Below are 137,979 nucleotides of genomic sequence, written 5' to 3'. Positions count from 1 at the left end.
GTAGTCCCAGCTATAGGGAGGGAGGCGGAGGTGGGAGGATCATCTGAGCCTGAGGAGGTCAAGGCTGCAGTGAGCCGAGATCTTGCCACTGCACTCTATCCTGGGCTACACAGTGAGACCCTGTCTCAAGGGGAAAAAAAAAAATGAAGGCCAGTTGCAGTGGCTCACACCTATAATCCCAGCACTTTGGGAGGCCCAGGCGGGCAGATCCCTGGAGGCCAGGTGTTTTGAGATCAGCCTGAGCAACATAATGAAACCCCGTCTCTAGTAAAAATACAAAAAATTAGCCAGTTACAGTGGTGCACACCAGTAATCCCAGCTACTCGGGAGGCTGGGGCTGGAAAATTGCCTGAACCCAGGAGGCGGAGGCTTCAGTGAGCTGAGATCGCACCACTGCTCTCCAGCCTGGGAGACAGAGCGAGACTCAAAAAAGAAAAAAGAATTTAAGAGTGCACAGTTTACTAACATGATGGCAGTGGTGGTGCAGGTTGGGCCGCAGGAGTCATGTTGACCCATTTTAAGTTTGAGATCTCCATTTGTTTATTCAAGTGGTTATATCTTATGTCTGGGGTTTGGGCTGCAGATAAAGATGTGGAAGTCATCAGTGATGCTATTTAGAGAATCTGTGATGTCTGGAGAGAACAGGAAGCCCAGGGTGTACTTGGGCAGGCTGCTATCTTGGGAGAGCATGTGGGATTAGATACTTAGGTTTGGTTTAGGGGAGCCACTGTGGGGGTAGTGTGACAATATCTGGGTTGGAAACTTTTGAGCATTCACCAGGAGCCAGAGGAAATATTTGGCTCTTCATGAAGTTGGTATCTTGAAAAAAACTGATGGTCTACTAACTCCAACCAGTCTCCCCATAGGTCATCCCAGCAAAGAGATCCAGGGTGGCCCTGCCCCCAAACACACACACACACACACACACACCCTACCTACCTACCTGGTAAAGGTGGTGATTCCCAGGATGGAAATTTCTGCTTCCAGACTCAGAGTAGGTTGAATGTCTTATTAGACCAGGGGTTGGCAAACTTCTCCTGTAAAGGGCTAGATGGTAACTATTTTAAGTTCTGTAGTCCATAAAATCTCTGTTGCAACTATGCAGATCTGCTGTTCTAGGCAAAAGCAGCCATCAACAATACATAAGTGAATGAGTATAAAACTGTTCAAATAAAATTTTATTTGCAAAACCAGGCAGCAGGCTAGAGTTGGCCATAGTTTGCAGACCCCTGTCTTAGGCTGTAAATTCTGTTGCATGTGACAGAGACCCAAAATAATAGTGGCTTAAATAAGATAGAAGTTTCTTTCTTTCTTAGCAATATGGAAGTGGGCTGGTATGGTGGCTGTGCTCCCTGAAATTGACGAGAGACCCAGGCTCCTGCTATCTTGTTGCTCTGCCATCCCACGTGTTGCTCTTGTCCTTATGTTCTGAGATGGCTGGATACCATTTCCGTATTACAGTTAGGAAGGTGGAAAAAAGGTATGTCCCTTTCCTTTTTTTTTAAATGGAGTCTCACTCTGTCACCCGGGCTGAAGTGCAATGGCACGATCTTGGCTCACTGCAACCTGTCTCCCAGGTTCAAGCAATTCTCCTCCCTCAGCCTCCCAAGTAGCTGGGATTACAGGCATATGCCACCACACCCGGCTAATTTTTGTATTTTTAGTAGAGACAGGGTTTCACCATGTTGGCCAGGCTGGTCTCAAACTCCTGACCTCAGGTGATCCACTGGCCTCAGCCTCACAAAGTGCTGGGATTACAGGCGTGAGCCACTGTGCCCAGCCGTCCCTTTCTTAAGCTTGCCTATTCTACCCAGGAATTTAGCCAGAAATCAGTCACAAGGCCACATCTAGCTGCAAAGGAATCTGGGAAATGCAGTCTTTTCAGCTACCGTATGCCTAGCTAAAAACAGAGACAGTGATCAGTCTACCACATCCACCTCACCTGTGGGCTTTAAAAACATCCCTCAACATAAACAGAGTCTATAAGTGTTATATGCAAGGCATCGACCATTGTCTGCAGGGGCAGGGCAGGTAACTAAGGGGGTAAAACTGGCCTGGTGAGACTCATCTCCAGTTGAGGGTGACACCCACTGCTCCCTCCAGCCTGTTGTAGCTTCTGTCCTGCCCCTGCTGACAATGTCAGCCTAGGCTGGGCCTTTCAAGAGAGCCGAAAATAGGATCTTAATGGGAAATCTCCCAGTGTTGGCCAAATAAAACCCGAAACAGAAGGTATCTCTGTTTGATTCCAAACCAGTTTCCCCACAAAGCGAGGCCAACTCTGGCCTGGGTTCCCCCACCTGCCCACACCCTTATGTTCTCTGGAAATTCCCACTCAAAAGCCAGGGCTCCCTGTTTAGACATTTTAATATGGATGTTTTCTGTTTTTAGATACTATTCCTGTTAGCTTATTCATACCATTTCACCTACACATATGAAAAAAAATTTCATGACTAGAATGATATACAAAATTATTTAAATGAGACATAAATTAACGGGGGACTAGTGCCGTCTAGTGCCATGGCCCCTGAGTGAGGATGGCAGGGGGTGGGAAAGAGACACAAGGACTCCAATTGCCACCCCCACTCAATTGGGGTCCAGCTCCCAACTTTGCTGCCCCATCCCCAAAAGCCCAAGTTGCTCCACATCTGGAACTCATCTGGTGGCATTACAGGCCAGCAACACCTCACCTTCCCTGCCCCCATTCAGGCAAAGGTCCAGGGCAATTTGCTCCCATAGCCTATGGCATCCATCTGGGAAGAATGAAGGGTGATGGCACAATCTGCAGCTAGGTATTTAACTGGGAATAAGGGAGACACAAACCATTTCTCTCCCGCACTCCCTTCCCATTTTTTTTTTAAACAAAAGATTTCATTATTGTCTGATTTCACTGTCTCACGAAGGCCCTGTGTCCTCCAAAGACTGAAGCTCTAAATGAGAATCTTCTGGGTCCTCTTTATTAAGAGCCCTCTGCCTTCCCAGGGGAGGGAAGCAAATCCTTCAGGGCCCCCAGAGTTCCTGCACCCCATATCATTGGTGAGTCCTACCGGCCACAGAGCCACCTGTCACCGTGGAGAGGCTTAAGCTGCACTCAGAGCTCCCCCCGGGCATGCCGAATGTAGTGTTGATGCAGCCCTGCTTCCTGAGCAAAGTCCTGACCGCACTCTGTGCAGGCGAAGGTGCCAGGAGGGGCACGGACCTCATGCATCTGGCGGTGCCGCCTCAGAGAAGCAGCCTGCCCAAAGGTCTTGCCACAGTCAGGACAAGGGAAGGTGGGCTGGGCAGTAGTGGTTGCAACTGGTGGGGTGGGCTTGGCGGCTGGACCGTGGCTGCGCTGATGCGTGATTAGGGCTTTGGAGGAGGGGAAGGAGCGGGCGCAGGTGAAGCAGATGAAGAGGACCCCCTGCAGCTTCTGGGCCACGAAGTCCGCTGGGTGCTCCCGCTTCATGTGACGCTCCTGGAACTTGGAATCTGCGAAGGTGATGAGGCAGCGGGTGCACTTTGGGGCCCCCAGGTGGCCTGAGGGATGTGGGGGAGAGGTCAGGGGAGGCCAGCAGGAGTCTCCAAGACCTCTCCTGAACCCCAGAATCATACCAACAATTAACATTGAATGTGCTATGTGCTAGGTTCCATGCTAATGCTGGACAACCAAACAGGAGAACTGTTCTTGGACCTATTTTATGGATGAGCAAACTGAGATTCAAAGAGGTTAGGCAAGTTGCCCATAGTCATGAGGCTAGGAAAGGAAATGGCGGAGCCAGGGTTGGAACCCAGAGAGTCAGCCTGCCCAACAGAGGGGTATGGTGATTACAGCACAGCCTTTGGAGGCAGACTGCTTGGGATCGAATCTCACCTCCACCACTTCCTAGGCAATTAAACCAGTTTCCTTATCTGGAAAATGGGCTAATAACAGTATCTACTCCATAGGACCGTTGGAAGAAATAAATGAATTGCTGTACAGTCATTTGCAATTATGACTAATGATACAGAGAAATCCACCCCGACATCCAGGATCTGGCCTGGTACTCACAGCTAGACCTTGGTGTTCTGTTGAACATAAATTTTCACAGAATATCAAGGACAGACAAGGCCACGCTGTGACTAGAATGAATCAAGACAAGACTACCTCATCGTAATGTCTGAGCACAGACAAAATATGAATGCTGTCCAAGCAGAAAAATGACCAAACATCCTCCTATCCTGGCTAATGTGAATGTCTGCTGCTGCTTTATCAGTCAGAGCTTGAGCCTCGCTCCTTCCTTCCTCCTTCTGGGTAAGATTTATTACGATAGCCAATCATAGAATTGCCCCTGCTTCCTGGCAGCATCCAATCCAGAGCAAAACAATTTTGCTCGAACCTTCCCCAGAATCACCACCCACAAGCCCAAATCCTATGTCGTTTTTACCATCCTTAGTGAGACACCCCACAGATCCCCCCATGGTGTGTGTTCTTCGTTGCAGTGAGAAACCCAACGTGTTCAACTGCAGGTGTGTTCCTGGTAGTCTCTGGCTCAAGGGCTTTGAGACTACAGCTCTTGTTACAAATACCTCTCTTTGCCTCAGTTCCCAGTTTAAAGGGCCTATTATTAGAAGGACTCAATGAGACAATGAATGTTAAAATCGTTCATAATATGAGAATAAATACACCTAGCTCATAATAAAACACTGAGCAGGAGGTGTTGCTATTATGTGTCAAACTGGCTACCATCATTAACCCCTAGCTTCCCCCTTTGCTGCAGTTAATCCCATAACCACCCTGTGAGGTGGGTAGTGCCACCCTCTTTTGACAGTCAAGGAAACCAAGGCCCAAGTTACACTGAAAGTCTAGGGCAGAGATGGGACCAGAATCTTGGGGCTTCTCTCCCAATAGAACCATTCCCAGCCACATCTCCAACCCAAGCCTCTCCTGGAAGCCACCCTATCCCTCTGAATACATAAGCATTGCAATCCTGCTTATGTGGCCAGAGGAGGGTGAGTGCTCTGGCCACATAAGCTGGTGTGAGGAGATGCACTTCCTGCTAGGGCAGCTCAGGGACCATTACGGCCCCTTCTCAACAGGCAAAACTCTGTGGCGCCTTGGATACCGAAGTGCCACAGAGATCTTCTTAGCATCAGCTCCTGCACCCCACCCTCCTCTAGCCCTCCAGCCATGTGTACTCACAGATGTTGCCTCCTGGGCTCTGGGGACTTCTCTCCTTGGGTGAATCCTGCTGCTTCATGTTCTCTTCAGGGTTCGGGTCCCCCATGGTGCTGGGACCCTTCTAGTCAGGAGAGGAGCATGCATGAGTGAAGCTGTTCATCTGTTACCAGTCTTAGAGGGCACCCTAAGTCTATGACCTTTGACATCGCCAGAGGCTCTCCTTGCCTGCCTTTGACCCCTACGACATACTATCTCCTTGAACTCTAATTGATGGAGTTCTTGCTAAAAGAAGCTTCAAACCTCCCAAAGGACTGGACTTCCTGGGTTTGGGACTCCCCTAGAGTCTTCTCACTGGTGTGACCTGTGACCTGCTGCATCAAACTAACTCCCTGAACTCGGCGTGGAAGCCTTGATCTTTGACACCAGCGTCATCCCAATCTCAAGTGTCTTGGGGCAGGTAGTGATACCCACCCTTTATCCCAGTTCTTCCCGGGAAACATCCTCTGACATCCTGTGATTTTTGTTCCGCCCAGAGCCCCCGCCTCCCACGCGCGCTTGCAGCTGCTATCCCGCTACCCTCAAGCGCTGCCTACAGGTTCCTGCTCCAAGGCCTCAGTTTTCCTCCTTAGAGCAGAGGGCTGCCTTTCGCTGCGCCTGTCAGTCGCTGGCTACAGCGCCGCCACCCAGAGACAAGTGGGATAGGGACCACTCAGTCTCAGGGCCCGCGTGGTTTCCGCCCCCTTTTGCCAGATGAGCCTCTCGTAGCCGAGATCTCGGATTTGCCATTCGGCAGTAGTATAGTCGCACCAGCCCGGTCCTCAAAATAACGGGAGGGGTCCTTCTCTGCCCTATGGCACGTTATGATGACGTTCAGCCTCCCGCGGCGCAGCTAACTAAGCTTTTTGCGCATGCGTGGGTAGGCTCTCGTGGCGCGCAGGCGCGTTGACTCATTCATTGTTCTAGGCCCTGAGGCCGCCGAAGAGGGGCGTGCTCACTTCGGCCGTTCTGCGCAGGCGCTGCGAAGGGCTTGGTCTCTGCGGTCTGTCTTCCAAGACACACCCCCTTGGAAGAGGGAGTGACGTCAGGTTAAAGCTACCGGGACGGGTCCCGGCATCTCTAAATCACCGCGCCCTGGCCTCTTCGGCCTCCGTCCGCCGCGGCCCAGGGGCCGGGCTTCTCAGCTGCTGACCCACTGCCACCGACTGCGCTCTCTCCCGTGGGTCGGCTTTTTGCTCGGTTGGTGATTTGGAAGGGGGAAGGGGAAAGATAAAAATAACAATGTGTCCGAGGGAGGAGGGACTGGAAGCCAGATTTCTGAGGTTTTATTTGTATTTATTTATTTTTCAGAGAGGGTCTCGCTCTGTCGTCTGGGCTGGAGTGCGGTGGTGTGATCATGGCCCACTGCAGCCTCCAACTCCTGGGCTCATGCGATCCTCCCGCCGCAGCCTTCCGAGTAGCTGGGGCTACAGGCGCACGCCACCATGCCCGGCTAAATTTTATTTTTTGTAGAGACAGATACTACCAGAGAGGGCCCCACATGTTGGCCAGGCTGGTCTCGAATTCCTGGCCTCAAGCGATCCTCCGGCCTCGGCCTCCCAAAGCGCTGGGATTACAGGCATGAGCCACCGCGCCTGATTTCAGAGTTTTTGAAGCAGAAAGGGAAACGTTTCCATCTAGAAAGAGGGCGGACAGACAGGACCCCTGGGATTCTGGGGGAATAGGGTCTGGGCTCTGGATTTTTTAGGTCCTGGAGAGTGACACTCAAGAACCGAAGGGGACAGGGTGGAGGACTGAGGCCTGGGTTCCGAGTGGGGCGGCTAGGAAAGGAAAAGGCTAGGTGCTCCCTGACCCAGGTCTTCTCCACCCGTTGCTTTCCAGCCATGCCTCCGCCGCAGGGTGATGTGACCGCCTTGTTCCTGGGGCCTCCGGGCTTGGGGAAGTCCGCGCTGATCGCAGCGCTGTGCGACAAGGATGTGGAGACGCTCGAGGCCCCCGAGGGACGGCCGGACTCCGGGGTCCCCAGCCTAAGAGCTGCGGGCCCAGGCCTTTTTCTGGGCGAGCTGAGCTGCCCACCCGCAGCACCGGGGCCCTGGGCGGCGGAAGCCAACGTGCTGGTACTGGTGCTGCCCGGACCCGAGGGGAACGGGGAACCGTTGGCTCCAGCCCTGGGAGAGGCAGCGCGGGCCGCCGTGGCCCGAGGGACCCCGCTACTGGCTGTGCGGAACCTGCGTCCTGGGGATTCACAGACTGCCGCCCAGGCCCGTGATCAGACAGCAGCTCTGCTGAACAGCGCGGGGTTAGGAGCCGCGGATCTGTTTGTGCTACCGGCAAACTGCGGCAGCAGCGACGGCTGCGAGGAGCTAGAGCGCCTCCGGGCGGCGCTGCAGAGCCAGGCAGAAGCGCTGCGGAGGTGAGTGCCGGCTTTCTGGCTGGGTCCGTTAGTCGAGACCCTAGGCACCTAGGTGCGTCCGTGGAGGTCCATGAGATCCCTCTCCCAGTGAGTGTGGGGCAAGGCTTAGCTCTATTATTATTATTTTTTTTTTTCCTGAGAGACAGGGTCTCGCTATGTTGGTTAGGTTGAATTTGAACTCCTGGCCTTAAGCAATACTCCCGCCTCAGCCTCCCAAAGTGCTAGGATTACAGGTGTGAACCACCACACCTGGCCTTTTTTTTGAGACAGGGTCTCACTCTGTCTCCCAGGCTGGAGTGTAGTGCCAGGATCTTAGCTCACTGAGGGCCTCCACCTCCTGGGCTCAAATGATCCTCCTGCCTCAGCCCCCAGAGTAGCTAATACTACAGGCTGCGAAACAGGATCTCACTGTTTCCCCAGGCTGGTCTTGAACTCTTGGCCTCAAGCCATGCCCCCACCCAGGCTTCCCAAAGCCCTAGAATTAAAAGGGAAAGGCTTAACACTTTATCTGCTGGGGTCCTGAGGCTCCTTTTTCCAGGCCCTGCCCTGACCAAGGTGATCCAGCCTCCTTGGCCTCCCAAAGTGCTGGGATTACAGGCGTGAGACACTCTGCCCAGCTCCCTGGAAGATTTTACCTGAAAACTCTAATCCTTGAGCCCTCCCCACCATCAGCTTTGTTTTCAAGCGACCTAAAGCCACACCCGCAATGAGCTTTATTATTTTGGGGCATCCTCATCCACCTCCTTTCTCCAGCTCCCTCTCGTTTCTGTGCCCACTTGCTGGCTACCTCCTGAATTTGCTCTACCACCTGCCAGCCTCCCCATTTTACAGACTTTAAAACGAGGCTCTGAGAGGGACAGTCCCTTGTCCCAGTACACTATCATCTTTTTTCCTTAGCCTCACCTGCCCAGGAGTCACCTTAGCCACTCCCCCTTGGTAAGAACTAGTAGATGAGATTTCTCCCCTCACTGACCCTCCTTAGGCCCAGCCCCTGAAAAGAGTGCCCTTGGGGACCTTGTCTGTCTCAAATAGTGCTGGACTTGTGTTTAGGCCACAATACAGTTGCGAGTCTTTGTTCTAGGCCCCACCGTCTGTGAGCTTTGTCCCACCCAACACAGCCGACCCTTGGAAAAACCCCGCCCCCAAATACTGTATTCCATGGAAGTTTTAGCCCAATCCCCATTTTAGGCTAGGGTGAGAAACCTGACCTTATGTCCACCCGTTCAATAATCAAGACTCCCATTATTGCTTGAAGCCCCACCCATATAATCATGGCCCCTCCCCATCTGGTTTCTATTTGCTGTGCCATCAGTCTGGCCCTTCCCTTTCCTACCCCTGCCCCATTCTGAGATCATTAGGAAAGCTCTGCCCTTGTCATCGTAGCCCAGTCCATGTCACCCAGCCCCTCTTCTACCTTTGACCCTGTCCCTTCTTGTCCCCACAGGCTCCTGCCACCGGCCCAGGATGGCTTCGAGGTGCTGGGTGCAGCAGAGCTGGAGGCTGTGCGTGAGGCCTTTGAGACCGGCGGCCTGGAGGCTGCGCTGTCGTGGGTGCGCTCAGGCCTGGAGCGCCTGGGCAGCGCACGGCTAGACCTGGCCGTGGCCGGCAAGGCTGATGTGGGCCTTGTGGTGGACATGCTGCTTGGATTGGATCCTGGCGACCCAGGTGCTGCGCCTGCTTCGGTCCCCACGGGACCCACTCCCTTCCCAGCCCCAGAGCGCCCGAATGTGGTGCTCTGGACCGTGCCTCTGGGCCCCACGGGCACTGCCACCACCGCGGCCGCCGCCTCTCACCCAACGCACTACGACGCCCTCATCCTCGTCACCCCTGGGGCCCCCACTGAGAAGGACTGGGCCCAGGTCCAGGCCATGGTGCTACCAGATGCGCCTCTTGTCTGCGTGCGCACTGACGGCGAGGGCGAGGATCCGGAGTGTCTGGGAGAAGGCAAGATGGAGAAACCCAACAGCGAGAGCTTAAAGAACGCAGGCGGAGGGGGATTGGAGAATGCACTCAGTAAGGGAAGGGGGAAATGTAGCCCTGGATCGCAGAAAGCAGGCAGCGGGGAAGGTCCTGGGAAAGCTGGCAGCGAGGGTTTGCAGCAGGTTGTCGGCATGAAGAAATCAGGTGGTGGCGACTCAGAGCAGGCAGCCGTGTTAAGCCCGGAGGACGAGACGTGGGAGGTGCTGGAGGAGGCGCCGCCGCCAGTGTTCCCCCTACGGCCTGGCGGACTCCCAGGGCTGTGCGAATGGCTGCGGCGAGCGCTCCCCCCAGCCCAGGCAGGGGCGCTGCTGCTGGCGTTGCCACCAGCATCTCCCAGCGCTGCCCGAACCAAGGCTGAGGCGTTGCGGGCCGGGGCGTGGAGGCCAGCTCTGCTGGCTAGTCTGGCGGCGGCGGCGGCACCACTCCCAGGGCTGGGCTGGGCATGCGACGTGGCACTTCTGCGGGGTCAGCTGGCGGAGTGGCGACGGGGCCTGGGGCTGGAACCCGCGGCACTGGCTCGACGTGAGCGCGCCCTGGGCCTGGCTTCTGGAGAGCTGGCAGCGCGCGCTCATTTCCCAGGCCCGGTGACGCGCGCCGAGGTGGAAGCAAGGCTGGGCGCCTGGGCGGGCGAGGGCACTGCTGGGGGCGCAGCACTGGGCGCTCTCTCCTTCCTCTGGCCTGCGGGTGGTGCAGCGGCGACAGGTGGCCTGGGCTACCGAGCGGCTCACGGCGTCCTGCTGCAGGCTCTCGATGAGATGCGGGCTGATGCTGAGGCTGTGCTGGCACCCCCTGAGCCTGCCCAGTGAGGAATGGGAGGGGGCTTGGGAGTCCAGACTCTGACAGGGGATGCCTGGGCTTAATCCTGGGTGCTTACGGGGATGTGGGCTCTTGACCTCTAGCTGGGATGTGTGACTTCTCATCACCTGGATTCAGAGAGTCTGGGGGACAGGAATCCTGATTTCTTTTTTTTTCTTTTTTTTTTTTTTGAGATGAAGTCTCTTGTTGCCCAGGCTGGAGTGCAATGGCGGGACCTCGGCTCACTGCAACCTCCGCCTCCCGGGTTCAAGCTATTCTCCTGCCTCAGCGTCCGGAGTAGCTGGGATTACAGGTGCCTGCCACCATGCCTGGCTAATTTTTTTTTTTTGAGACGGAGTCTCGCTCTCTCACCCAGGCTGGAGTGCAGTGGCGGGATCTCGGCTCACTGCAGGCTCCGCCCCCCGGGGTTCACGCCATTCTCCTGCCTCAGCCTCCCGCGGAGCTGGGACTACTGGCGCCCGCCACCTCGCCCGGCTAATTTTTTGTATTTTTAGTAAAGACGGGGTTTCACCGTGTTAGCCAGGATGGTCTCGATCTCCTGACCTCGTGATCCGCCCGCCTCGGCCTCCCAAAGTGCTGGGATTACAGGCGTGAGCCACGGCGCCCGGCCACCTGGCTAATTTTTGTATTTTTAGTAGAGACGGGGTTTCACCCTGTTGGCCAGGCTGGCCTCGAAATCCTGACCTCAGGCGATCCACCCGCTCCGGCCTCCCAAAGTGCTAGGATTACAGGCGTGAGCCACCGCGCCCGGCCAGGAATCCTGATTTCTTTGGGAACCATGGTGCGTGACATCCAGACCCGTCTGTCCTGAAGGGAGTTGGTTGCCCAGACTCTAGCAGGGATTATGTCTTTGTCTCCTAGGGAGTAGAAACGAGTTGCTGGATGTTTCGTCCTCCAGGGGAGGGGGGTAGAAGTCCTGTTTCGTAATTGGTGGGGAGGTGTCCATGACTGGGACCTGAACTCTATCTAGTATAGGGGAGGGAGACCTGATCACCCCAGGGAGCTGGAACTCTTGGGCTTCAGAGCCTCAGAGGGAAACAGGGTCTACATTTCTCTGGGAGGAAAAAGCCTGCGCACAGGTCCCCAAGGAGCAGTGGGCTTTGAATCTTGATGGGGTGGCCGAGGCCCCTGGGGTCTCAGACCCCGGGGTTCTAAGATGGCTGTGGACCTTGGTTCCTAAATCTTGGGTAAGAGGAGGTCTGCATCTGGAGGAGGGATCGGGGGCTTGTGGGAGAAAGCTGGAGACTTCTTGATCTCTCCTGGGGAGTGAATGGGTTTTTATAATTGCCCTCCAAAAGTATGTAGGGAGGGTGGTCCCACAAAAATGAGGTGAGGTGGGTAAGAGGTCTGGGCATGGTGGGCCCTGGGAGTAGCCAGGGACCAGGAATGAGGCCTTCTGGGTGTGGAAGGGCAGGAAAGCATACCTCAGAGACAGCTCCTCCAAACCTTGTATTGGGATCCCGGCAACTGCCTCTCTGAGTGTGACTGGGAAGGGATATAACTGCCTTCATCTTCTAGGTGCTGAGCAATTCAGGTGATCTCTGGGGAGTCTGTTTCTCTGTCTCTTTTCTTTAGGAGTTTCTATCTTTTTTTTGGCCTTGGTTTCTCCTGTTATTTAACCATAACCCTTTCTGGCCTTGGTGTTTTGTGCACCTTCCTTTTTGGAAGAGCAGCTGTACTGCTGCACTGGTCCAAACACTTCTGTATAGACACCTCAGGTATCCCCAAGAGGCTCTGCTTTCTGGTGTACGTAGAGGGTGCTGCATTGAGCCAGGGGCCCACCAAATGGGTGGTCAGGCATTCGAGACCATGGGAATATGCCAGGAGTGAATGAAGCAAAGGCAGAAACAACAGTGCCTGGAATGTTCTAGGCTGCTAGCCACATGTGGGGGAAAAGTTGCAGGTTACAGAATTCTTCAGTGTCAAAAACAGAAAAGGAGGATCTGAGAATCTAAGCAATAGAATCCCTTTTGTTGTAGACAGAAAGAGCAAAATCCAGAGAGGGCAGGCTTGAGGCCCAACAGCACACAGTAAGGCCCTGTGGGTCTGGCCCTTGCCCGTTCTCATTCCCTGCCCCTTCCCACTCCTGTCCAGCCTGATAGACTTTCCTTCTTTTTTTTTTTTTTTTTTTTTTTGAGATGGAGTCTCACCTTGTCACCCAGTCTGGAGTACAGGGATGTGATCACTGCTCACTTCAACCTCCCGCTCCCAGCTTCAAGCGATTCTCCTGCCTCAGCCTCCCGAGTAGCTGAGATGACAGGCATGTGCCACCACACCTGGCTAATTTTTGTAGTTTAGTAGAGAAGGGATTTCACCCTGTTGGTCAGGCTGATCTCGAACTCCTGACCTCAGGTGATCTATCCGACTCAGACTCCCAAAGTGCTGGGATTACAGGTGTGAGCCATCATGCCCGCCTGACTTTCCTTCTGATGCCTGAGTGGCCACCTTGAGTCCTGCCTGGGGACCCTTGCACCTGCTGTTCTCTTTCCTTCAAGGCTGTACTCACAACTTCCTGTTCTACTCTCAAACCTTCCTGTGACGGGCTCAGTCAGATCTCAGCTCACGTATCCCCTCAGAGACGCCTTCCCCTCCCTACCACCCTATCTGAAGTAGCTCACATCCCCCCATTATTCATTTCGGCCAGTCGAGTTTCCTTGTAGCAATTATTACTGTCAAAAATGATCTTATTTATTTACCTGTTTATTGGCTTTTGACCTGTTGCCTGTCCTGTTCTCTGTTGTTCCCCCAGCATCTAGAACAATAGGTGCCTGACACAATAGGTGCTTCGTAAATATTTATTATTATTATTATTATTATTTTAGAGACAGGGTCTTGCTCTGTTGCCCAGGCTGGAATACAGTGGGATGATCGTGGCTCACTGCCATCTCCAACTCCTGGGTTCAAATGATCCTCCCACCTCTGCCTACAGAGTAGCTGGGTCTATAGGTACATAGCACCAAATTTTCTGTAGAGACGGGGGTCTTGCTTTGTAGCCCACACTAGTGTTGAACTCCTGGCCTCAAGTGATCCTCATTCCTTGATGGGATTACAAGTGTGAGCCACCACACCCAGCCTAAATGTTTATTTCATTGATCAGTGTCAGAACTAGGGTTGGAAGTTAGATTGTTGATCTCTTGCCACAAGATAGGAAAATGGAGCAAGATGAAGAGAAACGAGCATTTAATGGGAGAGAACACCCTTGTCTGAGGTCAGGGACCTGGGAAGCAAGCACGACTTTGCCACTGTCACTGTGTTACTTGGACAGTGCCTTATTTTCCCATCTGTGAAATAAAAGAGCTGGATAAGAATCTTAAATAGTTTTGAGATCCTGGCTCCCTTAAAAGCTGAAGACAAGGGTAACTGATCCAAGGGCAGATACTCGAGGGATGGTACCATCATCTCCAGCTTGGACTCCCACTGCTGACACAATTTGTCCCATCAAAGTTGAGATATCTACCATGGGGAAGAGCACTTGGTTCTATAGAGAATGGCTCCAGGCATTTTCATGAAAGCTCTTTCAGCTTTAGGGGAAGAATATTCATCCGTATCTGTAATATCTACACCTCTTTACCCCATCATATTAGTGTCTAAGCCCTGCAATCAGGCATGTCAGCCACGTGATGGAATGGGAGGGCTGCAGGGCAGCACTGTCCAGTAGAAACAAAATGCAAGCCACATATGTCATTTTAAGTTTTCTTTTTTTGAGATGGAGTTTCACTCTGTCACCCAGGCTGGAGTGTAGTGGCACGATCTCAGCTCACTGCAACCTCTGCCTCCCGGGTTCATGTGATTCTCCTGCCTCAGCCTCCTGAGTAGCTGGGATTACAGGCTTATGCCACCATGCCTGGCTAATTTTTGTATTTTTAGTAGAGATGGGGTTTCACCATGTTGGTCAGGCTGGTCTCGAACTACTGACCTCAGGCCACCCGCCTTGGCCTCCCAAAGTGCTGGGATTACAGGCATGAGCCACCGTGCCCAGCTAATTTTTGTATTTTTACTTTATTTATTTATTTTTTTGGAGACGGAGTCTCGCTCTGTCACCCAGGCTGGAGTGCAGTTGTGCGATCTTGGCTCACTGCAACCTCAGCCTCCTGAGTATCTGGGATTACAGGCACGCACCATCATGCCCAGCTAATTTTTGTATTTTTAGTAGAAATGGGGTTTCACTGTGTTGGCCAGGCTGGTCTTGAACTCCTGACCTCAGGTGATCCACTGGCCTCAGCCTCCCAAAGTGCTGGGATTATAGGCGTGAGCCACTGCACCCGTCCTAATTTTTGTATTTTTAGTAGAGATGGGGTTTCAGCATGTTGGCTAAGCTGGTCTGGAAGTCATGGCCTCAAGTTATCTGCCCACCTCAGCCTCCCAAAGTGCTGAGATTACAGCCAAGTTTTCTAATAGCCACATTACAGAAGTAAAAGGAAACAGGTTAAATTCATTTTAACATGTTTTACTTAACCCAATATATCCAAAATAGCATTTCAACATGTCATCGGTTTTTTAGTTTTTTTTTTTTTTTTGAGATAGTGCTTTGCTTTGTTGCCCAGGCTGGAGTGCAGTGGCACAATCTCGGCTCACTGCAACCTCCACCTTCCAGGTTCAAGTGATTCTCCTGCCTCAGCCTCCCGAGTAGCTGGGATTACAGGCACCCACCATCATGCCCACTAATTTTTGTATTTTTGGTTAGAGGTGGGGTTTTGCCATGTTGGCCAGGCTAGTCTCAAACTCCTGACCTCAGGTGATCCGCCCACCTTGGCCTCCCAAAGTGCTAGGATTACAGGCATGAGCCACCGCGCCTGGCGTCATCGGTATTATTTAAATGAATTATGTTACATTCTTTTATGCTGTCTTCAAAATCTGTTGTATATTTTACACTTACACCAAATCTCAATTACCATGATACATTTTTATCTGAAATGCTTGATCTGTATTTTGATTTCATAAAATTCATTGTTGGAGAAGTAGATTCACATATCCAAGTTGTTCCAATTATATAGTAGTTTTCCAAAAACTGAGATGGGTGTCCATTTTTTTTTAAGTAGAGATGCAGGTCTGATTATGTTGACCAAGTTGGTGGGTTGTTTTGTTTTGAGACAGAGTCTCACTTTGTCACCCAGGCTGGAGAGCAGTGGCATGACCTCAGCTCACTGCAACCTCTGCCTCCCAGGTTCAACTGATTCTCTTGCATCAGCCTCCTGAGTAGCTGGGACTACAGGTGTGTGCCACCATGCCTGGCTAATTTTGGTATTTTTCTCAGAGACGGGGTTTCACCATGTCGGGCATGCTGGTCTTAAACTGCTGACCTCAGGTGATCTGCCCACCTCAGCCTCCCAAAGTGCTAGGATTACATAGTGAGCCACCAAGCTGGTTTTGAACCCCTGGCCAAAAGTGATCTTTCCACCTCAGCCTTCCAAAGTGCTGGTATTACAGGCATGGGCTACCACACCTGGCCTCAGCTGTTCAATTAAAAGTAAATAAAACTTAAAATTCTATGTTTCATTGGCAGTAGTGCAACATTAATACTGAGCAGCCACATGTGATTAGTGGCTACGTATTGGACAGGGCAGGTACAGAATACTTCCATCAACATAGAAAATTCTATCAGTCTAGTTCTAGGGGCAGATAGTCCTTCAACTGACTTGGGCAAGTCACTCTACAAATGGCATCTACCTCACATGGTTATGGTGAGAATTCAGCATATATATGTACATGCACGCACACAACATGCACACACACATATAACATAGTGCACCCTTTCCTGAAAAGCCTGACACAGAGCTCAAACGTGAGTGCCACCCACCCCTGGGCAGCACCAAGATGGCTGTAGTCTGGGCGCCTTTGTCTCACCCCATGCCTTTGCTTGGAGTGTGCTCCTCATTTTTCTGCCACTTTGACCCTGTCTCTGATTTGGTCCTGTCTGACATCACTGCCATATGCTTCGCTGCTCTCAATTTCCTCTGCCCTCATGCCAGCAGGAGTCATGCCAGAGATCATATCTGAGAAAGCAAGACAATTTTGTGTGTGTGTCTGTGCCCATAGAGGAGTGCTGGTTGTGTTGATATAGTTGTAGATTGGTTGTGTTTACACAGTTGTATATATTGACGCCCTTGAGTGTTATGACTTCTTTTGGGGGTGGTCGCCTTTTAAATGATGACTTTTGATGAGATTCAATTTTAGTCTTTGTGAAGACATAAGGTTGTTGGTAGGCATCTGTCCCTGGGAGCATCCAAGCAGAAAAGACTAAGACTCCCTTGTAGACAGATCACTGGCCACCACTGAAGTGTGTCTGCATGGCACCACAGGGCTGGAAGACCCTTGAAGGCAGGAATTCAAGGAAATGTGTGATGAATTTTGGCATTGCCATCAGAAGCAGAACAGGCATGGAAAACTTGGGTGAGTGGGCGAGACAACCTCATCACCACAGCAGAGTTCCATACATGCCTGGATAATGATGGAGGGATTTGTGTCCACTGCAGTGGGGAACCATGAAGGACATATCAAGGGTGTGGTTGGCCTGTGGTGCTCTTTGGAGGAATGAATAAAAATGAATAGAAATCCTATTGCGTGTCTGTTCTTTTGGAGTTTGAGGGAAAAGAAAGATCCTTGAGATTTTGACTGGGCTGGAAACCTAGACTCCAGCGTCTGGGGATAGGAGGGATGGTGGGGAATCCGCTGGGAAAGACTGGGCTGTGATCAAGAGAATTTATCAGTATCTGAGTTTTGCCACCCTGGAAAGAGTGCAGGCAGACTTACTGTTTAAACATTGGGAGCTTATGATGGTAAAGCTCCTTAGCTCTGGAGCCAGCTATACCCATTAATGACCCCAATTGGGCCAGCCTTTCTGTAGCCATGCCCTTGGATTCTTGCTCTCCTAGGCTTGACTATGGTTTGCTTCAGCCACTAGAACAATAGCAAACATGATACAAGCAGAGGCTTGAAAAGTGCTTATGCAGCCGGGTGTGGTGGCTCATACCTATAATCCCAGCACTTTGGGAGGCCAAGGCGGGCAGATCACAAGGTCAGGAGATCGAGACCATCCTGGCTAACACAGTGAAACCCCGTCTCTCTACTAAGAATACAAAAAATTAGCCGGGCGTGGTGGTGCACACCTGTAGTCCCAGCTACTTGGGAGGCTGAGGCAGGAGAATAGCTTGAACCCGGGAGGCGGAGGTTGTAGTGAGCTGAGACTGCACCACTGCACTCCAGCCTGGGCGACAGAGCGAGACTTTGTCTCAAAAAAAAAAAAAAGTGCTTATGCACTGGGACTTTCTCTCTTGCTCCCCTTGGGACCCCTACCACCACTGCCACATCCAAACCCTGGACTGGCTGAGCATGGTGGCATATGGGTATAAACCCATAATCCCAGCACTTAGGGAGGCAAAGGTGGAAGAATTTCATGAGCCCAGGAGATCGAGACCAGCCTGGGCAACATGGCAAGACCCCCATCTCTACAAAAAAGCAACAACAACAAAATTAGCCAGATGTGGTGGTGTGCACCTGTGGTCCCAACTACATGGGGGAGGCTGAGGCAAGCGGATTGTTTGAGCCCAGGAAGTCAAGGAAGTGAGCTATGATGGCTCCACTACACTCCAGCCTGGGTGACAGAGCAAGACAATGTCTAAAAAAATAAAAAGAAGGAAAGAAAGAGAAAAGATCTGGGCTAACCTGCTGGGTAATAAAGGGAAAAGAGACACATGGCTCCGTCATCCTTAATCCCCACCACCCATAGCCAACCAATCTCTGAAACAGAGCTCCCTAGCTGATAGGCAGCTGAACCCAGCTGAGACCAGCAAAAGAACTGCCCAGCTGATCCCAGACCAAGTTGCAACCCAGAGAATCATTAACTAAAATCATTAACCCAGAGAATCATTAACTAAATTAAACTAATCATTAACTAAATCAACCACTAAATTTTGGAGTGGTTTGTTGTGTAGCAAAAGCAACTAATACAGACTTGTTCTCTCTGTGTGTGATGTGGTCTCTTTCTCCCCAACAACATAACCCAGTGATTAAAATCTTAAACTCTGCCACTTTTTAGCTGTGTGACCGCCAATGTGACAGCCTTCTGAGCCTCTGATGTCTCTTGAAAACAGGGATGTGAATAATAGTGCCTATCACATAGAGTTGTGAAAATAAAATGAAAAACAGCTTCTAAGGGGTCATGGTGGTCATTTGTGCTATTAATGAAAAGTGCAGTTCTCTGCCTTCTGACCTTGGGGCAGGATCTCACTTCCTGGTGCCCATGTGGCTGGGTGGGCCATGTGACTAGCTCCATCCAGTGACTTGTATTAAGTCACTTCTGGGTCACAGCATGTGATTGCCCGTGGTAGACTTCCTGTGACACAGAAATTGGTCACATTCAAGTTGGTGGATGCTTTATTTATTTATTTAAGACAGGGTCTCACTCTGTCACCCAGGCTGGAATGCAGTGGCAAGATCTCAGCTCACTGCAGCCTCTGCCTCCCAGACTCAAGCAATCCTCCCGCCTCAGCCTCCCAGGTAGCTGGGACTATAGGCGTGCACCACCACGCCTGGCTAATTTTTTTTTTTTTTTTTTTTTGTATTTTCGTAGAGATGGGGTTTCGCCATGTTGCCCAGACTGGTCTCAAATTCCTGGGCTCAAGCAGTCCTCCTGCCTTGGCCTCCCAAAGTGCTGGGATGACAGGCGTGAGCCATTGTGCCCTGCCAGTGGCTGATTTATGACTATGATGAGCAAAACACCCTCTGGATAGTGCTAGGATGAAGGAAAAGTTAACCTTTTGTGAATGGGCAGTCATTCAGCAAATATCCACTCCTCTCCCTTCCACTGGAGGGGGAATATATTTCCCTGCTCCACTGATGGGTTTGACCATATGATTTACTTAATAGAATTTTAGCAGACCTAACCTTAGCAAGGGCCTTAAATGCACTTGGCTTTTGTGTTCCTGTGATGTGCCATGAGAACATTTGCCAGGGAGCTGTTGATCCCAGAAAATTGTGGAATCTCATGGAAGAGACCTGAATCCACCCAAACTGCAGCCAAAGCAGCCATCCCACAAAGTCTTATAAGAATGCTTATTGAGGCTGGGTGCGGTGGCTCACGCATGTAATCCCAGCACTTTGGGAGGCTGAGGTGGGCCGATCACGAGGTCAGGAGATCGAGACCATCTTGGCTAACATGGTGAAACCCCGTCTCTACTAAAAATACAAGAAATTAGCCGGGTGTGGTGGTGCACGCCTGTAGTCCCAGCTACTTGGGAGGCTGAGGCAGGAGAATGGCGAGAACCCAGGAGGCGGAGCTTGCAGTGAGCCAAGATTGCGCCACCGCACTCCAGCCTGGGCGACAGAGCAAGACTCTGTCTCAAAAAAAAAAAAAAAAAAGAATGCTTGTTGGTATAAGTCTCAGTTTTCATGTTGGGAGGCCAATGTGGGTGGGTCACTTGAACCCAGGAGTTTGAGACCAGCCTGGGTAACATGGGGAAACACTGTCTCTACAAAAAAAAAAAAATACAGGAAATAGCTGGGTGTGGTGGCGCATGCCTGTAGTCCCAGCTACTAGGGAGGCTGAGTGGGGAGGATCGATTCAGCCCATGAGGTTGAGGCTGCAGTGAACTGTGATGGTTTCACTGCACTCCAGCCTGGGAGACAGAGTAAGACTCTGTCTCAAAAAAAAAAAAAAAAAAAAAAAAGTCTCAGTTTTAGGATGATTTGTTACACAGCATTATTACAGTGTTAGTTAATACAGCTTTGTTGTTTTAAACCACTGAGATCAGGGACTTGTTTTGTTACTGTAACATCATCTAGTTTCCCAATTGATGTCAATGTTTAGCACCTGTCAGCTAATGGCCACTCAGTAAGTGGCAGCTATTATGATGATTACTGTTTACTCAGGCATACATTGTCTTTAGAATCCACGTGGTCTTAAAGGTGCTAGGCATTGCACTAAGCGCTTTTTAAGTTGTCTTTCATTTGACTCTTACAACAACCTTATGAGGTTATAACTATTAATATCTACATTTTGCAGACACGAACACTGAGGCAAAAAGAGGAAGCAGTTAAGTGAGAGAGATGATCATGGACTCTGAAGTATACCAGACTTGGGTTCAAATCAAGGTTCTGACCCTCCCTAGTTGTTTGACCCAAGGCAAATGACACCCACAATCTATGCCTCAGTTTGTTCATCTGTAGAGTGGGGATAATAATATCAACCTCACAGAGTTGTTATGATCATGAAATGAGGTATAGCATGGAAAACACAGCACAGGGACCTGGCAAAGTGTAATCCCTTCATAAAAGGCAGGGCCACCAGGCATGGTGGCTCACACCTGTCATCCCAGCACTTTGGGAGGCCAAGGATCGCTTGAGCCCAGGAGTTTAAGACCAGCCTGGGCAATGTAGTGAAACCCCGTTGCTACAAAAAAACAAAAAAATTAGCCAGTCATGGTGGTGCATGCTTGTAGTCCCAGCTACTAGGGAGGCCGAGGTGGGAGAATCACTGAGCATGGTGGTGCATGCCTGTAGTCCCAGCTACTGGGGAGGCTGAGGTGGGAGAATCACCTGAGCCCGGGAGGTTGAGGCTGCAGTGAGCCTTGAATGCACCACTGCACTCCAGCCTGGGTGACAGAGTGAGACCCTGTCTGAAAAAAAGAAAGAAAGAAAGAAAGGAAGAAGGCAGGGCCTTCCCTCTCTTCCTCAAAAGGAGGGGATTTGAAATGAGGATTGAGACCCCCTATTTCCTGCATTCTATCTCCTCAAGATACATCACACCACAAGGACTCAGGCTTGCTCTATTAACTTCTTTATAGGCACACAGGCAGTTACAGGCTGAGGACAAATCGGGACTTCACACTACATATATCTTCCTCTGTTCAGATCGCTTTCCAGGGGGAGGGAGTGCACTCTATATGATGGAGGAAGAGGACATGGGTGCCTGTGGGCACTTCAGCACCAGGCTTGGTGAAGCACATACTCTCTGTAGCACAGCCCCGCATAGCAAATCTGGGTTTGAAGATACCTGAAAGGGAGATTTCAGACTGGAATCAGGGACCTCAGCCCCTTCTTCCTCATAATTCCAGAACACATCCTCACCCACTTCTCTGGAACCCTCTCCTCCCATGGAATCTAGAAGTTTGGGCCTCTAGTTCTGTTTCCTTTTCCAGAGATCCAGGCACCACTCACCAGCCTGCACGTGTCCAGATAAGTAGACGCAGTGGTTTTCCTTGCCAGTACAGTGGGTCATGGGACCCACGCATTTGTCCCTGAAGTTCTCAGTGCAGGCAGGGCACATCAGGCCATTCTCAGTATGATTGGTCAAGGGAACTGAGGATGAGGATGAAGTGTAAGGTGAATAGGGATGCTTAAGCCGTTCCCCCCAGCCTCCCAACAACCCTGGGAAACACCAGGGTTCCTAATAGACTGCATTTTACAGGTAAGGAAACAGGCTCAGAGCCAGCAAGTGGCTACAGCAAGGGTCAGTGGAGAGCCAGAGCACACACCACACACCACGGGCTTCTTACCAGACAAAAAGGCACTGTTGCAGCCGTCGCTCTGGCAGCAGAAGGAGCTGGTTACCATGTGGTCCTTGGGGCCCATGGTGGTGGATATAACGCCAGAGTAGCAGTCCTGGGACCTGATGCAGCCCTTGTAGGTGTGCACCAACTCCTTGCCCTCTGTGGGATGGGGACAGGCAGGGACGGTGCTGGCTGACCACTCCCTGGCCTCAACCCCTGCCTCAAGGTCTTGCCTAACCCTAGGCCTCCCCAACCCCACAGCTTCCTGGTCTCTTTCTTTTTTTTCTTTCTTTCTTTTCTTATTTTTTTTTTTAGACGGAGTTGCCCAGGCCGGAGTGCAATGGCGCGATCTCGGCTCACTGCAACCTCCACCTCCCGAATAGCTGCGATCACAGGCGACCGCCACCATGCCCGGCTATTTTTTTGTATTTTTAGTAGAGACGGGGTTTCACCATGTTGGCTAGGCTGGTCTCCAACTCCTGACCTCAGGTGATCCGCCCGCCTCGGCCTTCCAAAGTGCTGGGATTACAGGCGGGAGCCACTGCGCCCGGCCCGCCCGGCCAGGGCAGTCTCTTTCAAGCCCCCTAGAGCCATGCCGCCTAATCTGTCTGGTGCATGGCCTGGAGTGCTTTCTTAGGTAGCCCTCCCTCCCGCTGCCATAGCCCCTAGTCGGCCTTTGGTGGTCTCTTCCAGCTCCCCATTGTCAACCTCAGCCTGCTGGATGTGGTCCCTTCCACCCCACCCCACCCACGGCTACCCCTCTCTCCCTGTCCTGCCAGGACTACTCTATTTCAGCCCCCCTATGGCCACCCCCATGCCTTCGTGAAATAGTCTCTTCCAGCCTTCACAACTCCCCGCCAACCCCTGCCCACCCCGTAGTCTCTTCCAATGAACCCCGGTCCCAGCAACAGGCATCTTCCTCTCAGATCCTGCCATGGTCACTCCTCAGACCTCCCAACGAGGGTCTCTTGCTGCCCCTCTTGGCTATTTTCAGGTCTTGTTTAAGGTGGGTTCTTCCAGTCTCCCCGGCCTTCCCCCTCCCCACCATGTGGTGGTCTCTTCCTACCCAATTCACAGGTTCCCCCTTCACCCCATCGAGGGGTCCCCCAGCTCCCTCTCCTCCCTTCCCCAGGGTGCGTTTCCTCTTCTGTGTCGGGATGGGGGTTCTCTTCAAGCCTTTCAGGTCCTTCCCTAACCCACCAACGCTGGCTGGGTGATCTTCTATCTCACTTTCCTTTCACAGCTCCTCCCCACCAGTGGTTTCTCCCTGCACCCAAAGTCGCCTTCATTCCCTCACCAGGCCTCATCATCTCTCCTCCTGTGACTGAAAGTCTCTTTCAGCTTTGTATAAACATCCCTGTCCCCCATTGGTCTCTTCCATTGCTCCCTTTCTCCTCCGTCCTTTTTCAGGTCTGGGGTGGTCTCTTTCATTTAACTCATGCCCATCTTCTCTCTTCCATTTTATTTTCTGAGACAGGTTTCCTTCTGTCGCCCAGGCTGGAGTGCAGTGGTGTGCACTTAGCTCACTGCAGCCTCGATCTCCCAAGCTCAAGTGATCCTCCTGCCTCAGCCTCCCAAGTGGCTGGGACTACAGGCATGTGCCACCATGCGCAACTAATTTTTTTTTTTTTTCCTGTACAGATGGGATCTCTTTTTGTTGTCCAGGCTGGTCTCAAACTCCTGGGCTCAAACGATCCTCCCACCTCAACCTCCCAAAGTGCTGGGATTACAGGCGTGAAGCACTGTGCCCGGCCTCCCTTTCATTTTACTCATCCACATCTCCCCCTCCCTGTCTCTGCTTCTCCTCTTTAAGATGATTTGCTCAGCTAGGCACGGTGGCTCATGCCTGTAATCCCAGCACTTTGGGAGGCCAAGGCGGGAGGATCACTTGAGGTCAGGAGTTCAAGACCAGCCTGGCCAACACGGCGAAACCCCGTCTTTACTAAAAAATACAAAAATTAGCCAGGTGTGGTGGCACGCACCTGTAATTCCAGCTACTCGGGAGGCTGAGGCAGGAGAATCGCTTGAAACTGGGAAGCGGAGGTTGCAGTGAGTAGAGATCAAGCCATTGCACTCCATCCTGGGTGACAGAGCAAGACTCCGTCTCAAAAAAGAAAAAAAATGATTTGCTCCATACTTCAAGGTTATCGTCCCTCTCCTGTTTGGGGTGGTCCCTTTTCTGTCTCTCCCACTACTTCAACACTCCAACGTCATCTCTCCTCCCTCTGTCAGGAATGACCTCTTCCCTGATTACACTTACACTTTCCCACCCCAGCCCAGCCTCTTCCTTCTCTATCCACTCCCCACCATTTCCACCTCCTGCCGGTTAGATTCTTCCCTTCTCACTATTTCTCTGCCCCCCCCCCCCACCACAGCGTCTTTCCTTACCCCTCTTCTGCATAAGAAAGTCTATTAACTCTCACCCCTCCCACATTTTCCTTCTCTTTAGGACAGTCTCATTTTCAGAATTCTGTGACAATAATGATTTCTATCACACCATTTATTTCTCTTCCCTCCATCTCATGATGGTCTTTCCCTCTTTCCTGCTCTCCACTGATTTCTTCCCACGCTCCCCCATCTTGAGAACCGTGATGATCCCCCCTCAGCATGGTAGTCTCTTCCACCCTGAAGGTACACCCCACCTCCCCACCAGGTCCCAGGCCACATCCTCTTACTTGAAGTAGCCTTCCCCACCAGGAGCACACATGTGTCCTTGTCACTGCTGCAGGTCTTCATTTGGCCATGGCACCTGCTCCCCGCCGCCGTACATATTTCGCAGTGTAGTGGGCACCCTGCAGTGTAGACAGAGGGCGAGGCTGTAGTCATGGGTGGTGTGGTCTTCGAACCACGACTTTGACTTAGGACTTTTGTGTCCTGAGAGAGGAGAGACCAGCAGCTCCCTGGTTTTTCATGGGCAGGATGTTGACCGCTGCCCAAGGAACTATCCAGAGTCGGATGAAGAAGCAGTGGTGAGCCAGCCAAGCTGCTTCCAGGGGCGGGAAGCGACTCCACCATGAAGCCTGTTTGCCTAATTACATGGCTGGAGATTTTGGATGCCAGGGTCCTCTGAGAAAGCTCAGGGGCAGGGAGGGGTCATGGTGGAGGTTTCCATGGACTTCTGTGAAACTTCAGGTCCAGCTGGTTCTTGAATGTGGGATTCTCCTCCTTGAAGGTACCACGTAGGTACCGGGAGCTCGGGCAGGGGGCCCTGAGGCTGGGGTCTGCATCCCAGGTCAAGGAGGGAGATTGAGGACCAGGAGGGCAAGGACTTGAACTTCTTGGTCCTGAGAAAGGGGACAACTAGGGGCCCAGATACCTGGGCCCTGGGGAAAGTGAGTCTTGCCTGGACTCCTGTGTGCAGGGGAGGAGGGGGCTGGGGCCTGAACTTTGTAGTCTAAGGAGAAAGGAAATCTCTCTCGCTCTTTTAAAAAAATATATAATATTATATTAATGTATTTTTTTTTTTTGAGATGGAGTTTTGCCCTGTCACCCAGGCTGGGGTATGCAGAGGCGCAATCTTGGCTCACTGCAACCTTTGCCTCCCGGGTTCAAGCAATCCTCTCACCTCAGCCTCCCAAGTAGCTAGGATTACAGGCGCCCACCACCAAGCTCAGCTAACTTTTTTTGTATTTTTAGTAAAGACGGGGTTTCACCATGTTGGCCAGGCTGGTCTTGAACTCCTGACCTCAAGTGATCCACCCGTCTCGGCCTCTTAAAGTGCTGGGGTTACAGCCATGAGCCGCCGCACCTGGCCTTCTCCCTCTTTTTTTAAAAAAATTATATTTCTAAAGACTTCCCTTTCCAGCCATGCTCTCATCTGATTTCCTAGAATTGAGATGTATTTGGGATCCTTCCTGGAGGATGGAGGATTCAGAGCCCACCAAGCCCCTCTCTCAGGGATCCAATCACAGGAGCTTTTCTTCTCTGGGACCCCCAGGCTTTCTCTTCCTTTACCCTTGGCCTCTTCCATGAATCTGACTTTCCAGAATGCCTCCCCGTTCACCTTGAGGACTTGCTGAAGGCTCTCTCTCTATCTATCTCTATCTCTCTCTCTCTCTGGGACCTCTCTCTTCCTGAGGTCCCAGAGACAGTCCAGGTCCCTTGTCACTTACCAAGACCCAGGAGGGTGCAGAGCAGCACAAAGGCCAGCAGAAAGGTCCCTGGTCTCCTGGAGGACCTCATGGTGTGTGTATCAGCAGTACCTCGTCCCCAGCTTTTATAGGAAGCTGAGGAGGGGCGGGTCTGGACCCACATTCACCCTACGGGGAGAAATAGCTGAGGTCAGAACCCAGGGCAGTCCTCTGTGGCCTCTGGGTTGGGAAGGCCGAACCAGAATCCAAAAGTGTCCTGGGTGTCTTGTGCCCAGCCCCCCACCTCCATGGAGACCCCAGGAGTCTGGGCTTCCATCCCCCTCTTCCATTAGAACCCAGAAAGTCACTACCCTGTTTTCTCACCTTCCCACGGCCCATTGTTGTTTGTTTGTTTGCTTGAAGACCAAGACGGAGTTGGGCCTCTTGATTCCCAGTGGCTGCAAGAACTGGGATTCCCTCTCCTTCTCTCTCTTCCCCTCTCCTCCCAAGGAAGCACCCAGTGTGGGTAGGGCCCCACCTTGGAGCACCCAGCATGTCCAGGCTGGTCCTGCGGGTGCGGGGGTGCCTCGTCTCCCTTCCCTTCTCTTCATGTGCTTGGCTCACACTCCTTGCGTGTTTGGGCTGTCTCTAGCTGCGACCCCACCCAGGGCTGCAGCCTTGGGTCTCCAAGGGACCGAATGAACAGAGGGATGTCTGTCAGCAGTCATAGGCGGGCATAGGAAAAGACAGATGCCCACAGTCCACATGTTGGGAAACTGAGGCTTTTGTAGAAGAACTCCAGGATAGGGGTGTGTGTGTGGGGGGGTGGAGGTTGGGCACATGCTTTGTGTTATATTTAGGACGCTGAACCCTTCTCTTTTGGCCTTAGGCATAAGGCTGAGAGAGATCTGATAATTTTTTTCGCGCGCGCGCTCGTGTGTGTGTATGTGTGTGTGTGTGTGTGTGTGTGTGGCAGGGGGACAGAGAGAAGAGTGCAGCCGCCTGAGCCATTTGAGGAGATCCTGTTGCGTAGAATCCAGGTTCCCTACGAAACTACGAAAATTCACGGAGATCTGCTGTCCTAGCCCAGCGCGGTCGCTCACGCCTGTAGTTCCAGCACTTTGAGAGGCCAAGGCAGGTGGACGCTTGAGCTCAGGAGTTCGAGACCAGTCTGGGCAACATTGCAAGACCCGCCGCCCCCTCACCCCGTGTCTCCACAAAAAATACAAAAATTAGCCGAATGTGGTGGCGCGTGCGTGTAATCCCAGCTACTTAGGAGGCTGAAGTGGGAGGATCCCTTGGCCCCAGGAGACAGAGGTTGCAGAAAGCCGAGATCCTGCCGCTGCACTCCATCCTGGGTGAGAGAACAAGACCCTGTCTCAACAAAAAATTAAAAAAAAAAAAAATAATACAGCAAAAAGATTTGCTTTGTCGCTTCAGTGTGGGCGGTGACTCCATCGTCCAATGAGAATGGCGAATTTCTTCTAGACACCAATCCCGGAGGTCGCTTCTGTTGCTAGGCTCCCAGAAAGCAGGGTTCTGACGTCATTGGGAGGCGAGGCTAGAGCGGGGTTGTGTGTGGCGGAGGGAGGCGGGGCTGGAGGAAATGCTCGTTGCTAAGGAACGCAGCGCTCTTCCCGCTCTGGAGAGGCGCGACTGGGCTTGCGCAGTGTCGACGCCGGCGCCGGCGCGCCGGGGTTTGAAAGGCCCGAGCCTCGCGCGCTTGCGCACTTCAGCCCGCGCAGGGCGCACCCCACCCCCTCCCACCTTCCCTGCCCCTCGGACCCCATACCCTACCTCATCCTTCTGGCCAGGCGAAGCCCACAACGTTGACATGCCGGAGATCCGCCTCCGCCATGTCGTGTCCTGCAGCAGCCAGGACTCGGTGAGGGACCTGCATGGGGGAGGTTGGAAGACGTGAGGGAATTAATGAGGATAGCTCTTAAAAGAACTTTTGGGGTTCTCTTGGAAGTCTAAGGAGAGTCATGGGGGGATTTCCAGGAAGCTAAAAGTGAATTGTGGAGAGATGTTGAATTAGGGACGTTCCGGCGTCTAGGGAACTTCCGGAGAAAAAAGGAGGAATAGGGAAGCTTTCTTGGAGAGCCCATAAGTGAACTTCCACGGGAAAGTGTTGTAGGGGAAACTCCAGGCGGAGTGTGGGGGGATTAACTGGAGAGTTTAAATCTGGGGGATCGTAGAGGCCTTGGGAGGACTCAAAGGAATATCTGAGAGCTAGAGGCCTAGCTGTCATCTCTGTGCCCTAATTCTCCTCTCCCACTGTTGTTTCCAGACCCACTGTGCAGAAAATCTTCTCAAGGCAGACACTTACCGAAAATGGCGGGCAGCCAAGGCAGGCGAGAAGACCATCTCTGTGGTCCTACAGGTGATCCTGCCACCCCACCTCCTCCTCACTAGGAGTCTGGAGTCCGGGGTTCCAGATTCTGCTCCTGAGCCAACTGGCAATGGGTTGAGTCACTTTCTTTGCTGGGCCTCAGCTTCCGTACTTGGAAAATGGGCAGCATAATCCCTGTGCCCCTCAGCAGAGAGGAAAGGAGACCCAAGGATTAGGTCCAGGATGACCACAGGAATCAGTGTGTGGTCCTGGGCAGGTGGCATCTACTTTCTGGGTTCCAGTTTCCTCAGCTGGAACAAAATGAATCATTGCCATGTACCCTGCCTCCTGCAGCCAGTGGGCTCAGGGCTGGAAGGTGTCCAGGAAGATCATCTAAGCCAATCAACTCCACTTTAAAGAAGGGGAAACTGGCCGGATGCCGTGGCTCATGCCTGTAAACCCAGCACTTTCAGAGGCTGAGATAGGAGGATTGCTTGAGCTCAGGAGTTCCAGACCAGCCTGGGCAACATATCAAGACCCTGTCTCTATTTTTATTAAAATAAATAAAAATTTTTTTTTAAAGAATAATAGGCCAGGTATGATGGTTCATACCTGTAATCCCATCACTTTGGGAGGCCAAAGCTGGAGGATCGCATGAGCCCAGGAGTTTGAGGCCAGCCTGGGCAATATAGTGACTTGTCATCTCTACCAAAATTTTATAAATTAGCTGAGCATGGTGGTGTACACCTGCAATCCCAGCTACTGGGAAGTCTGAGGTGAGAGAATTGCTTGAGCCCAGGAGATGGAGGCTGCAGTGAGCTGAGATTGTGCCACTGCACTCCAGCCTGGGCACCAGAGTGAGACCCCCAAAATATAAAAAATAATAATAATGAGAGCTAACATTATTCACCATTACCTGCCAGTCACTGCTCTACACACCTCACTCACATGGATTAGCTCATTGAGTCCTCATAAAAAACCCCAAGAGGCAGGCTCTGTTATCCCCACTTTTACAGATGAGGAAACTGAGGCCCAAAGAAGTTATACAATTTGCCTGACAGTCAATCTTTTATTTATTGAGACAGAGTCTCACTCTGTTCCCAGGCTGTAGTGCAGTGGCATGATCTTGGCTTGGCTCACTGCAGCCTCTACCTCTTGGGCTCAAGCGATCCTCCCACCTCAGCCTCCTGAGTAGCTGGGACTGCAGGTGTTCTCCACCATGCCTGGCTAGTTTTTTTTGTATTTTTTTAGAGATGGGGTTTCCACCATGTTGCCAGGCTGGTCTCAAACTCCTGGACTCAAGCGGTCCTCCTGCTTCAGCCTCCCAAAGTGCTGGGATGACAGGCGTGAACCATTGTTCCTGGCCTGGGGGCTGCTTTATGACTATAAGGAGCAGAACACTCTGTGGATAGTGCTAGGGTGAAGGAAAAATTAACCTTTTGTGAATGGGCAGTCATTCAGCAAATATCCACTCCTCTCCCTCCCACTGGAGGGGGAGTATATTTCCCTGCTCCATTGATGGGTTTGACCATATGATTTACTTAATGGAATTTCAGCACATCTAACTTCAGCAAGGGCCTTAAATGCACTTGGCTTTTGTGTTCCCATGAGAACATTTGCCAGGTTGCTGCTAATCCCAGAAAACTGTGGAATCTCATGGAAGAGACCTGAATCCTCCCAAACTGCAGCCAAAGCAGCCATCCCACAAACTCTTATAAGAATGCTTGTTGGTATAAATCTCAGTTTTCATGTTGGGAGGTCGAGGTGGGTAGATCGCTTGAACCCAGGAGTTTGAGACCAGCCTGGGTAACATGGGGAAACCCTATCTCTATGAAAAAATACAAAAAAATAGCTGGGCATGGTGGCGCATGACTGTAGTCCCAGCTACTAGGGAGGCTGAGCGGGGAGGATCGATTGAGCCCATAAGGTTGAAGCTGCAGTGAACTGTGATGGTTTCATTGCACTCCAGCCTGGGAGACAGAGTGAGACTGTGTCTCAAAAAAAAAAAAAAGTCTCAGTTTTAGGATTATTTGTTACACAGCATTATTACAGTGTAAGTTAATACAACTTAGTTGTTTTAAACCACTGAGATTAGGGACTCCTTTGTTACTGTAACATCATCTAGTCCATCCCAATTGATGTCAGTGTTTAGTGCCGTCAACTAATGGCCTCCACTTCCCAGGTTCAAGTGATTCTCATGCCTCAGCCTTCTGAGTAGTTGGAATTTACATGCCTGGCTAATTTTTGTATTTATAGTAGAGACCGAGTTTCACCATGTTGGCTAGGCTAGTCTTTTTTTTTTTTTTTTTTTTTTTTTTTTTTTTTTGAGACGGAGTCTCGCTCTGTTGCCCAGGCTGGAGTGCAGTGGCGCAATCTTGGCTCACTGCAAGCTCCGCCTCCCGGGTTCACGCCATTCTCCTGCCTCAGCCTCTCCGAGTAGCTGGGACTACAGGCACCCGCCACCACACCCAGCTAATTTTTTTTTGTATTTTTAGTAGAGACGGGGTTTCACCGTGGTCTCGATCTCCTGACCTTGTGATCCGCCCACCTTGGCCTCCCAAAGTGCTGGGATTACAAGCGTGAGCCACCGCGCCCGGCCAGCTAGGCTAGTCTTGAACTCCTGACCTCAGGAGTTCAAGGCAAATGATCACCAAATGCAAATTTAAGTGATCCACCCACCTTGGCCTCCCAAAATGTTGGGATTACAGGCATGAGCCACCGCACCTGACCTCAGTCTTTTAAACTGTGATAGATACAGGTTGCTGACGGTTTTAGTCTTCAGACCTAGATTCAAGCCCCCAGCTCTTCCTCTTACTCGGTGACCTCAAGCAAATTGTTTCATTTCTCTAACCTGTTTTCTCATGTGTCCATTGGGAATAATAACATCCAAGCCCGGAGTTGTGAAAATTCGGTGACATAATGTCTGCACAAGTGCTCTGTCAACATATAGGTGTTTGTGTAGAGGGAGGGATTCATGTTTTTATTACTTAGTGGGTGATGATTCCACTGGGCTCTGTTATGATCAAGTGACTCCAGGGAAGTCACATTTCATTCTGTTACCCCAGTTGCTGTGGAAACAGAGTGACTGGAGGCAGAAGAGACAGAACCTGTCTGGCCTGGGAGAGACTGAGGGAGTATTGCAGCTGTCACCAACATGGTAGACCCCAGAGGGAGCAGCTTGGGGAGGTGATGTGTTTCAATTGGGATGTCCAGGTTTGTTGTGACTTCGGGACATTCAAGGGGTGGCATCCAGGAGGCAGTTGGGGATCACATGTGGAGCTGGAGACAGAATGTGTGGAAGTTGTCAGTGCAGGGAAAGAACCTGTAGACTCAGGAGTAGATGATGGATTTATTTGTTCATTCACTCATTTATTTAGTCAAGTATTTATTAAGTGCCTTCTGTAGGCCAAGCACTGTTTTAATACAGCAGTACACAGCAGAAGACAAAAAATATTCACTCTCAGTGGGGTGCAGTAGCTCACGCCTATAATCCCAGCACTTTGGGAGGCCAAGGTGAAGGGTCATTGAGCCCGGCAGTTCGAGACCAGCTTGGGCAACACAGGGAAACCTCATCTCTACTAAAAATACAAAAATCTGCCAAGCATGGTGGCCCATGCCTGTGGTCCCAGCTACTCCAGAGGCTGAGACGGGAGGATCACTTGAGCCTGGAAGATCAAGGCTGTAGTGAGCTGTGATCGCACCATTGAGCTCCAGCCTGGGCAACAGAATGAGATGCTGTCTCTTAAAAACAAAAGAAATTCAGTCTTGTGGAGCTTTCACGTTAGTAGGGAAAGACTGACAATGAGTCAGTAAAACATATGTTGGATGACAAGTGCTGTGGAGGAACTTAATGAAGGGGAATGAGAGTGCCCCAGCTGGAGCTGGAGCAGTGGCAAGGATTTTTATTTAAATAGGGTCCGGGAAGGCCTCCCTGAAAACGGGACGTTTGAGCAACATGAGCTATGTATGTATCTAGGGAAAAGACTCTGAAGCTGGCCTGTGACAGCAAGGAGGCCAGTGTGGCTGGGGTGGAGTCAGCCAGGGGGAGAGAGGTAGGAGATGAGGTAACAGGGTGGGACTGGGAACCCCTAAAAAACCCCTTAAGGCCTGGAAAGCCATTGAGAGGACTTGAGCTTTTACTCCGGGTGAGATAGGAGCCACCGGAGGGCTCTGAGCAGAGGAGGGACAGGATCTGCCTTAGGCCTTCACAGGATCCTGCTGGCTCCATGTTGACAGTCAGCTGCAGGGGCCACACACAGGAGTGGGAGACCAGCATTGCAGCAGCAGTTTTGTTAACTTATTCCACGTCACAGACCCTTTGGAATGACTGATTGCATCTGGCAATGACTAATTTGTGGGGTTACTCTGGATTCATCAAATGCTAATTTTGATTCTTTTGACATAACTGATAAGGCAGACATTTCTGGCCACCAAGGCAGCAGGCTTATCTCTGGGTTGTTTTGTTATGTTTTGAGATAGGGTCTCACTCTCTTGCCCAGGTTGGAGTGCAGCTGCAAAGTCATGGCTCACTGTAGCCTCAACCTCCTGGGCTCAGGCAATCCTCCCACCTCAGCCTCCCAAATAGCTGGGACTACAGGCGCGTACCACCAGGCCCAGCTAATTTTAAAAATTTTTCGTAGAGATGGGGTCTCACTATGTTGTCCAGGCTGGTCTCGGACTCCTGGGCTCAAGCAGTCCTCCTGCCTTGGCCTCCCAAAGTGCTAGCATTACAGGCATGAGCCAAGGCACCTGGCCACATCTGTGGGTTCTTCTACTACCCTGCATTTTCTCCTCTAATCATTGTTACGCATCATCTGGATCTTACCACATGGGGCTTAGCCATCTGCTTATGACAGCCCCACACACCTGATTGTTTGCAGTAGCCACAGCAGGCTCTGTTGTCTGTTCATCACCTGCCCCCAGAGGGAAATGCCAAGCTCTTTGCTAACTACTCCTGGGCTAGAGGGGTGGCTTGGACAAGACCCAGGTATAACTCCGGTGTGTCACTGGAGGTGTGTCATTTTTAGAAGAAATGTTCATCAGCAATAGGGCCTATGGTCATTTTTGATTGTCATTGGTTTTCTAATCACTCAGTTCGCCACTGTGGTGTTTTAAATTTGTTTTTACTGTTTCTTGATATGTAGCATACATAGAATGAAGGTGTAAGTAAGCGTACAGCTCAGTGACTCTTCACAAACTGCAGCCCTGTGTTGCACTCCACACCCAGATGCAGCACAGAACGTGCCTAGCCCCCAGCAGTTCCCTCAGGTTCTTCCTGTCAGTACCCCTGCAAGGGTGACCGCTGTCCTGATTGTTAACAGCATGGATTCATTTTGCCTGATTTTGAATTGCATATAAAATGGAATTGTGTGGTATAAACTTTTCTTGTCTGGCTTCCCTTGTTATGTTTGTTCGTTTCATCTATGTTGTTGAGTGTAGCTGTAGATGGTTTATTGTGATTTTTTTTTTTTTTTTTTGTCTGAGATGGAGTTTTGCTCTTGTTGTCCTGGCTGGAGTGCAATGGCACAATCTCAGCTCACTGCAACCTCTGCCTCCCAGGTTCAAGTGGTTCTCTTGCCTCAGCCTCCCAAGTAGCTGGGATTACAGGCATGCACCACCACACCTGGCTAATTTTTTGTATTTAGTAGAGACAGGTTTTCACCATGTTGGTCAGGCTGGTCTCGAACTCCTGACCTCTGGTGATCCACCTGCCTCGGCTTCCCAAAGTGCTGGGATTACAGGAGTGAGCCACTGTGCCTGACTCCTATTGTCTTTTTTTTTTTTTTTTTTTTTTTTTGAGACAGGGTCTCACTCTGTCGCCCAGACCGGAGTGCAGTGGCACCATCTCAGCTCACTACAGGCTCGACCTCCTGGGCTCAAGCGATCCTCCCACCTCAGCCTCCTCAGTAGTTGGGACTACAGGCATGTGCCACTTCACCAGTCTGATTTTTGTATTTTTTTGCAGAGATGGGGTCTCACTGTGTTGTCTAGGCTGGTCTTGAACTCCTGGACTCAAGCATTCCTCCTGCCTCAGCTTCTTAAATCCTTGGGATTATGGACATGAGCCACTGCACCTGGCCTATTGTCATTTCTGTATAGTATTCTGTTATATTGAGATAACTATTACGGTTTTATTTATTTATATTTGATTTTTTTTTTTTTAAACGGAGTCTCACTATGTTGCCAAGGCTGGTCTTGAACTGTTGATCTCAAGTGATCCCCCAACTTGGCCTCCTGAGTAGCTAGGACTATAGGTGCACACCACCACACCCAACTCTTTTTTTTTTTTTTTTTTTTTTTTTTTTTTAAGCTTTTTGGAGGCAGCTTCCTGAGTAGCTGGGATTACAGGGATTACTGACAGGCCACAAAGACCTGGCCATTGTGGTTTTATTATATTTGCTTTCTGAATGGGCATTATATGCATATAGTGCAAAATTCAAAAGGTGCAAAAGGGTATACACTAAAAAGAAAATCTCCCGCCGGGCATGGTGGCTCACGCTTGTAATCCCAGCACTTTGGGAGGCCGAGGCCGGTGGATCAGGAGGTCAAGAGATCTAGACCATGGTGAAACCCCATCTCCACTAAAAATACAAAAAATTAGCTGGGCGTGGTGGCGGGCGCCTGTAGTCCTAGCTACTCGTAGAGGCTGAGGCAGGAGAATGGCTTGAACCCGGGAGGCGGAGCTTGCAGTGAGCCGAGATCGCGCCACTGCACTCCAGCCTGGGCGACAGAGCGAGACTCCGTCTCAAAAAAAAAAAAAAAAAAAAAAAAAAAAAAAAAAAAAAGAAAATCTCCCCTCATCCTTTCCATCCCTCCCTGCTTCCTCCCCAACTCCTGCTCCCTCATTCTTCTCTCCTGATGTAACCACCATTAGCAGTTTTTTTGGGTGGTCTTCCTGGGTCATTCTGTACACATACAAGCACATATACCTACCCCCTCCATCCCTTTTTTTTTTTTTTTTTTTTTTTTGAGACGGAGTCTCGCTCTGTCGCCCAGGCTGGAGTGCAGTGGCGCAATCTCGGCTCACTGCAAGCTCCGCCTCCCGGGTTCACGCCATTCTCCTGCCTCAGCCTCTCCGAGTAGCTGGGACTACAGGCGCCCGCCACCACGCCCGGCTAATTTTTTTTTTTTTGTATTTTTAGTAGAGACGGGGTTTCACCGTGGTCTCGATCTCCTGACCTTGTGATCCGCCCGCCTCGGCCTCCCAAAGTGCTGGGATTACAAGCGTGAGCCACCGCGCCCGGCCGCCTCCATCCCTTTTTAAAAAATTCATAGTACATACACTGTTCCCTTGTGTGTTTTTTTTCAAGTAACAATGTATTTTGGAGATGCACACTGCATAAAGTTCTACCTTATTTATTTATTTACTTACTTACTTACTTTGAGACAGAATCTCACTCTGTCGCCCAGGCCGGAGTGCAGTAGTGCGATCCTGGCTCACTGCAACCTCCCGCTCCCAGCTTCAAGTGATTCTCCTGCCTCAACCTCCCTAGTAGCTGGGATTACAGGCACATGACACCAGGCTTGGCTAATTTTTGTATTTTTGGTAGAGATGGGGTTTCACCATGTTAGCCAGGCTGGTCTTGAATTCCTGACCTCAAGTGATCCTCCTGCCTTGGCCTCCCAAGGCGTCAGCCACGCCGCATGCGGCCTACCTTATTCTTTTAAATGATGCATACAATTGCATTTCATGGCCGGGTGCAGTGGCTCACGCCTGTAATCCCAGCACTTTGGGAGGCTGAGGCGGGTGGATCACGAGGTCAGGCGTTCAAGACCAGTCTGGCCAAGATGGTGGAACCTGTCTCTACTAAAAATATAAAAATTAGCCAGGTGCAGTGGTGGGCGCCTGTAATCCCAGCTACCTGGGAGGCTGAGGCAGGAGAATTGTTTGAACCCGGGAGGCGGAGGTTGCAGAGAGCCGAGATCGTGCCACTGTACTGTAGCCTGGGTGACAGAGCAAGACTCTGTCTCAAAAAAAAAAAAAAAGATTGCATTTCATGGATGTGGAACAGTTTTTTAGCAATATACCTCTCAGGAACTTTGCCTCCCTGTGCCATGTTTGTTTCAGGAACAGTTCATATCATGAACTGTGTCTCCCTGAGAAAGCTGCATGCACACGAACCCAGGCCACAGATGATAGTCATCTTGTGCCCTTATCCTCACAGCTGATACATACTGAGCACTCATCTCTTATTTTGAGAAAAATTCACATAAAATTTGCTGTTTTAACCATTTAAAGTGCACATTTCAGCCGGATGCGGTAGCTCACACCTGTAATCCCAGCACTTTTTGAGGCCAAGGTGGGTGGATTGCTTGAGGTCAGGGATTCGAGACCAGGCTGGCCAACATGGTGAAACCCAGTCTCTACTGAAAATACAAAAATTAGCCGGGTGTGGTGGTGCGTGCCTGTAGTCCCAGCTATTCGGGAGGCTGAGGCAAGAGAATCACTTGAACCGGAAGGCAGAGGTTGCAGTGAGCTGAGATTGCACCACTGCACTCCAGCCTGGGTGACAGAGTGAGACTCCGTCTCAACAAAATCAAAAATAGATAGATAGATAGATAAATAAATAAATAAATAAATAAAGTACACATTTCAGGGTTTTTTTTCTTTTTTAGCATATTGACAATGTTCTTCAACCATCTCCATTCTCTAATTCAGAATATTTTCATCACTCCAAAAAGAAACCACATAACCATTAAGCAGTCACTTCTTATTCTCTCCCCAATGTTGCCCTTGGCAACCACTGATCTACTTTCTGCTTCTCTGGATTTGCTTATTCTGGACTTATAAATGTATATGTGGTCTTTTACACTTAACCTTGTTACACTTTGCATAATGTTTCTGAGGTTCATCCATGTTGTAGCATATATCACAACTTCAGTTTTTTAAATAACTGAATGATATTCCATAAATATACTGTACAATGTTTATTCATCAACTGATGGACATTTATTGGGTTGTTGCCATGTATATATAAACTTTTTTTTTTTTTTTTTGAGATTGAGTCTTGCTCTGTTGCCCAGGCTGGAGTGCAGTGGTGCAATCTCGGCTCACTGCAACCTCTGCTTCCCAGGTTCAAGTGATTCTCGTGCCTCAGCCTCCCGAATAGCTGGGACTACAGGCGCATGCCACCATGCCCAACTAATTTTTCTGTTTTTAGTAGAGACGGGGTTTCGCCGTGTTGCCCAGGTTGGTCTTGAACTCCTGGGCTCAAGAAATCCACCTGCCTTGGCCTCCCAAAGTGTTGGGATTACAGGCGTGAGCCACCATCCCCAGCCTCCATGTATAAACATTTTTATCAGATTTTTAAAAAGTATTTATTTACTTTTTTTTTTTTGAGGCAGAGTCTCGCTCTGTCACCCAGGCTGGAATGCAGTGGCGTGATCTTGGCTCACTGCAACCTCCGCCTCCCGGATTTAAGCAATTCTCTGTCTCAGCCTCCCGAGTAGCTGGGATTACAGGCGCCCGCCACCATGCCTGGCTAATTTTTGTATTTTTAGTAGAGATGGGGTTTCACCCTCTTGGCCAGGCTGGTCTTGAACTCTCCTGACCTTGTGATCCGCCAACCTCTGCCTCCCGAAGTACTAGGATTACAGGCCTGATCCACCATGCCCAGCCACTTTTTTTTTGTTGTTGTTGTTAGATGGAGTCTTGCTCTGTCACCCAGGCTGGAGTGCAGTGGCATGATCTGGGCTTGCTGCAACTTCTGCCTCCCAGGTTGAAGTGATTCTCTGGCCTCAGCCTCCCGAGTAGCTGGGATTACAGGTGCACGCCACCACGCCTGGCTAATTTTTATATTTTTAGTAGAGACAGGGTTTCACCATATTGGTCATGCTGGTCTCGAACTCCTGGCCTCAAGTGATCTGCCTGCCTTGGCCTCCCAAAGTGCTGAGATTACAGGTGTGAGCCACCGTGCCCAGCCTGTTGTTTTCTCTCTTGAGACAGAGTCTCACTCTATCACCCAGGCTGGTGTGTAGTGGCTCATCTCAACTCACTGCAACCCCCACCTCCCAGGTTCAAGTAATTCTTGTGCCTTAGCCTCCTGAGTAGCTGGGACTATTGAGGCACGTGTCACCACACCCAGCTAACTTTTTGTATTTTTGGTAGAGACAGGGTTTTGCTATGTTGGCCAGGCTGGTCTCGAACTCCTGGCCTCAAGTGATTCTCCCGCCTCCACCTCCCACGGTGCTGGGATTACAGGCGTGGGCCAGTGCTCCTAGCCAGGACTTTTTTTATATATGAAGAAGAAATGTCAGGGAGTGCCTGTGCATGTTTAAAGTAGAAATAGTTATATATGCAGTAGGAATTGTTCATTTAAAATACAAGCATCTCCATCCTACTACATTTAGGAGCCGTGCTGAATATTGTGGGAGAGATAAAGATGCTGAGTTTGACTCAGGGATGGAAGGAAAGGAGTTGAGAACAGTGGTAGTATTGGATAGTGCTTTGCAGTCAGGCAGTTGGGTCCGAAGTACTCTGCTACTTATTAGCTTGTGTGCCATGTAAGCTATTGATTTAACCTGTCTGAGCCTCAGTTTCCCCATCTGTGAAACTGGAGTCATAACAGACCCTTCTATTTAAAGTTGTTTTGAGGCTTCAGTGATGCCCAGCCCACGCTTAGCCAAGTGTGGTGGACAGAACAGTGGTGCTCAAAAGATGTTCATGTCCTCGTCCCCAGAACCTGGAAATATTTTAATGGCCAAAGGAGCTTTGCAGGTTTGATTAAATTAAGGATCTTGAGATGGGGAGAGTGCCCTGGATTATCTGGTGGGCCTCATGTAATCCCCGGAGGCCTTATAAGGGAAAGAGGGAGGCAAGAGAGCTGGAACCAGAGCTGTGAAGATGCAAGCAGAGCCTGGAGTGATGCCAGCACTTTCAGCAGCTTTGAAGACGAGGAAGGGACTGTGAGCCAAGGAAGGCAGGTGGCCTCGAGAAGCTGAAGATGCAAGGAGACACATTCTCCGCTAGTGCTCCCGGAAGGAAGGAATGCAGCCCTGCCGCATCTAGATTTTAGCCCTGTAAGGCCCAGTTTCAGACTTTTGACCTCCAGATCTGTAAGATATTAAATTTGTGTGTGTGTGTGTGTTTTTTTTTTTTTTTTTTTTTTGAGACAGAGTTTCGCTCTTGTTGCCCAGGCTGGAGTGCAGTGGTGTGATCTCGGCTCACTGCAACCTCCACCCCCCAAGTTTAAGCGATTCTCCTGCCTCAGCCTCCTGAGTAGCTGGGATTACAGGCATGCGCCACCACGCCTGGCTAATTTTATATTTTTAGTAGAGACGGAGTTTCTGCATTTTGGTCAGGCTGGTCTCGAACTCTCGACCTCAGGTGATCCGCCTGCCTCGGTCTCCCAAAGTTCTGGGATTACAGGCGTGAGCCACTGCGCCCGGCCAAATTTGTGTTGTTTTTAGCCACAAAATTTGTGCTAATTTGTACAACAGTAACAGGAAACTCATATACCAAGCACCTGGCACATGGTGATAATTTGAAAATGTTAGCCATGATGATCCTCTTGTGACAGATGGGACACCCAGGCAAACAGCAGAGAAGGGGCTTAACAGGGCCACTTGATAAGGGAGGACAGAGCCAGAGTTACTGCTTAGTAACTCTTGAGTAGTAACTTCTGCGAACGGTCGCTGGGCACCTGTTCTGCGTCCGTCTATCCATCCATCGGGAATGCACTAGAGGCCTGCTGTGTTAATGATATTCGCAGCTGACATTTATATAGTGTTTGCTCTGTGCCAGGCAGTATTCCAGGCACTTGGTATGTTATTTCTCATTCTTGGTATGGATTTGAATGTTCTCAACAACTTTATGAGATAGACGTTATTATTGTCCCCATTTCATAGGTTCGAAAACTGAGGCACAAGGGGTGAAATGAAACCATTTGCTCCAGGATCACACAGCAGGAAATCAGCAGAGCTGGGAAGGATCAGACACTGTTCTTGGCCTTGGGGACACAGTAGGGAACAACTCAGACACTGTCCTTGCTCTTGTGGAGCTTAAAAGTCTGGCGGGAGAGACAGATGCTAGACAAATACAAACAAAAAAGATGTAACTGTGTAACACCAGGCGGTAATCATGAAGAAAAGTAAAGTCGGGTAGGGAGATAGAGAGTGGCACCAGGTAGGGGGCGAGGTAGGTTACTTATGGTCTGAAGTGACATCTGAGTGGGCACCTGAAGCACAGAAGGCAAACTTTTACCCAGCTATGGATATGTTTGAGGGAAAAGTGGTCCAGACAGGGGGATTGGCAGGTGCAGAGGCCCTGCGGTGGGAAGGAGCCAGACTGTTCTTGGCACAGAAGGGAGGCCGTTGTGGTTGGTGGAAAGTCACCAAGCCTGGCCTGGGGAGCAGTCAGACTGGGACTTCTTGTTTTTTTTTGTTTGTTTGTTTGTTTTTGTTTTTTTTGAGGCAGAGTCTCACTCTATCGCCCAAGCTGGAGTGCAGTGGCACAATCTCGGCTCACTGCAACCTCTGCCTCCCGGGTTCAAGTGATTTTCCTGCCTCAGCCTCCCCAGTATCTGGGATTACAGGCGCTCACCACCATGCCCGGCTAATTTTAATTTTCGTATTTTTAGTAGAGACAGGGTTTCACCATGTTGGCCAGGCTAGTCTCAAACTCCTGACCTCAAGCGATTCACCTGTCTCAGCCTCCCAAAGTGCTGGTATTACGGGTGTGAGCCACTGCACCGGGCCCAGACTGGGACATCTCATGAGCCCAGGCAGCACTGTACACTGCCCAGGGCCCAGGGCTGGGAGTGGTGGTGGAGGCAGGGGAGTCAGCAGGAGGTCTGCCGGCCTCAGCCTTAGGCAAGCCCTTCCTCCAACACCATCTTCCTCCTCTAGCACGTCAGTGGTGTGATGGAGGAGCACTCGTGGACTGTCGCCAGCCTGCCTGGGTTCCGGTCCGGCTTTGCCACCCACCAGCTGTGAAGTTACATAACCACTTCCTGCCTCCGTTTGCTCATGTGTAAGATAGAGATAATTATAGCAACTGCCTGGCAGAGCCATTGCAGGAGAGTAGCTACATGTATTATTAGCAGGAGTCTGGCACACCAGGAGCGCTCAGCGCACTCGGATGTTGGCTGCAGTTGTGGTTATAGTTGTTAATTCTGTGTCATCTCAACTTCCTTCAGAGGGAGGTCTGAAGGACAAGGTCTGAGGACAAGGTCTTATCACTCTGTCGCCCAGAGTACAGTGATGCGAACATGACTCACTGCAGCCTTGACCTCCCCAGGCTCAAGTGATCCTCCTTCCTCAGCCTCCTGAGTAGCTGGGACCACAGGTATGTGCCACCATGCCTGGCTAATTTTTGTAATTTTTGTAGAGACAAGGTCTGGCTATGTTGCCCAGGCTGGTCATGAACTCCCAGCCTCAAGTGATCCTCCCACCTCAGCCTCCCAAAGTGCTGGTTATAGAGATGTGAGCCACTGCGCTTGGCCAAGGAGGGAGGGTTATGACCATCTTCCCTTTTTGCATGTGAGGAAACTGCCTCACAGAGACGTTGACTACGTCACCCAAGGTTGTGCAGGTTGGAAATGGCATTGCTGTATTTGAGCCCAGGCCTACCTCACCCCAAGTCCAGGCTCCCTCCTCCCATACAGTGGTGTTCCTGTTGATAGCAGTGTGCAGGTGATGTCTAGATGATCTGACAGGGAGGCAATAGAGCAGATTGGAGCATCTGTCATCACCAGGGGTGGGAGAGGGCAGTGTAGGGTGGTGGACTAGGTACCTTGTTTTTTTTTTTTGAGACAGAGTCTCGCTGTGTCACCCAGGCTGGAGTGCAGTGGCATGATCTCTGCTTACTGCAACCTCTGCCTCCTAGGTTCAAGAGATTCTTGTGCCTCAGCCTCTTGAAGAGCTGGGACTACAGGCATGTGTCACCATGCCTGGCTATATTTTATATTTTTAGTAGAGAAGGGGTTTTGCCATGTTGGCCAGGGTGGCCTCAAGTGATCCACTGCCTTGGCCTCGTAGAGTGCTGGATTTACAGGCTTGAGCCACTGCACCTGGCCTAGGTACCTTTGAGAGTTGTAATAATGCGTCATTCTAGGATCCTAATAAAAGAGCCCCAAACTGGAAGGCAGGACACTTGCCTCAACCTAACTGCCTCCCGTGCCCGCACGGCTCGCACGGCTTTCTGCATCTTCATCTGTCAGACAGGAATGGCAGATCCTTTGAGATGAGCCCTCCTACGGGTAGCTCTTTTCTTCTTTCAACAGATAGTTGTCTAGCACTGACTAATAATACCTCCTGACTGACAGCAGTTAATTGCCTACTCTTCGCCATGCCCTGTGGCCATTATTTATGTGCATGATCCTAGATATGGTGGTCATTCCCATTTTACAGATGAGAAAACTGAGGCTCCAAAAGGTTAACTGGCATGGTCATACAGCTAGTGTGCAGCACAGCTGGGATTCAAACCCAGGAACCAGTGGTGAGCAAGATCGGACAAAGCCCTTGCCCTCAGGGAGGTTTCCTGGAGTCCTCTGCGATTGTGGGTGAGGGGTGACATGTGCTGTTTGTCTGCATGATGATTTGAATAAAGTTATAACTCTGGCAAGTGCTTACCAAGGAGAGCTCCATGGCGGCGTGTGATAGGCTGACCTGGTGGAGTCTGGAGAGGTCAGGGAAGCAGGTATGTGTGGGGTGGGCACGTATGCATTCATTCAGTGACTATTTTGTGAGTTCCTGCTCCATGCCATACCCTGTGCTGCATGGAGGGGACACATGGCACCACTCAACCCTGGTGTGCCCCCTCACAGAGTTGGCGTTGCAGGGACATGGTGATCCAAAGGAGATTCATCCTGAGGTCCCACCGTGAGCCCAGAGGCAGAGCAGGCACTGACAGTGGCCTCTCTCTCTGCCCACAGTTGGAGAAGGAGGAGCAGATACACAGTGTGGACATCGGGAATGATGGCTCAGCTTTCGTGGAGGTGCTGGTGGGCAGTTCAGCTGGAGGCGCTGGGGAGCAAGACTATGAGGTAAGCAGGGCTATGAGATGGATCCCATACTGACCTCTGCCCCTCATGCTCATATCACCGTCTCCCCCAGGGCCTGGGCCTGGGAAGACATGGGGCAGATGTGAGTCACACCTGATTGCTGCCCTCTGGAGGATCACCCAGTGTACAGAGGAGACAGAAGGCAGACACAGGGCGGTAAACTGCACATCAGGGAAGAGAGCAAGTTTGGATCATGGCTTAAAATGACACAAATATATTATTTGACTGTTCTGGAGGTCAGAAGTCTGAAATCACTCTCACTGGGCTAAAATCTAGGTGTGGGCAGAGCCGTGTTCCTTGTGGAGGCTCTAGGGGAGAATCCATTTCCTTGGCTATTTCAGCTTCTAGAGTCCATCTGCCCTCCTCAGCTTGTGACCCTTCCTTCATCAAAGCCAGCACTCCTGTCACTAATGCCTGCTTCCACTTCCATGGTTACTTCTCCAATTCTGACTCTCTTGCCTTCTTTTTTTCTTTTTCTTTTCTTTTCTTTTTTTTTTTTTTTTTTGAGATGGAGTCTTGCTCTGTTGCCCAGGCTGGAGTGAGTGCACTGGTGTGATCTTGGCTCACTGCAACCTCTGCCTCCCGGGTTCAAGCTATTCTTCTGCCTCGGCCTCCCGAGTTGCTGGGACTACAGGTGCCCACCACCACGCCCAGCTAACTTTTTTTTTTGTATTTTTAGTAGAGACGGGGTTTCACCGTATTGGCCAGGCTGGTCTCGAACTCCTGACCTCGTGATCTGCCCGCCTCAGCCTCCCAAAATGCTGGGATTATAGGCGTGAGCCACTGCGCCCGGCCTTCTTTTTCTTTTGTTCATTTTTTTTTTTCTTGAGACAGGGTTTCATTTCCGTTGCCCAGGCTGGAGTACAGTGGCATGATCTCAGCTCACTGCAACTTCTGCCTCCGAGGTTCAAGCGATTCTCCCACCTCAGCCTCCCAAGTAGCCGGGGCTACAGGTGCACACCACCACTCCTGGCTAACCTTTGTTATTTTTTGTAGAGAGAGGGTTTCACTGTGTTGCCCAGGCTGGTCTCAAACTCCTGGGCTCAAGCGATCCACCCACCCCAGCCTCCCAAAGTGGTAGGATTACAGGCATGAGCCACCACACCCAGCCCTCCTTTCTTATAAAGACCCTTATGATGACACTTGGCCTACCCGGATAATCCAGGGGCATCTCCCCCATTTCAACATCTTCAAGTTCATCACATCTGCAAAGTGCCTTCTGCCACATTTCCAGGTTCAGGGATTAGGACGTAGACATCTTTGAGGTGCTGTTATTCTGCCTGTCTCCTATGTTTTCTTCTAGAAGCTTTCTATTTTTAGATTTTACATTTAGATCTCTGTTTCATCTCAAGTGAATTTTCGTGTATTGTGTGAAGCAGGGGATAAGGTTTATTTTTTCTGTATCTTTTTTTTTTTTGAGATGGAGTCTCACCCTGTCGCCCAGGCTGGAGTGCAGTGGCGCGATCTTGGCTCACTGCAAGCTCCGCCTCCCGGGTTCACGCCATTCTGCCTCAGCCTCCCGAGTAGCTGGGACTACAGGAGCCCACCACCACGCCCGGCTAATTTTTTGTATTTTTAGTAGAGACAGGGTTTCACCGTGTTAGCCAGGATGGTCTCGATCTCCTGACCTTGTGATCTGCCTACCCTGGCTTCCCAAAGTGCTGGGATTACAGGTGTGAGCCACCGCGCCCGGCCCTTTTCTGTGTCTTTTTTATATGTTTGTTGACAATGCTTATTTATTTATTTTATTTATTTTAAGACAGAGTCTCACTCCGTTGGCCAGGCTGGAGTACAGTGGCATGATCTTGGCTCACTGCAACCTCCACTTCCCAGACTCAAGGGATTCTCCAGCCTCAGCCTCCTGAGTAGCTGGGACTATAGGTATGAGCAGCCGCCATGCCCAGCTAATTTTTTTAAAAAATTTTTTGTAGAAATGGGGTTTCACTACATTGCCTGGCTGGTCTTGAACTCCTGAGCTTAAAGTGATCCTCCCACCTCGGCCTCCCAAAGTATTGGGATTACAGGCCTGAGCCACTGCACCTGGCTGAAAATACTTAAAAAAAAAAAAAAAAGACTTCCCTTTTCTCATTGAATCATTTTGACTCCTTGTTGAGAATTAATTAACCATATGTATGGGTTTATTTCTGTACTCTCTTCTCTGTTCCATTGATATGTATATTTTTCTTTACGCCAATACCAAACTGTCTCTTTTTTTAACCATGTATTTCATTTCATTTCATTTATTTCATTTATTTATTTATTTATTTATTTGAGATGGGGGTCTCACTGTGTTGCTCAGGTTGGAGTACAGTGGCATGATCTCAGCTCACTGCAACCTCTGCCTCCTGGGCTCAAGTGATCCTCCTGCCTCAGCCCCCGAGTAGCTAGTGGTAGCCACCATGCCCAGCTAATTTTTAAATATTTTTTGTAGAAATAGGGTTTCACTATGTTGCCCAGGCTGGTCTTGAACTCCTGAGGTCAGGTGATCCACCTGCTGCGGCCTCCCAAAGTGCTAGGATTACACATGTGAGCCACTGTGTGTACCTGGCCTACTCTTTTTTTTTGAAACGAGGTCTCACTTTGTCACCCAGGCTGGAGTGCAGTGGCACAATCTCAGCTCACTGCAGCCTTGTCCTCCCGGGTTCAAGTGATCCTCCTGCCACAGCTCCTCAAGTAGCTGGGACTACAGGCTTGCATCACCTTGCCCAACTTTGCACTAGTCAGTGTGACAAGGTGAGAAAAAGAAAAAACTATCTTTTTTCACAGATGATGTGATTGTCTATGCAGAAAATCCCAAGAGATCTAGACAAACTACAAGGTTTAGTAAGTGAAGGTCACAAGATGAGAAGTCAATATACAAAATCAACTGTATATTACACATCACTTCTGTGGTATTCTGGCCAAAGTGTGCAACCTAAATTAATCACAAGGAAACATCAGATATTTTGTACAATAAGTGATATCTGACAAAAATCACTGACCTCTACTCTTCAAAAACATCAAAGGCACAAACCCAAAGTCACAGGAGCCTTCCTTCCTTCCATTCTCCCTCCCTCCTTTTTTTTTTTTTTTTTTTTGGGACGGAATTTTGCTCTTGTTGCCCAGGCTGGAGTGCAGTGGTGCAATCTCGGCTCACTGCAACCTCCGCCTCCCAGGTACAAACGATTCTCCATCTTAACCTCCCAAGTATCTTGGATTACAGGCCTGTGCCTCCATGCTTGGCTATTTTTTTTGTATTTAGTAGGATGGGGTTTTCCCATGTTAGTCACCAGATGATAAATGCGGCTTCCCTGTCAGCTCCAAATCAGGCCTTTTATAAACAAGTATAGTCAAGGTCAGGAAGAAAGCTTCCCTTCTGTATAATTGTCTTTCTTGTTTCCTTTGCCCAATCAGCTGTGCACAAAGAGAGCTATAGTTATGTTCTGTTTTTCTCAGCAAAAGGCTTTATTGTCCAATTTTATAAATTTCACAGCATGTCAGTTAGAAAAGAGACTAAGTCAGTAACAAAATATACCCAACCAAAGTGGCTGCATTCATCTTTTTTTTTTTTTTTTTTTTGAGACAGAGTCTCACTCTGTCGCCAGGCTGGAGTGCAGTGGCGCGATCTTGGCTCCCTGCATCCTCCACCTCCTGGGTTCAAGTGATTCTCCTGCCTCAGCCTCCCAAGTAGCTGGGACTACAGGCACGTGCCACCACGCCCAGCTAATTTTTTGTATTTTTAGTAGAGACGGGGTTTCACCATGTTGGCCAGGATGGTCTCGATCTCCTGACCTCGTGATCCGCCTGCTTTGGCCTCCCAAAGTGCTGGGATTACAGGCGTAAGCCACTGTGCCCAGTCTTTTTGTTTCGTTTTTTGTTTTTTGGCAGAGTCTTGCTCTGTCACCCAGGCTGGAGTGCAGTGGCACAATCTCGGCTCACCATCACCTCCAACTCCTGGGTTCAAGCAATTCTTGTGCCTCAGCCTCTCGAGTAGCTGGGATTATAGGTGCCTACCACCATGTCCAGCTAATTTTTGTATTTTTAGTAAAGATGGATTTTCACCATATTGGCCAGGCTGGTCTTGAACTCCTGGCCTCTTGTCCCCCAGGCTTAAGTACAATGGTGCGATCTCAGCTCACTGCAACCTCCGCCTCCCGGGTTCAAGCAATTCTCGTGCCTCAGCCTCCTGAGCAGCTGGGACAACAGGCGCCTGCCACCATGCCTGGCTTAAGTTTTGTATTTTTAGTAGAGATGGGGTTTTACCATGTTGGCCAGGCTGGTCTTGAACTCCTAACCTCAAGTGATCCGCCTGCCTTGGCCTCCCAAAGTGCTGGGATTACAGGCGTGAGCCACTGCGCCTGGCCTCAGCTTGGGTTTTTCAGTGCAGATTGCTAACATGAATTTCTACTCTAAATTCCTTGAGAAAACAGACTTGGGAGGAGTTCTCCAGAGAAGAATTTTCACCTTTTCTTTGGTGTCCCCCCAAGCTAAGGCCAAGACAGACAGGCCTCCCAGGGACTCTTTCCACAGGTTCATTTCCCCTTCATGTAACTAGTATGGGCGTTGCCTTTGGGGAGTCCTCAGTTCTATGCAATGTGGTGGGGATCTCTGAGATGCCACTCTCCCTTGCTTGGAGCCTAGGTTTCCTCTCTTGTTCTCTTTCACCACCACGTGCATAACTCTTAAAGATCAAGTTCTAGCTGGGTATGGTGGCTTACACTTGTACTTCCATAGCTTTGGGAGGCTGAGGTGAGAGGATCATTTGAGGCCAGGAGTTCAGGACCAGCCTGGGCAACATAGCAAGACCCTGCCTCTACAAAAAATAAAAAATTAGCCAGGTGTGGTGTCGTGCATCTCTAGACCCAGCTACTCAGAGGCCAAGGTGGGAGAATCACTTGAGCCCCGGAGGTTGAGGCTGCAGTGAGCTATGATCGCACCACTGCACTCCAGCCTGGGTGACAGATAAAGACCCTGTCTCTTAAAAAAAAAATAATAATAAATAAAATCAAGTTATTTGCCGCCTGGGATCAGCACCACGACAAACTACCAACATTAGTGCTGCCGGGTCAGTCAGGGTCCTGCCAGGAGACTAAAACCACACCAGTTATTTTAACAGATAATTTGATAGAAAGAACCAGTAACTAGGTGTTACTAGAAGACTAGGATATGAGGGAGAAGCAACTGCAGGGAGTAGCTACCACTCCCGGGGTTGGGGGAACAAAAAAAAGGGGCAGGAATTATTGAAACGTAGATGTTTGGAAACTTGGAGGTGGGGCCCCAGGAGCTGAAATTCAGATTGTTTGAGGAGGGCTTCCTTCCCCACCGGCTGCTCAGAGGGGCTGAATGTGGCTGTTTCTGGTGGTATTGGGACACTGCAAACTGGATTCATCTGCTGCTGCAGGCAGGAACCACTGCAGCAGCAGAAACTTAACTGGGGGTGATGCTCACAGGATCTGCAAATGCACTAGAAGCAGGTCCCTCCTCCCTCCTGCAGTCTTGCAGCCTCTCTCTCTCGCTCCCCCTATTGGCAGAGCCTGGTTACGATCAGCTAGGGAAGCAGAAATGTGGTTTGCCTAGTGCGGGCCCAGATCACAGAGATGAGTTGTAGAGGGTAGGTTTGAGCTGAGAAACAATCACTTAATACTTAGTGCAGCTCGCCTGACTCTCTGGATTCTGTTCTCTCATTTCCAGCCTCTAGTAATTCCCCTTGCCTTTCCTCTGACTCACCTGTGCATTTCCAAAAGGTGTTTGAATATTGTGCCAGTGTACTGAATATTCTCTGCTGGTAAAGTTCCTTAGGACATGTAGCCCGCTGTATTGCCAGATATGGAAGACTCCATGGGAGAATTTAGATAAGGGTCGCTCACATCTGGAGGATAAAAAGATCCCTCTGGGGCCTGTGTCAGGGCAGGAAACAAGGCCTAGAAACAAAGGGTCTGGAGACATCTAGGCCCAAGCTACATTCTAGTGGCTCCCAGTCCCCTACGTGGGCCCTGTGCCCTCTTCCCCAGCCCCTAGAAGCTCTCATCTAAGCCAGTCTGCCCTGGTTCTCATGCACTGTGGCTTCTCCCACCCAGGTCCTTCTGGTCACCTCATCTTTCATGTCCCCTTCCGAGAGCCGCAGTGGCTCAAACCCCAACCGCGTTCGCATGTTTGGGCCTGACAAACTGGTCCGGGCAGCCGCCGAGAAGCGCTGGGACCGGGTCAAAATTGTTTGCAGCCAGCCCTACAGCAAGGTACCTAGGGTGGGAGCCAGGGTGCAGAGTCCTTGGTTCTGGGCAAGGAGGGAAATAAGGGCCAATATTGAGTCCCACAGGGCTGGGAGGAGTAGACAGCTGGTGTCCCATGGGATTATGGGGAGGCTGGGTCCCTGCGTTCCCCGAAATGGGTTTGGGATCTTTCCTGTAATGAGAAGTTTCATCTCCCTGAGGGAATCTAGGAAGGGTGAACTGCAGCATCTCAGAGGGGAATCGGAGGAGGGGAACTGACTTGTTAGAGAGGTGGCCTAGTAGAGTGGGCCTAGTAGTTAACATCAGGAGATCTGGAGTCTGATAACTGAGTTCACGTCCTGGCTATACCACTTTTTAGCTGTGTGATCTTGGGCAAGTGACTTACGCTCTCTGGGCCTCCATTTCCTCATCCTTATAGGGTTGCTGTAGGTTAAGGGATGCTAAAAGCTGTGGTAACAGTGAGACTGGAATATGTGATGATGCCACACACTAAAGGTGTGCTTCTTGCCCAGGTAACTGTCCTGGGGAGTGTTTAGCCTGTCAGCTGGCTTCTCCTTATGAGGTCATGCAGGGACCCAGTCTTCTCCTATTTTCTGGCTCCGCATCCAGCTGGCAGAGGAGAGAGCCTGGAACACTTCGGTGTTCTGGAAGTGGCACGCAGCACTCCCTCCCATTCCACAGGCAGGACTTTGTGCATAGGGCAGTGGATTCGCTGGGACACCCAGTAGACTCTGCCAATTGCTCAAAGAGCTAATGCGTGAAAAGGGCTTGGAGCCAGACTCAGAGTTAGGGCTCAGTCATAACAGCTTAATCCTATAATTGTCATCACCATCACCAGGGCCCCTCCTTCAACATGGGTGTTCATGAGAGGGAAAGAGCCAGGAAGGGGTTTCCCTGAGTGAAAGGGTCTTGGGGACTGGCCTCTGTCCTTGGGCCAGACTCCCTGACTCCCACCCCTCCTTTCCCAGGACTCCCCCTTTGGCTTGAGTTTTGTACGGTTTCATAGCCCCCCAGACAAAGATGAGGCAGAGGCCCCGTCCCAGGTAAGCTGTACCCGTCGCTCCCCATGGCCTTCTCCCTGCCTCTCCACCCCCACTCACCAGCAGCCCACCTATAACACTGACCTTGTGGGACCTTAGAAGGTGACAGTGACCAAGCTTGGCCAGTTCCGTGTGAAGGAGGAGGATGAGAGCACCAACTCTCTAAGGCCGGGGGCTCTCTTCTTCAGCCGGATCAACAAGACATCCCCAGGTGAGCTCTGACAACCGGGGCCCTAAGTGAGTAGGGTTGAGACCTAGACTCGTGGGTCTGAGGGTAGAGGGGGCTGGAGCTCAGATTCCTAGGTCTGAGGGAGGAGGGTAGTGCAGTCCTGGACTCCGGGGTCTCAGGGGCAGGAAGGTGGGCCTGGCCTCTTGTGTCCTGAGGGATGAGAGGTCTGGGGGCTGGGACTCCTGGATCACAGGTGGGTTTTGGCAACAATACTCTGTGTCCCATAGATAGGAATGAAAGGGTCTTGGGGCTCAGCCCTCTCATCCTGGATCCACTTTCTCCCTTCATAGTCACAGCCAGCGACCCGGCAGGACCCAGCTACGCAGCTGCTACCCTCCAGGCTTCTAGTGCTGCCTCCTCAGCCTCTCCAGTCTCCAGGGCCGTAGGCAGCACCTCTAAGGTGAAATCATCAGACTTTAGTGGGGTAGAGGAGGGGAGAAGCTGGAGGCCTCAATCCATCCCCATCCCCTCAGCCTCAGGAGTCTCCCAAAGGGAAGAGGAAGTTGGATTTGAACCAAGAAGAAAAGAAGACCCCTAGCAAACCACCAGCCCAGCTGTCGCCATCTGTTCCCAAGAGACCTAAATGTGAGCTAACTAGATCCCTTGTTCCCATAGGGGCCTGTGCTCCTGTGTCCTAGGGGAAGAGGGGCTGGAGCCTGCTGTCCTGAATCTGAGGGAGGAAGGGCTGGGGGCTTGGACCCCTGGGTCTGAGGGAGGAGCGGCTGGGGGCCCGGATTCCTGAATCTGAGGGAGGAGGGGCTGAGGGCCTGAACTCCTGGGTCTGAGGGAGGAGGGGCTGGGAGCCTGGACCCCTGGGTCTGAGAGAGGAGGGGTTGGGGGCCTGGACCCCTGGGTCTGAGGGAGGAGAGGTTGGGCCCTGGACCCCTGGGTCTGAGGGAGGAGGGGCTGGGGGCCTGGACTCCTGGGTCTGAGGGAGGAGGGGCTGGGGCCTGGACTGCTGGGTCTGAGGTGGGAGGGGCTGGGGCCTGGACTGCTGGGTCTGAGGGAGGAGGGGCTGGGGGCTGAGCCCCAGTGGTGCTAACTGAATCTACTCTTTGTCTTCTCCAGTGCCAGCTCCCACTCGTACCCCAGCCACAGCCCCAGTCCCTGCCCCAGCACAGGGGGCAGTGACAGGCAAACCCCGAGGAGAAGGCACCGAGCCCAGACGACCCCGAGCTGGCCCAGAGGAGCTGGGGAAGATCCTTCAGGGTGTGGTAGTGGTGCTGAGTGGCTTCCAGAACCCCTTCCGCTCCGAGCTGCGAGATAAGGCCCTAGAGCTTGGGGCCAAGTATCGGCCAGACTGGACCCAGGACAGCACGCACCTCATGTAGGCTTGCGCCCCCCTCCCTGCACCGCTGCAGTTTCTCCCCCAGCTCCCTGTGTCTCCTCCACCTTGTGCTTTCTCTGTGTCCACTATGCTGCGTGCTTTCTCTCTCTCTCACTCGCTTTCTTACTCACCTGCACTCTGTAGCCTTTGTCTTCTCTCTGATTTTTGCATCTCTCCCTCGGTCTCCAACCTCTTTTTGTTTCTCCCACCTCAATCTCATGATCTGTCTGTCTGTCTGTCTCTCTCTCTCTCTCTCTCTCTCTCTCTCTCTCTGTCTGTCTCCCTGGTCTCATTCCCCTTTGCCCCTCAGATCACACCTAACTGGCATCCTCACTTCTGCCCCCCACCAGCTGTGCCTTTGCCAACACCCCCAAGTACAGCCAGGTCCTAGGCCTGGGAGGCCGCATCGTGCGTAAGGAGTGGGTGCTGGACTGTCACCGCATGCGTCGGCGGCTGCCCTCCCGGAGGTGAGGCCACACACACCAACCCTGCTCCTTATCCTGTGCTGGGCAATGCCAGGGATCTGGAGGGGAGTCAGACTGGGGCCCGCCAGCAGAGAACACAGGTGGTCCCAGACCAGAGTCAGCAGACTTCTGAGAGGAGCAGGGCAGGGGCTGGGGTACTCCAGATGAGGGAAGGAGGACCTGCCTGGGAGGTCACAGAGCGCTCTGTGAAGCCTGCTTATCAGAAAAGGCTGGAGGAGTAGTTTGTGCAAAAACTCAGGGGTGGGAGAACAAGTGCTAGGGTCCATATTCATTCATTCAAAGTGAGTCCTGGTGCAGTGGCTCACGCCTGTAATCCCAGCACTCTGGGAGGCTGAGGCAGACGGATCACTTGAAGTCAGAAGTTCGAGACCAGCCTGGCCAACATGGTGAAACCCCGTCTCTACTAAAAACACAAAAATTAGCTGGGCATGGTGGTGCACGCCTGTAATCCCAGCTACTCGGAAGGCTGAGGCAGGAGAATCGCCTGAACCTGGGAGCCAAAATCGTGCCACTGCACTCTGGCCTGGATGACAGAGCGAGACTCCATCTCAACAAAAAAAAACCCAAAAACCAAAATGAGTCCCAGAAGTCCCTGCTTGGTGTCAGGCTGGACTGTACAAGGCTGAGGATCCAGTCATCGAGCCCTGCCCTTGAAGGCTTCTCACTTTGATGAAGGATCAGAATTGTTGTAACAGTGCAGTGGAAGCCCCACGGGGTGGCTCGCAGAGAGCGAGGGGTCTTCAAGGTCCAGGGGAGGTTTTTCAGGCTGAACAGAGGCAGAGAACATGCTGGGCAGAGGAGACAAGGTCAGGGCAGCCTGTTGTCTGCCTGGAGTTGTAGGTGAGGCTGAGCTTACACGGGGGCAAGAAGTGGCAGGAAAAATGGGACTGGGACAATAGGAACCACGGAAGGCTTTGGACTGAGGAAAGGCAGGCTCAGATCTGAGGCCCATGGATTGGAGGGGAGACTGGATTGTACTCCATGGCCTGAGTGTGTTCAGAAGTTAGCTGTACCTGGTGTATTTGAGAAATTATTTGCCTTGGGGGATAGTGAGGCTGTGAGGTGGGTGGGCTCAGGTCAGAAGGGGCTTCTGGAGCCCGGCCTGCACACTGGGCTCCATGCAGCTTCACAGAACCCTCATCTGTTATTCAGGAATCCAAACATCTCTAGAAGCTGAAAGTTCTTTTCTAGGTTCAGCACAAACTCATTTCGCTGCAGTCATCCTGAACTAATGTGAGGCTATTTGTGGACTTTTTTTATCCTCTTAAGTGTGTCATGGTCTTAACTGCAGAAATATTGGTGGGTTTGATCATGGGGTGCTCCCCCAGGCACTCCTGGGAGTTTATGTAACAATCTGTACACCAGCCATTTGCCTTTCTGAAATCTGAAAGATTCAAAATTCTGAAGCCCATCTGGCTCTAGGAGCCTCCTCTGTGAGCAGAGGGGAGTCACAGAAGATTTGATGGGGGCAGGGGCAGGCTCTGTTGGGAGGGATGAAGTGTCAAGGGGAGGCTGCAGGTGAGGACCCCTGAGTAGGCTGGGGCCTCAGGAACAGAAGAGGGGATGGGCTGGTGCTATATTTGGGGCAGAAGGAACCAGATTTGGGTTATTATCTGCCTGGGAGAGCTTAAGTAGGGCATGAAAGAAAAGGGAAAAAGACAGTGTTGGATTTGCAACTGGTCTTAACAAAAAGAATTCACAAAGCATTTTATAGTTTTAAAAATTCTGGCTTGTACTCATTTATAAAATAAAATTAACTATATGACGTGGGCAACATAGTGAGACCCCATCCCTACAAAACATGAAAAAATTATCCAGGTGTTAGCTACTTGGGAGGCTGAGGTGGTAGGATCACTTGAGCCCAGGAGGTCAAGGCTGCAATTAGCCATGATTGCACCACTGCACTCCAGTCTAGGTGGCAAATCAAGACCTTATCTCAAAAATAAAAATTCGGCCGAATGCGGTGGCTCACGTCTGTAATCCCAGCACTTTGGGAGGCCAAGGTGGGTGGATCACTTGACATCAAGAGTTTGAGACCAGCCTGGCCAACATGGTAAGACCCCATCTCTACCAAAAAATACAAAAATTAGCTGGGCGTGGTGGCGCACACCTGTAGCCCCAGCTACTCTGGAGGCTGAGGCGGGAGAATGCCTTGAACCTGGGAGGCAGGGGTTGAAGTGAGTCGAGATCACGCCACTGCACTCCAGCCTGGGGACAGAGCGAGACTCTGTCTCAAAAAATAAAAATAAAATAAAAATTCAACTGTAGAAGGAAGACCCCAAGAGGATGACTCTCCATACCTAATAAGCACAAATTTAGTTTTTTTAAATCTTTGAATAGAGCACTTTGAAGAAAAAGTTAAGTAAACCTACTATTGACTGTTAATGAACTACTACATTTTAAATCCTCTGAATCTCCTGTAGCCACCGTTTTATGAGTGTGACTTACCTAAACAGCATTTCACCAGCTTTAAAACAACCAAATTAAATGCAGAAGAGTCTTAATATGTATGTCTCAGAAAAATGGAACTAATACATTCATTTGCGTCTGCATACCTTCCCTGTGGCTTAGGGCAGATTAAATAATCTGTCTGTGCCTTAGTCTCCTCACCTGTAAAATGGGGCCAAAAATAGCACCTACGTCAAGATTCAGTGACTCAGTATTTGCTACCTGGCATGTAGGAAGTCCCATGTAAGTGTCAACCTGCTACTGTTGCTAGAGCTAGGAAAATCCTTTTCCTGGAATGTTAGTGGCTTAAGGAACCATGATTATAGTGTTGTAGTCTTTAAAATGTGTTTGCTTTGAGATTTTCCCCTTAAATGGTGGGTATTTTCCTAACGAGAAACTGACTTTGATTCTTAAAGGGGAAAGTTCTGATTTTTCGTTTTTTCGTTCCTTTCTGAATTGAGACATTTCTTCCCCAAGAGGGAGGGGAATGCCGGGTGCTGTGGTTCATTCCTGTAATCCCAGCACTTTGAGAGGCTGAGGTGGGTGGATCACTTGAGGTCAGGAGTTCGAGACCATCCTGGCCAGCGTGGTGAAACCTCGTATGTACTTAAAAAAACAAAGCAAAACAAAAAACACAAAATTAGCCAGGCATGGTGGCACACACCTGTAATTCCAGTTACTGGGGAGGCTGAGGCAGGAGAATCGCTCGAACCCTGGGAGGTGGAGGTTGCAGTGATCCAAGATCATGCCACCGCACTCTATCCTGGGTGACAGAGTGAGATCTTGTCTCGAAGAAAAAAAAAAAAAAAAAAAAGGCCAGGAGTGGTGGCTCATGCCTGTAATTCCAGCACTTTCAGAGGCCGACAGGGGCAGATCATGAGGTCAGGAGATCGAGACCATCCTGGCCAACATGTTGAAACCCTGTCTCTACTAAAAATATAAAAAATTAGCCGGGCGTGGTGGTGTGCACCTGTAATCCCAGCTACTAGGGAGGCTGAGGCAGGGGAGTCGCTCAAACCTGAAGGGAGAGATTGCAGTGAGCCGAGATCAGGCCATTGCACTCCAGCCTGGCGACGGAATGGACTCTGTCTCAAAAAAAAAAAAAACAAAAAAACAAAAAAACAAAAAAACAGGGAGGGGAAGAAAGGGGGTACCCAGGTCTGCAGGGCAGGTGGCCAGGCTGACTGGGTTCACTGGGGCCTTCCTGAGCTGGGAGAGAATGCGCTGGGAGCAAGACCATCAGGCCCACTAGAGTGAGTATTTAGTAAATGCCAATGGCTGTTGCCTCCTGAACGCCCTCCCCACTTCCCTTGGGCCTGTTTGTCTGAGGCCCGATTTGTCCCCTAGGTACCTCATGGCAGGGCCAGGTTCCAGCAGTGAGGAGGATGAGGCCTCTCACAGCGGCGGCAGCGGAGATGAAGCCCCCAAGCTTCCTCAAAAGGTCTGATGCCCCCTGTCCAGTGGGGGAGGGTGTAGTGGGAGGATGACATGGGTCTGCTGTGGCACCCCAAACTTCCCACTCCTGCCTCTTGCAGCTATCCCCCCCATCACATCCACACTGTTCCTGCCCTCCTCACCCACTCACTCTCCCTCCTCAGCGCCCCCAGACCAAAACCAAGCCCACTCAGGCAGCTGGACCCAGCTCACCCCAGAAGCCCCCAACCCCTGAAGAGACCAAAGCAGCCTCACCAGTGCTCCAGGAAGATATAGACATTGAGGGGGAACAGTCAGGTCAGACTCTGAGAGAGGAGAGGCTGGGGCCTGGACTCTTGTGTCTGAGGGAGGAAGGGCTGGGTCCTGGACACCTGGGTCTGAGGGAGGAGGGGCTGGGGACCTAGACCCCTGGGTCTGAGGGAGGAGGGACTGGGGCCTGGACTCCTGGATCAGAGGGAGGAGGGGCTGGGAGCCCAGATGACTGGATCTGGAGGGCAGTTGAGGCCGGGGGCATGAGATGTCTGTGTCTGTGCCATACTGGGAGAGCTGCCAGTCTTCACAGGAGAGAAGGCAGCCTTGCATTGACTGAGCTTCTACTTGCAGAAGGACAGGACAACGGGGCGGAAGATTCTGGGGACACAGAGGATGAGCTGAGGAGGTAGGGCTGGGGCTGGGGTTTGGGGTATCCCTGGCCTTGGGTGTAGGGGAGGCTGCCCTGCATGTTCACTCTTACTCCTCTTGGCACCCCCAGGGTGGCTGAGCAGAAGGAACACAGACCGCCCCCTGGCCAGGAGGAGAACGGGGAAGACCCGTATGCAGGCTCCACGGATGAGAACACAGACGACGAGGAACACCAGGAGCCTCCTGATCTGCCAGTCCCTGAGCTCCCAGGTGGGAAATCCCCCCATCCCTCCTGAAGCGGCATTTTCTCTTCTCAGTTCTCAGCTGGGACTTGCCCTGGCCAGCCCTGGGGTCACTGCTGCCTGGGTGTCTTGCCTCCCCTCTCCTTCCTCAACCCACTCCCTGGCTCAGCACCTCCAGGTTCTGCTAGGCTTGTTCCTTTCCTTTCAGCATCCTGTGACGTCCCTTTTTCTTCCGTCCAGATTTCTTGTTCTGACCACTCCCCTCGCAGCCATGTGCCAGGTGTGACCTCCTTTTTTTTTCACATCAGGGGTGAGGGTCCTACCCTCATGCTAGTGCTTCACTTGCCCAGGTGCCATTCTTTTGGTCTGGGGTGAAGCCGGGCATACCAGGTGACAGGGGCACTGCTCTCTGTCAGGCCCTGGGTGGGCACACACCAGTGTTCGCTTTAACATCAGCCATCACTCTGGACATGGATGCTGTCTGCACACATTGTGTGTTTGCATTTCCAGTGTAAAAGAATAAGAACAAAAGGAAATGGGGAAACTCTTCAGGGAGTTGTGGGATGAGGGGCAGGGAGGCAGAGCTGCTTCGAGAATGAAGGGAGCAGAGGAAAGACAGTCATGGGCTGTGCAGAGGTCTGGTTCAGGGGCTTCCAGAAGAGCCATTTCCACCCAGTTCCTTGTGGGTGATGGGCAGGAAGATGCTTTGATTCTCCAAAGCCCCTAAAGTGGCATCAGCAAATTGATGGCCTAGAGAGTCACTTTAAAATAGAAAGAAGGAGCCACCCTAAAGTTCAGAGCAAGAAAGGCACTGGTTGGAAAGGAGAGCAAAGGTGAAGAAGTGACAGATACTGACGTTTTCAGCCTGGACTAAGCTCATTAAGTGGCTCCAGGCAGGTCAGGCGCGGTGGCTCACCCTGTACTTTGAGAGGCCGAGGTGGGAGGACTGCTTGAGTCCAAGAGTTCAAGACCAGCCTGGGCAACATAGTGAGACCCCCCCCACCCCGCCCCCACCTTTACACAAAATTTTAAAAATCAGCCAAGCGGGGTAGTGTGTGCCTGTAGTCCTGGCTACTCAGGAGGCTGAGGTGGGAGGATTGCTTGAGCCCAAGAGTTTGAGATCAGCCTGAGCAACATGTCAATACCCCGTCTCTCTACAAAAAGTTTAAAAATTAGCCAGGTGTGGTGGCACGTGCCTGTAGTCCCAGCTACTGGGGAGGCTGAGATGGGAGAATCACTTGAGCCCAGGAGGCAGAGGTTGCAGTGAGGCAAGATCGTGCCACTGCACTCCAGCCTGGGCGACAGAGTGAGCCCTTGTCTTAGAAAAAAGAAAAAAGAGAGAGGGAAGTGGCTCCAGCCTGTCTGTCAGAAACAAATCACAATAATAGTCATTGTATCTTCTACTGTTAAAGCAAACCAACCAACCAACCAACCTACCTCCCCAAAAGGCTCTGATAGGCTGCTGGGCAGGGGCCACTGCCTGCCATCAATCCCCGCCCACATGTGGACAGCCCTCTCCTCATCTGCTGGGTCAGCCTCGTCACTCCTGTCTGGTGCCTGGGAACTCCTGGGGCCTCACGCTCACCTTAGCCTCCTTCTCTCCTGCAGATTTCTTCCAGGGCAAGCACTTCTTCCTTTACGGGGAGTTCCCTGGGGACGAGCGGCGGAAACTCATCCGATATGTCACAGCCTTCAATGGGTGAGTCTCCAGGGAATGGGGTGGGGAAGGGGTGATGGATCCAGGGGAGGGCTCAGGGACCTGCTGGGTGGAGTGGGGGTGTGGGAAAGAAGACCATCAGGAGGATGGAGAAGGGCCATGCCCAGCAGGTGGACACAGGCCATGGAATCCGAATGCCAGCTTGCCCACCGCTGGCAGCCCAGGATGCATTGCTCGCCTCAGTTTCCTCTTCTCTACGGCCAGGATCCCTACCCCTACCCCTACCCCTGCTTCTGAAAGGGCCGGCCTGAGGATTAGCCACTGTGGGAGCTCTGGTCATTGTGGCTGTGGCAAGATGGATACACGGAAGAATGGAGGCACCACAGGCAGCCTAGAGGGGGCATAGGTGGGGACAGTGTGAGGACAGCCATTGAGAGTGGCTGGGGAGTAGGATGTCAGTGCTGATTCCCTGATGTGCCTTCTACCTCTTTTCTTCTCTCCCGCCAGGGAGCTTGAGGACTATATGAGCGACCGGGTTCAGTTTGTGATCACGGCGCAGGAATGGGATCCCAGCTTTGAGGAGGTGAGTATCAAAGAGGCAGAGAATGGGAGACCCTGGCACACCTTTGCATCTCCTCCATCCTCCCCTCGATGACACATTCCCATATGGACTCCACCCCAACCTACAGGCCCTGATGGACAACCCCTCCCTGGCATTTGTTCGTCCCCGATGGATCTACAGTTGTAACGAGAAGCAGAAGTTACTTCCTCACCAGCTCTATGGGGTGGTGCCGTAGGCCTGAAGTATGTGCTACACACACACACACATACACACACACACACACACACACACACACACAGAAGATGCATTTAATAAAGTTGAGTTGGTTTGGAGCAGCTGCCTATTCTCACCCAGGAGTCTCCCAAAACTCTAAGAGGCTCCCTGGGACCTGGGGAAGAATGCTGGGCACCTTCATCAGAGATCTGGTAGAGAAGGAACTCTTTGTCTCTTCTGCTTGGCCCCTTATCCCTGTGTTGGCAAGAGGCAGGGAACTGGGAATCTGACCCTCAGCACTGCCCCTCAACTTGTTCTGGCCCTCTGAGCCACACCTGTGTCTTGGCTGTCCCTTTGTGGCTGGAGGCCTGGGTACCCATGAGGCCTGTCTCTCTTCTGAAGCCTCAGTGTCCCCAGGCCAGGGATAGTGCCTTTCCTCCAGGGTTTCCAGAAGTAGCTGTATAATGAATGTCACCACTGTAGTTTCACATCACCTAATTTAGGAGGTAGAATGGGAGGAAGGGACATTTTAACCCACCCAAACCCTGGACCCCCTTCAAGGCTCCACAACATTTAAGTGGGAATTGAGCTGCTTGTGAGAGAATCGGGGCAGAGGATGGGATGGTGCTCTAGGCAGAGGCCACAGCATGGGTCAGGAGGTGGGAAGCAGCCTGAGGCTGCTGCCGGAGAGCATTGCTGCCTTTGGTGAAGAGGCTTTGGGGGCAGATTTAGAAAGCCAGGTACAGTCCTTGCAGCTCTGCTGTTCAGTGTGATCACCACTGGGTGCAGGTGGCTATTTAAATTAATTAAAATGAAATGAAATGAAATGTAAACTTCACTTCCATAGTCACACTGGCCATGTATTTCAATTGCTCAGTGGCTACTGTATTGGGCAGCACAGAGAACATCTGCATCACTCTAGAAAGGTCTTTTGGACAGGGCTGGCCTGAAGGTCTGCGAACTCCAGGCTGAGAAGCCTGAACTTTAATCTGAGGGTGGGAAGGTTGGGAGGGGGTTTGAGTAGGACAGATGCCAGGGTCAGAGGTAGGTTTGAGATCTGACCTTTGCGTAACCTTTTATTGGACATTCTAAGCCCTTTCCCAACTTTTGCCTCATCAACCAAGGGCTACTACCAGTCTCACTCCTGTCTCTTTCTGGACCTTTGTTTTTACATCTTTAAGATGAGGGTGGTTTATTATTATTATTATTATTGTTATTATTATTATTATTATTAGAGACAGGGTCTTGCTCTGTTGCCCAGGCTGAAGTGCAGTGGTGCAATCACTGCTCACTCCAGCGTTGACCTCCTGGGCCCAAGGGATCCTCCTGCTTCAGCCTCCTGAGTAGCTGGGACTATAGGCATGTACCACCACACCTGATAAATGTTCTATTTTTGTAGAGGTGGGCTCTCACTATGTTGCCCAGGCTGGCCTTGAACTCCTGGCCTCAAGCAATCTTCCCACCTTGGCCTCCTAAAGTGCTGGGATTACAGGTGTTGAGCCACTGTGCCCAGGGTGGCTTTAGACTTCACGTTCACTCTTTCATTTGCTCATTCACACTCCTACCAATAATTCACCATGTTAGTTTTGAACTACTGCTATAACAAATTATCACAAACTCAGTGGCTTCAAATAATAGAAATGTATGATCTTATAGGTTTGGAGGTCTGAAGTCCAAAATGGGTGTCCTTGGGCTAAAAATCAAGGTAGGCAGGGCTGCGTTTCTTCTGGAGGCTTGAGGGGAGAATCTGCTTTCTTGTCTTCTAGAAAGCCGCCCACATTCCATTCCCCTTCTATATTCCAGGCCTGCAATGGCCTGTTGAGTCCTTCTCACATCCCATCACCCTGACCTTGACTCTTCTGTTCCATACTTCCACATGTAAAGATCTTTGTTATTGCAGGCCAGGGGCAGTGGCTCACGCCTGTAATCCCAGCACTTTGGGAGGCCGAGGGGGGCGGATCACCTGAGGTTGGGAGTTTGAGACCAGCCTGACCAACATGGAGAAACTCCATCTCTACTAAAAATACAAAATGAGCCGTACGTGGTGGCACATGCCTGTAATCCCAGCTACGCGGGAGGCAGAGGCAGGAGAATTGCTTGAACCCAGGATATGGAGGTTGCAGTGAGCTGAGATCATGCCATTGCACTTCAGCCTGGGCAACAAGAGATCTTTGTGATTACATTAAGCCTACCTGGATCATTTGGGGTAATCTCCCTGTTTTTTTGTTTTTGAGACAGAGTCTTGCTCTATCACCCAGGCTGGAGTGCAGTGGCATGTTTTTGGCTCACTGCAGCCTCTGCCTCCCAGGTTCAAGCAATTCTCTGCCTTAGCCTCCCGAGTACCTGGGATTCCAGGCGCCTGCCATCATGCACAGCTAATTTTTGTATTTTTAGTAGAGACGGGGTTTCACCATGTTGGCCAGGCAGGTCTCGAACTCCTGACTTAAGGTGATCCACCCGCCTCAGCCATTCAAAGTGCTGGATTACAGGCATGAGCCACTGTGCCCAGCCGGGATGTGAACATCTTTGGGAGGCCATTACTCTGCCTACCACAGCCACCATGTGGGGGACACTGGGAAGACAGTATGAAAAAAACAGTAGTCCCCGATCTCATTGGCCTGACATTGTATAGGGGGAGAGACATGGTGCATGTGCAATGCAACCTTGGACAGTGGGAAATGCTGTGAGAGCAAGGAAAATAGAGCATCGTGAGTGACAGAGCAATGGCAGGGTCCTGGTAGTTTAGAAAGGATGATTGGGGATGGCCTCTTGGAGGACTTACCCCTCTGCAGGGACCTGGGAGAAGTAAGGAGTATCTGAGAGAGCCCTTCCAGGCAGAGGAAAAGCAAGTGCAAAGGCCCTGAGGCAGGAGCGAGCATTATGTGTTCAAGGAACAGCTAGGTGGGTGTCAGGCTATCAAGAGACCTAGGATCCACCTAGACTCAGGTACTGCCCTGTGGTTTGGTTGCCGATAAATCTCATCTTTCCTGGCCTCATTTCCCCCATCTGTAAAAGTAAGGTTGGACCAGATCAACGCCCTCTCAAATGAGTATGTATCTTTGAAACTTTGCTGCTGGTGTGGTTGCTTTGGAGAAACTTCCGGACAGTTCTCTGCATATACGTGGATACAAGCAGCACTGCTGGGTTGGGAGGACAGAGTAGAACCCTTACCCCTCCCAAAACCTTCCCCGAAAGGCCTTACTGAATAGAGTGCAGTACAGCAGCCTGCTCAGTCCTAGCCCTTATGCTGGACACTTTCTTTTCTCCTACTTTTATTTTAAGTTCGGAGGTACATGTGCAGGATGTGCAGTTTTGTTTCATAGGTAAATGTATGCCATGGTGGTTTGCTGCACAGATCAGATCATCCCATCACTTGGGTATTAAGCCAGCGTCCATTAGGTATACTTCCTGATGCTCTTCCTAGCCCCCCACCCCCACCTCCCGACAGGCCCCAGTGTGTGTTGTTCCCCTGATGTGTTCTTTTTTTTTTTTTTTTTTTCTGAGACAGAGTCTCACTCTGTTGCCCAGGCTGGAGTGCAGTGGCATGATCTTGGCTCACTGCAACCTTTGCCTCCTGGGTTCAAGGGATTCTTGTGCCTCAGCCTCCCGAGTAGCTGGGATTATAGGCATTTGCCACCACGCCCAGCTAATTTTTGTATTTTTGGTAGAGAGGGGGTTTTGCCACGTTGGCCAGGCTGGTTTTGAACTGACCTCGGGTGATACGCCCACCTCCACCTCCCAAAGTGCTGGGATTACAGGCATGAGGCACCATGCCCGGCCATGTCCATGTGTTCTCATCATTCAGCTCCCACTTATAATTGAGAACATGCAGTGTTTGATTTTCTGTTCCTGCATTAGTTTGCTGAGGATAATGGCTTCCAGCTCTATCTGTGTCCCTGCAAAAGATGTGATCTCATTCCATTTTATGGCTGCATAGTATTCCATGGTGTATATGTACCACATTTTCTGTATCCAGTCTATGGACACTTTCTACTCTCTCACTCCTTCCACCACAACTTTCAGATCTCAGTTCAAACATTACATCCTCAACAAGGCCCATCCTAACCTCCACTATATTATAGGATATGCCAGGTACACACTCTTAAAATACTATATCTCATCCATCCTAGTCCTAACTTTACATTCATTTATGGTCACATTTACCCATCTTTTCATCTATGATTTACACTCTTTTGTCTCTTAAGGATACTGTCTCTACTTCTGGAATTACTAAGATAATTCTTCTTATTTCCATGTAAATATTTTTAAGTTTTTCTCTTCAGATTTAGATCTTAAACTCCCAGAAACTTGTTTTTGCATATGGTGTGAGGTAGGGATCTGCAGTAGTTTCCCATTGTTACTGTAACAAATTGCCATAAGCTTAGTGGTTTTAAACTACACAAGTTAATTTTATTATAGTTCTGGAGGTCAGTAGTCCAAAATCAGCCTTAATGGGCTAAAATCAAGTGTCAGCAGGGCTGCAATCCTTCTGGAGGCTCTAAGGAGGAATTTATTTCCTTGCCCTTTGTAGGCAAAATTCCTTGACTTGGGGCCTTTCATCACTCGAATGTTTGCTTTCATGATCACCTCTCTCTGACTCCTGCTTCCTTCTTTCCCATATAAGGACCTTTGTGATTATATTGGGCCTATCTGAATAATCAGGATAACTTACCCAACTCAATCACATCTGCGATGTCCCTTTTGCTACATGCAAGCTAACATACAGGTTCTGGGGATTCAAATGTGGATATCTTTGGGGGATCATTCTTCTACACACCAGGGGATTCAACTTAATTTTTCCCCATGTCTCTTAGCCTTATTTATGATTAGTCTGTCCATCCTCCACTCATCCATGTCAAGGTTCAACAAACTGTAGCCCACAGGCAAAATCCAGCCTACCTAGTGTTTTGGTAAATGTTTATTGGAACACAGCCATGCTCATTCATTTATGTATTGTAATGTGTGTGGCTGCTTTCCTGCTACAGTGGCAGAGTGGAATAGTTGTGGAAGACACTGTATGGCCTGCAAAACTTAAACATATAACAGATGCAGCTGGGCTTGGTGGCCCCTGCCTGGAATCCCAGGACATATTGGGAGGCCAAGACAGGAGGATCACTTGAGACTAGGAGATTGAGACCAGCCTGGGCAACATAGTGAGACCCCATCTCTACAAAAAAATTTACAAAAAAAATTTAGCTGGGGGCTGGGCGCAGTGGCTCACCTCTGTAATTCCAGCACTTTGGGAGGCCAAGGCAGGCGGACCACTTGAGGTCAGGAGTTCGAGACCAGCCTGGCCAACATGGTGAAACCCCATCTCTACTAAAAATACAAAAATTAGCTGGGCATGGTGTCGCACACCTGAAATCCCGGCTACTCAGGAGGCTGAGAGGTAGGAGAAGCTTGAGCCCGGGAGGCAGAGATTGCAGTGAGTGGCAATCATGCCACTGCATTCCAGCCTGGGCAACAAAGCAAGACTCCATCTCAAAAATAAATAAGCCGGGTGTGGTGGTGCTTGCCTGTAGTCCCAGCTACTTGGAAGGCTGAGGTAGGAGGATCGCTTGTGCCCAGGAGTTCAGGGCAATGAGCTGCGATCGTGCCACTGCACTCCAGCCTGGACAACAGAGCAAGACCCTGTCTCAAAAACAAAACAAAACAAAACAAAAAAAAAAATGCCCCTTGACTTACAATGGTGCTAAATCCAGATGAACCCATCATAAAATTGGAGAATCCTGAAATCAAACCATTGTTAAGTCAGGGGACATTTGTACTCTTTGGCCCTTTATAGAAAAAGGTTGCCACTCCCAGGTCTACAGGTCCAGTTTGTCATATGTCAGCATAAGCACAGGTCTGTTTCTGAGCTCTCAATTGTCTTCCACTGGCCCGTTTTCAAGCCAACACCACCAATTTCATTACTGCACAGCTTTGTAATAATTCTTGTATCTGGGTTGAGGGGGTGGGGAGCCAAGGCTCTCCTACTTATTCTTCTAAATGGACTTGGGGCCGGGCATGGTGGCTCATGCCTGCAATCCTAGCACTTTGGGAGGCCAAAGTGGGAGTCCAGAAGTTCAGACTAGCCTGGGCAACATAGACCCTGTCTCTACATACATACACACATGGATGAATGAATGACTTGGCTGCTGCTGGTTTTTTTTTTTTTTTTTTTTGAGGCAGGCTCTCTGTCGCCTAGGCTGGAGTGCAGTGGTGCAACCTTGGCTCACTGCAACCTCCGCCTCCCAGGTCCAAGCGATTCTCATACCTCAGTCTCCCAAGTAGCTGGGATTACAGGTGCATGCCACCACGTCCAGCTAGTTTTGTATTTTTAGTAGAGACGGAGTTTCGCCATGCTGACCAGGCTGGTTTTGAACTCCTGACCTCAAGTGATCCGCCTGCCTCAGCCTCCCAAAGTGCTGGGATTACAGGCCTGAGCCACCCTGCCTGGTCTGCTGCTGCTTTTTAAAATTAGTGTTCACTTTCCTCACTAGACAAGGTCTGTCTTCAATGCTGTGTCCCCAACACCGCATGCAGGGACCAGCACACAGGAGGTGCTTAATATCTGTGGAATGAAGAACATTCCAATGTTAGCTTGTTCATCCTTATTTTATAATGGGAGAAACAGGCTCCAAAAGGGGAACTGACTTTGCCTGAGGTGTTGCTTGCCCCTTACAAATGCCTTATAACCCACCCATTTTACAACAAAGGCATCTGAATCCAGAGGAGTGACAAAGCTTGTCCAAGGCCTGGCAACTTGTAAGAAGTGGGTCAGGGATGGGTCTGAATCTTGGGCTTTTTTTTCTTTTTCTTCTTGAGATGGGGTCTCGCTCTGTCACCCAGACTGGAAGGCAGTGGCATGATCACAGCTCACGGCAGCCTTGACCTGCCAGCTCAAATGATCCACCTTCCCCAGCCTCCCAAGTAGCTGGGACTACAGGTACATGCCACCACACCCAGCTCTTTTTTTTTTTTTTTTTTGGTAGAGATGGCGTCTGGCTATGTTGCCCAGACTGCTCTTGAACTTCTGGCCTCAAGCTATCCAAAGTGCTGGGATTATAGGCGTGAGCCACCACACCCAGCCTGAAGCTCGGCTTTTGAATGTCTTTAAATGGTCAGTGGTATACCCTTTGTTCTTGCTTTTATCACCTATTGAAGATCTTTCCACACCAGTACATATAGCACTTCTTTTTTTTCTATGGCTACCTATTCCATTCCATGGCTGTAATTCAATAGTCGGTCCCCTGTTCTTGGGCACTTGAGTTGCTTCCAATCTTTGGCCACAACAGTCGCACTGCGGTGAACACCCTTATACACTATGCTTTTTTTCACATGCATGAGTTTATATAATAAATTCCTACAAGTGGAAGAGTTGAGACAAGCATGTATGTATTTTCAATTTCTTAGATACCGTCATATGGCCAAAGTAGAGACACCAATTTAAACTTTTAACAACAAGAGAGCCTGTTTGCCCCCAATCCTCATCAATCCACGATAGTAGCAGACTTTTTACCTTTGCCATGTAAGTGTGTGGGGAGAAGCAGAGGCAGCGCTGTCAAACCACAGCTCCACGTCCATGGTTTGAGATCTCCCCAAAGCAGGGGAGCAAAGAGTTCCTCGGGCTTCTGAGCTCGAGCCCAGTATAAATGGCCAATCCCTTGCCCTGCCCTCTGCCAGCTATCTGCTCATACAGTCGGTCTTAGAAATCCCACCTCTTACTGGCGAGGGCTGGCGGCAGAGGGGGACAGTGAACCAAGAGAGGGCTCAGTCTCTCTCCCCCTTGTGCTCCACCTGGTGGTGGCTGCGTTGATGAAGGAGCAGTAAGTGTCTCTGGCCAAAGGCCTGGCTGCAGCTGGAGCATCGGTGCCGGGCAGTCGCCTGGCTGCCTGGCGCAGTTGGGGGGTCGTGACATAGGCGATGGGCGGCCAGCTTGGAGGGAAATGAGAAAGCCTTGGGGCAATGCGGGCAAGGATAGGGGCGGGCGTCGGTGGCGTGGTGCGTGTGGCGGTGGGCCGCCAGCTTGGAAGGGTAGCAGAAGGACTTGGAGCAGTCGGGGCACGGGTAGGGGCGGGTGGGTGCGTGGGTCCAGAGGTGAGCCGCCAGCTTGGATCGGTGGCCAAAGGCCTTTGGGCAGTGTGGGCACGGGTGCGGGCGGGCGCCGCTGTGCGTGAGGCGGTGGGCTGCCAGCTTGGAGGGGTAGGAGAAGGCCTTGGGGCAGTCTGGGCATGGGTGGGGTCGGGCGCCTCCGTGTGCTAAGCGGTGCGTGGCCAGCTTGGACGGGTACGAGAAGGCCTTGTCACAGTCGGGGCAGCGGTGCGGGCGCTGGGGCGGGGGCCGCCGGCGAGGCCGGGGAGGCGAGCCCGCGGACGCGGTGGGCCCTGGAGCTGACTGGCTGGGCTTCTGCGGTGGGCCCTGGTGGGGAGCTGGGGGACAGGAGGGCTGGTGGGCTCCAGGAAGCAGCCAACGCCCTGGGCCTAGGCCAGGCTCCGCCACGACTTTACTATTCGAGGGGCACCTCCAAGTGTACCTGGGCACCTCAAGCATCACATTGAGACTCCCCAAATTGCATGTTTCTGCTCCCCCCTCCCCCCAGGCGTCATTCTGAGAGACTCCAAAGGGTTACTTTCCTGGATCCCCAAAGCTACTAAGGCTTCCTCAAAGCTACCAAGGTGTCCGTTTCTAGTATCTTCCCAGTGATCACCCTGACATCCCGCATGTCATCCCTGCCCTGTCCCTTCTGTAATTTCCTGAGCCCTAGCAAATGGTCACTGAGGCTCTCTCTGAGCAAAATGGGAGGATTTCCCAGAACGTGGCAGTTTTGGGGATCCCAAATAGTCATCACCGTGGGGCCCTCAAACTTTCACCCTGAGATTCCCCCAGAATGTGATTATTTTGGCTCCCATTCCTGGAGAATGCTCCCTACTCACAGGCGGGGCACTCTCACCTTCTTTGGTCACCGGTTCCTTGCCAGTGGGACTAGGATCGGTGGCCCCGGTGGCGGACTCCGCGCCTCGCTCCAGCATCTTGCTGGCACAGGAACCTAGGGGCAGGGCGCGGGGCGGGGGTGACGCCGGTGATTACCAGGCTGATGGGGATAGGGTTGCAGGGCCTAAAATGAGGGATCACACTGTTTAGGAGCAAGGTCTGTAAGTACGGGATTCTAAGGCGAGGGCAGGCTTAGCGGGGAGGCGGAGCCTAAGAGCACAGTGAGCGGGGCTATGCAAATTCAAGCCAGAGGCAGTCCCTTCGCTATCTAAACCCAGGGTTGGAGTCTTTGAGCAGAGTGGGCGGGGTCTCCGCAACTAAGCGCCCGTCTTAAGCGCGGAGCCGGCGGGGCCTGTGCGCAGCGTGGGCGGGACCTTCCCCACCAGACCCTGCAGTCCCGGAATGGGCGGAGCTGTACAAAAAGAGTCTTGTTCTGAAACTAGACCCAGGGGGCGGGGGCCTTCGAGCGGAGTGGGCAGGTCTTTCATCACCGTCCCAGGGGAGGGGCCTACGGGCACAGTGGGCGGGGCTTCACGTCGAAGACCTAGCTTTACCCGGCTTTTGACTTAGTCTCAGTTCATTGACGCCGCGTCAACTGCGTCCTTCTTGCCGTTAAATTTCATCCCTGGCTTGGATGGGGCCGTGGAGGATAGAGGGGGGACCTGGAGGAAGATACGGAAGGAACCTGGCATGTGTCGCGGTCCAGAGACCCCTAATGGACTTTTCCCTCAGAGTCCCAAGCGTAAAGGATTCAATGCACCCCTCGGAATCAGACATTCAGGTACCGATGCACCCTCCCGAGGCTCTGGCACCAATGCACAGTCCCTCCAGAATCTCCAGAATCTAGGCGTCCAGACCACAACCGATCTCCCTCGGGGTGATTCTGGCATTCAGCCTGCAAGCCAATATCCGCGCCCGAACCCCTGCCTCCTCACCTGCAGGACGGCCCCTCCCCGGGGGCGGGGCTTCGGGCTCCTCCCGCCGCGGCCACGGCCGCAGCCGCTGCCGCTGCTGCTGCACTGCCCTCGGACCAACGGAGCTGCACCGCCCGGCGCGCGTCCGGCGTCGGGGGAGGGCAGGGAAGGGAGGGCGCGCGAGCTGCTCGGCCCAACCTTATTTCCATCCCCTCCTCCCACGCTGGACCAAAGGGGGCGTCAGAAAGCATGCGCAGTGCCGGCTGGCAGAGGCTGCGGAGCGGGAAGGAGGAATGGAAGGAGGAACTGGGTGCGCCAGCCAGGCAGGCAAGTTCGTGAGCAAGCGCGAAGCTACCGTATCGACAGAAAGTGCACAGCCGGTGGCGGGGCCTACGGTGGCTGACTGGAGTCAAGCACGTGCAAGACTAACATGGACAAACTGCGCTTGGAAATAAGTGCATGCACCCCTCTTTTTAATGTCCTCTTCTTTTCGAGAATTCTGCTGGGTTCCATTTCCAGAGGCAGTTTCAAGAGCTCGCTGCTAATTCTACCCTTCAAGGCGTTTGCAAAAAGTCTGGCCAGTTCTTCGAGAGAGGTCGGGGGCGGGACTCCCGGCTCATAGAGAGCCAGTGCCCAATAAAAGGCACATTGTTTGCACAGCGCCTTGGCACACCTCGCTACTGGGTGGTTAAAGATTCTCAGCCACGCCCCCATCTACCTTACGCCTCGGAAGCCTGTGTGGTCCCGAGGTGCCCTGGCCCATGCTCCTGGTGCCAGGCCTGGGGTGGCATGCAGCTTGGCATTCTTCCCGAGCAGTGGCGGTGCACCTTCCTGCCTGGTGCAGAAAGGACCAGGAAATGCCCATAAAAGTCCTCTGCATGGGTGGGTCTCCAGTCCGATAACCCGCAAGGTCTGGCGATCCCTGGGAGTTGTTTGGCGGGGTTATTTGGACTCTGGAGCCAGATTGCCTGGGTAACTGGTTTGGAATACAGCTGTGCCACTTTCTAGCCGTGTGACCCTTTCTAGCTCTCTTTCTAGGCCTGTTTCCTCATCTATAAAATGGAGCGTTTTTAGGATTAAATATGATAATCAATGGAAAGTGTTTAGAATAGAAGGTGCCAAGGCCGGGCTCCCTGTCTCATGCCTGTAAATCCCAGCACTCTGGGAGGCAGAGGCGGGCGAATCACTTGAGCCCAGGATTTCCAAACCAGACTGGGGCCAGGCGCGGTGGTTTACTCCTGTAATCTCAGCACTTTGGGAGGCGGAGGTGGACGGATCACTTGAGGTCAGGAATTCGAGACCAGCCTGGCCAACATGGTGAAAACCCGTCTCTACTAAAAATACAAAAATTAGTCGGGTGTGGTGGCACACGCTTGTAATCTCAGCTACTCCGGAGGCTGAGGTGGGAGGATGGCTTGAACCTGGGAGGCAGAGGTTGCAGTGAGCCAAGATCAAGCCACTGCACTCCAGCCTGGGCAACAGAGTGAGACTCCGTCTCAAAAAAACAAAAAAATAAAAAACCCAAACAAACAAAAATCCCAGCCTGGACAACATAGTAAGACACCTCCCCATCTTAAAAAAAGAAAAAAAAAGACTGGCTTAATGGCAGCCTGTAGTCCCAGGTATTTCACTGGGGTAGGGAGTGGGGACTCACCCAGGAGTTCATGTCTGCAATGAGCTATGATTGTGTTACTGCATTCCAGCCTGCGCAACAGAGCGATACCCCATATCTTTTAAAGAAAATTTTTTTTAAATAATTATTCACTCATGACCAGTATTGTTTGATTTACCCCCATCCACTCTTCCCAAATGATTCTGAAGCTAAATGTCAAACATCATATCTCATAAATATCTTTTTATTACACTTGATTTGCTTGACTCAAGATCTAAATGAGCTCCACACATTGTATTAGTTTGAAGTGACACTTCGGTCTCTCTCTCTCTCTTTTTTTTTTTTTGAGATGGAGTCTCGCTGTGTCCCCCAGGCTGGAGCGCAGTGGCGCAGTCTTGGCTCACTGCAACCTCTGCCTCCCGAGTTCAAGCGATTCTCCTGCTTCAGCCTCCCAAGTAGCTGGGATTACAGGCGCTCACCACAACACCCAGCTAGTTTCTGTATTTTTAGTAGAGACAGGGTTTCACCATGTTGGCCAGGCTGGTCTCGATCTCCTGACCTCGTGATCCACCCATCTCGGCCTCCCAAAGTGCTGGGATTACAGGGTGAGCCACCATGCCCATCCCTTTCTTTTTTTGTACGGAGTCTCGCTCTGTCACCCAGGCTGGTGTGCAGTGGCGAGATATTAGCTCACTGTAACCTCCACCTCCCAGGTTCAAGTGATTCTCCTGCTTCAGCGTCCTGAGTAGCTGGGATTACAGGCGCCCGCCACCATGCCTGGCTAATTTTTTTTTTTTTTTTTTTTTTTGTATTTTTAGTAAAGATGGAGTTTCACCATGTTGGCCAGGCTGGTCTCAAACTCCTGACCTCAGGTGATCCGCCCACTTTGGCCTCCCATGGTGCTGGGGTTTCAGGTGTGAGCCACCACGCCCAGCCTCTAGGGCCACAGCTATTTTCAAGAACCATGATTTTAAGAAGGCAGAGTAGAAGCCAGAAGACCAGTGAGGGTATTGTTATATATTAATTACAGTATTAATTGCTAGCACTTATTATACACTGAAACTGTCCTTATGTGCATTAATATATTTAATCCCCATAGCAACGTTTTGAGAGGAGGCACTACTATCATCCTTGTATAGAGGAGGAAAATGAAGTGTGGAGGAGAAGGTCATCCCAGCCAGGAAGTATCAGAGCCAGGATTTGAATCCCTCAGCCTAGCCCTGCAGTCCAGACAATTTGCATTTATGCTTTGCTGCCCCTTGAATGGGGCAGAGGGTGTGATAACGGAAAAGTGGCCTGGTTAAGATAGGTTAAATCTGGCTGGGCACGGTGGCTCGCCCCTGTAATCCCAGCACTTTGGGAGGCTGAGGCAGGTGGATTACTTGGGGTCAGGAGTTCCAGACCAGCCTGGCCAACATGGTGAAGCCCCATCTTTACTAAAAATACAAAAATTAGCTGGGTGTGGTGGTATGCACCTGTAATCCCAGCTACTTGGGAGGCTTGGGCAGGAGAATCTCTCGAACCCGGGAGGCGGAGGTTGCAGTGAGCTGAGATTGCACCATCGCACTCTAGCCTGGGTGACAGAGCAAGACTCCATCTCAAAAAAAAAAAAAAAAAAAAAGAATAAAAAAGAAAAAAGAAAAAGAAAGAGAGGTTAACTCAGCAGGGCCTGGAAGTGGGTGGAGGTGGCAAGGGTAGGAAGGAGTCAAGGATAGTGACAAAATAATGATGGGCAGTTCCCATTGAGAGCCTGTGCTATGGCAGGCTATTGAACTATTTTCAACCTCATTTTGTAGATAAGAAAACTGGAACCCAGAAGAAGATAAGTTTTCAGCCCAAGGTCCTACAGCTGAGAAAGATGAAGCCAAGTCTAACTCTTAGAACATCTCACAGCTGAACCTATAAACCCCACCTAGGGTGTGTCTTCAAAGGACAAATAAATGGTCTAGAAATTCTGCAAAAACAACGGGAAAGGGTGCCAGGGGCAAGAAGTTCTTATTTGGGGGACCCTCTCAGTAAGGAGTGCCTGAGGGTCTTCCTTTCCCTGGCTCCTCCCTCCCCTGAGCTCCCCAAATCCCTACACCTCCCTGTGTCAGACCTGCTGTCCCTACCTCTCTCCCCTACCAGCCAGACTGAGTCACCTCTGGGTCCTCAGCTTTGTCTAGCTTGAGTCAGGCATGCATGAGACCTCATACCTGGAATTTTTTTTTTTTTTTTGAGACGGAGTCTCTCTCTGTCGCCCAGGCTGGAGTGCAGTGGCATGATCCCGGCTCACTGCAAGCTCCACCTCCCGGGTTCATGCCATTCTCCTGCCTCAGCCTCGCGAGTAGCTGGGACTACAGGCCTCCGCCACCATGCCTGGCTAATTTTTTGTATTTTTTTTAGTAGAGACGGGGTTTCATCATGTTAGCCAGGATGGTCTCAATCTCCTAACCTCGTGATCCGCCCGCCTCGGCCTGCCAAAGTGCTGGGATTACAGGCGTGAGCCACCACGCCTGGCCTTTTTTTTTTTAGACACTCTCGCTCTGTTGCCCAGACAGGGTTTTGCTATGTTGCAGAGGCGCAATCTTGGATCACTGCAAACTCTGCAACCTCTGCCTCTTGGGTTCAAGTGATTCTCATGCCTCAGCTTCCCAAGTAGCTGGGTCTACAGGCATGCCCCACCATGCCCAGCTAATTTTTTGTATTTTTTTTTTTTTTCAGTAGAGATGGGGTTTTACCATGTTGGCCAGGCTGTCTCAAAGTGATCTGTCTCAAGTGATCTGCCCGCCTCCCAAAGTGCTCAAAGTGCCTGTGCATGAGCTCAGCCATATACTTTTTTTTTTTTTGAGATGGAGTCTCTCTCTGTCACCCAGGCTGGAATGCAGTGGCACGATCTCAGCTCAGTGCAACCTCCACCTCCCGAGTTCAAGCAATTCTCCTGCCTCAGCCTCCTGAGTCACTGGGATAACAGGTGCGCACCACTACGCCCAGCTAATTTTTGTATTTTTAGTAGAGATGGGGTTTCACCATGTTAGTCAGGCTGGTCTCGAACTCCTGACCTCGTGATCCGCCCGCCTCAGCCTCCCAAAGTGCTGGGATTACAGGCGTGAGCCACCGTGCCCAGCTGGCCACATAAAATTTTAATGAAGCAATTTGATAGGCTTAAGGAAAAGCAGGCCTTTTTTGTGTAAAGGCATTCACACAGGGCCTGCTCTGAAAATAGCTCCAGGGACCATTCCCTGGAAACTCCAGAATTAAGATAAATGTTGTTGCAGGAAACCCCTCCTCAGAAGCTGTGGGACAGGATAACTCAGTGGTTCATACCTGTAATCCCAGCATTTTGGGAGGCCCAGGTGGGAGGACCATTTGAGGCCAGGAGCTGGAGACCAGCCTGGGCAACATAGCAAGATCCCTGTTTCTACAAAAAATTTAAAAAATTAAAAAAAAAAAAGCTCTGCCCCTAGGCTGGAAATCAAGGCTGCTCTGATGTCACAAAGTGACATAGATCCTCCAGATGAGAGTGGGATGTCCTATTCTCACTACTACTACGATTACAAAGAGCAGACTGACAGCTCATGACTTGAGACGACAGTTTCTCAGCCCCAGGTCCTTGGTGTAAATGAACAAAAGCTCTTTTCAGAGGTTCACACCCCAACAGAAGATGAATAATCCCCAATCTGATTATTCAAGAGATAATGCAAAATTATCTTTTTTTTTTTTTTTTAAGATTTCTTCCTGGAAAGAGAGAAACACTCCTGATAAAATGCTTATGCAATTTCTGGATGAACTTTAATGGGATCAAGTGTTGTTCTGGTAACCAGGCACCCACTCAAAAGTCCTTCAAGATATTAATGACCTGGAACCGAACGAATATCTTTTTTTTTTTTGAGATGGAGTCTTCCTCTGTGGCCCAGGCTGGAGTGCAGTGGCGCCATCTCTGCTCACTGCAACCTCTGCCTCCCAGAACCGAACATCTTTTTCTAACCATGACTATCCTACCATCTGCTAGAAAACGGCCCCACGGGACACGGTGGCTCACGTCTGTAATCCCAGCACTTTGGGAGGACAAGGTGGGAGGAACGCTTGAGCTCAGGAGTTCGAGGTCAGCCTGGGGAACATAGTGAGACCTCTGTCTCTGCAAAAAACAAATTACGTGTGTGTGTATATATATATGTATATATATGTGTATGTATATGTATATGTATGCATATATATGTATATATGTGTATATATGGGTATATATGTGTATATGTATATATGTGTATATATAATGTATATATGTATATATGTATATATATGTGTGTATATATGTGTGTGTATATATGTATGTATATATGTGTATATATATGTATGTGTATATATGTGTATATATATGTGTGTATATATAAGTATATATATGTGTGTATATATATATGAGTATATATATGTGTGTATATATATATGAGTATCTATATATATATGTGTGTGTGTGTGTATATATATATATATATATATATATATATATATATATAATGCCGGGTGTGGTGGCAACGTGCCATAGTCCCAGCTACTCGGGAGGCTGAGGTTGGAGAATCTCTTGAACCCGGGAGTTTAAGCCTGTAGTAAGCTGAGATCGAGTCACTGCACCCAAGCCTGCGTGACAGAGCAAGACTCTGTCTCAAAATAAAACAAAAGAAAAAGGAAAAAACCGGCCCCGAGGCTATGAGTGTACTGGGGCCTCTCCCTGGGTTTCTACTTCTCTCCCTATCTGTGTTCCTACATGAGTATGTCTGTGTGTCTCTGAGCGTCTGTCCCTCGCACTTTGATTATCTCCCTGTTCTCTGTTTTCTCTGGATCTCAGAGCGTCCAGGCATTGCACTCTGACTTCCTAGGTCTCGCCCTCGCCCCAGTCCCGCTCGGCGGTCCCCCGCCCTCCGCCCCAGGCGTCCGTGGCCCCTTTAAGGCGTGCTCCGCCCCCGCCCCGCCCTTCCCCGGGTCAGTGCCGTAGCGCCCGGCTCCTGCCGGCGCTCGGCCTCGGCTCATTCCTGACCCCGCAGTGGGCGCGATGGCGGGGGCTGTATTGAGGGTCGCCCGGCGGCAGCTGAGCCAGCGCGGCGGGTCTGGAGCCCCCATCCTCCTGCGGCAGGTGAGGGTGGCTGGACCTAGGAGGGGACTACTGGGCGCTAGGCGGCAGCAAGGACGGAACTCTGGGGTCTCTTAATAGGGAGAGATCCGGGGGACCCACGCCTGCATCTTGCGGAAAGCGGGGTGGAGGTTTAGGGCTGGACTCTTGGGTCCTTTAAAGGTGAGTGGTCTGGGGACCTCTGGGCTTGGGGCCGGACCCCTGGGTCCTCTGAAAGAACGTGCTGGGGACCCTGATTTTGGGATGTTAGAAAGTTGGAACTCTTGTTCTGATAGTGGGGCTCCAGCGGAAAGAGGGGGCTGGGGTTTCTGCTTCCGGATCTTAGGAAGAGGATAGAGTCAGTCTGGACTACTTGGCCTGCAGTGGGTGGAAATCCGGTCTGCGCTCTCACCTGGGTCCCCCGTTCCCAGATGTTCGAGCCCGTGAGCTGCACCTACACGTACCTGCTGGGTGACAGAGAGTCCCGGGAGGCCGTTCTGATCGACCCGGTCCTGGAAACAGCGCCTCGGGATGCCCAGCTGATCAAGGAGCTGGGGCTGCGGCTGCTGTATGCTGGTCAGTCCGGGGACCAAACTCTTCGATCCCAGCGACGCTGGGCTGCAGCGTCAGTGGAATGGGAAGCCGGGGACCTGAACTCCTGAGTCTGAGGGAGAAGGATCTGGGCTGGGACTCCCAGGTCCTTTCTGTACCCTCCTGGACCTGTCCCTCCTCTCTCTCCCAGTGAATACCCACTGCCACGCGGACCACATTACAGGCTCGGGGCTGCTCCGTTCCCTCCTCCCTGGCTGCCAGTCTGTCATCTCCCGCCTTAGTGGGGCCCAGGCTGACTTGCACATTGAGGATGGAGACTCCATCCGCTTCGGGCGCTTCGTGAGTTGGGTGCTGGGTCCCCAAGAGGGTGGTGGCCTGGACTCCTTAAACTTAAGGGAAGAGGGGCCTGGGGGCCTGGGATCCTGAGTCCTTAGGGAGGAGGGACCTCAGGACCTGGGTTTCTGACCCCTGAGCTCATATTTCTGGGAGGGGGGCACCATAAACCCAGGTGGGGCACTGGGGCAAGAGGCTCTGGGCAGGTGGGGCACTGGCGGAACTCCTAAGTCAACAGCATTTAAGGAGTTTCCTTCCTAAAGCTTAGGGGCAGCTCTTTGGCCTGGCATGCATCTCCATAAAAGTTGATTAAGGGGCTGGAATTCTGAGGGCAGGGCTGAGAAGGAAAGAGACCCAGTCCTGTCTTGCGGAAACCTCCGTTTGAGGAAGGAGCATCTGGGTGCTTAGAACCCGGAGCCCAGGACTAGGATAAGGACTGTGAGGACCCTGGAGTGCAACATTTAAGGAGGCATTCGCTCTCAGGGTCCTGTAAGAGCAGGGTCCGCACCTGTGAGTGAGCGCCTCCTTAAATCTTGCACCAACAGCCTCACCCTAGTCCTAGCCCTGCCGTTGCCTCACACTGGGAAGTTCTAAAGGTTCCTGCCTTCCTCACTTTCTTTGCCACAGGCACCAGCGGGTTTCCGGCCGTAATTGCAACCAGGCCATGGGGGGAGGGCCAGGGGAGTTGCCCTCAGAGAGAGGGAAACAGCTGGCAGGGCATTTTTCTGATCAATTGCTAAAGATGTATAATAAAGTTTGGCTGACTTTGGGGACAGAATGTCAGGTGACAGAAGACAGCCTCCAGGTTACAGAGTTTTGCCAAATAGGGACAGTTCATTTGAGTCAGAGTGTTTAGAGGAAATGAGGGCTGTGTGTGGGAAGAGAGTTTAGCTACAATGGTTATAGAAGCTTTATTTCAAGCCTTTTTCTGGAAGCAGGCAAAAATACATTGTACATGTATGTACATTGTACATAATAGGTGCTAACAAACATGTCTTGAAATGAACGAAGGGTTTAGCTATGGTAGATTTAGCTTCAGTGTTTTTCTTTTCTTTCTTTTTTTTTTTTTTTATTTGAGACTGGGTCTCTGTCACCCAGGCTGGAGTGCAGTCAGCCTTGACCTCCCAGGCTCAGGTGATCCTCCCACCTTAGCCTCCCTGGTAGCTGGGACCACAAGCATGCACCACCACACCTGGCTAATTTATGTATGTTCTTGTAGAGACAGGGTTTTCTTATGTTGTCCAGGCTGGTCTTGAACTACTGGAGACAAGTGATCCTCCTACCTTGGCCTCCTAAAGTGCTGGGATTACAGGGCCTCTGAAAGTGCTGGGATTACAGGCATGAGCCACTGCGCCCACCCTTTTTTGTTGTTGTTGTTTGTTTGTTTGTTTTTGAGAAAGGGTCTTGCTCTGTCACCCAGGCTGGAGTGCAATGGTGGGATCATAGCTTATTGCAGCCTTGACCTTCTGGGCCCAGGTGATCCTCCTGCCTCAGCCTCCCAAGTAGCTGGGACTACAGGCACCTGCCACCATACCTGGCTAGTTTTTTAATTTTTTGTTGAGCTGTAATCTCACTATGTTGCCCAGGCTTAATAGCTTTATTGATATAACCCACATACCATATGATTTATCTATTTCCAGTGCACAATTCAATGACTTTTAGTATATTCAGAGTTGTACATCCATTACTACCATTAATTGGAAAATGTTTCCATTACTCCAGAAAGACCCCACACCCCTTAGCCATCACCCGTGTCCTTCCCTTTTCCCCCCTCAGCCTTAGGCAACTTTTTTTTTTTTTTTTTTAATTTGAGACAGGCTCTCACTTTGTTGCCCAAGTTAGAGTGCAGTGGTGCGATCTTGGTTTACTGCAACCTCCACCTCCTGGGTTCAAGTGATTCTCTTGTTTCAGCCTCCCAAATAGCAGGGATTACAGGCATGAGCCACCAAGCCCAGCTAATTTTTTTTTGTTTTACTTATTTATTTATTTATTTGAGATGGAGTTTTGTTCTTGTTGCCCAGGCTGGAGTGCAACGGCGCTATCTCAGCTTAGCGCAACCTCAGCCTCCTGAGTAGCTGGGATTACAGGCATGTGCCACCATGTCTAGCTAATTTTGTATTTTTAGTGGAGACGGGGTTTCTCCATATTGGTCAGGCTGGTCTCCAACTCCCTATCTCAGGTGATCCACGCGCCCTGGCCTCCCAAAGTGTTGGGATTACAGGCATGAGCCACTGCGCCCGGCCACGTTTTTATTTATTTTTTTGAGACAGAGTCTTGCTCTGTCACCCAGGCTGGAGTGCAATGGCAAGCTCTCAGTTCACTGCAGCCTCTGCCTCCTGAGCGCAAGCGATTCTGCTGTCTCAGCCTCCCAAATAGCTGGGATTCCAGGCACGTGCCACCATGTCTGGCTAATTTTTGTATTTTTAGTAGAGATAGGGTTTCACCATGTTGGCCAGGCTGGTCTCAAACTCCTGACCTCAGGTTATCTGCACGCCTCGACCTCCCCAAATTGCTGGGAATTACAGGCATGAGCCACCAGGCCTGGCTTGTCTGAGATTTTGGAGATGGGCGTCCATTTTTCTCTCCTTTATTTTTCCTTCTACTTTAAAAAAATGAATTGTTAGCCTGGGTGTGGTGGCTCACGCCTGTAATTCTAGCACTTTAGGAGGCCATGGTGGGTGGATTGCTTGAGCCCAGGAGTTCAAGACCAGCCTGGGCAACATGGCGAGACCCTGTCTCTACAAAACAATACAAAAGTTAGCAGGCCATGGTGGCATGTACCTGCAGTCTGAGCCACTCAGGAGGCTGAGGTGGGAGGATCACTCGAGCCCAGAAGGTGGAGGTTGCAGTGAGACGTGATCACGCCACTGCACTCCAGCCTGGGTGACAGAGCAAGACCCTATTTCAAAAAAAAAAAAAAAAAAAAAAAAAAAGGTCGGGCACGGTGGCTCATGCCTGTAATCCCAGTACTTTGAGAGGCTGAGATGGGCGGATCACTTGAGGTCAGAAGTTCGAGATCAGCCTGGCCAACATGGTGAAACCCTGTCTCTACTAAAAATACAAAAATTAAGCGGTATGGTGGTGGGGCACCTGTAGTCCCAGCTACTCAGGAGGCTGAGGCAGGAGAATTGCTTGAACTTGGGAGGCAGAGGTTGCAGTGAGCCGAGATCACACCACTGCGCTCCAGCCTGGGTGACAAAGCGAGACTCCATCTCAAAAAACAAACAAATAAACAAAACCGAGTTGTTAACATTCATGGAATGAAGTGAGTCCACATATTATATATGTGCATGAGTACTTACCCAGATCCCGATACAGAACTTGCCCATCACCCCAGAAGGCTTCCTTGCCTCACTTTCTGGCCAATGACCGCCCTCCCAAGGCACCATTCTTCTGATGCATTTAACCACAGGCCAGTTTTGCCTGTTCTGACTTTATAAACAGGACTTATACAGTGTGCTCTTTTGTGTCTGGCTTTTTTCCCACTCTGCATGATGTTGGTTTATACTTGGAGTTCTTTCCTTCTTATTGCTATAGAGCAGCAGTTGGCCACCTTTTTCTGTGAAGGACCAGATAGTAAATATTTTCAGTTTTTACAGGTAGTAGGGTCTCTGTGACAGCTACACAGCTCTCTTATTGTGGTATGAAAGCAGCCACAGGCACTGCATAAATGAATAGGCATGGCTGTGTTCCAATAAGACTTTATTTGTGGCCTCTACATTTGGATTTCAGGCCAGGCTCATGCCTGTAATCCCAGCACTTTGGGAAGCTGAGATGGGTAGATCACCTGAGGTCAGGAGTTCAAGACCAGCCTGACCAACATGGTGAAACCCCATCTCTACTAAAAATACAAAATAAGCTGGGCGTGGTGGGGTGTGCCTGTATTCCCAGATACTCGGGAGGCTGAGGCAGGGGAATTGCTTGAACCTCCACTGGGAGGTGGAGGTTGCAGTGAGCCCAGATGGTGCCATTGCACTCTAGCATGAGTGACAAGAGTGAAACTCTTATCTCAAAAAATAAAAAATAAAAAATAAAATTTGGATTTCATATAGGTTTTTTTTTTTAATTTTTTTGAGACAGGCTCTTGTTCTATTGCCCAAGCTGGTATGCACTGGCATGAGCATAGCTCATTGCACCCTCCAACGCCTGGGCTCAAGTGATCCTCTCACTTCAGCCTCCTGAAAAGCTGGGACTATGGGCATGTGCCACCATGCCCAGCTAATTTTTAAAAAATTTTTTGTAGAGACTGAGTCTTGCTGTGTTGCTCAGATTGGTCTTGAACTCCAGGCCTCAAGCAACCCTCCTGCCTCAGCCTCCCAAAGTGTTGGGATTACAGGTGTGAGCCCCATCTAGTTTTTACATGTTACTTTGGTAGTTTTCAATGTGAAAAAAAAGTTAAAAATATTCTTAGCTTACAGGCCTTACAAAAACAGGTGGCAGGCCAAATTTGGTCCACTGGCCATAATTTTTGCCCTACAAAATGGGCAGGTTGTGGTGGCTCCTAGGCTCAAGCGATCTTCCTGCTTCAGCCTCCCAAAGTACAAAGTGAATTACAGGCATGAGCCACCACATCCCATTTTCCTTCTGATTATTCAGTTTTTGGCTACCACGAATAATGCTGCTATGAAGATTCTTCTGCTAATATCTTGGGGAACATTGTCCTGAATTCTAAGGGTTGGACTTGCTGGGTCACTGAGTCAACAAATGTTTAACTTTCATAGAAACTCCCAGTTTCTTGAACTGGTTGTTCATCTTATATAAAAGGTGGGACAAATTTAAGTGGTTTCATTGTAGAATGAGTTTTGTTTCTTTCTTTTTTTTTTTTTTTAGAGACAGAGTCTCACTCTGTCACCCAGGCTGGAGTGCAGTGGCACAATCTCGGCTCACTGCAACCTCTGCCTCCCTCTGGGAGCCTCAGTTCCCTGCGCTAAAACACAGGGTTTATCACAGCACCTTCCTCTTGAGGCTGTTTCAAGGATTAGCTGGCTGCCCTCAGGGTCTCCAACCCAGAGGTTCCCCTTCTAGGTGTGAAGCCCAGAGACACCCTTGCTCATGTGCACAAAAGACAGCAGGGGTGTAGGGCAGGGGACAAAATACACCACAGGGGGCTGTTTAATACATGATGACGCCACAAGGCAGGGGACAAAGTACACAGCACGGGACTGTTTAATACATGATGACGCTACAAGGCTGTGGATCGCCAAAACAGGAGCAATTCTTTTTTTTTTTTTTTCTGAGACAGAGCCTCACTCTGTCGACCAGGCTAGAGTGCAGTGGCACAATCTCGGCTCACTGCAACCTCTGCCTTTCGGGTTCAGGTGATCCTTCTGCCTCAGCCTCTCCAGTAGCTGGGATTACAGGTGCACACCACCACGTCTAGCTAAATTTTGTGTTTTTATTAGAGACGGGGTTTCGCCATACTATCAGGCTGGTCGTGAGCTCCTGGCCTCAAGTGATCTGCACGCCTCAGCCTCCCAAAGTGCTGGGATTACAGGTGTGAGCCACCGCGCCTGGCCCGAGTTTTCTTTTTTTAATAAACAATGATTGAGAAGTGAACATCTTAGCTGCCACAGGGCGGCCGAATCAGAAAGTTAGGTTTGCCTGTTAAATATGCTGGCTTAGAGAAGTACTGCTGAAAACACTGATCCCCCAGGTCCCTTAGAATCAGAGAGTCTGATTTAATTGTTCTGGGTGGACACAAGGAATTGGCATGTTCTAAAAGCTCCACCATTGATTCTTATGTGGCTCAAGTGTGGGTTTCAATACTTCCTCCTTTTAAACTTGTGAAACAAGTAATTTTTCTTCCAACATTTTATTATGAAAAATTTCAAGCATAGAGAAAAGCTGAATTTTTTTTTTTTTTTTTTTTTTTTTTTTTTTTTTTTTTTTGAGACAGGGTCTCACTTTGTCATCCAGGCTGGAGTGCAGTTGTGCAATCATAGCTCACTGCAGCCTCTACCTCCTGGCTCAAGTGATCCTCCTGCCTCAGCCTTCCAAATAGCTGGAACTACAGGTGTGCACCACCACTCCTGGCTAGTTTTTGTGTTTTTTGTAAAGACAGAGTTTTGCCATATTGCCCAGGCTGGCCTCGACCTCCTGGGCTCAGGCAATCCTCCCTCCTTGGCCTCCCAAAGTGCTGGGATTAGAGTGAGCCACTGGACCAGGCTTAAAATTTTTTTTTACGGTGTACATCTCTACCCATCCATCACTCCATCTTTTTTTCTTTTGAGATGGAGTCTCACTCTGTTGCCTAGGCTGACGTACAGTGGCACAATCTCGGTTTACTGCAACCTCTGCCTCCTGGGTTCAAGCGATTCTCTTGTTTACAGGCAAGTGCCACCACACCCAGCTAACTGATTTTTAAAATATTTTTAGTAGCGATGAGGTTTCACCATGTTGGCCAGGCTGGTCTCAAACTCCTGACCTCAAGTGATCCACCTGCCTTGATCTCCCAAAGTGCTAGGATTACAGGTTTGAGCTGCTGTGTCTGACCTATTCTTTTTTTTTGGATGGGGTCTCGCTATGTTGTCCAGGCTGGTATTGAACCCTGGCTAAGGCGATCCTCCCGCCTCAGCCTCCCAAGTAGCTGGGCCTACAGACATGCACCATCATGCCTTGCTGTAATTGTTCTATTTTATTATTAGCTATTATTGATTTATTAGTGTGCCTAATTTATAAATTAAACTCTATCATAGGTGCGTATGTATAGGAAAAATTATAGTGTGTAGGGTTCTGTACCATCTGCGGTTTTAGGCATCCACTCCGGGTCTTGAAATGTATCCCAGGCAGATAAGAGGGGTTTACTATAGTTTTGAGTAATGAAGGGAAAGAACTTGGGAACCAAATGGAAAAGAAGCTGAGAGCTTATTTGCCACCAGGGGGCAGTGTAGGCCGTGGGAACTCCAAGGCCAGCAAGCTGAATGCTTTATAGGATCCCCTCTGGGTTATGTTTCTTTGGTGGGGGTGGTTTCAGGTTTAGCTGCTGCAGGGAACAGATGAAAGAAAAGCTCTGGGGATGTGTCATGGACATGATGCATCACAGAAGGGAAGAATGAATTTGTTGAAAGAATTTGGGGTTAGGCAGGCTGGGCTGTTGCGGAAATCACTTGACAAGTTTCAGGGACAATGAAGGCTGCTTTAGGTCAAGATGTTATGTGCTCCCCACCCACAATTTCTTATTTTGAATTTTTTTAAATCTACATGGAAATAATAGTACAAAATATAACAATACACAAGCACAGGCCGGGCGCGGTGGCTCATGCCTGTAATCCTGGCACTTTGGGAAGCCGAGGTGTGTGGATCACCCGAGGTCAGGAGTTTGAGATCAGCCTGGCCAACATGGTGAAACCCCGTCCCTACTAAAAATACAAAAATTAACCGGGCATGGTGGCACGCTCCTGTAATACCAGCTACTTAGGAGGCTGAGGCATGAGAATCACTTGAACACCCAGGAGGTAGAGGTTGCAGTGAGCCGAGATCGCGCCACTGCACTCCCACCTGGGCCACAGAGCGAGACTGTCTCAAAAAAAAAAAAAAAAAGAATACACAAGCACAAATTTCATCAGCCATCAGAGCAATTATGTCACTAGAGGTCATGAAACTTTTAGAACCGCCCCTCCCTCCCCCAAATGTTTTTGGGGAATGAGAGTGAAAATGGGCAAAAAGTCCAAAAATAGTTTTGATCTTGCAGACTGTCAGCGTTCTCTAGGCTATACTTTGAGACTTACTCTTTTACAAAACCTTTGTCACGTCTAACAAAATATACAGTAACTTTATATCATCATTAAATGTTCAGCCTGTGTTCAGATGTCTCCAATTACCCTAGGAATAATTTTTACAGCTTTTTTTTTTCTTTTTTCTTTCTTTTTTTGGTAGAGATAGGATCTCACCATATTGCCCAGGCTGGTCTCAATCTCCTGGGCTCAAATGCTCCTCCCCTCTCGGTGACTCAAAGTGCTGTAATTATAGGTGTGAGCCACGGTGCCCAGCCTACGGCTGTTTTGAGGAACCAGGATGCAGTTGAGCTTTGTGCTTCGCCACTATGTCTATTTAGTCTCGTGTGTGTGTGTGTGTGTGTGTGTGTGTGTGTGTGTGTGTGTTTTCTTTTTCCTTCTTTTGTTTTTGTTTTGTTTTCTTTTTATTATTTATTTACTTATATTTATTTATTATTTTTTATTTATTAAAAATCTTTTTGGATCTAGAACAGTTTCATATCCTTTTGCCCCAGGATATTGACCATTTTTTTTTTTGAGACAGAGTCTCGCTCTGTCACCCAGGCTGAGGATATTGACTTTTGCTTTTTTTTTTTTGAGATGGAGTGTCGCTCTGTCACTCAGACTGGAGTGCAGTGGCATGATCTCTGCTCACTGTAACCTCTGCCTCCCAAGTTCAAGCGATTCTACTGCCTCAGCCTCCCCAGTAGCCTCCCCTGTAGGCGTGTGCCACCACGCTCGGCTAATTTTTTTTTTTTTTGAGGCGGAGTCTCACTCTGTCACCCAAGCTGGAGTGCAGTGGCATGATCTCGGCTCGCTGCGGCCTCTGCATCCCTGGTTCAAGCAATTTTCCTGGCTCAGCCTCCCGAGTAGCTGGGATTACAGACATCACCACCACGCCTGACTAATACTTGTATCTTTAGTGGAGACAGGGTTTCACCATGTTGGCCAGGCTGGTTTGAACTCCTGACCTCAGGTCATCCGCCTGCCTTGGCCTCCCAAAGTGTCACGATTACAGGCGTGAGCCACCATGCCCAGCCTTGGCTAATTTTTGTATTTTTAGTATGGATGGGGTTTCACCATGTTCACCAGGCTGGTCTCAAATTCCTGACCTCAAGTAATCCACCTGCCTCGGCCTCCCAAAGTGCTGGGATTACAGGCATCAGCTACTGTGCTCGGCCTCCAGGGTATTGACTTTTGAAGCTTCCTGACATGCTGTCTTCTAAAATATTCCACATTCTGGACGTGTTCGACTGTTTCCTCATGGTGTGTCATTTAACGTGTCTTATGAAAACTTTTCTTTCCTATGAACTGAAGTAGATTGTAGATATTTTTGTATTAGTTAATAATAATAAGGCTGGGCACAGTGGCTCACGCCTATACTCCCAGCACTTTGGGAGGCTGAGGTGGGCGGATCATGAGGTCAGGAGATCGAGACCATCCTGGCTAACACGGTGAAACCCTGTCTCTACTAAAAAATACAAAAAAAATTAGCCGGGCGTGATGATGGGTGCCTGTAGTCCCAGCTACTCGGGAGGCTGAGCCAGGAGAATGGCATGAACCCGGGAGGCGGAGCTTGCAGTGAGCCGAGATTGCGCCACTGCACTCCAACCTGGGTGACAGAGCGAGACTCCATCTCAAAAAAAAAAAAAAAAAAAATAATAATAATAATAATAGGCTGGGCACAGTGGTTCACGCCTATAATCCCAGGACTTTGGGAGGCTGAGGTGGGAGGATAGTTTGAGCCCAGGAATTTGAGACCAGCCTGGACAACAGTGCAAGACCCTGTCTGTACAAAAAATTAAAAACAAATTAGCCAGGCATGGTGGTGCGCCTATAGTCCCAGCTACTGGAAAGGCTGGTGTGGGAGGATCGCTTGAGCCTGGGAGTTCCAGGCTGCAGTGAGCTGTGATTGCGCCACTGTACTTCAGCCTGGGTACAGTGTGAGGCCCCGTCTTAAAAAAATGCATTTTATATATACATATTTTTTTTCCAAGATGGAGTCTCACTGTGTCGCCCAGGCTGGAGTACAGTGGTGTGATCTCGGCTTACTGCAACTTCCGCCTCCCAGGTTCACGCGATTCTCTTGCCTCAGCCTCCCGAATAGCTGGGATTACAGGTGCACACACCACCACGCCTGGCTAATTTTTTGTGTTTTTAGTAGAGACAGTGTTTCACTATGTTGGCCAGACTGGTCTCGAACTCCTGACCTTGTGATCTGCCTGCCTCAGCCTCCCAAAGTGCTGGGATTACAGGTGTGAGCCACCGTGCCTGGCCGCATTTAATATATTTAACCTACTAAACATCATAGGTTAGCCTACTTTACCTTAAAGTGCTCAGAACATTTACATTAGCCTACAGTTGGGCAAACTCATCTAACAGAAAGCCTTGTATTTTATACAAGAGTGTTGAATATCTCATGTAATTTATTGAATACTGTATTGAAAGTGAAAAACAGAATGGCTGTATGGGTGCATGGAATATGATTTCTATTGAAAGTGTATCACCTTTGGCTGGGTGCAGTGGCTTATGCCTGTAATCCCAGCACATTGGGAGGCTGAGATGGGAGGATTGTTTGAGGCCAGGAGTTCAAGACCAGGCTGGTCAACATAGTGAGAGCCCATCTTTACTGAAGAAAAAAAAAGAAAAATGAAAAAAAGAAATAAAATGTATCACTTTCACATTATTGTAAAGTCAAAAAATTGTTAGTCATCGGGCACATCACACCTGTAATCCCAACACTTTGGGAAGCCAGTGTGGGCAGATTGCTTGATGCCAGGAGTTCAAGACCAGCCTGGTCAACATGATGAAACCTCGTCTCTACTAAATAACAGTACAAAAATTAGCTAGACACAGTGGTGCGTGCCTGTAATCCTAGCTACTCAGAAGGCTGAGGCACAAGAATCACTTCAACCCAGGAGGCCGAGGTTGCAGTGAGCTGAGATTATGCCACTTCACTCCACAGCCTGGGCAACAGAGAGAGACTCTGTCTCAAAAAAAAAAAAAAAAAAAGCCAGGCGTGTGGCTGGCTCACACCTGTAATCCCAGCACTTTGGGAGGATGAGGCAAGCGGATCATTTGAGGTCAGGAGTTTGAGACCAGCCTGCCCAACGTGGTGAAATCCCATCTCTACTAAAAAGACAAAAATTAGCCAGGTGTGATAGTGGGTGCCTGTAATCCCAGCTACTCAGGAGGCTGAGGCAGGAATCGCTTGAACCTGGGAGGCAGAGGTTGCAGTGAGCCGAGATTGCAGCACTGCACTCCAGCCTGGGTGACAGAGTGAGACTCTGGTTAAAAAAAAAAAAATCATAAGTCAGACCACCTTAAGTTGAGGACCACATGTATACCAAGGGTTGAGCCACAGGGTATGTGTAGATTTAGCTTTAGTAGAAACTGCCCGTTAGTTTTCTGTGTACTCTCCCACCATGGTGTATGAGAGTTTCAGTTACTTCAAATCAATCTTTTTCATTCCAGCCATTCTGGTGTTGTGTAGTAGCATCCTATTGTGGTTTTACTTTTATTTCCTTGATGACAGATGAAGTTAGGCACCTTTTAATGTGTTTGTTCCATCTGGGCACCCTCTTTTGCAAAGTGTTTTTTTCAAGTCTTTGCTAATTTTTCTATTAGGGAATCCATCTTACTGATTTGTAGATGATCTTTATATATTCCGGATCCAAGAACTTTGTTGGATCCACTACAACTCCTTTACCTGTGGTTTCACTTTCTATGGTGTCAATTATCTGTGGTCAACCATAGCGTGAAGATATTCAATGGAAAATTCCAGAGTTAAACAATTAGTAAGTTTTAAATTGTACATCGTTCTGAGTAGCATGATGAAATCTCACACCATCCCACTCAGGACATGAGTTATCCCTATGTCCAGTGTATCCGTGCTGTATAGGAGTATGTTACCTGCTCAGTAATCACTTAGTAGCCTTCTTGGTCTTCAGACAAAAAAAAACACAGTATTGGCCGGTCACAGTGGCTCACGCCTATAATCCCAGCACTTTGGGAGCCTGAGGCGGGTGAATCACCTGAGGTCAGGAGCTTGAGACCAGCCTGACCAACATGGTGAAACCCTGTCTCTACTAAAAAAATACAAAAATTATCTGGGCATGGTCATGGGCACCTGTAATCCTAGCTACCTGAGAGGCTGAGGCAGGAGAATCACTTGAACCCGTGATGGGGAGGTTGCAGTGAGCCAGGATCATGCCATTGCACTCCAGCCTGGGTGACAGAGCCAGACTCCGTCCAAAACAAAACAAAACAAAACAGTATTTATAGGGTTTGTACTATCTGAGGTTTCAGATATCCACTGGGGTCTTGAAGGTATCCCCTGCGGATAAGGAAGGAGTACTGTTTATGTTTGTAAATATCATTTCCTACTCTGAGGGCTACCTTTTCACTGTCTTTTTTTTTTTTTTTTTTTTTAAGGCGGAGTTTTGCTCTTGTCATCCAGGCTGGAGTGCAATGGTGCAATCTTGGCTCACTGCAACCTCCGCCTCCCGGGTTAAAGTAATTCTCCTGCCTCAGCCTCCCAAGTAGCTGGTATTACAAGCATGTGCCACCATGCCTGGCTGATTTTTGTATTTTTAGTAGAGATGGGGTTTCACCACACTGGCCGGGGTGGTCTTAAACTCCTGACCTCAGGTGATTTGCCTGCCTCGGCCTCCCAAAGTGCTGGGATTATAGGTATGAGCCACAGTGCCAGGCGCCACTGCCTATTTTTTATTTTTAAAAGTGTAAAACATTGAATTTTATTTCAACAGTACTGCTTTTAATGACTGTTGGGTATTCCATTTTTATATTAGTGTGCTTACCTTTTTAAAATTGATTTGCAAGATCTGTTTGTATATTAAGTATATTGACCACTGTGTGGTATGTGTCTGTTACAAATATATTTTCCCAGCATGTTGGTTCTCTTTAGATTTTGTTTATGGTGCTGCTGCCATTCGGAACCTTCTGACTGATCTTTTCCTTAATGATTTATCACTTTAGGTATCACATTTGAATATCCCTTCTGTATTAGTCTGTTCTCATGCTGCTAATAAAGACATATCTGAAGGCTGGGTGTGGTGGCTCACACCTGTAATCCCAGCACTTTGGGAGGCCAAGGCAGGTGGATCACATGGTTAGGAGTTTGAGACCAGCCTGACCAACATGGTGAAACCCCATCTCTACTAAAAACATAAAAATTAGCCAGGTGTGGTGGTGCATGCCTGTAATCCCAGCTACTCAGGAGGCTGAGGCAGGAGAATTGCTTGAACTGGGGAGGCGGAGGTTGCAGTGAGCCGAGATTGCACCACTGCACTGCAGCTTGGGCGACAGAGCGAGACTCTGTCTCAAAAAAAAAAAAAAAAAGACATACCCAAGACTGGGTCATTTATAAAGAAAAAGGGATTTAGTGTGCTCACAGTTCCACATGGCTTGGGAGGCCTCCCAATCACGGTGGAAGGCAAAGCAGGAGTGAAGACATGGCTTACATGGCGACAGGCAAGAAAGCGTGTGCAGGGGAACTGCCGTTTGTAAGATCATCAGATCTTGTGAGACTTATTCACTATCATGAGAATAGCATGGGAAAAACCCACCCCCATGATTCAATTACCTCCCACCGGGTCCCTCCCACAACCTGTGGGGATTATGGGAGCTGTAATTCAAGATGAGATTTGGGTGGGGACACAGCCAAACCCTATCATTCCACTTTGGTCACTCCCAAATCTCATGTCCTCACATTTCAAAACCAATCATACCTTCCCAACAGTCCCCCAAAGTCTCAACTCATTTCACCATTAACTCAAAAGTCCACAGTCCAAAGTCTCATCTGAGGCCGGGCGTGGTGGCTCACACTTGTTATCCCAGCACTTTGGGAGGCCAAGGCAGGCAGATCAAGACCAAGGAGTTCAAGACCAGCCTGGCCAAAATAGTAAAACCCAGTCTATACTAAAAATACAAAAATTAGCCAGGCATGGGGGCACATGCCTGTAGTCTCAACTACTTGGGAGGCTGAGGCACAAGAATTGGTTGAACCTGGGAAGCAGAGGTTGCAGTGAGCCAAGATTACACCACTCAACCCCAGCCTGGGTGACAGAGTGAGATTCTGTCTCCAAAAAAAAAACAACAACAACAAAATAAAGTCTCATCTGAGACAAGGCAAGTCCCTCCCACCTATGGGCCTGTAAAATCAAAAGCAAGTTTAGTTATTTCCTAGATACAGTGGGATACAGGGATTGGGTAAATACATCCATTTCAAATGGAAGAAATTGATTGGCCAAAATGAAGGGGCTGCAGGCTCCATGCAAGTCCTAAATCCAGTGGGGCAGTCAAATCTTAAAGCTCCAGAAAGATCTTCTTTGACTCTGTGTCTCACATCCAGGTCATGCTGATGCAAGAGGTGGGTTCCCATGGTCTTGGGCAGCTCTGCCCCTCTGGCTTTGCAGGGTACAGCCCTGCTCCTGGCTGCTTTCACAGGCTGGTGTGGAGTATCTGTGGCTTTTCCAGGCACATGGTGCAAGCTGTCGGTGGATCTAACATTATGGGTTCTGGAGGGCAATGGCCCTCTTCTCACAGCTCCACTAGAGGCAGTGCCCCAGTGGGGACTCTCTGTGGGGGCTCCCACTCCACATTTCCCTTCTGCACTGCCCTAGCAGAGGTTCGCTATGAAGGCTTCACCCCTGCAGCACACCTCTACCTGGACATCCAGGCATTTCCATACAGCCTCTCAAATCTAGGTGAAGGTTCCCAAACCTCTGTTCTTGACTTCTGTTCACCAGCAGGCCCAGCACCACGTGTAAGCCACCAAGGCTTGGGGCTTGCACCCTCTGAAGCAATGGCCTGAGCTGTACTTGGCCCCTTTTAGCCCCGACTGGGATGCAGGGCACCAAGTCCTGAGACTGCACAAAACAGCAAGGCCATGGGCCTTGCCCATGAAACCATTTTTTCTCCTAGTCCTTTGGACCTGTGATGGGAGAGGCTGCTGTGAAAACTTCTGACATGCCCTGGAGACATTTTTCCCCTTGTCTTGGTGATTAACATTTGGCTCCTCGTTACTTATGCAAATTTCTGCAGCAGGCTTGAGTTTTTCCTCAGAAAATGGGTTTTTCTTTTCTATCACATTGTCTGGCTGCAAATTTTCAAAACATTTATGCTCTGTTACCCTTTTAAACATAGGTTCCAATTCCAAACCATATCTTTGTGAATACATAAAACTGAAATGAATGCTTTTAACAGCACTCAAGTCACTTCTTGAATGCTTTCCTGCTGAGAAATTTCTTCCACTAGGTACCCTAAATCATCTCTCTCAAGTTCAAAGTTCCACAGATCTCTAGGGCAGGGGCAAAATGCTGCCAGTCTCTTTGCTAACACATAACAAAAGTGACCTTTACCCCAGTTCCCAAAAAGTTCCTCATCTCCATCTAAGACCATGTCAGCCTGGACTTCATGGTCCATATCACTCTCAGCATATTGGTCAAAGCCATTCAACAAGTCTCTAGGAAGTTCCAAAATTTCCCACATTTTTCTGTCTTCTTCTGAGCCTTCCAAACTGTTCAAACCTCTGCTTGTTACCCAGTTCCAAAGTCACATTTTCACATCTCCTTATAGCAGCACCCCACTTTACTGGTACCAATTTACTATATTAGTCTTTTCTCATGCTGCTAATAAAGACATCCCTAAGACTAAGAAAAAGAGGTTTAATGGACTCATAGTTCCACATGGCTGGGGAGGCCTCACAATCATGGTGGAAGGCGAAGGAGGAGCAAAGGCCTGTCTTACGTGGCGGCAGGCAAGAGAGCGTGTGCAGGGGAATTGCCCTTTATAAAACCATCAGATCTCATGAGACTTATTCACCATCATGAGACAGCATGGGAAAAACCTGCCCCCATTATTCAATTACCTCCTGCCCAGTCCCTCCCATGACATATGGGGATTATGGGAGCTACAATTCAAGATGAGATTTGGGTGGGGACACAGCCAAACCATATCACCTTCCTAACCAGAGGTCACATATTTTTTGTGTTTTTATTGTTGTGTGTCACAGCTTTGTGGTTTTATTTTTCATGCATTTAAATCTTTAATCCACTTGGAGTTTACTCTGATAATATAAGATTACAGCCTGGGAATCTACATTTTTTACCAAAATGTTTATCTAGATAAGACCCTGGGGTAGGGTGGGGCTTTGGGGGCCAGTTTCATCTTGAAGGCTTCTTGGTGACTATCTCTGTACTCTTCCACCCCTGCTAGGCCTTGGAGACCAGGGCCAGCCCTGGCCACACCCCAGGCTGTGTCACCTTCGTCCTGAATGACCACAGCATGGCCTTCACTGGAGATGCTCTGTTGATCCGTGGGTGTGGGCGGACAGACTTCCAGCAAGGTGACCAGCTCCTTTATCCAGCCCAAGATCTTCATAGTTACGTGTGTGTCAAGTGTTGAAGTATCTGTTACAAGAATGAATGGATGGATATTAGACTTTTAGGGGACTTCAGTATTAAATTCAAGTTTACCTGCTAGAACAGTGGTCCCCAACCTTTTTGGCACCAGGGACCAGTTTTGTGGAAGACAGTTTTTCCATGGACCATGGCAGGGCATAGTTTTGGGGATTCAAATGCATTACATTTATTGTGTACTTTATTATTATTACATTGCAATAGATAATGAAATAATTATGTAACTTACCATCATGTAGAATCAGTGGGAACCCTGAGCTTGTTTTCCTGCAACTAGATGGTCCCATCTGGGAGAGATGGAAGATAGTGACAGATCATCAGGCATTAGATTCTCATAAGGAGAACATAACCTAGATCCCTCGCATGTGCAGTTCACAATAGGGTTTGTGCTCCTATGACAATCTAATGCTGCTGTGGATCTGACAGGAGGCAGAGCTCGGGTGGTAACCGGAGTGATAGGCAGCGGCTGTAAATACAGATGAAGCTTTGCTCATTCACCCACCGCTCACCACCTTCTGCACAGCCCAGTTCCTAACAGACCACGGACTGGTACCCAGGGTTAAGGACCCCCATTCTAGAGTATGGGAAGAGTTAGATTCAGGGGCTTAGCTGTTGGGGGACAGTTAGATTCAGGGGTGTGTTAGTTACCTATTTGAGCCCAGCTTGGGCAACATAGTGAGACTCCCTCTCTAAGAAACAAATATAGCTAAGAAAAAAAAACAAAGGGCTGGGCGCGGTGGCTCACGCCTATAATCCCAGCACTTTGGGAGGCTGAGGTGGGTGGATCATGAGGTCAGGAGTTCAAGACCAGCCTGGCCAAGATGGTGAAACCCTGTCTCTACTAAAAATACAAAAATTAGCTGGCCATGATGGTGGGTGCCTGTAATCCCAGCTACTCGGGAGGCTGAGGCAGAGATTTACTTGAACCCAGGAGGCGGAGGTTGCAGTGAGCCAAGATTGCGCCACTGCATTCCAGCCTGGGTGACAAGAGTGAGACTCCATCTCAAAAAAAAAAAAAAAAAAAGTTGTTAGAGCCAGCAGTTTTAATTGCCAGGGAGCAATGAATGATCCATTTGGAGTCTAGCTGCTAGAGACAGATTTAGGAGCTTCCCTATAGAAAGGGAGTATAGTTTCAGAATCTCAGGGTTGGGCCATCCTTTGAGCATGTGTGTGAATGTGGGGTTAACACTAGGCCTGGAATTTAGCTGCCTTATGGGGAGAGGTGAGGCTGGATGAGAGGGAAAGACAGAAGCCATGATGAGATGGCCATGGGAAGCCACATCCCCAGGCCTCTTCCTCCCTCTTCCCTCTCTCCTTGTCTCTGCATCTCAGTCTCTGTCTTTTTCTTTCCAAGGCTCCCAATCTCCCACTTATCCATTCGCAGTATAGTCAGGAAGCTGAAGGATTTAGGCTGAAATGCAAGGTGGAAGAGAGGTTTGCCCCATACTTAGGACTCAGAGCTGCTTGTGGGGACCATGGCTTCACACTCTCCTCCTGGGCCTCATGTCTGCAGTTTCTTTCTTCTTCTTCTTCTTCTTTTTTTTTTTTTTTTTTTCTTGAGACAGAGCCTCGCTCTATCTCCCAGGCTGGAGGGCAGTGGTGTGATCTTGGCTCACTGCAACCTCCACCTCCCGGGTTCAAGCAATTCTCCTGCCTCAGCCTCCCGAATAGCTGGGATTACAGGCATGGGTCACCACGTCTGGCTAATTTTTGTATTTTTAGTAGAGACAGGGTTTTGCCATGTTGGCCAGGCTGGTCTCGAACTCCTGACCTCAGGTAGTCCACCTGCCTCAGCCTCCCAAAGTGCTAGGATTACAGGCATGAGCCACTGCACCTGGCTTTGTCTTCAGTTTCTTACCTTCTAGTCCACCTTCCTTGTTCAGAACCCTTACTTGACATCCCGTGGGTGACAGCCAAGGTCACAGATGACACTCTTTGGTGCTTCACGGTGTCATTCCAACCCTATTTACAGCCATGCTGAATTTCTCACCATTCCTCAGTTATTTGTATATGCTGTTCCATCTGCCTAGAATGCCTTTCCCCGTTCTCTACTTAGACAAAGGGATATTGGCAGGACACGAAGGAGAGGGTTTAGCTGTAGTGATTTTATCCTCCTACTCTTTTCTTGAAGGAAGGGATTAGAGTCTTCTGTCCTGTTGATCCACCGACCTCTGATCTTTCCTTCCCTAGGCTGTGCCAAGACCTTGTACCACTCGGTCCATGAAAAGATCTTCACACTTCCAGGCGACTGTCTGATCTACCCTGCTCACGATTACCATGGTGAGGGCTTCCTGGAAGAGGTGTGGGGTGTACATAACTTTGAAAGTGGAGTGTGAATTTCTGTAATCCTTGTAGGGCATGAAGACGACCAGTCTCAGAAATTTCTCTGGCCAAAAAAAAATTAAGTGTTTGAGGCTGGGCAAGGGGGCTCAGGCTTGTAATCCTAGCACTTTGGGAGGCCAAGGCAGGAGGCTCCTTTGAGCCCAGGAGTGAGTTTGAGACCAGCCGGAGTAACATGGCAAAACCCTGCCTCTACAAAATACAAAAAATTAGCCAGGCATGGTGGCATGCTGCCAGCTACTTGAGAGGCTGTGGTAGGAGGATTACTTGAGCCCAGGAGGTTGAGGCTGCAGTGAGCTATGATCGTACCACTATATTCCAACCTGGGTGACATAGCAAGACCCTGTCTCAAAAAAAAATAAAAAAAATAAAAAATAAAGTGCTTGAGTCTGCTGTGTGTGGATGTAGAAACCATGTGACTGCCAGATGCCTAGAATTCTGCAGGGCATGGGTTTTCCTGGGCCTTACTTGTGGAGCTTAGGGAACTGGGGGAAAACTAAATTTCCCATAGTGCCCATGGAGGAGGGAAAGCTATTTCAGGAAAATTCTGGGAAGAGCCCCTGCCAGAGAGGCCCCTGCCAGAGAGGCACCCAAGGCCTCCTGGGGAATGTAGTTCTGAGAGGCCTGAGGCACTGGACTCCTCGACTTTCCTTCCCCTCCCTTGGCCACTAGGGTTCACAGTGTCCACCGTGGAGGAGGAGAGGACTCTGAACCCTCGGCTCACCCTCAGCTGTGAGGAGTTTGTCAAAATCATGGGCAACCTGAACTTGCCTAAACCTCAGCAGATAGGTGAGCAGCTGGGGACCTGGACTCCTGGGTCTGAGAGAGGAGGGGCTGGGGGCGTGGACTCCTGGGTCTGAGGGAGGAGGGGCTGGGGGCCTGGACTCCGGGTCTGAGGGAGGAGGGGCTGGGGGCCTGGACCCGGGGGGGGGGGGCTGGGGCCTGGACTCCCGGGTCTGAGGGAGGAGGGGCTGGGGGCCTGAACTCCCGGGTCTGAGGGAGGAGGGGCTGGGGCCTGGACTCCGGGTCTGAGGGAGGAGGGCTGGGGCCTGGCTCCCGGGTCTGAGGGAGGAGGGGGGCTGGTCTGGGGAGGGGCTGGGGGCCTGGGCTCCTGAGTGTGAGGGAAGGAGTGGGCTCAGGCGAAAACTCTAGTTCCCTGAAGAGGAAAGGTTCCCAGGATTTCTGGGTCTCCAGTGGGGCCTGGAGCTCTGCCTAGGCCCCTTAGTTTTAAACTTGATTTCTTCCTTTCAGACTTTGCTGTTCCAGCCAACATGCGCTGTGGGGTGCAGACACCCCCTGCCTGATCTCACTTCTGTCAGATGCTCCCATCGGTATTAATGCACTAGGAGGGAGGAGAGGGCGGCGTCGACACTGCACCTCTCCTTTCCCACCCCACTCCCGAACCCCAGCCCCTGGAGCTTCCTAAATAAAACTTTTTTTTAACATGAGTCTGACTTCTACCTATTTTCTGGGGGAACCAATTGGGTTTCTGGGCCAAAAGGGATGGAGTTCTGGTCCTGTAGAGAGGCCAGGGAGCCTGCAAGATTTCTTTTCTTTTTTTTTTTTTTTGAGATGGAGTCTCCCGCTGTTGCCCAGGCTGGAGTGCAGTGGCACGATCTCGGCTCACTGCAACCTCTGCCTCCCGGGTTCAAGCGATTCTCCTGCCTCAGCTTCCCGAGTAGCTGGGACTACAGGCGCGTGCCACCATGCCCGGCTAATTTTTTTGTATTTTTAGTAGAGACAGGGTTTCACCGTGTTAGCCAATATGATCTTGATCTCCTGACCTCGTGATCCACCTGCCTCGGCCTCCCAAAGTGCTGGGATTACAGGCGTGAGCCACCGCGCCCGGCCTGGGAGCCCACAAGATTTCTAACTCACAAGATCAAAAACAAACACAGATATCTGGGGCAGGTCTTCTCATCACCTTGGATTAGAACACCGGCTTGCTTTTGAGCCATTTCCCACTTAGCCCTGGGGTAAGGTACTTCACTTCCCTAGGCCTCAGTTTTCTTATCTGTAAAATGGAAGGGATAATAATAGGGTGTTGTGATGCTCTGATGAGTCAATGTGTTTGAGTGCCTGGCACGTGACCTATCGGTGTTCACCATTAAAGTTAGTATCATTTAGAATGATCTTTTGGGTACTTCCTGGCTTGTAGTGACAGTATACGCAATGGTTAAGAACATGGACTTTTGAGAGAATGAAGCCTGCATTTTACCACTTACAACATGTGTAGATCTTGGCTACATTTTTTTTTTTTTTGAGATGGGGTCTTACTCTGTCGCCCAGGCTGGAGTGCAGTGGCGCATTCAAGATTCACTGCAGCCTCGACCTCCTGGGCTCAAGAGATCCTCCTGCCTCAGCCTCTGGAGTAGCTGAGATGACAGGTGTGTGCCACCACACCTGGCATAATTTTTGTATTTTTAGTAGAGATGGGGTTTCTCCATGTTGCCCAGGCTGGCCTTGAACTCCTGGTCTCAAGCAATCCACCTGCCTCGGCTTCCCAAAGTGCTGGGATTACAGGCCTGAGCCTCTGTGCCCAGTCAACCTTGGGTGCATTTGTCTTCCTCAGCTTGTATCCCCAAGTATAAAATGGAGATAGTAGGCCAGGCGCGGCAGCTCACACCTGTCATCTCAACACTTTGGGAGGCCGAGGCAGGCAGGTTGTTTGAGCCCAGGAGTTCAAGACCAGCCTGGGCAACCTGGAGAAACCCAGTCTCTAGTAAAAAAAAGAAATGGAGGTAGTAATCACTTTCTCGCTGGGCAGCTTTGAGGGTGAAATTAAATGACTGGGTACAAAGTGTTTAGCACAGCTCTTGACTTCTAATCATCCCTTTTCATATACCAGTTATTTTCCTGTTTTCGCCCAGAGAGGAAAGGGTCTGGCTGAGACCTTTAACCTCTGCCCTCCACCCCATAGCGAAGCGGGGGGGTGGCGGTACACTTCCCTCAGTCTCTGGGCAGGTCTCTGACTCAGTTCAGGGCACCCCTTCCCCTTGTCCAGCTCCCCAAACCGGTCAGGGCCCTTCTGAAGGGCTCATTAGAGGGGAGACGTCCCCATCTTCATTCCTGCCTTCCTTTCTGAACTCCCAAGGTCTGGACATTAGAGTGGCGCCCATACAGAGGTGGCCAAGACTCCTCCAGGGGGGCAGGAATGAGGGGCTCGAGGGAGACTGGGAGGTCGCGATGCTGAGTTCCACAAGGGTGGGGCCGGGGCCGGTGGGGCCGGGATGGCCGGATGCCGAGGCCACGGGTGGGGCAAGCCCGTCGCTCCCTCCTCCCTCGGGAGCTGTTGGACCTGTTGTCCCCCCTCCACTTCCGGGCTGCTGGGGAGGGGGACCGGGCGGCCTCTCTCCTCCCTCTTCCCCTGCCACCTGTCTCATAGGCAGAAGCAGCCGCGCCCAGCGCGCAGAGCGGAGCGCGCCGAAGCCTGAGCTGGTGAGGGGGCCGAGGCTGTGGGGAGGCGGCAGCTGGACTTCGGAATCTCAAGGACTCCGACTCCTGGCTTGTTCAGAGAAGGAGAGCCCGGGAGCCCCGACTCCTGGATCCCTGGGTGAGGCGGCATGGGCGCTGTTGCCCTGCACAGTGGGGTCGGGACTAAGACTACGGGGCTCCGGAAAGGATGGGGCGGGAGCCGAACTGCTGAGTCTCGGAGGGAGAAGATGGGTCGCTCTAAGCGAATCCAAGAGATTGTAGGGGGCTGCTGGGAGGGTACACGGCCTGACACCTGGAGCTGAGGGAGGGGAGGCGGAGTCGAAGAGGCCAGTAGGGGGCGTGCTACGACCCAGACTCAAATTCCGGTCCCGTCTCCGGGGGCGTGTCGCCTTGAAGCCATCAAGCCCCGCCTCTGGAAACTTCAGGACACGCCTCCGTAACGCTCAGTTCCATCCTTTGATCTCTTAGGCCCCGCCTCCTGGGGGGGGTCTCGGCGCCCCGGAGCAGACGCGAGCGGCGCTCAGCCGTCCTAGGCCTAGCCCCCGCCCAGGCCCCGCCCCCAGAGCGCCTGGTCCCGCCCACCCCGCAGGAGCCCGAGCGGCCATGGGGACGCGGAGCAGCCCCGAGGAGGGGACCCCGCCGCCTCCGGTCCCGGAATGCGACGTGGATGTCCAGCCCCAGGGCCATCCCGAGGAGTCCCGGGAACAGGAGGCACCCGAAGTCCTGGCGGAACCTTCGAGCCGCAGGGGAGCTGAGCAGCAGGCGGAGGAAGAAGAAGTGGGAGAAGGCAGCAGCACTGAGAGCAGCCGCGACGCGGTGAGGGGCCCTAGGGCGACAGCGCGGGGGGCTTGGACGGACGGGGACCCAAACAGGTGGCCGGACAGGTAGACAGGTAGAGGGAAACCAGAAAGACAGAGACCCGGAGACAGGGAGAGAGACCCAGGGATAGCAGAGGCTACTGAGAGACAGACACCAGGACACGGAGCCAGAGAGGCAGAGGCACAGACAGACAGAAACCAGATACAGAGACAGAAACCAGATAGAGCCACGGGGAGGCCCCAAGAACGGAGACAGACCCAAACGGGCGACAGAGTCAGAGAGATGGGTATAGAGGAACCAGATAGGTGCTCACGCCTGTAATCCCAGCACTTGGGGAGGCCGAGGGGAGGATTGCTTAAGCCCAGGAGTTCGAGACAAGTCTGGGCAACATAGCAAATCCCTGTCTCTAGAAAAAAAAAATACAAAAATTGTCCAAGCACAGTGCCGCATGCCTGTAATCCCAGCTACTCGGGAGGCTGAGGCAGGAGGATTGCTTGAGCCCAGGAGTTGTAGGCTGCAGTGAACTATGACTGCGCCACTGCACCCCAGCCTGAGACAAAGCAGAACCTATCTCTAAAAACGAGAGAGAGAGAGACCAGATAGACAGACAGGAGAGACTACTGAACAGAGAACCAAACGAGTAAGAAATGTAGAGAGATCAAGAAACCAGACAGAGACCCAGAGACATGGAGACTGAGAGACAAAGACCCCAAAAAGACAGAGACACAGACTAGAGTCAGAGAGAGGGGAATCGAGACAGAAGGAAACCCAGAAATAAACGGCAGAGATGCTCAGAGAAACAAATAGAGAAAAACCTCGAGAGAGGGACATACTTCGAGGAAGAAAGATCTAGTGATTCAGAGGCAGTGGACAGATACCGAATCTGAGAGACTGGGGTCGGATGGAGAGACAGAGAGACAGATCCAGGCACTACAAGAAAGTGACGCCAAGAGAATAGGACCTGCTAGAGAAAAAGAAACACCTTTCATAAGTCGGCTTTACATCCGCCCAGCCTCCATACGGTACTGCAAGCCTCTGTGGTCTGTGTGATTGGGTGGTCACGGGACTTGCACTCTCCCCTACTCCGACCTTAAATACAAGGGGCTGAGGCCGGGCGCGGTGGCTCACGCCTGTAATCGTAGCACTTTGGGAGGCCGAGGTGGGAGAATGGCTTGAGCCTAGGAGTTTGAGACCAGCCTGGGCAACATAGCATGACCCCCTCTCTACCAAAAAAAAAAGAGAGATTGGCGTGGTGGTGCGCGCCTGTAGTCACAGCTAACTAGGAGGCTGAGGCAGAAGGATCGCTTGAGCGCGGGAGGTCGATGCTGCAGTGAGCCATAATCGCGCCACTGCATTCCAGCCGGTGAGACCCTATCTCAGGACAAAAAAAAAAAAAAAAAGAATGAAAGAAAATAAAAAGAAAAGAGCCTGCGACAGATTATGGGAGTGGTGGTTGTGTTAGGTAAGTGGACTGATGGACTGAGACCCGCAGAGAGGGATGTTGGGTGGGGACCAGACCTACTTAGTGATTGCAGGGGGCGAAGCATCTCCACTTAACCACGCCCCCTCAACTTCAGCCCGAGGCTGCGCCTCGGATAGCGATGGCGGCCACACCTCCCGCATCCACCTCTTCGCGGGAAGGGGTGCGAGGGGCGGCGCGGCGCCTGCAAGGACAGCAGCTGGAGTCATTGACTCGCGTGGCCCTGATGGAGCAGCGAGTGAAGGAGCTACAGCGCCAGAGGAAGGAGCTGAGGATCGAGGTGAGGCTGCGGACCCCTTGGGAAGCCTGGCCCCAACTCAAGCGGAACCGGCAAAGCCGGACTCCCAGCCTTTTCCTCTGGTGGGATCAGATTTTAGGGCCTCCGCTCTACTTCCCTCCAAATTCAGGTCCCTGGAGTCCATCCTCCCTTCGAATCCGGTAGTTCAGGCCCTGGGCCTCTTCCTTGGACCTAGGCGTTCGAGCCCCCAGCCCTGGCATTCTCTCCGCAGATGGAGGTGGAGGTGGCCTTGCTGCGGGGTGAGCTGGCTGGGGAGCGAGTGGCCGCTCGCCGGGAGGAGGAGCAGCTGCGGGAGCTGCTGGGGCAGCAGGCGGCCTCGGAGCATCGCGGCCGCCAGCAGCGGGAACAGGTCTGTTTGGCTCACCGGGTCTTCATCAGCAGCGTCCTTCCTGGTCCATGGATGTTGGTGTGCTCCTACCCACCGCGCCCCGGGGTTGTCCCCATTCCCCAAAGGAAGACATTTGGGCTCCTGAGAGAGTGAGGGGCAGATGCCCCTCCTGGTTTTCCTCCTCCCTCCCTGGGCGAGATTTTTGGGGCTCTTCCTTTGTCCCCTGTCCGTTTGCTATTTAAATGCGGGTGTGTGAAAACTTCCAAACTGGCCGGAAGCGGTGGCTCACGCCTGTAATCATAGCACTTTGGGCGAGGCGGGCGGATTGCCTGAGCTCAGGAGTTTGAGACCAGCCTGGGCAACATGGCGAAACCCCGTCTCTGCTTAAAAATACAAAAATTAGCAGGGCGTGGTGGGGGGCGCCTGTAGTCCCAGCTACTTGGGAGGCTGAGGCAGGAGAATCGCTTGAATCCGGGAGATGGAGATTGCAGTGAGCCAAGATCGCACCATTGCACTCCAGCAGCCTGGGCGACAAGAACGAGACTCCGTCTCAAAAAAAAAAAAAAAAAAAAAAAGTAAAGAAGAAAACTTCCGAACCCACTATAGTTAGGCAGCTCCCATGTCTTGTGCCCACCAGCTTCAGCAATGATTAATATTCTTACATTCTTGTTTCATTATCTCCAATTTGTTCCCGTCCCCAGTTTTAAAAGCCAATCCCAGACATCATATGGCCTGTACATAATGTTTAGAGTGTATCATTGACAGATAAGAAATCCTTTTTGGCTGGGCGAGGTGGCTGACACCTGTAATCCCAGTACTTGCTGGGGAGGCGGGGGGGGGGGGGGGCGGGGGGGAATGAGGGCGGGGCAAAGTAGGAGGATCGATTGAGCTCAAGACTATGAGACCAGCCTGGCAACATAATGAGACACCGTTTCTGTGAAAAATAAAAATACAAAAATTAACCAGGCATGGTGGCATGTGCCTGTGGCCTCAGACTCAGAAGAGTGAGGTGGGAGGATCAATTGAGCCCAGAAGGTAGAGGCTGCAGTGAGCTGTGATCATGACACTGCACTCCAACCTGGGCGACAGAGCAAGACCCTGTCTCAAAAATAAAAAATTAATTAAGTTCTTAGCATTGTCTTATTTCTGGTTAGTTTTTGTATTTCCCAGACAGTCTCAAAATGCCAGTTAACAGGTGGCTTGTTTGAATGAAGTCCCCAAAGGTCAGTGTGATTGGCTGATATGTCTTGCCCGTTGTTTTATCTCTCGTGGTTCCTACCCGCTGTGCCTTCCCCATATTGTTTATTGGAAAAACCCAGTCTTCTGTCCCATAGGCAGAGCATGGCCGATTGCATGCCTGTGGTGCCCTTGAACATGCCTCTGTTTCTGCAAGTGGGTGTTGGTTAGAGGGAGAGGTTTGATCGTATTCAGAAGTGCTTTAGTGCTTCCTGAGCCGGTGTTGGGAACCTCATCTCTGGTTGTCCCAACCTAATGAGATCACCCTAGTCTCTCTTTTTTTTTTTTTTTGTGAGACACAGTTTTGCTCTTGTTGCCCAGGCTGGAGTGCAATGGTGCGATCTTGGCTCACCGTAACCTCCGCCTTCCAGGTTCAAGTGATTCTCCTGCCTTAGCCTCCCCAGTAGCTGGGATTACAGGCATGCGCCACCATGCCCGGGTAATTTTGTATTTTCAGTAGAGATGGGGTTTCTCCATGCTGGTCAGGCTGGTCTCGAACTCCTGACCTCAGGTGAACCGCCCGCCTTGGCCTCCCAAAGTGCTGGGATTACAGATATGAGCCACCGCAGTTCGAGGCCAGCCTGGCCAACATGATGAAACCCCATCTCTATTAAAAATACAAAAAATTAGCTGGGTGTGGTGGCAGGCACCTGTAATCCCAGCTATTCGGGAGGCTGAGGCAGTAGAATTGCTTGAATCCGGGAGGTGGAGGTTGTAGCTCCCAGGAGCCAAGATCACACCACTGCACTCCAGCCTGGGCAACAGGAGCAAAACTCTGTTTCAAAAAAAAGAATCTTTTATCTGAAGATTGTAACATCCATCAGTGGTCATTGCTTGGGTCAGTTACCATTATAGATTGGAAAATGGTGACTTGTGATTTTGTCAGTTTTTTTCTTCGCAAGTGTCGTGTATGTTGGAATTTTATGAGGCTGGGTCCTAGGCCCTCATTTATCCTCAAAGATCATATATTTCTCCCAGGCCTTCTCTACTGAGACAGAAACGTGCCCTTCTTCCTAGGGTACTGGCTACTAGGTACTCCTTTCTCACTCAGATCCAGAAATCTCGGTCGCAGCCCCTTCTCCCTCTGTCCCAGGAGTCCAGGCCCCCAGCTCCTCCTCCCTCAAACCCAGAAGTCCAGATCCCCAGATCCTCCTTCCTCAGATCCAGGAATCCAGGCCCCAGCCCCTCCTCCCTCTGACCCAGGAGTCTGGCTGACCTCAGCAACTCCCTTCTCCACACTGTTTGTCTTGCTGTCCCTTTGGTCACCAGGCCAGAGTCCTGGACTTTGCCCTGTACACTTCCCTGTCTCTCACCTCCAAGCGTGTCAGCCACCATGTCCTATCCTTTCTGCTTCCTGATCCTCTTTGTCTAGTCCATCTATTTTTTCAGCCCCACTGCCCAGGCCCCAGCTTAGGTCTCACCCTCACTGCTTGGAGGACTCCCGAGGGAGCTGCTCTCCACCCCTCTAACCCATCTCCCAGAGGGATGATTCCTAGCTCCTACTCCATCCTTTCAGTCCTTCTGAGGCTCCCCATATCCCCAGGTTGACCAAACCCCCTGTGAGCTGGACGAGCTGGCCTTCCCACTGTCCTCTCCCACCACGTTCTTCCCACCACCACATCCTCTTCCACCCTGGCTGGAGTTTGTCCCCCAGACTTCTTGTACTTTTCAACTTTCATGCATTTGTGCCAAGCCGTTTCCTCTGCCCAAAATGCTCTTCTAGCTCCTTTTATTTTCCCAGATCCAAATGCTCCCTGATTGTTTTGTTTTGTTTTGTTTTTGAGACAGGGTCTCACTGTCGCCCAGGCTGGAGTGCGGTAGTGCAATCACTGCAGCTTCAACCTCTGGCTGACATTGTTCTTCATTCTAGGTTCCCACAGTCTCTGGATTTTACTGCCCTGATCTTTCCAACTGGCTGTGTTCCCACCTGGAGGACAGGGCCCAGACACAATCCACTTCTGCATCCACCGTATCACATAACATGAATATGTTTTGCATTCATTTCTTTTCTTTCTTTCTTCCTTCCTTCCTTCCTTCCTTCCTTCCTTTTCTTTCTCTTCTTTCTTTCTCTTTCTTTCTTTCTTTCTTTCTTTCTTTCTTTCTTTCTTTCTTTCTCTTTTCTTTCTCTTTCCTTTTTCTCTCTTTTCTCCTTTCCTTCCCTTTCCTTTCAAGACAGTGTCTCCCTCTGTCACCCAGACTGGAACAGTGATGCAAACACAGCTCTGTGCAGCCTCAGTCTCCCTGGCTCAAGCAATCCTCCCACCTCAGCCTCCCAAGTAGCTGGAACTACAGGCGTGCACTAACACACTCCACTAATTTTTTTGTTTTTTTTTTTTGTAGAGGTGGGCTCCCCCTATGGTGCCCCAGGTTTATCTCAAACACCTGGGCTCAAGAGATCTTCCCGCCTTGGCCTCCCAAAGTGCTAGGATTACAGGTGTGAGCCACCACACCTGGCCTCATTCATTTCTTTAAAATCTTGGCGCTGACTGTGAGGCAGGCCTGCACAGGAGTGAATCACATAGATGAAGTCCCTGCCTTTGTACAGCCGACACCCCAGGCAGGCGCTGAGATATGGCTGGCTGCTGCTTCCCCCGCTACGCTTAAGCTGAGGCTGAGAACCTGGTTGTTCTTTCAGGAGGAGAGGCGGCTGAGCCAGGAACGGGATCGCCTAGAGGGTCTTCGCCAGAGACTCCGCGAGGCCCAGGGACAGCTCGACTCACAGCCAGAGGACCAACGAGAGCGGCTTCTGCAGGATGTGCAGGAGGTAATGGCCCTCTGGTTTTTTTTGTTTGTTTATTTGTTTTTGAGACAGAGTCTTGCCCCGTTGCCCAGGCTGGAGTGCAGTGGTGCGATCTTGGCTCACTGCAACCTCCGCCTCCCAGGTTCAAGCAATTCTCCCACCTCAGCCTCCCGTGTAGCTGAGACTACAGGTGCGCACCACCACACCTGGCTAATTTTTGGAATTTTAGTAGAGACGGGGTTTCACTATTTTGGCTAGGCTGGTTTCGAACTCCTGACAGGTGATCCACCTGCCTCGGCCTCCCAAAGTGCTGGAATTACAGGCGTGAGCCACTGTGCCCAGCTGGCCCTCTGATTCTTAGCCCCCTCCTCCCCCAGGACCCAGGAATCCAGGTCCTCAGTCACCTTCTTCCTCTGACCAGGAGTTCCAGCCCCAGCTCACTACTCCCTGGGGTCCTAGGGATTCAGGCCTCCACGCTTTTTGTGTTCCGACCTATAGATGAGGGAACAACTGGATGTGGCCCAACGCGCCTATGAGGACCTGGAGTTCCAGCAACTGGAGCGGGAGAGCCGGCAGGAGGAGGAGGATCGGGACAGCCCTGGGCCCCAGGTGCCAGACCCCAAGGTCCAGGAACTTCAGGCCAGCATGGCGCAGCACAGAGTGAGTCATGCCCGACCAGCGCTGCCCCCCTTGCCGCTCCTCTCTGTCTCCCCTGCTCTGTCTGCGTTTTTCTCTGTCCTTGTTTCCTGCCTGTCATGTTCTTCTGAATAGTAACAACAAGAGCTGATACTGATGAAACATTTCCTATGTGCCAGATATGGTCCTGAATATTTCATGAGCATTTCCTCACTGAATCTTTACAACAAACCTATGAGGCAAGTCCTATTACGTTTTTTTTTTCCATGTTATAAATAAAGAAGCTGAAGGTCAAGGTGCTTAAGTAGTCTTTCCCAAGTTTCCTTAGTAAGGGATAGAGCCAGGATTTTTTTATTTTTATTTTTTGAGATAGGGTCTCACTCTGTCACCCAGGCTGGAGTGCAGTGACACGTTCACAGCTCACTGCAGCTTCGACCTCCTGTGCTTAAGTGATCCTCCGACCTCAGCCTCTCGAGTAGCTGGGACCACAGGTGCGAGCCCCCACACCTGGATAAGTTTTGTATTTTTAGTAGAGACAGGGTTTCACCTGGTCTCAAACGCGTGGGCTCAAGCAATCCCCCCACCTTGGCCTCTCAAGGTGCTGGGATTACAGACATGAGCCACCGTGCCTCGCCACAGCTAGGATTTGAACAAACTTGGTATTCACCACCACATTCTTTGCCTCTATTCCAAAAAGACGCTCCATCAGATCCTTCCTGGGAGCTTCACATTCAAGGGTCTGACTTGTCAGACCCTTGGGAAAAAATGGGCATGTTTGACCATATTTAACCCAGAGTTTCCCAAAGTTTTGGATTAGAAAGCTCGGCCAGGCTTGGTGGCTCACTCCTGTAATCCCAGCACTTTGGGAGGCCGAAGCAGGCGGATCACCTGAGGTTGGGAGTTTGAGACCAGCCTGACCAACATGGAGAAAGCCCGTCTCTATTAAAAATACAAAATTAGCTGAGCGTGGTGGTGCATGCCTGTAATCCCAGCTACTCGGGAGGCTGAGGCAGGACAATTGTTTGAATCTGGGAGACAGAGGTTGCGGTGAGCGGAGATTGCACCATTGCACTCCAGCCTGGGCAACAAGAGTGAAACTCCATCTCAAAAAAATAAAAAATAAAAGCTTTTCTTGGGTCTCCTTTCCCCACCTGTTTCTGGATCTTTTTCCTGTCCCGCTGGCTTTTCCTTTGTCTCGGGTTGTCTCTATTTGTCTCTGTTCTATTTCTATCTTTTCTTTTGCCTGAATCTTTGTCTACGTCTCTGTCTTTTGGGGCCTGTCTTGGTTGCTGTTCTCTCTGTCCATCCCTTTCTCTTCATCTTCCCTAGATCTCTTCTGGACCCTCAAAAGGGAAGAGGGTCCAGGGAGCTGAACGCTGGGTCCCCAGCCCTGGACACTCCGATCCCATGGTCTCTGGGAGGGGCTGGAGCAAACCCCAGCCCTCCAGGCGGATGTGGTTCTGTGGGAGGGTGGCCTGGAGAGCTGGCTGGGGCCTTGGCAGAGGAGTAACTGGGACAGAGGGGTGCTCTGCAGCACCGGATCCGGGTCCTGGAAGAGCAGCTCAAGTCACTGGGGGAGCAGATGGCAGCCGAGAGCCGGGGGCTGAGCCGGAAGAAGGAGGAGGCCCTTCAGGCCCTGTCACAGGTGAGCTCCCTGGCACCTGCCCTACCGTCCTCACTTTCCCCTGGGGCATCCCACCACCTCCCTGCACCCCAGATGTCTCCTGACATTAGGGAAAGCAGCTGAGACAGCCCATTCTGACTTTGACACGTAGCTGTCCATATCTTCTGGTAGGAACGGAGCCGGCTGCTCGAGCTCAACTGCCTTCAGGGAACACCTGGCGGGGACTTCTCTGAGCCCAACCCGGCCCTCACTAAGGTATGGGGATTTTGTATGCCTCTCACTCCCTCTTCCCTCAGGCCCCAGCCCTTCCTCCCTCAGACCCAGGAGTCCAGGCCCTAGCCCCTTCTCCCTCAGACTCAGGGGTCCTGCCCCAAGTCCCCTCCTCCCTCAGACTCAGGGGTCCTGCCCTGAGTCCCCTCTTCCCTCAGACCCAGGAGTCCAGGTCCCCAGTCCCCTCCTCTCTCAGACTCAGGAGTCCAGGCCCCAGCTCCTCCTCCCTCAGACCCAGGGGTCCAAGTCTCAGCCCTCCTCCCTCAGACCCAGGAGTCCAGGCCCCAGCCCCTCCTCCCTCAGACTCAGGGGTCCTGCCCCGAGTCCCCTCCTCTCTCAGACCCAGGAGTCCAGGCCCCAGACCCTCCTCCCTCAGACTCAGGGGTCCTGCCCCAAGTCCCCTCTTCTCTCAGACCCAGGAGTCCAGGCCCCAGCCCCTTCTCCCTCAGACCCAGGAATCCAGGCCCCCAGCCCCCTCCTCTCTCAGACAGAGGAGAGGCCCCCTGCCCCCTCCTCTCTCAGACCTCCTCAGGGAGCCAGGAGTCTCTGCCCACAGCCCTACGCTGGGAGACTGGACAATAAGGACCACATTTCATCTCTCCTTAGTTTTTCTTTCTGAGAAATGGGTGGCACTAGAGGCATGGGAACTGTGGAAACTGGCAGTGGCTCTGGGGTCCCTCCTGCTCCCATGAAACTTCACCCCCCCTCTCCTGCAGCTGCTGTTCACCCAGAAGACAGACCGCCAGCTGCTGGTGCTCCAGGACGCCGTGGCCCATTCCGCTGCCACCCCTACTTCTTCCTGCCTCTTCTCTGTCCATAGCTCCATGCAGGTGCCTCCCCCACTGCCTCTGTTTCCCCATGTGTCTTTATTGGTCAGTGGGGAGGGAGGGGCTAGGAGCAGAGTCCCCGAACTGGGGTCTCCAGAACTTCCACTCTGATTTTCTGTATGGGGGTTGGGGGATAGGGAAGCTTGGCCAAGGGGTATTCCTATGACTCCAGCTTTATTATTATTATTTTTTTCTGCGTAACACCCACCCCTGCCCTGGTGAAATGGGAACATGTGCACCCAGGGGTAGATTTTAAAAGCAACCAAACAGCATATTTTAATAAGGTCTCCCCTTCTCAGAAGTAACGCAGCTACTTGTGTTTTGAGAATCCTTCTAGACTTCCTTAAAACTGCGGAGGTGGTTAGGGGGCAGCTCATTTATAGTTAACAACAGACGGCCAGAGTGGTGGCTCATGCCTGTAATCCCAGCACTTTGGGAGGCCACGGCGGGCGGATGACCTGAGGTCAGGAGTTCGAGACCAGCCTGGCCAAGATGGCGAAATCCCATCTCTACTAAAAATACAAAAATTAGCCGGGCATGGTGATGCGAGGCTGAGGCATGAGAATTACTTGAATCTGAGAAGGCAGAGGTTGCAGTGAGCCGAGATTATGCCACTGTACTCCAGCCTGGGCGACAGAGTGAGACTTTGTCTCAAAAAACGAACCAAAAAAATCCCTAATCCAAAATGCTCAAAAATCTGAAACTCTTTGAGTGCCTACATGATGCTGCAAGGAAATGCACATTGGAGCAGTTTGGGTTTCAGAGTTTTAGGTTAAAGATGCTCAACCCAAATATTCCAAAATCTGAAAAAAAAATCCCAAATCTGAAAACTTTTCTGGTCCCAAGTATTTTGGAGAAGGGATATTCAACCTGTCCTTTTGAAAAATGTGTATATTAGCTACTAGTTGGCTTTTCTTTTTAAAAATGATATATTTTGAACATATTTATGGGATACCTATGATATTACATGCATAGAATGCGTAATAAGTCAGGGTATTGGGGTATCTATCACCTCAAATGTTTATCATTTCTGTGTGTTGAGAACATTTCAAGTCCTCTTCTAGCTTTTTTTTTTTTTTTTTTGACAGAGTCTCACTCTGTTGCCCAGGCTGGAGTGCAATGGTGGGGATCACAGCTCACTGCAGCCGCAACCTCCCAGGCTCAGGTGATCCTCCTTGAGTAGCCGGGACCACAGGCACGCACCATGCACCACCATGCACAGCTGATTTTTGAAGTTATTTTCGTAGAGATGGGGTCTCCCTATGTTGCCCAAGCTGGTTTTGAACCCTTGGGCTCAAGTGGTCCTCCTGCTTTAGCCTCCCAAATTGCTGGGATTACAGGCATAAGCCACCGCACATGGGCCCAATTTGTAGAGATAGGGTCTCACTGGCTTTTATTTATTTATTTATTTATTTATTTTGAGACAGAGTTTTCCTCTTGTTGCCCAGGCTGGAGTGCAATGGCGCGATCTCAACTCACTGCAACCTCCGCCTCCTGGGTTCAAGCGATTCTCCAGCCTCAGCCTCCCGAGTAGCTGGGATTACAGGCATGCACCACCATGCCTGGCTAATTTTTGTATTTTTAGTAGAGATGGGGTTTTGCCATGTTGGCCAGGCTGGTCTCGAACTCCTGACCTCAGGTGATCTGCCCACCTTGGCCTCCCAAAGTGCTGGGATTACAGGTGTGAGCCACTGCACCTGGCCCACTGGTTTTTATTTTTTAACTTAACTCTATCTTGGAGATTGTTTTATATTGATACATTTAGAGTTGCCTCTTTTTAATGACTTCACAATAATAACAATAATAATAACATTGACAATGGCAATAATCATAACAATGGTTTTATTGAGGCATTATAGTATGCAAGGCATGGTTACAAATGCTTCTGCTGATTGGCTTACTGATTTGTCTTTGCAACAAATCTGTGAGCTAGGTTCTTGTTTCCATGTTATAGGCAAAAACACCAAGACAGAGAGGTTAAGTTGTTTAACCAGCTAGTATGTGGCAGAGCTGGGATTTGAACCCAGGTACTCTGTTTTCAGAACTTAGGTTCTTTTTCCTTTTTTTTTTTTTTTTTGAGATAGGGTCTGGCTCTGTCACCCAGGCCAGAATGCAGTGACATGATCTGCCTCCCAGGCTCAAGCCATCCTCCCACCTCAGCCTCCAGAGTAGCTGGGACTACAGCCACCACACCCATCTAATTTGTGTGTGTGTGTGCGCGTGTGTGTCTGTGTGTGTGTGTGTAGAGATGGGGTTTTGCCACGTTGCCCAAGTTGGTCTTGAACTCCTTGAACTCAAGCGATCTTCCTGCCTCGGCCTCCCAAAGTGCTGGGATTACAGGTGTGAGCCACCACACCCAGCCTCCTAGAGCCTAGGTTCTTAATCACTCTGGGCTTCACAACTCTACTGTGGGGGCATGGAACAGCTCTCCCTCTGCAGATGGTGATTTGAGGGTTTTTTTGCAGTTTAAGCAATACTGTTAAGAATACCAGTGTGTGGGCCGGGCATGGTGGCTCATGCCTGTAACCCCAGCATTTTGGGAGGCTGAGGCGGACAATCACCTGAGGTCAGGAGTTCCAGACCTGGGCAACAGAGTGAGACTTTGTCTTAAAAATAAATAAATAAATACATAAATAATAACAGTGTGCATCAGCTCATGCCTATAATCCAGCACTTTGAGAGGCCAAGGTGGGTGGATCCCTTGAGGTCAGGAATTCAAGACCAGCCTGGCCAACTTGGTGAAACCCCATCTCTACTAAAAATACAAAAAATTGGCTGGGCGCGGTGGCTCATGCCTGTAATCCCAGCACTTTGGGAAGCTGAGACAGGCAGATCACAAGGTCAGGAGTTTGAGACCAGCCTGGCCAACATGGTGAAACCCCGTCTCTACTAAAAATACAAAAATTAGCTGGGTGTAACGCACGCCTGTAGTCACAGCTACTTGGGAGGCTGAGGCAGGAGAATTGCTTGAACCCGGGAGGCGGAGGTTGCAGTGAGCTGAGATCATGCCACTGCACTCCAGCCATGGGAGACAGAGCGAGACTCCATCTCAAAAACAACAACAATAACAACAACAACAAAAACGCCAGGTGCAGTGGCTCACGCTGGTAATCCCAGCACTTTGGGAGGCTGAGGCGGGCAGATCATAAGGTCAGGAGATCGAGACCAGCCTGGCTAACATGGTGAAACCCTGTCTGTACTAAAAATACAACAAATTAGCCTAGTCCCAGCTACTCGGGAGGCTGCAGCAGGAGAATTGCTTAAACCTGGGAGGCAGAGGTTGCAGTGAGCCGAGATTGCACCACTGCACTCCAGCCTGGGCGACAGAGCCAGACCTTGTCTCAAAAACAAAAAAAAAATTAGCTGGGTGTGCTGGTGCGTGCCTATAATCCCAGTTACTTGGGAGGCTGAGGCAGGAGAATAGTTTGAACCCAGGAGATGGAGGTTTCGGTGAGCTAAGGTCGCACCACTGCATGCCAGCCTGGGCGACAGAGCGAGACTCCATCTTAAAAAAAAAATCTTGTTATTTATTAATCAATATTAATAACACTAATTTTAAAGCACTTAATATAGGTCAGAGTCTGTTCTAAACCATTTTATCACTTTGAACCTTATGGAATTGCTATTATTTGGTGGCAAGAAACAGTCATATACTGGCAATTCCCCTGGCTCAACCTAACACATAAAATTTCATTTTTTCTTGAGAAGAACCCCCACAAGCAGGTTCCGTTATTATTTGGGTGAAGGGTTAGCAGATGTTCTTCTGTATGGGAAATTAACTTTCTGGCTGCTTCCCCTGGAAACCTGATGAAGGTAGGTGCCAGCTGTGTTGCCAGGCAACGTGACTTAGCATAGCAATTACCCTTATTAGTAAATTGCATATATGAAAATACTTGGTGGGACGCCATGTCCAGTCCTATGGAGTTGTCACCTGAGTTGTTGGCCCCTGTGCACTGGAGGCCTCTAAGCCCAGGTGCACCCTGTACCCACCAATGTGGATCATTGCTTAGCTTCTGGATCTCACCTGGGGGCCATGCATGCTCTACATGCATTGTGGGAGGTCACTCATTTAATCCTTGCAACAACCCAGGAAGGGCAGAGAGATGTTACCCACTTTACAGAGAGGATACCTCGCTTGAGAAGAGAAATGACTTGCCTACGTCACGCACCCAGGAAGTGGCAGAGCTGGGATTTGAACCCGAACCGGCCTGTTTCTATGGCCTGCTGATGGCTTATGCAGTTCCTACAACATAAGTGCCATGCAGACAAAGCTGGGGTCTGTCCTGCCCACTTGGTTCCTCAGTGCCAAGTATCTAAGATCTCCCAGCTAGGAAGTGCTGGGAATGTGGCTGGAAGGAAGGAAAAAGTCAAGTAAAGCACAGGGATTTGAGCCTCAGTTTCTTCTCTGTGAAGTGGAGCTAACATTTCTCAACTCCCAGAGTTTTTATTTTTTTTAGTTTTCAGCTTTTGAGACAGTCTCGCTCTGTCACCCAGGCTGGAGTGGAGTGTAATGGTGCGATCTTGGCTCACTGCAGCCTCTACCTCCCAGGCTCAAGCGATTCTCCTGCCTCAGCCACCCAAGTAGCTGGGATTACAGGCATGTGCCAGGCTAATTTTTGTATTCTTTGTAGACATGGGGTCTCACTATATTGCCCTAGGCTGGTCTCAAATTCCTGAGCTCAAGTGATCTGCCTTCCCTGGACCTCCCAAAGTGCTAGGATTACAGGTGTGAGCCTTCATGCTTGGCCCAATGCCTGGCCCATTATTTTCTTACCCATGATTCCCCTTAACCCCTAAATATTCCTAAATTTACTACCTAATGTCAAGCCCATTCTGTTACACAAGCACAGTTCAATGATTGATTTCAGGAAACTAACACTGAGGCAACACTATTAGAATCCACAGACCTTATTTATATTTTGTCAGTTGTTCCACCAATGTTTTTCCCTTCCTCCCTCCCTCCCTCCCTTCCTTCCTTCTTCTCTCTCTCGCTCTTTCTTTCTTTTTTTTCTTTTTGGCAGAGTCTTGCTCTGTCGCCCAGGCTGGAGTGCAGTGGTGTGATATCGGCTCACTGCAACTTCTGTCTCCCTGGTTCAAGTGATTCTCCTGCCTCAGCCTCCCAAGTAGCTGGAATTACAGGTGCCCACCACCATGCTCAGCTTATTTTTGTATTTTTAGTAGAGACAGGGTTTCACCATGTTGGCCAGGCTGGCCTCGAACTCCTGACCTCAGGTGATCTGTCTGCCGCGGCCTTCCAGAGTGCTGGGATTACGGGCATGAGCCACTGTTCCTGGCCCCACTAGTGTTTTTTCTAGCAAAAAATTCACAAAAGAAACAAACTTTTTTTTTCTTGGCTCAGGAACACAGGTTGCACTTAGTTGTCATGTTTATTTGCTTTTAAAAAGTTAACATTCTCCTCGTTCAAAATTCACACGGCGTGGGAGGATATTCAGAGAAGACTCTGCAGCTCTTGTTCCCCCTCCTACGCTGTTCACTTCCTGAGGGCCAGCAAGGTTACCAATTTCCCATGTGTTCCCCGGAGATATTCTGTGTTGACACAGCTAGTCATGTATGTACTTTCGCCCTCTTTTTATGCATACCTAGTTTATTCTATGCTGTTCTGTACTTGCTTTAAAAACAAAACAAAACAAAACAAAACTTTAAGAGACAGATCTCACTGTCGCCCAGGCTGGAGTGCAGTGGCATGATCATGGCTCACTGCAGCCTCAACCTCCCGGGCTCAAGTGATCCTCCCACCTCAGCGTCCCGAGTAGCTGGGACTACAGGTGCACGCTACCACACCTGGCCTTGCTTTTCTCTTGGATATTATGTTCTGTTTTTTCTTTTCTTTTTTGGATGTTATTTTCTATCTGGATGTAGGATGCATCTTCCTCTTGTTCTACACTGCAGAATTGTCCTTAGAGTCAGCTGGGTGCGGTGGCTCACGCCTGTAATCCCAGCACTTTGGGAGGCTGAGGCAGGTGGATCACTTGAAGTCAGGAGTTCGAGACCAACCTGGCCAATATGGTGAAACCCCATCTCTACTAAAAATACAAAAATTAGCCTGGCGTGGTGGCACACGCCTGTAATCCCAGCTACTCGTGAGGCTGAGGCAGGAGAATCACTTGAACCCAGGAGGCGGAAGTTGCAGTGAGCCAAGATTGTGCTACTGCACTCCAGCCTGGGTGACAGAGTGAGACTCCAACTCAAAAAAAAAAAAAAAAAAAAGTCTATGGAGTGCATAAGCCATGGTTCATTTACCTTGTCCCCTTTTGATGGACACTTAGGTGGTCTCCAGGCTTTTGCTAGCACAGATGGCACTGCAGGGAATCGCCTTGAACTCAGATGACTTTCCATGTATATGAGTATATCCATCCACTGAATTCCTACAAGTGGAATTGGGGCTCCATGGTTTATGCATTTGTCATTTAGATTTTTTTTTTTTAAAGCCAAGTTGCCCTCCATAAAGCTTGTTCCAGTAGAACACCCCCAGTATCATGTGACGGCATCTGGGTTTCCTACATAGCCACCAGCACGGTGGGTTTTTTGTTTTTTTGTTTTACTTATTTATTTTTTTGAGACAGGCTGTTGCTCTGTCGCCCAGACTGGAGTGCAGTGGCACAATCTCAGCTCACTGCAACCTTGACCTCCCGGGTTCAAGCAATACTCCCACGTCAGCCTCCACAGTAGCTGGGACTGCAGGCATGTGCCACTGTGCCCAGCTAATTTTTCTATTTTTTGTAGAGACAGAGTTTCACCATGGTACCCAGGCTGGTCTCCAACTCCTGGGCTCAAGCAGTTTACTTGCCTGGGCCTCTCAAAGTGCTGGCATTCTAGGTGTGAGCCACTGCGCCTGGCTGCAGTGAGTTTTTTTTTTTTTTTTTTTTTTTGAGATGGAGTCTCACTCTGTCGTTCAGTCTGGATTTCAGTGGTGAGATCTCAGCTCACTGGAACCTCTAACTCCCAAGTTCAAGCAATTCTCCTGACTCAGCCTCCTGAGTAGCTGGGATTACAGACACGTGCCACCACGCCTGGCTAATTTTTGTATTTTTAGTAGAGACGGGGTTTCACCATGTTGGCCTGGCTGGTCTCGAACGCCTGATCTCAAGTTATCCACCCGCCTTGGCCTCCCAAAGTGTTGGGATTACAGGCGTGAGCCACCACACCCAGCCCACAGTGGGATTTTTAGAAAGAGTTTTATCGAGGCATAATTCACGTCCCCATACAATTCATACATTTAAATTGTACAGTTCTGTGTCTTGTAGTATATTCAAAGTTGCGCAAACATTACCACAATCAATTTTAGAACATTTCCATTACCCCGCAAAAGAAACCATGCATCCCTTAGCCTCTTGGTTCCCCCATCTACCCCTGTCTGGGCAACCACAATTCTACTTCCCATTTCTATGTTAATTTGTCTGTTCCGGACATTTCTTTTTTTCTTTTCTTTTCTTTTTTTTTTTTTTTTTTTTTGAGACGGAGTCTCAAACTGTCGCCCAGGCTGGAGTACAGTGGCACGATCTCGGCTCACTGCAATCTCTACCTCCTGGGTTCAAGCGATTCTTCTGCCTCAGCCTCCCACGTAGCTGGGACTACAGGCGTGTGCCACCACGCCTGGCTAATTTCCGTATTTTTAGTAGAGACAGGGTTTCACCATACTGGCCAGGCTGGTCTCGAGCTCCTGGCCTCAGGTGATCAGCGCGCCTTGGCCTCCCAAAGTGCTGGGATTACAGGCATGAGCCACTGCGCTCAGCTTGATATTTCTTATAAATGGGATCATACCCCTGTGAGGTCCTTTCACTCAGCACATGGACAGTAGCGTTTTGATTTGTGCTGACTGGGTGGTGGTTTCACTGGGCAGTGCTCTGACTTAGGGTGGAGATCAAGCCTTTTTCCTACGCTCATGAGGCTTTTGTGTTTTCAGGGCTCCATTGGCCTCCAGAGGACTGGGAGCCTGCCCCGGAAAAGGGGAGAGAGGGCGAGCCAGAGGGGATCCCCCCGACCTCTGTCCTTCCACTGTACTGGTGAGGATCCCCTGTTCCCCACTTCCTTCCTGCATCAGCACCCATCCTGCAGCAGAGGATGGAGGAAACCCGCACCTATGCCTGCAGGGGAGAAGTGCAGGGGCTCAGGCCAGGGTGTATCCAGCCCTGTAACCTGGTCCCCTCTACCCTAGAATCGCTGGAGGCCTCAGCTCTCCCACCAGCAGTGGGGGACTCCGGCAGATACCCCCTCTACCAGCTACTGAACTGTGGCCGTGGGAATAGGTGAGACATCAGAGAGAAGGTGGGGAGATGGGAGAAGAGGCCCAGCCACTGTAACCCACCCCATCTGTGTTCCCTCCTCCTAGCTGTGGGGCCATCCACCCACACATTGCCCACATGGAGCGGCTCCTGCAGCAGGCCATGGCGGAGAGGGAGCGGCTGCTCAAGGCCCGGGTGAGAGCCCAGGCCATCCTCTTAGGAACAGAAGACTGCCCCAGCCCCTCCTCCCTCAGACCTGGGAGACCCCCAACCCCTCCTCCCTCAGACCCAGGAGTCCAGGCCCCCAGCTCTTCCTCTCTCAGACCCAGGAGTCCAGGACCCCAGCTCCTCCTCCCTCAGACCCAGGGGTCCAGGGCCCCAGCTCTTCCTCCCTCAGACCCAGGGGTCCAGGCCCCCAGCCCCTCCTCCCTCAGACCCAGGGGTCCAGGGCCCCAGCTCTTCCTCCCTCAGACCCAGGAGTCCAGGCCCCCAGTCACTCCTCCCTCAGACCTAGGGGTCCAGGCCCCCAGCCCCACCTCCCTCAGACCCACGGGTCCAGGCCCTCAGCTCCTTCACCCTCAGACCCAGGAGTCCAGCCTCCCAGGCCCACCTCAGTCAGACCCAGGGGTCCAAGCCCCCAGCCCCTCCTCCTTCAGACCCAGGAGTCCAGGCCCCCAGCCCCTCCTCCCTCAGACCCAGGGGTCCAGGCCCTCAGCCCCTCTACCCTCAGAACAGGGAAACTAGGACATTCTCCGGCCACCCCACCATCTTATGGGCTGGCATCCTCATTGAGTGCTTCATCCTGAATCCACAGGAAGGAACAAGAAGGGGCACGGAAGGTTCCTCAGGCCCTGCTGTTCCTGCCATCACGGTCAGTCCCACCCCCGCCCTCACGCCCACCGCTCCCTACTCTGTTTCTCCCCCTGACCTATGCCCTTTCTTACATCTGACCCTTTCCTCTCCTCCAATTGAACAGAAAAGTGTCCTGGGCTTGGCAAGGGAAAGGGAACTGCAGAGGACCAGTTCCTGTTCCCATGACCCGAAGACGGTCATCTCCATGTGTGGCAGGTCCTCGGGTAACTTGCTCTACTCTGCCTCAGTTTCCTCTTCTGTACATTGGTGACAATGTCAGCAGTCAGTACAGAGGAGGACGAGTCCATGCTGGGACTTACTCTCGGCCTCAAGCAATCCTCCTGCCTCAGCCTCCCAGGGTACTGGGATTATAGCGTGAACCACCATGCCCGGTCCATGCTGGAACTTTTCAAAATCATTTAAAATTTTGTTTTTGGCCGGGCACAGTGGCTCATGCCTGTAATCCCAGTACTTTGGGAGGCCAAGGTGGGTGGATCACCTGAGGTCAGGAGTTTGCAACCAGCCTGGCCAACATGGTGAAACCCCATCTCTACTAAAAATACAAAAATTAGCCAGGCGTGGTGGCACATGCCTGTAATCCCAGCTACTCGGGAGGCTGAGGCACGAGAATCACTTGAACCCACAGGTGGAGGTTGCAGTGAGCCAAGATTGCACCGCTACACTCCAGCCTTGGCGACAAGAGCAAAACTCCGTCTCAAAAAAAAAACAAAAAACCAAAAAACTGTTTTTATTTTTATTTATTTAAAAAACCTTTTTATTATAGAAATATTCAAGCATATGCACGAGAGAAGGAGTAGATTAATAGACCCCCAGGTGCCCACTGCGCAGCTTTAATCATTTTCAATATTGAATCTTGTACTTGCCAACTTTTTATTTATTTATTTTATTTAATGTTTTAAATTGTGTGAGTATGTACCAGGTATATATATTTTATTTTTATTTTTAATATTTTTCTTTTTTCTCATAAGTCTTCTGCAATCCTATATTTTTAATGTATTTTATTTTTGTAGAGATAGAGTCTTGCTATGTTGTCCAGGCTGATCTCAAACTTCTGGCCTCAAACAATCCTCCCATCTCAGCCTCCCAAGGTGCTAGAATTATAAGCATAATTCTAGGGCGTGGGGGCCCAGCCACCAATTTTATTTTACTAATCCCATACCTACATCCCACTCTGCACTGAAATATTTTAAAGCAAAATATTGTATCCTTTCACTGAAACATCACTGTCTCCAATAGATAGGCTTGCTTTTTGGGGGACAGAGTTTTACTCTTATCGCCCAGGCTAGAGTGCAGTGATGTGATCTCAGTTCACTGGAACCTCCGCCTCCCTGGTTCAAGCGATTCTTCTACCTCAGCCTCCCGAGTAGCTGAGAGTACAGGTGCCCACCACCACATCCATTTAGTTTTTTGTGTTTTTAGTAGAGGTGGGGTTTTGCCATGTTGTCCGGGCTGGTCTTGAACTCCTGACCTCAGGTGATCTGCCTGCCTTGGCCTCAAAAAGTGCTGGGATTACAAGTGTGAGCCACTGTGTCTGGCCAATAGTTTTTTTGTTTTATTTTTAACATAACAAAAATTCCATTGTCATATCTTATGAGATTATTAATTTCATTATATTGTAATATATAGTCCATATTCACATTTCTCTCATTGTCTCCAAAATATGTTTTTTTAAATTTATTTATTATTTTTCTTTCCCTTTTTTTTTTTTTTTCAAGAAGGAGTCTCACTTTGTTGCCCAAGCTGGAGTACAGTGGCACGATCTCGGCTCACTGCAACCTCTGCCTCCAGGGTTCAAGCAATTCTCCTGCCTCAGCCTCTGGAGTAGCGAGGATTACAGGTGCCCACCACCATGCCTGGCTAATTTTGTATTTATAGTAGAGACAGGGTTTCACCATGTTGGCCAGGCTGGTTTCGAACTCCTGACCTCAGGTGATCCACCCGCATTTGCCTCCCAAAGTGCTGGCATTACAGGCATGAGCTACCGTGCCTGGCTTTGTTTTCCATTTTTAACAGTAGAGACACTAGGTTGGCCAGGCTGGTATTGAATTCCTGGCCTCGAGCCTCCCTTCTGACCAGCCAAAGTGCTGAGATTATAGGCCTGAGCCATCATGCCTGACCCAAAATATCTTTTCACAGTTGATTTATTTGAATCTATATGCAAAGCACACACTATGCATTTGGTTTAATGTCTCTTAAATCTTTTAATCTCTAACAGTTCCGCCTCCCCATTAAAGAAAATGCTATTTATTTGTGGAAATAATCAAATCATTTATCCTGTTGACTTTTTCACATTCTTGATTTAGCTGACAGCTCCCTTACATAAATTATATTTTTGCCTATACTAATAACATTCATAGAATCAATGCGTTTTGTTATAAAGAATGATAAAGCTAGGCACTGTAGCTCACGCCTATAATCTCAGCACTTTGAGAGGCCGAGGTTGGAGGATCACTTGAGTCTCGGAGCTGGAGACCAGCCTGGGCAACATAGTGAGACCCTCATCTCTACAGAAATTTAAAAAATTAGCAGGTGTGGTGGTGCAAGCCTTTGGTCCCAGCTACTCGGGAAAAGGCTAAGGTGGGAGGATTGCTTGAGCCCAGTGGGTGGAGGCTGCAGTGAGCTATGATCGCACCACTGCACTCCAGCTTCAGTGACAGAGTGAGACCCTGCCTCAAAAAAAAAAAAAAAAAAGAATGATAGATAAAGTATTAAGAAAGTGGTCACTTTCTTCCTGATCTCACTTCTACTGCTGAGAAGCCTTCAAATCTATGTTTATACTTTTCCACATGCAACAATCAAGCCATATTTTGTGAATTTATCTCGTAAATAAGCACATCCTTCCTAACCTTTTTGTTTTTACCACCATCTGTCCTTCCCTTATTCATTTCAGCCAATATTTATTGAGTGCCTACTGTGGCTAGACCCTGGGTTATAGCAGTGACCAAGATGACAATCTCCACCTTTGGGGGAAGCTGATGTTTTAAGGGGGAAGATGGACACAAAGCAACATCAATATGTAAAATAAATAGCATGTCAGAGGCTGTTAAGAGCCAGGGAGCAAAATAAGGCAGGAACGGCAGTGGGGTCTTCTGCATTGTTAGGCATATGCTTGTGCTCATTAAAAACGAAGCACAGGCCGGGCGCGATGGCTCACGCCTGTAATCCCAGCACTTTGGGAGGCTGAGGCGGGCGGATCACCTGAGGTCGGGAGTTCGAGACCAGCCTGACCAACATGGAGAAACCCCGTCTCTACTAAAAATACAAAAATTAGCCAGGCATGGTGGCATGTGCCTATAGTCACAGCTACCCGAGAGGCTGAGGCAGGAGAATCGCTTGAACCCAGGAGGCAGAAGTTGCAATGAGCCAAGATCACAGGACTGCCTTCCAGCCTGGGTGACAGAGCAAGACTCTGTCTCAAAACAAACAAACAAACAGAATTGCTCCTGCTCTGGTGTTCTGCCTGGCTTGTAGCGTCATCATTTATTAAACAGTCCCCTGCTGTGTGCTTTGTCCCCTGCTGTACACCCCTGCTATTTGTTGTGCACATCAACAAGTTTGTCCCTGGGCTTCACACCTAGAAGAGGAACCTCTAAGTGAGAGACCGTGAGGGCAGCCAGCTCATCCTTGAAACAGCCCCAGAGGAGGGTGCTGTGATAACCCTGGTGTTTTAGCACAGGGAACTGAGGCTCCCAGAGGGGCAGGAGTTCTGTGGAGGTGACACAGCCAGGCAGTGGTGGAATCCCAAGCCCATCCCTGGTCTCCTCCTAGATTGGGGCCCAGCTCCCCTACGCCCTAGTTTGGTGACCTTGGAGAGTCACCTCTTCTTAAAACCTCAGTTTCTTGATCTGTCTAATGGGGACATTAATGGGTTGTTTTGGAGAAGAAACGAGATAATCACAGTGACCACTTGGCATAGTGCCTGACACAGAGCGGGAGCTTCCACACGCGGTGGTGATCCTTGGTCTTCCTGTGTGGATTTGGGGAGATTGCAGGCCCAGCGGGTGCTCTTTAAACCTGGCCTTTCCCTCTCTGCAGTCCTCCTCCCTAATCCTTCTCATTTCCCCACCTCACTCTCCTGTCTCCAACCAGTAAATCTCATCTGTTTCTCATCCCTTCTTGCTCTGGCCTTGCTTCAGTTTTCTTTCTTTTCATTCTTTCTTTTTTTTTTTTGAGACACGGTCTCCCTTTGTCCCCCAGGCTGGAGTGCAGTGGTGTGATCTCGGCTTAGTGCAACCTCCACCTCCTGGGCTCATGCAGTCCTCCCACCTCAGCCTCCCAATTAGCCGGGATCCTAGGCACACACCACCATGCCTGGCTAATTTTTGTATTTTTTTTTTTTTTGAGACAGAGTTTTGCTCTTGTTGCTGGGGCTGGAGTGCAATGGTGCCATCTTGATTCACTGCAACCTCAGCCTCCCGAGTAGCTGGGATTACAGGCATGCACCACCACACCTGGCTAATTTTGTATTTTTAGCAGAGATGGGGTTTATCCATGTTGGTCAGGCTGGTCTCAAACTCCCGACCTCAGGTGATCCCCCCACCTTGGCTTCCCAAAGTGCTGGGATTATAGGCGTGAGCCACCACGCCCAGCCTAATTTTTGTATTTTTTGTAGAGACGGGGTTTCGCCATGTTGCCCCAGGCTGGTATCAAACTCTGGGTTTAAGCGATCTCCCCTCTTGGCCTCCCAAAGTGCTGGGATTACACGTGTGAGCCACCACACCCATCCTGCTTCAGTTTTCTAACTCCTTGACACTCAAAGTGTGGCTGGTGGAACAGCAGCATCAGGGCCCACCTGGGAGCTTGTCAGACATGCAGAACTTCTCCCCCTACTCCAGACCCCACCCTGAAATGACTGAATCAGAGTCTGCATTTTAACATTTTAACAAAATCCCCAGTGGATCTGCTTGCATGAAGAAATCTGAGATGTACTACCCTGAACCTCAGTTTGACCTCCGGAATCATACCACTGTTTGCAGGGATTATTTGGGAAGAATAGGTTGGATCAGACCAGCTCATGGTCAGGCTCTCATAAATAGTGGACACTTGTATTGCCTTAAATCCTCCTCCCCAACCTGTATGACCATCTGAGGTGACCACTCTACCTGGTGAGTCCTGGCTCTGTCAGCTCTGGCTGTGTGACTTGTGCTGAGTGACTTAACCTCTCTGAGTCTTGGTTTCCACATCTGTGAAATGGAGATAAACGTACTTACCCCTCCAGGAGAGTTTGAGGGGGCAGAGATTATACGTAGAAAGTACTTAGCAGAGGATTATATTCATTAATTTCATCACAACAATAATAACAACAATAATAATGTAAACAAGCTCTCTTTCTTTTTCTTTTTTGAGACAGGGTCTCACTCAATCACCCAGGCTGGAGTGCAGTGGTGCAATCATAGCTCAATGCAATTTCGATCTCCTGGGCTCAGCCTCCTTAGTAGCTGGAACTACGGGTGTGCGCCACCAGGCGCAGCTAATTTTTTGGATTTTTAGTAGAGATGGGGTCTCACTATATTGCCCAGGCTGGTCTCCAACTCATAGCCTCAAGTGATCCTCCCACTTCAGCTTCCCAAAGTGCTGGGATTACAGGCATGAACCACTGCACATAGCTTCTCTCTCTCTCTCTCTTTTTTTTTTTTTTTTTTTAAATAGAGAAGGGGTCTTCTGTGTTGCCCAGACTGGTTTCAAACTTCTGGGATCAAGGGATCCTCCCACCTCAGCTTCCTGAGTAGCTGGAATTACAGGCTCAAGCCACCACACAGGCTCCAATCTTCATTTCTTTTTTCCAAAAAAAAATTTTTTTTTTCAGAGACAGGATCTCGCTATGTTGCCCAGGCTGCCCTTGAATTCTTAGGCCTAAGGGATCCTCCTGCCTCAGCCTCCCAAAGTTCTGAGATTACAGGCATGAGCCACCATGCCCGGCCCAATGTTCATTTCTGTTGATAGGCCTCTGATGTTTCAGGGTGAGCTCTAGGGTCAGAAATACCTGGGTTTGTGTCCCGGTTCTGCTGCCTAGAAGCTCTGTGTGACCTCGGGTGCATTATGTCATCTCTCTATACCTCATTTTGCTCATTTGTAAAATGGGGCTCACAGTTGCCATGAAGTGCCAAGGAGCTGATGTCCATAAAGTCCTGGGCCGAGCATCATAGTCAATCCATGTAGCCGTTGCATTTGTCAGATGGTGCTAATTAATATTACCCTCTAAATGCTGTAGCGGGCCTTACACGCAAGCTGCTATGACTTGCTCCCCTCGAGGGGCTCCAGGCTGTAGAATCCCCCGCCCCTTACATCAGCTGCCCCTTCTCTTTGCTCCCCAGGCCCCGCCCACCCCACCCCACTCTCCAGGCCCGCGAATCTTGGATCTCCGGCAGCATCTGGAGGGGTGGGGCCACAACCCGGAAAACTGCCCACATGTGCAGGTGTCTGGGGGCTGCTGCCGCGGACCCCTGGTGAAGATGGGTGGCCGCATCAAGACCTGGAGGAAGCGATGGTTCTGCTTTGACCGCCAAGCCCGCCGCTTGGCCTACTATGCGGGTAAGCCCAGCCTGGCCACCACGGGCCCCGGGACGCTGGAATTCCACTCCGGAGGCCTTTCCTCTACAGGCAACGGAAGTCCTGGCCCCCACTTTCCATGTTCCCCTGGATCCAGAAGTTTGGTTCCCTAGCTCCTACCTTCTCTACAACCCAGGAGTCCAGGCTCCCAGCTCCCTCTTTCCTCCATACCCTGGAGTCCAGATCCCCAGCCCCTCTTTAAGCCACCGAGAATTCAAACCCCCAGTCCTCCTCAGGGACATAGATAACAGTTTAGTACAATTCAAGCTTTCCAGGGCCCATGTTCCTAAGACATCCATGAGTCTGAACCTGCACTGTCAGCTGCCCCCAACCCCCCAACGGCCAGGAGTCTGGGGCCCTTGTCCTTCTTCTCAAGGAGAATCAATTATTCCAAACCTCTCCTTGGACACTTTGTTTTGTTTGTTTGTTTGTTTGTTTGTTTTGAGACAGAGTCTCGCTCTGTCGCCCAGGCTGCGGTGCAGTGGCACGATCTCAGCCCACTGCAACCTCCACCTCCCTGGCTCAAGCGATTCTCCTGCCTCAGCCTCCCGAATAGGCAGGACTACAGGCTCATGCCACGACACCTGGCTAATTTTTTGTATTTGTAGTAGAGACTGGGTTTCACTGTGTTAGCCAGGATGGTCTCGATCTCCTGACCTTTTGATCCGCCTGCCTCAGCCTCCCAAAGTGCTGGGATTACAGGCTTGAGCCACTGCGCCCAGCCTCCTTGGACACTTACCTGTATGACCCTGTATGACCATTTGACTCTACTTGGTGAGTCCTGGCTCTGTCAACTCTGGCTGTGTGACTTGTGCCAGGTGATTTAACTTCTCTGAGTCTTGGTTTCCACATCTGTGAAATGGAGATAAATGTACTTACCCCTCCAGGAGAGTTTGAGAGGGTTAGAGATTTTACCTAGAAAGTGCTTGAGCACTCCCTGAGTTCCTTCCCTTCTCAGAGACCAAGACATTCAGGGCCTAGGATTCCAGCTCCACAGACCCCATTCCCTAATCGTGTCCAGTTTCTGCACCCAGTCTCCCATCCAGCGTTAACATTCACTCACCTCCCAACCTTTAGAGACCTTCAGACTCTTGTCACCATGTTTCTTACCCCAAATCCAGTCTCAGGACTTAGGGCCAATGACCCTCACCTCGACACACACAGACACACCTTTCTCACTGGCTCTCTTTTTCTCTTACCTCCCCTACCAGACAAGGAAGAGATCAAGCTCAAAGGTGTCATCTACTTCCAGGCCATTGAGGAAGTCTATTACGACCACTTACGCTGTGCCTTCAAGGTGAAGCCCCTCAATGTCACCCTGCCCTCCCAGCTGGAGACCCAGTTGGAGTCAGGCCTTATCTCATCCCTGGCTCATCCTGGGGAAAGCCACCTGCAGCTTCTCCTGTCAGGGTACTCATAGGAGTACCTGTTTGTTGCAGAGAAAACAAACAGGTCACCTGACTGCAGGACTAAAAATTAAGAGCCCAGACTCTAGTTTTCAGCCACTGTTAATTTTCTTTTTTTTTTTTTAAGATGGAGTCTCATTCTGTCACCCAGGCCGGAGTGCAGTGGCACCATCTCGGCTCACTGCAACCTCCGCCTCCCTGGTTCAAGCAATTCTCCTGCCTCAGCCTCCTGAGTAGCTGGGATTATAGGCACCGTGCCTGGCTAATTTTTGTATTTTTAGTAGAGACAGGGTTTCACTGTGTTGGCCAGGTTGGTCTCAAACTCCTGACCCACCTCAGCCTCTCAAAGTTCTGGGATTACAGGTGTGAACCACCACACCACACACGGCTCTTTTTTTTTTTTTTTTTTTTTTTTTTTAGACGGAGTCTGGCTCTGTCGCCCAGGCTGGAGTGCAGTGGTGCCATCTTGGCTCACTGCAACCTCTGCCTCCCAGGTTCAAGGGATTCTCCTGCCTCAGCCTCCCAAGTAGTTGGGATTACAGGCACGCCACCACACCTGGCTAACTTTTGTATTTTTAGTTGAGATGGGGTTTCACTATGTTGGCCAGGCTGGTCTCGAACTCCTGACCTCATGATCTGCCCACCTTGGCCCCCCAAAGTGCTGGGATTACAGGCGTGAGCCACCACACCTGGCCTGTCACTGTTAATTTTCTTGGAGCAAAAGTTTTAGAGCCAAAATATGGCAAACTCTGATGTTAAACTGGGAATAAATGAATGAATAGGTCAGAGCAAGAGTGGGGCAGCCTGGGAGCATCTAAAGGAGATGATCTGCCAGGCGTGGTGGCTCATGCCTGTAATCCCAACATTTTGGGAGACCAAGATGGGAGGATTGCAGGAGGCCAGGAGTTTGAGACCAGCATGGTCTCAAACTGTTTTTTTTTGATCCCATAGCAAGATCCCATCTCTGTTTTCTTTTTAATTTTTTAAATGAAAAATAAATAAAGGAGATGGTTGTTAGTTGGCTCCTGCCAACAGTTGCCAAGTGGGAGTGGGCCCCATGGTGTTATCTTGTATTTATTTTTTCCCAGAGAACTCAGGAATTGGAACTTGAATAAAGCACAGTGCCAAAAATTTAAACGTTGGCAACTGATACAATATTTAGAAAGCTCTGTGGAGAATAACCAAACTGTGGCTTTTTAGCAATTAGGTTGGAATCTCAGCTATGTAATATCAGGAAAGTGACTTCCTTTCTTTAGCCTTTAGCCTTAGTTTTCTTTGTTTCTTTTCTTTTTTTTTTTCCTTGCTCCGTCGCCCAGGCTGGAGTGCAGTGGTACAATCATAGCTCACTGCAGCCTCTATTCTCGGGCTCAAGCAATCCTCCTGCCTCAGCCTCCTGAGTAGCTAGGACTATATGTGTGTGCCACCACACCCAGCTAATTTGTTTTGTTTTGTTTTTCTGGTATTTTTTTGTAGAGATGGGGTCTCCCTATGTTGCCCAGGCTGGTCTTGAACTCCTGAGTTCAAGCAATCAATCTGCTTCAACCTCCCAAAGTGCTGGGATTACAGGCGTGAGCCACCCAGCCCAGCCAGCCTTAGTTTTCTCATGTGTAGAATGGGCACGCATCAACCCATTCCATCAGGGTTATTGAGAGGGCTAAAAACAGATTATGGACATAAGGGATTTACTCAATTTGGGACTGGCAAGTGGGTACTCAAATAACGGATTCTAGACACTAACTTTCCCCAGGTACAAGGGGACCTAGATTTTGGGGAGGTGGAATTTGAATGCTTGTATTTCTAATATAGGAGAAGTTAGGCTGAGAGAAGACGCCGTAAGTCCTACTTTTAAATTTCTCGGCCTGGCGCAGTGGCTCACGCCTGTAAGCCCAGCACTTTGGGAGGCCGAAGCAGGCGGATCACAAGGTCAAGAGATCGAGACCATCCTGACAAACATTGTGAAACCCGGTCTGCACTAAAAATACAAAAATCAGCTGGGCGTGGTGGCGCACGCCTGTAGTCCCAGCTACTCGGGAAGCTGAGGCAGGAGAATCGCTTGAACTCGAGAGGTGGAGGTTGCAGTGAGCCAAGATTGGGCCACTGCACTCCAGCCTGGTGACAGAGCCAGACTCCGTTTCAAAAACAAAAGAAAAAAAATTTATCTTGCCCCTAATTTATCAATAGCGCTCTACATATGTTAATTTTAAGCACTTTCTTGTGTTAATTCATTTAATCCTTATGATCCAGTGAGGTAGGTGGCATCATTTGGGAAGACAGGGAAACTGACATTCAGATACTTAAGTATCTGACTTACCACACAGACTGTAAGCAGCAAGGCTGGATTCGCACCCAGACTGTGGCCGGTGTCTTTTGTCTTAATTACCCTCACTTTCTGCTTATTCCAGAGCCCCAACCCCCGCCTGACCTTCTGCGTCAAAACCTACGAACGCCTTTTCTACATGGTGGCTCCGAACCCCGAAGCCATGCGCATTTGGATGGACGTCATCGTGACAGCAGCTGATGAAAACCACGCCCCCTGAGTGGCCCCGCCCTCTTGGGGGAAGTCCCTTCGAGGCTCCGCCGGCGCGGGGCGCGGGGGCGTTCCTGGGCCCCGCCCACTGCCGGAAAACTTGGTCGCACCGCTTTGGAACTCTCCCGGGAATTCCGCAGGCGCCGCAGCTCAGCTGGCCTGAGCTGCTGCGTTCTGGGTTGCAGGTGCCTTGCCTCCGACGGGATCGCCGGCCCCTGAGGCCCTGCCCGGGACAGGAGGAAGATTGCAGGGGCGGGAAGAAACTATTTATTGGTGCTCCTGTGATACCGAATTAAATACGGAGGAAAAACAGGAATTGCTGCTGTGGTTTCCAGCCCAGGCATCCGGGGCCCCTGGGACCCTAGGCAGGACATCTGAGTTATAGGTGCCTCTGGGAACCACGCGTCCCACAGCCAGCTTTCTTTAGCAATGGAGGCCTTCAACTCTAAGGTCATGGCTGGGAGAAGGGGGTGAGAGGCATGTGTCCTTAGGGTTTGGCAGTTTTGCCTTTTTAGTTGTAGGCCCTTCTGTTTCCACCCTTTCTGGCCTGATGGGCTGCTGGAAATTTCTAGGAACTCCTAGGCTTCCCCTCTTTAGGCCTTTGCCTACGTTGTTCCCTCTGCCCTTTTCTTCCCTTTTTTTCTTTTATCTATTTATTTTTATAGAGATGGGGTCTCACTGTGTTGCCCAGGCTGGTCTCCAACTCCTGGACTTAAGCAATCCACCCACCTTAGCCTCCCAAGGTGCTGAGATTACAGGTGTGAGCCACCACGCCCAGCCCCTCTCCCTCCCTTAATCAGCTGCACCACATTCTTCCAGCCTTAGTTCAGTTGGCACCTCGTTCAGGAAGCCCTCACTGACTTTCCTGGCTGGGTCAGGCACCCCTTTTTGAGCTCTGTCATCCCATCCCTGAGGACCCTGGGTCATCATGGGCGATGGATCTGAGTCCTTTACGCACTGGGAGCTCCATGAGGCAGAGCCAGCATTGTCCTGGTCACTGCTGTTCCCAGCACCATAGAGCATGTCTCATTCCATGAAAGTGGAAAAAACCCAAAAAACAAACTCGCTTCCCATTCACCTCTGGGCCTTTGTACATTCTGTTCCCTTTGGTTAGGCACCTCTCCCCATTCCACAAAAGCCCTACTCATCATTTAGCTTTTAGTTCCTGTGTTAAATCTCTTTCTTTAGGAAGCCCTCCCTGATTTTCCTGGCAGGTCAGATGCTTCCTCTGGGCTTTTTTTTTGAGACAGAGTCTCGGTCTGTTGCCCAGGCTGGAGTGCAGTAGTGCAGTAGTGCAATCTCGGCTCACTGCAACCTCCACCTCTCAGGTTCAAACGATTCTCCTGCCTCAGCCTCCCGAGCAGCTGGGATTACGGGCACCCACCACCACACCACGCCTGGCTTTTTTTTTTTTTTTCTTTTTTTTTTTTGTTTGTATTTTTAGTAGAGATGGGGTTTCACCATGTAGGCCAGGCTAGCCTCCAACTCCTAGGCTCAAGCGATCTGCCTGTCTCGGCCTCCCAAAGTGTTGGAATTACAGGCGTGAGCCACTGCTCCTGGCCCTGGGCTTTTCATTATAGCCCTGACTGCCCCACCTGTGCCTCCCCATTCCCAACCCCGATCATTCTATCCTGTGCTTCTCTCATCATGGCCTTCACTACCCGGGATCATCACTGCTGTTGAGTCTGTCTCCCTCTCTGGCCTGGGAGTGAGTGCTGTCTTGGTCACCACTGAACCCTTGGTACAGCAGAGGGCCTGGTGCATTCTAGGTACGGAGGGAACATCTAGTGGTTGAATAAACTGATGGGAAAGTGATGCTAAGGGCTGGGGACTGTCATGAACAAGGCAGGCAGAGCTCTTTGGCTGACTTCATCCTTCAGGTCTCATCTACGGCGCCCCTTCCTTCAAGAAGCTCTCCCTGACCCCTAGGCCGGGTCAGGTGCCTGCTCTGGGCCTCTACAGTCCTCCAGGGTCCCCCACTTGAGCACTCTAGGCTGTCACTCTGGAGACAGCTCTTTCCTGCCTCAAAAAGTTCCCTTGAGTACCCAGATAGAGTGCTCTGAGTCCCGGGAGGGCAGACACCCAAATTCCTAGGTCCTCTGGGACTGTAGGTGTCCCTTGGCCTCTACCTTCAGGTGTGTGACATCTGTATTCTTAGATCAGTTCATCCCCCAGCCCCTCTGCAAACCGGGTCCCTTACTGAATCCCGCTTCATGGACATCTGACCAATGTAGACGACAGCTCCCCGTGTTCAGAAGAGCCCTGCTCTTGGGTTTAATGCTCTGTGGTCACTGTAGAAATTCGTAAATGTATCTTTGAATTTCTGTTTTGTAAGCTAAGACTAATGAGATAATGAAAGCATGATGAGGCAGCCTCACCTCTCTGGGACAAGTTTCCACTCCTGTCCCCACCTCCTTTTTTTTTCTTGAGACGGAGTCTTACTCTGTCACCTAGGCTGGAGTGCAGTGGCGTGATCTCGGCTCACTGCAACCTCTGCCTCCCAGGTTCAAGCGATTCTCCTGCCTCAGCCTCCTAAGTAGCTGGTATTTTAGGCACTGGCCACCACACCTGGCTAATGTTTGTGTTTTTAGTAGAGACAGGGTTTCATGTTGGCCAGGCTGGTCTGGAACTCCTGACCTCAAGTGATCTGCCTGCCTCGGCCTCCCAAAATGCTGGGATTACAGGCGTGAGCCACCGTGCCTGGCCTGTTCCCTTCTTAACTCTGCCCCATGATCACTGGCACTGTCCATCCCCGTTGTAGGCATGCCGCAAGAAGATCAGGGTTGGGTGCTTGTGTCTCATGGTATCTTGGGGTGGAACATGGCGGTGGGCATCTGGTGGGATGGAGAACCCAGCCAGGTTGCCCACGTTGTGGGGCAGGGTCCCTTCGAAGCCACTTTCGAAGATCTGTGCTGGTCCCACGAGTATCTCTGTGCCCAAGGGAACATAACATTAAACACCATGAGGGCTCAAGAGAAAGGCTGAGGGCCGGGTGCAGTGGCTCATATCTGTAATCCTAGCACTCTGGGAGGCTGAGACAGGAAGATCACTTGAGCCCAGGAGTTTGAGACCAGCCTGGGCAACATAGCAAGACCCTGTTTCTACAAAAAAAATTTAAAAATTAGCTGGACATGGTGGCACACGCCTGTAGTGGCAGCTACTTGGGAGGCTGAGGTGGGAGGATTGCTTGAGTCTGGGAGATAGAGGCTGCAGTGAGCTGTGAGCTGCATGCCAGCCTGGGTGGCAGTGAGACTGTCTCAAAAAAAAAAAAAAAAGAGATTGAGGCAGAAGAAAGGAAAAAAAGGTGTTTCTATTTTAGTACCTTTAACAGCACTCTTTCCTGTTTTTTTTGTTTTTGTTTTTTTTGTGAGACGGAGTTTCGCTCTTGTTGCCCAGGCTGGAGTGCAATGGTGCGATCTCCGCTCACTGCAACCTCTGCCTCCTGGGTTCAAGCGATTCTCCTGTCTCAGCCTCTGGAGTAGCTGGGATTACAGGCACACGCCACCACACCTGGCTAATTTTTTGTATTTTTAGTAGAAATGGGGTTTCACCATGTTGGTCAGGCTGGTCTGGAACTCCTAATCTCAGGTGATCCTCCCACCTCAGCCTCCCAAAGTGCTGGGATTACAGGCGTGAGCCACTGTGCCTGGACTCTTTTCCTGCCTTTCGAACCAGGTCTCTAAATTTCATTTTGCACTGGGTCCTGAAAATTACACAGTCAGCCCCGTCGCTGACTCCACTCCTTCCCTAACTTGTCCCAAATGGTGTATCCCAGAGGGAGTGGGCCTGAGTCAGGCTGGGAACCTCACTGGGCTCAGAGCCTGCTCTGCCACAGGGAGACAAGAAATCCAGAGTGAATATGGTCCTGGGCTTGTCTGAGGCCTGGGAGTGATCTGTATGGCTGGCGGCTGCCTCCGCACTGACCCCTGAGCCAGATTCTAGATTCTTTGCCATAAAATCTGCAAAGGATCTAGAAGAGCCAGCCACCTACCACGCAGCGGGCTTAAGTGGTGCCCTGCATTCAAACCTCCTTCTGTTCTCTGGTCATGGGCCAGGCAGGGGTCAGTGCCCAGAATCCGGGCAGGCCTGAGCAAGAGGTACCTCTCCACCCTGGGTCCCACTCCCTCCCGAGATGCTAGTTCTTCTGGTCTGGCCAGTTGGGGTTCCTCCCTGAAACTCTCCCACACAGCTGGGACCTGCAGGGCCTCCTGCTTCAGAGCAGCACACAATAATAATGCTAGTCTCACCCTGCCTGTCACTCACTGGGTGCCCGCTCTAGCCCTCAGGAGGTAGGGGTTTTCAGCTGAAGTTCAGAGAGGGAGATCGAGTTGCTTGAGGTTACACAGCAAGAGGGTGGCAGAGATAGGATTAAAATGTGTCTGTCCACTTCCAGACTCGATATTTTGCCCACTGCCTTACCCTACCATGAAAGATAATCCTTCTTTTGTTATAAAAAAGACACCGTGGGTCGGGCACGGTGGCTCACGCCTGTAATCCCAACACTTTGAGAGGCCGAGGCAGGCGGACACCTGAGGTCGGGAATTTGAGACCAGCTTGACCAACATGGCGAAATCCCATCTCTACTAAAAATACAAAAAATTTGCCGAGTGTGGTGGTGGATGCCTGTAATCCCAGCTACTCGGGAGGCTGAGGTAGGAGAATCGCTTGAACCCAGGAGGCAGAGGTTGCAGTGAGCTGAGATCGCGCCATTTGCACTCCAGCCTGGGAAACAAGAGTGAAACTCCGCCTCAAAAAAAAAAAAAAAAAGACACCTTGGAGGCTCAGAGAGGTGAAAGCATTTATGCAGCATCACACAGCAAAGCAAGAATCGGGGCTGAGATTCCAAGGCTGGGAGGCGGGGGGGCAGGAGCCAGTGCTGAATGAATGACTTCACAAGGAGTCATTCACTTTCTCTCTCTGAGCTTCAGCGTGATGCCAAGTGACCTCACCCAGGTGACTGAAGTGCTCATCATTGTTGGGAACGGGGGTGCCTCACAGGGTCTGGAGAACAGATAATATCTTTATAAACACGACCGCTGCTTGTCTCATCATCAGACAGTGAGCCAGCCCCCTGCAGCCAGGTCTGACATCTGACTCTGCCGCTTCCCTTGCTGTGTGAACTTGAACAGATACCTTCCTCTCTCTGGGTCTCAGAGTCTTCCTCTGTGAAAGAGATCCTCCTCTCTACCCCCTCGTTAGGAATTCAAGTGAGATTGCTTGTATAAGAGCCGACCACCCTGTGTGGCACACGGTTGGAGCTCAAGAAGTGAGGGCTATTACTAATAATAGTAATACTAACAATCTACTTATTATTATTATTATTGTTGAGACAGGGTCTTTCTCTGTCAATCAGGCTGGAGTGCAGTGACGTGATCACAACTTACTGCCGCCTTGACCTCCCAGGCTCAATGTGATCCTTCCACCTCAGCCTCCTGAGGAGTTGGATCTACAGGTGCGCACCACCACGCCTGGCTAATTTTTGTATTTTTTGTAGAGATAGGGTTTCACCATGTTGCCCCGGCTGGTCTCAAACTCCTGGGCTCAAGTGATCTGCCCGCCTCAGCCCCCACAAAGTGCAGGGATTACAGGCACCAGCCACTGTGCTTGGCCCTTAACCTATTATTAGTAATAAAAACTAATGCTTTCATAGCTCCTAGAATTTGACCCTATTTTAATCGTTTCACATATATTTAACACTGATGCCCTAGCAGTATAGCACCTAGTATGAGGTGGGTACTACTAAGACCCTCATTTTATGGATGAGGATGAGGACACTGAGGCACACAGGGGCCAAGTAATTGTCAAAGTTTCACAGCTGATATCCAATGGACCCATGTACCTAATTATAGGTACTGTTAGTTAAGCCGGACTGCCTGAGTTCAAATACCGTCTCCACCACTTCCTAGCTTCGTGACCCTGAGCAAGTTGTTAAGCCCCCCATGCCTGCCTCGATCTCCCCATTTGTAAACTGACCATCATAGAAATCTCTCATAGGATCGTGTGTAAAGGGTGTGGAAAGTTGCCTGGCACAGAGGAAGCACTGAATGCATGTGCTTTTGTCATAGTCCTTGTTTAGACAGGAAGCCTCTGAACATCAAAGAATTGGAGCCACTTGATCAAGTCACACAGCAGATTAGGGTTGGTATTCAAATGCATGCCTCTCTTGCTGTAAAACTAAGGGTCATTGCAAAATACAGTCTCAGGCCTAAAGCCAGGCTCTGACTTTGGCAAATGGCATGGGGGTCTTTGGAGACAGCCCTGGATTCAAATACCAGTTATGCCACTTCCAAGCCTCTCCCAGTCTCAGTTTCCCCATCTGTGAAATGAGATTTAGTTCTCTCTTTGCAGAGCTGTCGTGACATTCAGAGAGGATTCACAGAAAGTGCTAAGCACAGAGTAGGTGGTTAAGAAATGCTAATAAGCATACTTACAGGTGAGGATTAAATGAGATAATGCATGCCCCCTGTTCAAAACAGTTTCGGGGAAACAAACACTTGATACTCAGTCACTGTTGTTATTATGACTTTTGTTACCATTGTTATTAATGTCACGATGTGGTTTATGGCAAGAACTGTCTGGAATCAGCTTGGAAACCTCCCACTTCCTCATCCCTCACATTGGATCCATCAGTAACCCCTACCTGTTCTTCCTCCTAAAATATTTTAGATCTTTCCACTCTTCACCTTTCCTTTGGGACACCCTTGGCCAAGTACATCTGCTCTGGCCTGTGTCAATGTTCTCCGCCAGGGACACACCTGTGGTTGAACAAGTTGGGTTTACTGCTTCTTGCAATGAGGGAGAAAACACACCGTGAGGTAACCGTGAGGTGTCTAAGTAAAAGGGTGTTAGAAAGGATTGATTTTTTTTTTTTTTTTTGAGTCAAAGTCTTGCTCTGTCGCCCAGGTTGGAGGGCAGTGGCACGATCTCAGCTCACTGCAACCTCTGCCTCCTAGGTTCAGCGATTCTCCTGCCTCAGCCCCTAATCCCCAGTAGCTGGGATTACAGGTGTGTGCCACCACACCCAGCTAACTTTTTGTATTTTTAGTAGAGACAGAGTTTCACCACGTTGGCCAGCCTGGTCTCAAACTCTTGAGCTCAGGTGATCCACCCCCTTGGCCTCCCAAAGTGCTGGGATTACAGGTGTGAGCACCTGGCCAGAAAGGATTGATTTTAAGATTTGGGCTTGTGTGTGGTGGTCTTGGGAATGGTGCAAGGAAGTGGGGCCTCGTTCTGGTTTGGATACTGTTAAACAGAGAAGGAGTAATGCTGTGGTTGGGCATTTGCATAAATCTCATTTACGAGGCAGGAGAAATAAAGTGAGGTTAAAGTTGTAACTTTATAATATAATGTAAGCAGTCATTTATATTAGCCAGGATATGGGGATGCTTAGTCATTCTGCGATTTGCACAATGATCTTGTTTGTTTCTGTGTTCAGACATGGTTATGGATTTGTCTTGATTTTTTTTCTTTCTTTGTTTTTTGTTTTTTTGAGACAGGGTCTCACTCTGGTTGCTCAGGCTGGAGTGCAGTGGCGCAATCTCAGCTCACTGCAGCCTCAACCTCCCAGGCTCGGGTGATTCTCCCAGCTCAGCCTCTCAGGTAGCTGAGATTATAGGTGCACACCCCCACGCCCAGCTAATTTTTTGTATTTTTAGTAGAGACGAGGTCTCGCTGCGTTGCCCAGGCTGTTGATTTTTTTCTTGATCCTTTACTGTCGCAGTGTGGCCTTGTCCAGGTTGGTGCTCTGTGAAATTATCTATGTGCAGTTGAACTCCATGGCCTTACTGTGTGTGTCAGGCCAACTCCCAGCTGTTAGGGGCTATTTTTCTCTTTCTTCCATGGAAAACTACCCGGCCCCCTGTTGGTTTCCTGGCCTTCTCTCTCACCCCTTCTAGAGTCATTTTCCTTTTTCACACAGAGGCCACAGTGACATTCTTTACCTTGTTTTTATTGAAGCATAACATACATCCAGGGACAGGCCTGAGTCAGTGATTCTCTGTGTATCTGTACACACATGCGACTGTCACCTAGATGAAGATCCTGGGGGCTCCTCCCTGTTGCTCCTTCTGGGGTGATGCCCTCCCAAAGGTAACATGTGTTCTGATTTCTATCACCACTGGTTAGTTTTGTCTGTTCTGGAACTTCATATATATTGAGTTACACATTATGTTTTTTTTGTTTGTTTGTTTAAGGCTTTCTAAACTCTAACACCAAGTTTTTTCTTTTTTTAAAATAAAATGAGATGGGATCTCATTATGTTGCACAGGCTGGTCTCAAAACCCCTGGGTTCAAGTGATCCTCCCACCTTGGTCTCTCAAGGTGCTGGGATTACAGGTGTGAGCCACTGTGCCTGGTCCCAACACAAAGGTTTTGAGATATGTTGCTGCATATATCAGGTGTTGGATCTTTTCCATTGGTGTGTAGTATTCCATTGGCCGAATCAACCACTCTCTTTTGCCATTCACTTCTTTTTCTTTTTCCTTTTTTAAAATCATATATCCTACTCTCAGATCCATTTACTTTTTAAAAATTTTTTAATTTTTTAATTTTTTTTTTGAGACAGGTTCTCACTCTGTTGCCCAGGCTGGAGTGCGGTGGCGTGATCTCAGCTCACTGCAACCTCCACCTCCTGGGCTCAAGTGATTCTCCTGCCCTACTCTTCCGAGTAGCTGGGACAGCAGGTGCACGCCACTGCACCTGGCTAATTTTTTTTTAAATTTTATTATTATTTTTTAATAGAGATGAGGTTTCACCATGTTGCCCAGGCTGGTCTCAAACTCCTGATCTCAAGTGATCCACCTGCCTCGGCCTCCCAAAGTGCTGGGATTACAGGCATGAGCCACCGCGCCCGGCCTCCATTTACTTCTTGATGGCTAGCTGCACTATTTCTCAGGTTGATCATATTAGGAAGCAAATCTATTATGTCCTCCAGCTCATTTAGACCCTCTTAAAGATTCTCTACTATTCTCAAAATTAATCCAAATCTCTTGTCGGGGCCTCTAATGCCCTGAGTGGTCTCGGCCTCTGC

The 137,979-nt window shown here is 50.3% G+C and overlaps 7 protein-coding genes across 14 annotated transcripts; 4 read left to right on the top strand and 3 right to left on the bottom strand.

Moving 5' to 3' along the window:
• Positions 1 to 1,160: 1,160 nt before the first annotated feature.
• ZNF576 (zinc finger protein 576) lies at positions 1,161 to 5,955 on the bottom strand. 4 transcript variants are annotated; one of them, XM_012496919.2, is made up of 3 exons: positions 5,609 to 5,955; positions 5,159 to 5,255; positions 1,161 to 3,516 (listed from the first exon to the last, which is right to left on the bottom strand). In XM_012496919.2, exons 2-3 carry the CDS (start codon positions 5,241 to 5,243, stop codon positions 3,089 to 3,091), a joined length of 513 nt encoding a protein of 170 aa, XP_012352373.1. In that variant the 5' UTR covers positions 5,244 to 5,255; positions 5,609 to 5,955; the 3' UTR covers positions 1,161 to 3,088. The 4 variants fall into 4 exon arrangements, with proteins under 4 accessions (XP_012352373.1, XP_030653248.1, XP_030653247.1 ...); XM_030797388.1 differs by having other exon boundaries at positions 5,159 to 5,258; positions 5,731 to 5,955; XM_003281195.3 differs by having other exon boundaries at positions 2,347 to 3,516; positions 5,159 to 5,258.
• A 265-nt stretch (positions 5,956 to 6,220) lies between these two features.
• On the top strand, positions 6,221 to 10,548 carry IRGQ (immunity related GTPase Q). Its single transcript, XM_003281192.4, has 3 exons — positions 6,221 to 6,373; positions 7,016 to 7,547; positions 8,992 to 10,548. Exons 2-3 carry the CDS (start codon positions 7,018 to 7,020, stop codon positions 10,331 to 10,333), a joined length of 1,872 nt encoding a protein of 623 aa, XP_003281240.2. The 5' UTR covers positions 6,221 to 6,373; positions 7,016 to 7,017; the 3' UTR covers positions 10,334 to 10,548.
• Positions 10,549 to 21,095: 10,547 nt separating this feature from the next.
• Positions 21,096 to 26,403, bottom strand: PINLYP (phospholipase A2 inhibitor and LY6/PLAUR domain containing). Its single transcript, XM_003281189.4, has 6 exons — positions 26,284 to 26,403; positions 25,942 to 26,088; positions 24,505 to 24,621; positions 21,836 to 21,988; positions 21,498 to 21,638; positions 21,096 to 21,333 (listed from the first exon to the last, which is right to left on the bottom strand). Exons 2-6 carry the CDS (start codon positions 26,081 to 26,083, stop codon positions 21,188 to 21,190), a joined length of 699 nt encoding a protein of 232 aa, XP_003281237.2. The 5' UTR covers positions 26,084 to 26,088; positions 26,284 to 26,403; the 3' UTR covers positions 21,096 to 21,187.
• Positions 26,404 to 27,530: 1,127 nt separating this feature from the next.
• Positions 27,531 to 60,538, top strand: XRCC1 (X-ray repair cross complementing 1). 2 transcript variants are annotated; one of them, XM_030797386.1, is made up of 17 exons: positions 27,531 to 27,784; positions 28,190 to 28,282; positions 43,105 to 43,215; positions 49,290 to 49,448; positions 50,411 to 50,485; positions 50,582 to 50,693; positions 51,002 to 51,111; positions 51,185 to 51,296; positions 51,780 to 52,038; positions 52,389 to 52,505; positions 56,319 to 56,412; positions 56,570 to 56,702; positions 57,012 to 57,063; positions 57,157 to 57,296; positions 58,877 to 58,967; positions 59,433 to 59,508; positions 59,615 to 60,538. In XM_030797386.1, the coding sequence occupies exons 1-17, from the start codon at positions 27,734 to 27,736 to the stop codon at positions 59,720 to 59,722; spliced, it is 1,893 nt and encodes a 630-aa protein (XP_030653246.1). In that variant the 5' UTR covers positions 27,531 to 27,733; the 3' UTR covers positions 59,723 to 60,538. The 2 variants fall into 2 exon arrangements, with proteins under 2 accessions (XP_030653246.1, XP_003281242.3); XM_003281194.4 differs by having other exon boundaries at positions 57,009 to 57,063.
• A 6,520-nt stretch (positions 60,539 to 67,058) lies between these two features.
• ZNF575 (zinc finger protein 575) lies at positions 67,059 to 70,262 on the bottom strand. 2 transcript variants are annotated; one of them, XM_003281187.4, is made up of 4 exons: positions 69,609 to 70,262; positions 69,228 to 69,335; positions 68,633 to 68,797; positions 67,059 to 68,111 (listed from the first exon to the last, which is right to left on the bottom strand). In XM_003281187.4, exons 3-4 carry the CDS (start codon positions 68,709 to 68,711, stop codon positions 67,453 to 67,455), a joined length of 738 nt encoding a protein of 245 aa, XP_003281235.1. In that variant the 5' UTR covers positions 68,712 to 68,797; positions 69,228 to 69,335; positions 69,609 to 70,262; the 3' UTR covers positions 67,059 to 67,452. The 2 variants fall into 2 exon arrangements, with proteins under 2 accessions (XP_003281235.1, XP_003281236.1); XM_003281188.4 differs by having other exon boundaries at positions 68,633 to 68,728; positions 69,609 to 70,260.
• Positions 70,263 to 75,999: 5,737 nt separating this feature from the next.
• ETHE1 (ETHE1 persulfide dioxygenase) lies at positions 76,000 to 97,108 on the top strand. Of its 3 annotated transcripts, none has more exons than XM_003281186.4 (7): positions 76,000 to 76,306; positions 76,714 to 76,858; positions 77,025 to 77,173; positions 93,118 to 93,247; positions 95,511 to 95,600; positions 96,333 to 96,449; positions 96,912 to 97,108. In XM_003281186.4, exons 1-7 carry the CDS (start codon positions 76,226 to 76,228, stop codon positions 96,962 to 96,964), a joined length of 765 nt encoding a protein of 254 aa, XP_003281234.1. In that variant the 5' UTR covers positions 76,000 to 76,225; the 3' UTR covers positions 96,965 to 97,108. The 3 variants fall into 3 exon arrangements, with proteins under 3 accessions (XP_003281234.1, XP_030652530.1, XP_030652531.1); XM_030796670.1 differs by having other exon boundaries at positions 76,002 to 76,465; XM_030796671.1 differs by lacking the exon at positions 77,025 to 77,173 and having other exon boundaries at positions 76,011 to 76,306.
• Positions 97,109 to 98,966: 1,858 nt separating this feature from the next.
• PHLDB3 (pleckstrin homology like domain family B member 3) lies at positions 98,967 to 129,267 on the top strand. The gene is made up of 16 exons (XM_030796959.1): positions 98,967 to 99,213; positions 99,685 to 99,911; positions 101,492 to 101,674; positions 101,904 to 102,041; positions 105,892 to 106,020; positions 106,495 to 106,656; positions 108,167 to 108,277; positions 108,428 to 108,511; positions 109,243 to 109,356; positions 117,278 to 117,377; positions 117,530 to 117,620; positions 117,704 to 117,791; positions 118,411 to 118,467; positions 124,784 to 125,000; positions 126,230 to 126,315; positions 128,827 to 129,267. The coding sequence occupies exons 2-16, from the start codon at positions 99,699 to 99,701 to the stop codon at positions 128,959 to 128,961; spliced, it is 1,908 nt and encodes a 635-aa protein (XP_030652819.1). The 5' UTR covers positions 98,967 to 99,213; positions 99,685 to 99,698; the 3' UTR covers positions 128,962 to 129,267.
• The last annotated feature ends 8,712 nt before the right edge of the window (positions 129,268 to 137,979 follow it).

Source organism: Nomascus leucogenys, chromosome 17 (genome assembly GCF_006542625.1).
Source record: "Nomascus leucogenys isolate Asia chromosome 17, Asia_NLE_v1, whole genome shotgun sequence".
Lineage (NCBI taxonomy): Eukaryota > Metazoa > Chordata > Mammalia > Primates > Hylobatidae > Nomascus > Nomascus leucogenys.
This window is presented reverse-complemented; position numbering and strand designations above follow the sequence as displayed.

What these genes read in the sequence shown, in the direction of transcription:
- IRGQ (XM_003281192.4), top strand. Translation starts at nt 7,018, where the DNA reads ATGCCTCCGCCGCAGGGTGATGTGACCGCCTTGTTCCTGGGGCCTCCG. An exon ending in CAGGCAGAAGCGCTGCGGAG is followed by an intron (nt 7,548 to 8,991) that starts GTGAGTGCCGGC and finishes TTGTCCCCACAG; the next exon opens with GCTCCTGCCACCGGCCCAGG.
- PINLYP (XM_003281189.4), bottom strand. Translation starts at nt 26,083, where the DNA reads ATGTGGGTCCAGACCCGCCCCTCCTCAGCTTCCTATAAAAGCTGGGGA. An exon ending in GGTGGGGAAGGCTACTTCAA is followed by an intron (nt 21,989 to 24,504) that starts GTAAGAGGATGT and finishes CCCATCCCACAG; the next exon opens with AGGGCAAGGAGTTGGTGCAC. An exon ending in CAACAGTGCCTTTTTGTCTG is followed by an intron (nt 21,639 to 21,835) that starts GTAAGAAGCCCG and finishes CCTCATCCTCAG; the next exon opens with TTCCCTTGACCAATCATACT.
- ZNF576 (XM_012496919.2), bottom strand. Translation starts at nt 5,243, where the DNA reads ATGGGGGACCCGAACCCTGAAGAGAACATGAAGCAGCAGGATTCACCC. An exon ending in GAGCCCAGGAGGCAACATCT is followed by an intron (nt 3,517 to 5,158) that starts GTGAGTACACAT and finishes CACATCCCTCAG; the next exon opens with GCCACCTGGGGGCCCCAAAG.
- PHLDB3 (XM_030796959.1), top strand. Translation starts at nt 99,699, where the DNA reads ATGGGGACGCGGAGCAGCCCCGAGGAGGGGACCCCGCCGCCTCCGGTC. An exon ending in AACTGTGGCCGTGGGAATAG is followed by an intron (nt 117,621 to 117,703) that starts GTGAGACATCAG and finishes CCCTCCTCCTAG; the next exon opens with CTGTGGGGCCATCCACCCAC. An exon ending in CCGCTTGGCCTACTATGCGG is followed by an intron (nt 125,001 to 126,229) that starts GTAAGCCCAGCC and finishes CTCCCCTACCAG; the next exon opens with ACAAGGAAGAGATCAAGCTC.
- XRCC1 (XM_003281194.4), top strand. Translation starts at nt 27,734, where the DNA reads ATGCCGGAGATCCGCCTCCGCCATGTCGTGTCCTGCAGCAGCCAGGAC. An exon ending in AGGCAGAGGCCCCGTCCCAG is followed by an intron (nt 50,486 to 50,581) that starts GTAAGCTGTACC and finishes GTGGGACCTTAG; the next exon opens with AAGGTGACAGTGACCAAGCT. An exon ending in CCCCCAAGCTTCCTCAAAAG is followed by an intron (nt 56,413 to 56,569) that starts GTCTGATGCCCC and finishes CTCCCTCCTCAG; the next exon opens with CGCCCCCAGACCAAAACCAA.
- ZNF575 (XM_003281187.4), bottom strand. Translation starts at nt 68,711, where the DNA reads ATGCTGGAGCGAGGCGCGGAGTCCGCCACCGGGGCCACCGATCCTAGT. An exon ending in GGAACCGGTGACCAAAGAAG is followed by an intron (nt 68,112 to 68,632) that starts GTGAGAGTGCCC and finishes CCTGTCCCCCAG; the next exon opens with CTCCCCACCAGGGCCCACCG.
- ETHE1 (XM_003281186.4), top strand. Translation starts at nt 76,226, where the DNA reads ATGGCGGGGGCTGTATTGAGGGTCGCCCGGCGGCAGCTGAGCCAGCGC. An exon ending in GCTGCGGCTGCTGTATGCTG is followed by an intron (nt 76,859 to 77,024) that starts GTCAGTCCGGGG and finishes TCTCTCTCCCAG; the next exon opens with TGAATACCCACTGCCACGCG. An exon ending in CCCTGCTCACGATTACCATG is followed by an intron (nt 95,601 to 96,332) that starts GTGAGGGCTTCC and finishes CTTGGCCACTAG; the next exon opens with GGTTCACAGTGTCCACCGTG.